At 52.0% G+C, this 140,538-nt stretch overlaps 4 protein-coding genes, 3 long non-coding RNA genes and 1 other non-coding gene across 27 annotated transcripts; 3 read left to right on the forward strand and 5 right to left on the reverse strand.

The window, feature by feature from the left end:
• Positions 1-8,092: 8,092 nt before the first annotated feature.
• On the reverse strand, positions 8,093-16,816 carry MEX3D (mex-3 RNA binding family member D). Its single transcript, XM_053658727.1, has 2 exons — positions 16,111-16,816; positions 8,093-10,378 (listed from the first exon to the last, which is right to left on the reverse strand). Exons 1-2 carry the CDS (start codon positions 16,706-16,708, stop codon positions 8,985-8,987), a joined length of 1,992 nt encoding a protein of 663 aa, XP_053514702.1. The 5' UTR covers positions 16,709-16,816; the 3' UTR covers positions 8,093-8,984.
• Positions 16,817-21,449: 4,633 nt separating this feature from the next.
• MBD3 (methyl-CpG binding domain protein 3) lies at positions 21,450-32,996 on the reverse strand. Of its 2 annotated transcripts, none has more exons than XM_037138122.2 (6): positions 32,887-32,996; positions 27,134-27,293; positions 26,410-26,547; positions 24,434-24,524; positions 23,874-24,051; positions 21,450-22,391 (listed from the first exon to the last, which is right to left on the reverse strand). In XM_037138122.2, the coding sequence occupies exons 1-6, from the start codon at positions 32,898-32,900 to the stop codon at positions 22,196-22,198; spliced, it is 777 nt and encodes a 258-aa protein (XP_036994017.2). In that variant the 5' UTR covers positions 32,901-32,996; the 3' UTR covers positions 21,450-22,195. The 2 variants fall into 2 exon arrangements, with proteins under 2 accessions (XP_036994017.2, XP_036994013.2); XM_037138118.2 differs by having other exon boundaries at positions 32,791-32,996.
• A 104-nt stretch (positions 32,997-33,100) lies between these two features.
• LOC128626380 (uncharacterized) lies at positions 33,101-34,603 on the forward strand. The gene is made up of 2 exons (XR_008390314.1): positions 33,101-33,959; positions 34,212-34,603. It is a non-coding gene; the product is annotated as an uncharacterized LOC128626380 (long non-coding RNA).
• An 895-nt stretch (positions 34,604-35,498) lies between these two features.
• Positions 35,499-35,631, reverse strand: LOC119044206 (small nucleolar RNA SNORA8). Its single transcript, XR_005081562.1, has one exon. It is a non-coding gene; the product is annotated as a small nucleolar RNA SNORA8 (small nucleolar RNA).
• Positions 35,632-39,558: 3,927 nt separating this feature from the next.
• On the reverse strand, positions 39,559-41,977 carry LOC119043944 (cytochrome b-c1 complex subunit 10). The gene is made up of 3 exons (XM_037138131.2): positions 41,817-41,977; positions 40,370-40,511; positions 39,559-39,722 (listed from the first exon to the last, which is right to left on the reverse strand). The coding sequence occupies exons 1-2, from the start codon at positions 41,864-41,866 to the stop codon at positions 40,391-40,393; spliced, it is 171 nt and encodes a 56-aa protein (XP_036994026.1). The 5' UTR covers positions 41,867-41,977; the 3' UTR covers positions 39,559-39,722; positions 40,370-40,390.
• Positions 41,978-42,083: 106 nt separating this feature from the next.
• LOC128626379 (uncharacterized) lies at positions 42,084-45,510 on the forward strand. Its single transcript, XR_008390313.1, has 3 exons — positions 42,084-42,411; positions 42,761-43,018; positions 45,216-45,510. It is a non-coding gene; the product is annotated as an uncharacterized LOC128626379 (long non-coding RNA).
• Positions 45,511-48,061: 2,551 nt separating this feature from the next.
• TCF3 (transcription factor 3) lies at positions 48,062-85,645 on the reverse strand. Of its 19 annotated transcripts, none has more exons than XM_053658617.1 (19): positions 85,498-85,645; positions 82,939-83,082; positions 79,399-79,471; positions 66,974-67,044; positions 66,664-66,745; positions 63,885-63,952; positions 62,306-62,438; positions 61,294-61,343; positions 60,005-60,107; positions 59,752-59,921; positions 59,526-59,655; positions 58,945-59,003; positions 58,740-58,818; positions 57,865-57,938; positions 57,309-57,470; positions 57,103-57,226; positions 53,766-53,901; positions 53,367-53,602; positions 48,062-50,757 (listed from the first exon to the last, which is right to left on the reverse strand). In XM_053658617.1, the coding sequence occupies exons 2-19, from the start codon at positions 83,008-83,010 to the stop codon at positions 50,615-50,617; spliced, it is 1,965 nt and encodes a 654-aa protein (XP_053514592.1). In that variant the 5' UTR covers positions 83,011-83,082; positions 85,498-85,645; the 3' UTR covers positions 48,062-50,614. The 19 variants fall into 19 exon arrangements, with proteins under 19 accessions (XP_053514592.1, XP_053514591.1, XP_053514594.1 ...); XM_053658616.1 differs by lacking the exon at positions 85,498-85,645 and adding an exon at positions 85,242-85,402; XM_053658619.1 differs by lacking the exon at positions 85,498-85,645 and adding an exon at positions 85,105-85,232 and having other exon boundaries at positions 57,309-57,467; positions 66,664-66,742.
• Positions 85,646-106,253: 20,608 nt separating this feature from the next.
• On the forward strand, positions 106,254-110,638 carry LOC119043911 (uncharacterized). The gene is made up of 3 exons (XR_005081515.2): positions 106,254-106,374; positions 107,356-107,420; positions 109,654-110,638. It is a non-coding gene; the product is annotated as an uncharacterized LOC119043911 (long non-coding RNA).
• The last annotated feature ends 29,900 nt before the right edge of the window (positions 110,639-140,538 follow it).

The raw sequence follows: 140,538 nt of genomic DNA on the forward strand, positions 1-140,538 counted from the left end.
TCCCCTCTTACCGGTCTGGCTGAAAGGTTTTTTGTTGTAGGACTTCCGTATAGTTCAATTTTCTGTGTTTTGGCTACGTTTTTTGTTACTGAAACTTTGTTGTCTTTAAACTTGGTTGTGCAAGAAGGTACAATGTTTCCACCTGCATACCCAAGATAATTTAAAATAAGTGTTTAAAAATAATTGTGTGAGGACTTCCAGTCAATATGGCAGCATAGCAGACATGGCTCTCCTCCTCCCACAACCACATCAAAATTACAACTGAAATATAGAACCACCATCACTCAGAACCATCAGAAATTGATCTGAATGGAAGGAAGTCTGACAACCTCAGATTTAAAGCAACCACATTCACCCAGGCTGGTAGGAGGGGCGCAGATGCAGAACAGACTTGTCCCGCATCCACATGTGGTGGATAAAAATTCAGGAGGGATGTCTCAGGAGTGAGGAGTCCCAGCCCCATGCTGGGCCCCCCAGACTAGGGTTTCAGTGCCAGGAAGATCAGTATCCACAACAGCTGGCTGCAAAACCCATCAGGAATTGAGTCAGTGGAGCAAACTTCTGGACCCTCAAGCAGCTCCTCTTAAAGAACCCACACATGGACTCACCTACTCAGACTCATTCCCTCTGGACTCCAGCACCAGGGTAGCAGCTTGAAAGGCACCAATGGCGTACAGGGAGAAATTGAAGTGTCTGGCATCAAGGTGAGCAGAGGCCATTGTCCCTTTTCTGAACTCTCCCCCCACAGAGCCACTGAGCCTACAAGCTGGTGCCATATCTGAGACTCCATCATCCTGGCTAACACTGTTTGCCCAGCTCTGGAGATCCCCAGAGACTGCCCCACCCAAATGCAGGCCTACCCAAGCTGCTTTTCCATATGAATGAATAGCTAGTCTTGGCTCCTGCTTCACAACTTCCTAAATCTTCTCAAACAAGCAACAGCTGGTCTCAGTGAGCTCCAGGCCCAGCACTAGCAGCAGCCAGCCTAGATTCATAATTTGGCTTTGCCTGGGAATCTCCAAGCCCGTCACAAGTAGCAGCCATCTCAGATTGCTTTCCAGCTCAGGCAGAGTGGCCCTGGGTAAAACACAGGACCTGATCTTGTCCTGCACCACCCAGAAAACCCCAGGACCAGTGCACCCAGTGGGAAGCCACAGACCACATCAGAGCATCACCACCTTGCCCCCGCACAGCTGATCCTCCACGGAGGGCAGTGGGTGATGATCAGTGGTCACAGCCAGTCCTTGCAGCTGACTGGTCTGGTCACACCTGTTATGTATGAGAAAAGGAGCCTTAGTTGTTCACCAGGGCAGGGCCACCCAGGTCGCTGTGTTGTGATGCCGTATCTGGGGGTGGGTTCAAAGAGGGGCAATAGTGGTTCCCTCTGCTGCTTCCCGCTGCTAAGGCCTGTGCGGTCTGTCTCATTGCTTGCTCCTTTGCTGGTTTATCTGCGCGCCAATGTGTGACCTCGGTCAGCCTGCCACCTTGCGCCTTCACTGGGTCCGCCCATTGCTACTCCACACCTGGGATCTGCCCACGGCTGCCTGGGCACCTGGGTCCCTCCCATTGACCTGACAACAGCAACCAAGGCTCTACTATAAGAGGAGAGTATATACTCAGCAGCCCACATGAAGAGTGCTTTTTTTCTTCTTTTTTTTAGAGAGGGGAACGGAAGGAGAAAGAGAGGGAGAGAAATATCAATGTGTGGTTGCCTCTTACATGGCCCCCACTGGGGACCGGACCCACAACCCAGGCATATGCCCTGACTGGGAATTGAACCGTGACCCTTTGGTTTGCAGCTCATGCTCAATCCACTGAGCTACACCAGCCAGGTCTGAATGGCGCATATCTTGAGTATCCGGCTTATAGACTCCCTGGAAAGGGGAGGCTATGCCACTGGACCCTATAGGACACTTCCTACATTAGGCCATACTACCACAACATGCTGTCAAAGCAGCTCTACCTAATACATAGAAACACAGGAAGGCTGTCAAAATGAGGAGACAAAGAAACATGGGCCAAATAAAAGAACAGGTCAAAACTCCAGAAAATGAACTAACTGAAATGGAGATAAGCAATCAGATGCAGAATTCAAAACATGGGTTATAAGGATGCTCAAGGAACTTAGTGAGGACCTCAACAGCATGAAAAAGATCCAGTCAGAAATGAAGGATGCACTAACTGAAATAAAGAACAATTTACAGCAAAACAGTAGAGTGGATGAATCAAATCAATGATTTGGAACAAAAGGAACCAAAAAACCCCAACAACAACCAACCAGAACAAGAACAAAAAAACTCAAAAAGGATAATATAAGCCGCCTGTGGGACAACTTCAAATGTTTGAACAGTTGCATCATAGGGGTGCTAGAAGGAGGAGAGAAAGAGCAAAAAATTGGAAATCTATTTGAAAAAATAGTGAAAGAAAACTTCCCTAATTTGGTGAAGGAAATATAAATAGGCAAGTCCAGGAAGCACAGAGAGTCCTAAACAAGATGGATACAAAGAGGCGCATTCCAAGATATAATTAAAATGCCAAAGGTTAAAGATAAAGAGAGAATCTTAAAAGCAGCAAGAGAAAAGCAGTTAGTTACCTATAGGGAGAACCCATAAGATTGTTAGCTGATATCTCAAAAGAAACTGCAGGCTAGAAGGGATTGGCAAGAAATATTAAAAGTCATGAAAAGCAGGCTGACCTACAGCCAACCTTGCTCTACACAGCAAAGCTATCATTTAGCATTGAAGGGCAGATAAAGAGCTTCCCAGAAAAAAACAAAAAACAAACAAACAAAAAAAACCTAAAGGAGTTCATCATCACCAAACCATTACTATATGAAATGTTAAAGGGACTTATTTAAGAAAAAGATAAAAACTCTGAACAATAAAATAGCAATAAATACACATTTACAGCCCTGGTTGATGTTGCTCAGTGGATTGAGCTGGGCCTACAAACCAACGGGTCACCAGTTCAATTCCTGGTCAGGGCAGATACCTGGGTTGCATGCTGGGTCCCCATTAGGGGGCATGCAAGAGGCAGCCACACACCGTTGTTTCTCTCCTCCTCTTTCTTCCCTACCCTCTCTCTAAAAATAAATAAATAAAATCTTTAACAAACACACATCTACATATCTATCAACAATTGAATCTAAAAAACAAACCAAGCAAACAAGAAGAACAGATAGAATCATGAATACAGATATCATTTTCATGGTTGATAGAGGGGGAAGGATTGTGGGGGAATGGGAGAGGAGGTGAGGAGATTAGAATTACAAATAGGTAGTTACAGAATAGCTTTGGGGATGTAGAGTACAGTACAGGAAATGGAGCAGCCAAACAACTTATATGCATGACCCATGGACATGAACAACGGTGGGGTATTGGCTGAGAGAGTGGGGGGTGCTGGGCGGAATGGGGCAAAGGGCAACCATAATAGCAGAGTCAATAAACTATAATTTAAACAATTATAAACAATTGTGTGCACAAATGTTCAGAGTAGCTCTGTTCAAAGAGTCTGAAGTAGAAACAACCCAAAACTCCAACAATGGACAAATGGATGAGCAAAATGTGGTCCAACCATGTGATGGATTATTTACTCAGCCATGAAAAGGAGCGTAGCACTGACATTCTCTGCGTCATGGATGGACCTTGAAAACACGATGCTCAGTGAGAGAAGCCAGACACAAAAGGCCCCATGGCGTGTGATTCCATTTATGTGAAGTGTCCACAGGCTAGAGAGGAGAAATGGGGGAGCAGTAACCACTAATAGGGAAAGAGCTTACAGGACTAGGGCCTCTTTTTGGGGTGCTGGAATGTTCTACAGTGAGATAGAAGTGATGGTTGTATAACATTGAGACATTAATAACAGTTTAACATTATTAATATGGTACATTTTTACCTTGTGTAAATTTTACTACAATTGAAAAAACTCCAGACCAATTACAGCAGAATCAGCGACTCCGGCTTCTGGTGTTTCTAAAGCCCCTCATCCACTGCGAGGAGGGGTCCAGTCTGGGGGTGAACCACTGGGTTACATCACACAGATGAGGACATAGCAATGCCAAGGGGGCATGCGTGTAGATGGAGTGTGAAACAAACCAGCTGTAAATAATAACTACACAACCAGGCCATACACATGCCAGCCGGATTCTTGCTATTAAGCCATTAATATCATAAGTCGATTCATTATGCTGTACACCTTAAACTTACAATGTGCTGTGTGTTGATTATATCTCAATAAAATGGGGCCGAGGAATTAGCACTTCAAATTTTAAGTCTGATTGTGACACTGCAGCTATGTGTTTCCTAAGCATCCTTGTAAAGAAATGCAGCTGTTATGAAGCTGGGGGGCAGGGGGTTGGGAAACAGAGGTGAACAGCTAAGACTTGTAGGAGAGTTAAACCCCACTTGACGCAAGCAAACGGTGCCAAATGCCCTCGCTGTTCTAGGCTCCACTGTTGTAGCGAGCAGGTTGCCATGCGCAGCTGCCGCCACATGGTGGCCACAGAGTACGGGCTATTCTGGTGCTCTATCCTGGACCTTGGTGGGGCCCCCTTAGAGACAGTGCAATTGGTGGTGCGTGGGGGGGCGGGGGGTATAGGGGCAAATGTGGTTGGCGCTTTGAGCTTCATTGAGGCTGCTGCCCCTGATTAAACTGACTTCTGGCTGTGGCAATGACCCAGGTGCTCAATCCATATCAACATTTGTGGAATTATTTCTGGTCCACTTAGCAAACTCCCCTCGTCTGTGCCCCATGTTCTGTTAGTTTTGCCCACCTTTACCTGCCAGGGCAGAATTCAGGAGCCGCAGAGGGAGGCTTTCGGGCTTAGGCTTCTCCCTGTAAATCAGTGGGTTACTCTCCCTCCACTCCTCATAGTCACCAGATTTAGCAAAGACACCGGACGCCCAGCTCAATCTGAATTTTAGATAACACACTGCTGTTAGGTCAAAGGCTGTTCCATGCAATATCTGAGATAAACTTGCACTAAAAAATGACTTGTTTATCTAAAATTTAAATTAACTTGGCATCTTGTGTTTTCTAGGACGAATTGCTTCAGTTCACCACTGGAAGCTGTCTCACTTGGTGGCTTCTGTGCTTTTGGACATGTCACCATCCTTGGGGGAAGGGAGCCTAACTGCGTTCGCGGTGGGCAGGCGATAGAGTCAGCCCTTTCTCCAAGGAGTTGGGGCAACTTTTAACAAAGCTCTGTGAGTTTCATACTGTTACTGTAACAAATGACCACAAACCGTGGTGACTTAAAACAATGCCAATTTATTCTTCGACAGTTTTGGAGATCAGAAATCCTAAACTCCGGGTGTGGGTGTAGCTGGTTGTTCTGGAGGCTCCAGAGCAGAATCGTTTCCTGCTTTTCCCAGCTTCTAGAGGTGCACATCCCTGGCTCGTGGCCCCTTCTCTGTCCTCACAGCCAGCAGCGCAGCCTCTTCCACCTCTGACTCTGACCCTCCTGCCTCCCTTTAATGAGGACCTTGTGATGACACTGAGACCCCACAGAATCCAGGGTCATCCCCATCTCAGAGTCCTCGACTCCCTTTACCATGTGAGGTGACATGTCCACTGGTCCCAGGACCAAGATCGAGGGAGTTTCGGGGGTAGTTATTCCACTGACCGTAACAGGTCACACGTTGCCTTCATCTGGTCAGGGGCCTCCACCCACCCCCAACTCTTTTAGCGATCTTAGGGTATGGCAGCTGTCCTGCCTCCCCGGCTCTAAAAATATTTCAAGATCTGCCGAGCAATTGGCTTCCCTAGATGTGTCTCTTTTTTGTTTGGGGCTCTATAAATTTACATTAAACAGCAATAAAATAAAAATTCAATCTCTCAGTTGCACAAGCCACCTGTCGCCCCATGTGGCTGGCAGCTCCTGTAGTGGACAGTGTAGATCTAGAAACTTCTCTTCATTGCACGAAGTTCTAGAGGGTTGCTCTCCAATACCACATATAGCTATTTATATTTAAATTCATTTTGTTTATTTATTTTTAGAGAGAAGGAAGAAACATCAATGTGTGGTTGTCTCTTGTGCACCCCCTACTGGGGACCTGGCCTACAACTCAGGCATGTCCCCTGACTGGGAATTGAACCCAGTGACCCTTTGGTTCACAGGCCGGAGCTCAGTCCACTGAGCTACACCAGCCAGGGCTTTTTTTCCTTCCTACCCTCCGCCCCAGGGGAGTTTTGATGTGCTCTTCTCTCCCCAAATTACAGCAGCAAACTGACAAGCTGACTCACCCAGGGCTTTCAAAAAGCAAAGCCGATCTAAGATGTGCCTCAGTTCCTCGTGGGCCCCAGGCTGTCCCCTTGCACCCCATCACTGTGCCCAGTCCCTGTGGACCCCTGACTTGGGCTCCAGCCCCAACCTCCTTCCCAAGAACACACTCCCACCCACCCTGGCCCCTCTGCCCTTGGCGCTGCCCTTTGTCTTTGCAGTGGTCTCCGCAGCCTCACCTCTGTGGTGCCGGCCAGCTGTAGCCTGACTCGCCCCAGGTCCCCTGGGGCCATTGCAGCCATGTCCAACTACTGAGCTTTGGGCTGGGCCCCAGTGAAGCATGGCCCACCCACCCGTACTGGTCTCCCATGACTGCCAGAGTAAATTACCAGAGTGGGCAGCTTAAAATAATTGGCATTTTTCTCTCACCGTTCGGGAGGCCAGAAGCCCAAAATCAAGGTGTGGCAGGGCCATGGTCCCCCCTACAGCTCCAGGGAAGGGTCTTTTCTGCCTCTTCCAGCTTCTGGGGGCTCTAGGCTTTCCTTGGCCTGTGGCCTCATCACTCTGGTCTCTGCCTTGTCATCATTGTCACATGGTCTTTTGTGTATCTGAGTTGGAAGTCCCTCTGCATGTCTGTCTCTCCTCCTCTGTCACTTATAAGGATACTCATCAGTGAATTTAGGGCCACCCCAGGCCAGGACGACCTCATCTCACAAGCCTTAATTATGTATCTGCAAGGACCCTTTTTCCAAATAAAGTTTCAAACACAGGTCACGGGGGACATATCTTGTAGGGCCACGATTCAACCCACTCAGCCCCCCCTGAGCCTCACCAGAGTTGGGAGTGTGGACATGGGGGCACCCTACTTTACAAATGAGGAAATTCCAGGAAGGGGCGAGCTGGAACCCATCTGTGTGGCTCTTCCTGACACCTGCTCTCCTGCCCTGAAGCCCAGGACAGGGCCAGCCCTTCGGGTGCTTCCACTCATTAGCCAGAGGACCTGCCCTGACCGCCACTCACTGGGTTCATTGCCCTTCAGGTTCCCTATCCGTCTGTGCTGCTTCTGTCTCTTCCTGCTGCCCCACCTGACCTGTTGTCCCAAGCCCCTTGCTTTCTCTTGGAAGCCCCTCAGCCCATCTGCCTTCCTAGCTTGCCAAGGGGACAGTCCCCAGGCCCCTCCTCAGGCCAGCAGCCTGTGGGGACCCTTGTCCCTGGGCCCCTCCCTGTCACCACATCCCACACTCCACCTTGCCTTCACTTCAGAGCTTCCTTCCCTGCTTCAGAACTTAGGTGGCACCTGACTACTGATGCTCCAACCCCTGCCCACCCCCAGCCCCGTCCTCACTTCCAAGCCAACCCGGCCCTGAGCTCCGTCTGGTGGCCTCATAGGCCAGGTTCCAAGTAGACCTAAGGTGACTGGGGGATGCCTGTGGCTCATCACTCAGACATCCTTTGGGGACTACGAGGTGATAGAACCCGGAAGGCAGATTCCCAGACCTCAGGACCCCCATCTGCACAGCACAGGTGGATCCCATCTTGTGAGAACCAGAAACCCCATTGCTCACCATGGAGCTGGGCAGGCACCTCAAGAAGAGACAGCCCGACACGGCCACCTTCACAGCAGCCTTAACTGACCCCATGGTTGGCAGACACCAGGAACGTGGAGGACCTGGGCCTGGCGGACCCACCTTCCTGAAGGACCTGACGCCCTCATCTGGAACAGGGCACAGCACCCAGCTTACAGAAGAGCCCGGAATGGGGGTATCCTGAGCCAAATTCCTGTATCTGGAAGATGAAAGGTGAGGCGCTGATTCTGAGAGCCCCTCCCACAGACCTCCCGTGCCCACCGGCCCCACACCACACTGAGAGCTCTCATGTCATAAAAAGACTTTATTAAGAAGGCTTTGGAGTCAAAAAATAAAACTCTTGATACAATTTTCTGAACCCTTAAGTCAGCTCAGCAAATATATAATCAGTAATTTAGCTGCGTAAGATTAAAGGTCCGTTACTTTAAAATAAAATATATTTTAGTTCTTAAAATTTATTCCATAAAGTACATATTTCCCTATAAATTTGCTACATATACACAAGAGGTAAAAAGTAAAAGTTAAAAAAAAACAATTAAAAAAATTTAAAAACTGACAACATAAACCACAGCAGAAGGGGATTAATAATCAAAAATTAAAAAAAGTTAAAAATTTCTGGTTGGGATGCTCCTTACGCCAACTCCCACTCTGGCCTTCGTGGGGCTGAGCTACAAAAGGGTGACCGATTAGCCCCAAAAAGGGAGTAAAAGGGAGTAAAAATGTCACCATCTTCCAGGTGGAACTTGCTGCAGAGGCTAAGACCACACGAAAACAACACTGTCAGATCAGAAATCTACTTCATAGAAAAGGACAACCGATTATTGTAAAAATCTTTTTTTTTCTTTAAAAAGATCACCCCGGGGTGGAGGTGTGTCTCAAATAAAAAGTGCAACAGACCTTTTCTCTCTGGTTTATTTTAACCTGTCAACTCAATACTGCTATTTGTTAAGAACTGAGGTGTCACTGGGCTGCTGGGTCGCCGTCTCCATGCCTGGGACTGGAGTTAAAGCTCGTCTGTAAACACTGGCCACACTGCCCCTGACCCCTCTTCCCCTGGCCTGCCCCTCTCTACCCTCCCTGCCCATCATCCCTCTCTTCCCCCACCCCGGCCTAGAGCACATGCCCACTCCAGGCTCCTACAGATGGCCCTGTGGCCGCGGGTGCGGCGAGGTGACTCGTTAGGAAAAGATATGAATGGCCTGGGTGGCGGGTGTGCGGCAGGCAGGGCACTCAGGCTCGCTCTTGCCGCAGATTCGCACAGCACAGTCCATGCAGAAGAGATTGTGGCCGCAGGGCACCAGCGCAGCCATCACCTCGCCCTCTGCGCACACCACGCACTCCCGTACCAGCGCCGGGCCAGGGGCAGCGGGGGCCACAGGTGCTCCAGGCCCCGAGGATGCTGTGGCTGAGGGCTTGCGGCCACTTTCCAAGGTGCTTGAGTCCAGCGGGGAGCACGAGGAGGCTGAGGAGCTGCTGGGCAGTGAGGTGGCCATGGAGAAGCTGCTGCTGCTTGAGAAAGATGACAGGGAGACCTGTGGGGGCCGCCAGGGCAGGGGGCCCACTGGGTCAGGGGGCCCGCGGCGGGCCATTGGGAGCTCCAGGCCCAGGCCGCCAGGGTCAGGCAGCGTGGGGGAGTGTCGCGGGGTGCCAGCCCCGCTGCTGCGCCGGACGCCCGGGGCAGGCGGCACAGGGGCCCCATTGACCGCGGAGCAGCTGCTGAAGGCCGGCATGGGCGCGGTGCGCTCGAACGGGGCCCAGATGGTGGCTGCTGCGGGCACTGTCAAGTCCAGGGCCAGGAAGTCAAAGCCAAAATCGCAGTCCTCAGGGGCAGGTGGCCCTGTGGGGGCCCCTGGGCCATCCCCGCCGAAGGTGAAGCCCCCACTGCCTGAGCCGCCATAGGGGCTGGCAGGGCCCGTGTCTGGCACTGGTGGGCCCCCTCGGCTGCCTGGGTAGAAGGCCTCAGGCCCCCCTGGGGCGCCCAGGGTACTGTCCCCACGGAGGCTGGTGGTGGGCAAAGGGGGCCTCCGCCCAGGGTTGGGGGCCTTGGCCCAGAGGCCTGCAGCTGCCCCAAGCAGGTCCAGGCAGACGTCCGTGCCGTTGGCATGGAAGTCGCTGTCGGGGCCAGCATCGGTGAATGCACCCGTGCGCAGCGTGATGTGAGCCTCGATCTCCTCGCGGGCCCGGTCCACGTTCTCGGGCATGCCTGTCACTGCGAACACCGGCTCCTTGTCACGGCCGGGCGTCACGATGTACGTGTGCGTCCGCTGTTGGATGCGCTTGATGGTAGCACCCTTGGGCCCCACTACCAGCCCCACTACGCGGTAGGGCACACGCACTTGGATGGTGGTCTGTCCTGGCAGGTTGGGTGGGCCTTGCCCAGTGCCAGGCAGCCCACCCGCCTTGCTGCGTGTAGCGCGAATCACAGAAAAGTGCTCTGCAGCAGACAGAATTTCACGCTTGGCCATCTCCACGTCCTCCTGGCGGCCGGTCACGATGAAGACAGGCTCCTCTCCACGCACCGGGGTCTTGATATACGTGTTTGTCTTTGCGCGTAGAGCCTTGATCTTGCACCCTGGAGATGGGGGGGAGGGGAACACGGTGAGGACAGGACCCCTCCCCAGGACAGTCCACCCCTGGCAGCACTGTAGGGGCTGCCCAGCTGGGATCCCCCACCTGTGGGCTATATTCCTGCAGGATTTAATCTCAGACACAACACATCCTACCTACCCTTGGACCCCAAGACCTCAGTTTCCCCTCTCGTCCTAGATGCCCCCAGGGTTGGAAAAGAGCGAGAAGGTAAGGACTCTGTTGTGGCTTGAACAGGATCCCCCAAAACTCACGTCCACCCAGAACATCAGAATGGACTCTTATTTGGAAATAGGGCCTCTGTACAGATGTAATTAGGAGGAGGTCGCCCTGGGGTTGGGTGGGCCTGAGTGCAAGAGGAGGGACACACAGAGGAGACAGCCATGTGACGAGAGAGGCAGGAGTTGCAGTGATGTGGCTACAAGCCAAGGGACACCAAGCACTGTTGGCAGCCACCAGAAGCTGGGAGAGGAAGCATAGGACAGACTGTCCCCTAGAGCCTTCGGAGGGAGCACAGCCCTGCCAGCACCTTGATTTCAGATTTCCAGCCTCCTGCACTGAGAGAGAATTAATTTCCATTGTTTTAAGCAATTCAGTTCATTATGTCAGCCCCTGGGCACAAATGCAGACCCTCTGACACCGACTCTCCATCTGACGGGGAAACAGAGGCTCGGATTGTGTGAGCCACCTGCTCTTTTCTTCTGACCAAGTGACACTCCCAGCCCAAGAGAAGCTGAAGTCTCCGCCCAGTGTCAACTCCTGGCCTGAACTCAGGACGCCTCCAAAGGTCCTGGCCTCCGAGAATTGCTCAGGGATACTTGGGGCAGTGGCGCCGTGGCTTCCTGCTGCCTGGGCCGAGTTCGGGGTCCCACCCTGTGGGGGCAGCAGAGGCGAGGACAGCTGTTCGGGTCTCTGATAGGGGTGTCTGTACAGGTGCCTGATACCCACACCCTCAGGGCCTTTTGGGACTCTGTGCGTCCAGGTGTAGGAATCTGGGGGAAGCCCCAACCTCAGGCTCTGGGAGGCTATAGGGACACAGGGATGTTGTGTCCATAGGAGGTGGCACTGAGAGGAGTAACAGTGTTGCTAACTTCACAACAGCAAAAGATACAAGTTAGCAGGATCAGCGTGTCTGCCCTGGAGGAAATCAAGGAGGCATGCCTAAGCCAGAGGGCCATGCATCTTGGAGGTGACCAGGCATGTCCAGGGGCAGCCTGGACCCAAGGAAGACGACAGTCCCCCTGTGACCCCTCCGTGCCGTCCAGGGCTTTAGGCAAAAACAGAGAGTGTAAATCGGGGTCAGAAATCTCTGAGTGAGGGGCCGCCTTCCTACCATCTCCAGGCCCCACCTCCTGGCTCTTTAGCCACTTTCCCAGCCACAGCTGTGTCGCCTCAATGACACCTCCTAGACTCACTCAACCCCCCAAACCCACCCTGACCTGTGGCCGCCTCCACTCCTGCTGTGATGGTCCCTCCATACTTGGCAGATTCCCCGTCTTGGCCATGCCGTCCCCCTATGTGACCTTTTCCACTCGAAACCTTGTCCTCACCACCCTCACCCCCAGCCCTCTTCCTTCTCTACATCAAATGGCAGCCTAGTGCCCCTTCCTCCAGGAAGCCCAGTGACTGGGCCCGGCCCCAGCACACACTTTCAGAGTGTCTCCCGGTACCACATTTGACTTTCTGAACTCCCTGAGGCCAGGGGACTATGTGTTAAGGGCTGGGAAACTGGGGGTTACCCTGGGTCCTTGAGGAAAGCTCCTGTGCCTCACTTTCCTCATCCATAAGAGGAAGGCTCCCACCCAGTCTCACAGATGTGGGGCTCGACCTTATAGGCTATGGCTCCAGGTAGACACCCTGCCCCTGAAATGTTTGTTTAGAGCACAGACACAGTGGAGGGGAGGGAAACCAGGGGGTTCAGTGAAGCTGGAGTAGGAGATGCAAGCCACAGACGCCCCCCTCCCCACCACTGATCCTTTGCACAGATGAAGAAGTGGGCCTCCCCGAGCACAGGGAGCTGGCCACCCTGTGAGACCCAAAGGCAATGGGCCCCTCAGGCGGGTCAGGGCAGGGGAGGGGCCATGCAGCTACCCCTTGGGTGGCCCTGAGTGGAGCCCTCAGTGGCCAGGAGGAGCCCAACTTACTGACTGCACTTCAGCTGTGACACCTGTTGGCCCCCAAAGCCAAACCCTGTCGAGACTCTGAGAGGAGGGCAGAGTTTGGGATGGTGGGATCACCCAGTCCAGGAAACTGAGTATCGGTCAGTGCCCTGGGCCACACCCCTGCCCCAGTGGCCACAAGACAGTGGGTGGTGACTAGAGGCTGAGCCCCACGCCTGGGGAACCCTGGGGGCCACCACTGATAGGTGGGCACAGGCTGAAATGCAGATTCCTGGATATCTCCCCCAGGATGCCAACTCAAGAGAGCCAAGTGAGCTTGGGAATGTGGTCACAGCCCTCTGGGCCAGGGCTGTACTGCCTCAGGCCCTAGCAACCCCCACGTCACTACAGCCAGACCCTCCCCTCCGAGTGGGAGGCTGAAGGTCTCCAGGAAAGCCTAGTACATGGGGGCAGCCCTTCGACTCTGAGCACTCATATGACCCCATGCTGGGGTCCTGACCAAACCTGCATGCTGGACACTCAGAGAGCCAGGCCCCTTGGGCACCCACAGCCCACACTAACCAACAAAACCTCAAGGCAATGAAGGGAAGGAAGACGCGGGCAGGGGAGTGCTCCAGCAGAGGGAACAGTGGGGGCAGAGCTCTGGAAGTAGGACGGGGCTAGGACAAGTCCCCAGAAACAAGCAGGGCTGAAGCGGGCCGCAGTCCTGGGTGGGCCACATCACAGTAGGATGGTCTAGGGGGAAGCTGGCTTGTCTGCGATGTGGGATGTGGAAGGCTCCCCCACAGGCAAGACAGGTCTACACCTACCAACATAAGAAGCCTCAAACCCAGTCATGGGCACCCCTTTCTTTCTACACCCCACGATGGATAGATAAGAATACCAAGGTGTGGACCCCAACACCCCAGCAGAGTCCCTGGCTGCTAGTAAGAACTCCTGATGTCTGCGGTTTGGGGCCAGGCCCAGGGGCAGAGGAGGACAGACAGTAGGAGACAGTCCCAGGCCACCGTCCTCAGCCTGACGACAGCAGAGACGGGAGAGACCCAGGGGCTGACAGTCCACACCCCGCCTTCAGCATCTTCATTCACTCCCTCCTAACGGTGCTGCAGGCGCTGTGCTGTGTGCAGCACTGATGATCCGAGTGACCAAGCTCCGCATTGGTCACAGACATGGACACCAACGTGTCCTGGGCGCAGGGCATGAATGGCAAGGGGGAAGGGCATGGACCCAAGGTCACTCTCATGGCCAGTGTGCACCAGCCTCCCGATGGCCTGTGCTTACTGGCCGGAGAGAGCGGCACACTGCACATCCTTTCAAGCCCTTACTTTTCATGTCTGTAGAATGGTGCTACCTCTCACTGCCAGTCCCCCACTGCTGCCCACTACCGTGCTCCTGCAGGACACGCAGAGCCACTAAGAACCAGGGTCCAAATCCCAGCCCTGCCACCCCTGGCAGCCTCCTCTGCTTGTGCCTTCTTGAGAAGGGTCAGCCCTGGACCTGGGATTTGACAGAAAAGGATGAATAATTGAAGACAGGCTGTGCCCCTTGCACTGGGGAGAGCCTGAGCAGTAAGAAGGAGCAGGTTTAGTGCCCAGGGACCCACAGAATGGAGAAAGGGGTAGGTAATGAGAGGAGGGAAAGGAGCAGAGCTGGGGTAGTCTTCCAGGGTGTGCTTGAGAACCGGATGGGAGAAGATGGGAGCCACAGATGGTTCTGGAGCTGGGGCAATACACCTGTCCTGGCATACACGCTCCTCCCCTGGTACCCTGCATCCCAAGTGGGCAGCCTTAAGAATCCACACAAAAACCCCAAAGGAGGTACTATTTCCCCATTACAGAGAGGGGCTCCCATTTACTCAGGGTCACAGAGCCACCCCAGCCTGGGGATTCTGCCGTATCCCCGAGGGTATGCTTTGCTGCCCACAACCACCAAGAATACAGGCCGGCACACAATAACTAGGTGCCAAATGCACACCCGGGAGGTCAGACAAAGCCTGGGGCCCCAGGCTCACTCCTCCACACAACTTGGCCTGAGGCTACAGGTTCACATGCTCTCTGCCTGGTTTCCATCACCACACATGAGACGCACGATGGACCTGAATGCTCTACTGCACAACCTATCAGCCTTGTTATTTTGGGCAAATGCTCCCCATGCACTGATATCCATGCTTGCCCACCAGCAGGCTTCTGGACACTCAATACATGGCAACTATCTTGTTACATGTCCCAGTGCAGTTATGAGGGGCAGGGGCAGGGAAGTGGGGACCCTACATAGGAAGGTGGCAACAGGGTGGTGAAGCGGGACTGTCCTGCATGAGTTTAGCCATGCCTGTTCCCGGAGGCACTCAGCAGGGCTTGGAGCGTAACTGTCATCCTCCCTCACTCTCGCTCCTGATGGAGAGTCCCAAGGCCCAGCGCCACACCCGGTCCCACCTTGCGAACCCATGTAGAGAGGACAAACGAATGACCAGAAGGCATGCTGGCCAAGCTACCCCACCCACCTGGAACTAGCAGAGAGCCACGACCAGAGCATCCCTGTTGTCCTCTCCTTGTGGGGGCGGTGAAGGTAACAGGTCACCTTATAATTCAGGCCACCCCACATCCCCACTCTCCTCTGGCTCCTGTTCCTGAGGGCCTAGATGCTGGGACCCACCTTAGACTGAGTGTCCTTTGGCCCCACCTAAAAGCCCCGCCCAGGCCCCACCCCAAGTTCTAGAACCTGGCTGACCACAGGAGGCCAGCAGGGAGGAGGGAGGTGTGGGCAGGAAGGCAGGAGAAAGTTGAGGGGGTGGGCAGGCAGCTCACGGGGTGGGTGGGTATGTGGGCACTGCCCACCACCCTCTGCCCGCCCCACAGCTCCAGGGCCAATGAGCGGCGGCCAGCCTGATGTCACACTGCAAATCTCAGCCTGGCTCTCTAACAAAGAGAACAATGGGGTGGCCACAGGGACACTCCAGTATTGCCACTGAGGGGACCCACATACCCAGGGCCTGTTGCCCGTCCATATGGCAGGCCTCGGCGATAGGGTTGGACCCCAGGAACCGCTTTTACAACTAGTACTTCCACACGCCTCCAAATTCCTGACTCGCGCTGGGAGCAGGGTGGGACCCTCTCTCATCCTGTCTTGTCCCCCACCAACTGCAGGGTCCCCAGTATGGCAAATCCTGATGTACTCTCTTTGTGTGGCCAAACTTCGCTCATGATACTGCCTGAGCAGCCCCCCCCCCCGTGCCCCTCAACCCAAGTTGGCCCGCCCCATGTCTGTTCTGGGTGCGGAGTGCCCACCACCCAGCTGGGCCCCTGGGCCCCAGGATGGCACAGCCCAGGGCCTGGGCAGAGGCGCTGCACACAGGGGACCTTCCGGAATGGAGACGCCCAGACAAAGGCAGCGGCGGGCCCGGAGCACGGGCTGCGCCCAACTTTCTCTCGCGGCTGAAGGCAGGACAAAGGCGCAGACACAGTCCACCACTGAGGCCGGAGCCCACGCGGGGCGTGGCCTGGGTCTGGCGTGCGGCCGCGGGGCTGGACTGGGACGGCCCTGTCCCCAGAGGAGTAGCGCAGGGACCCCTGGGGCTGCGCCCCCGACGGCGGCCACTCACCCTGGCGACCCACGATCTCCGCGACGTGCTCGGAGCTGGGTACGGGCACGCACTCGGTCATATTCACGCTCTTCTTGCGGCTGCCAATCACGCTCATCTGCTCAGCCAGCAGCGTCGGGGGGCCCAGGGCTGCGGGGTGGGGCGCGTAGCCCGCGAATACATCGGGCGGGGATGGCCGGGGCGGCGGCGGCGGCGGCGGGCTCACATTGGGCTCCAGCAGTGGCAGCGGGCCGGGGGCCACGGCCACCACGGGCGCGCCCACCTCGGGCCCGTCGGGGGGCGTAGGCTCCGCTGTGGCCCCACCGTCCACGCCCCGAGCCGCCGCCGCGCCATCCCCGCCGCCCGCGGCAGCCCCCTCTTCATCCTGGTCGCCCGCGCCCCCCAGACCCAGCACCGAGAGCTGGTTCAGAGCCAGGCGCAGCGCGGCGGCCGCGTCGTCGGGCTCGGGCGGCGGCCGGGGCGCGGGAGCGGCCTCCTCGGCGGCCTCGGGCGCCGGCGGCGGCGGGGAACCCGGGCTGGGGTCCCCGCCCGCCGCCGCCCCGAGCCCGCCGCCGCCTGCGCTCCCACCGCCGTCGGGCTGGCCGATGGAGCAGGACATGGCGCTAGCGCTCGGGCCCGCGCCCCTGCCTCTGGGCCGCCGGCCGCCCGCGCCGCCGCCGCCGCCGCCCGCGCCGCCGCCCTCCGCCTCTGAGAGCTCGGCCGCCGGCCGCCGGCATCCAGCGGCGGGGCGGGAGCGGCGGGGGCGCGGCGGCGCGGGGCTGCTCGAGGCCGCGGGAGGCGCGGCGGCGGCGCGACTCTGCTCGCTCTTAGGCGGCAGCTGCGGCGGCGGCGGCGGAGGCGGCGGTGGCTGGGCTCTCGGCGGCGTCGGCGGCGGCGGCGCGGACGCTCCTTCCCTCCCGCCCTCCCGCCACCCTCCCTCCAGCCGCCCGCCCCGCCCCGGCCCCGCCCCCGTGACGCGCGAGCAGCCAACAATGGGGCGCCGATTAGGGCGCACGCGCGGGGCGGGGCGGGGCGCGGTCACATGGGCGCTGGCCCTCGGTGCCGGGAGCGCTGGGGTGAGTCCTGTGCTCTTGCAGGTGCGGGCGTGGCTGCAGGTAGGTGCCTGCGGCGCCCCGGGATCGGAGATCGCCCGCCTTTCCCTTTCCAGGGGCCCCACTGTGCCCTAGGCACTTCGCCCCTGTCCCTGCCCCAGGCCCGGGGTCCCTCCCTCAAGGCTCTTCAGGACCAGGCTGGCCTTCGGACTCCCTTCCCCTGTGTCTGCACGTTCCTGGTTCCCGAGGGCCCCTAGGGAGGTCACGGGCACCCACATCCACCCCCCGCACGGACTTCGCCGGAGCCTGAGATCGCGCCATGTGGGCGGTGCTTCCCGGCTTGGGTTGGTTTTCACCGGCCAGAGCGCTCGGAGGTGAAGATCCTCTTCTCGGGTACCTGGAACCCAGTCCTGTGGGCTTCCACAGCTGTGCAGCATGCCCAGTTCCAAAGCCACTCTGTCCCCGCTGTCCTTCCAGCTGCTTGCTTTTTTGGAATGAACAAGCCCTCCGGTTTTCTCGTGGGATTCCTCATAATAAATGGGCTGGGAGCAGAACCCAATGGGGCCAGTCACCGAGTCTGCAAGGGGACGCCGTCTAGGTCCCCGGTTGGCTGTCCCCTCTCCTGTTGTCCCCACCTCCACGTAGTTCCTCAAAGCTGTCTATGGCTGGACTGGCTATCTCCAGTCACTTTTCCCCACCTACTGTCTTCCCAGGTAGGTTCCCCTTCCTGAATCAAAGCCCTCACTACCCTGCCTTGGTCCCTGTGCCTGACCCTTCCCCACCCTAAAATGTCTTTCCTGACCCTGGGGCCACACCCTGTCCAAGTGCTTCTCTCGGGGGCACCAAATCTGAGTTGGACCTGCAGTAAATGCATATTGAGTGAGAGACAGAAGGAAATTGGAGATCATCTATCCTAGGAGCTCAGACTGTTCCTCAGAGGGTAGGAATGGTGTCCAGGATCCAAGGCGGGGCAGAGATAAGGGAAGTGTTAGATAGGATGGATAGCAAACCAAGGCAGGGAGGAGGAGGAACACACATCTCACCCGCTAACTGCTCCTGAGTCTGTGCCAGGTGTTTGGAACATCTCAAGAAACACCATGCTAGCATAGGAGGAGGGGAGCCCTTGAAGTTCCCACTGTCATTTCACTATCTGGGAAAGAAAGCCTTTGAAACTGTTCATCCCAAGGTCTAGAAGCGGGTACAGGAAGGGGTCCACAGTGCTCAAAGAAGAAACACATAAAACAACTAGTTAATTGACTGTCTCCAGTCATTATTTATTTTATGAGGGGGTCTTTATTACTTTCAGAAAGAACCCATAAATAACTTTGGGTGACTGCCCCAACTTCAATTAACCGCTTCCTGTCATGTATCTGTTTTACAAGATGACCAAATGTATGCCCTGGCCTGTGAACCAAAGGGTCGCCAGTTCGATTCCCACTCAGGGCACATCCCTGGGTTGCAGGGGCAGGTCCCCAGTTGGGATGCATTTTGAGAGGCAACTACACGATGATGTTTCTCTCCTTTTCTCCCTACCTTCCCCTCTTTCTAAAAATAAGTAAATGTTAAAAAAAAAAAAAAAAGATGACCAAATGTGGTCTGGAGCAAGGTAAGAATTCTGAGCTAACAGACACCCCCCCCACCCCAACTATGTTGGGGTAGTCACGTCCCTGGTGGAAGCTGGTACCACCTTTACCCACCAACCAATATACAACTCCTTAACCCCATCCCACAACTGTGTAAGTTCTCAGAACAAGGAACCCGATGCTTTTTGCCTCCCTTGCTTTTTACTGTCCAAGCCTGTGCCTTTCACCTCCACCTTGGCAAGGCCTGTACTCTTCTGAGAATGTATCACTATTAACTTGGCTTGCACACTAATAGACTTGCAGATCTGTAATTCTTTACTGTGTAGGCAGGAAGAACCTAGTAACTTACGAGTGTCTCTGAATAGTGCCCCCCCAACACACACACACACTCAACCCTAATCCCTGGGATCTGTGGACCTGTCACCTCAGTTGGCAAAGGTGGGATTGAGGGTCCTGAGATGGTGTGTGACCTTGGATTCTCCCAAGGGGCTCAGTGTCTTCACAGGGTCCTTGTAAGACAGGAGGGTCAGTCAGAGATGGAAGAGGCTGCACTCTGGCTGTGAGGATGGAGGAAGGGGCCACGAGCCAAGGATGCAGTGCCCCTAGAAGCGGGCAAAGGCAGAAGCGAGTCTGCACTAGAACCTCTGAAAGTTTGGCCCTATGAAGCCCATGTCGTACTCTTGACCCCCAAACTGTCAAAGAATAAATGCATGTGTTTTAAACTACAGTTTATGGTGATTTGTTCCAACAGCCACAGGGGGGAGGCTCGCACGAGTGAGGAGGCATCCACCAGGAGAGTGAGCAGCCAGGGGTGCAGTGTGGCTCAGAAACCTCTGCCTGCCTTGGGCTGAGGGCAGCCAGACACACGGTAGAGACATGGAGGTGGCCCAGGATCCATGGTGCAGATAATCCTAAACTCTTGGCTCAGAAACACCAGCATCCATGTCTTGGGGGGGTCTCATTGTGGAGAGGTAAGAATTCAGGAGGACCCTCAAGCTTGGAGGGGTGGCTCAGTGTCAGGACAGGCTCTTTGGTGTGAGGGCCCTATGGCAGGGCTGAAGCATTCCATTCTCAGGAACCAGAGGCACTGGGACCCGGGCCCATCCTATCTTCTGAAGTCCTGAGGTCAGTGGCTGCTTAGGGCCCTGCTGCCTCTCAGTGGCCAGATGTAGGTCATGTCAACTGCATGAGTGCTGGACTTGTGGAGACTTGAAATTCTCAGGCAGGTCTGACCCTTTTCCAAATGGTGTCCCTGGCCAAGTTGCTAACCTGAGCCAGGTTTTTCACTCGAAGTTGGTGCCAGTCCTGGTGGGTGGGCAGGGCTGACTGCAGATTAGAGTGCATGTGCATGTGGAGGAGCCATTCAGGGGAGATGGAGATGGACAGACTCCCTGTAGTGAGGGTGAGGAGGGTGGTCCAGGCCACCAGCTATGGGATGTGGAGGATCAGGGGGCTGGACAGGGTTTTTGTAGCTCTTGCATCAGCCTGCCCAGGGGCTGTAGAAACCCTTGGGGGCCTGCTAGGGGCAGCAGGGCCAGTTCAGATCCCTGAGGCCTGGCTCAGCCTTGTCCCTCTGTGCCCAGCCCTGAAAAGCACGCCAACACACTCGCTGGGAGCTCCAGGTGCTTTAAAGGAGCCCTGGAACTCCACCCAGCAGGTACAGGAGCCCCATGTCTTCTGGAAGCCTCCATACTGATACTAACAGTGCTGGGACCTGTTACTGTCAAAAGGCCTGCACCTTGGAGTCCTTCTTGGGACCACAGGGAAATCACTCCCCTGGGACTGGCCAGGCCGTCCTGATTCCATTGTCATCCAGCCGAGGACTGATGACAACCGTGGAGTGTAGGCCTGGGGAGCCGGGGCAAGGCCTGCACTGCTCAGACACAACACTACTCTTCAGAGTGAATGCGGGGTCTAACTACGCTCACCAAAGATGGCTTTATTCAGTCGTACATCTTCCACAGCAGTCTCTGTGCAGCCCTTCCACCCAGACCCACTGAGGAGCAAGGCAGGACTTATGGCCCAGGCGCTCAAGTCTGAACAGCGGCCGGGAAGGCTCTCCTTCCTAGGAGGCTCTGACCTTCCTGGCACCAAGTCCTACCCAGGGCAAGGCCTACCCCATTCTCAGGCAACTTTCATGGTTCTCAGGATTTGTGCTTCAACTTGACTTGAAAGGACCAGCATCCCTGGAAGACTGAGCAGGCAGCAACCCCCTACAATACTCTGAGGGGCTCCCATGCCCACATGCCCACCATGTAGCCTGACTGATCAGGGTCCCTGCCGACAGTCATAGGCTGCTGGTTAGGGCAGAGCGAGCACAAGGTGGCACCCCTCTCCTGAGGCACCGGGACTGCAGGAGACAGGTGAAGTAACAGGATTCTAACGACTCCCACCCCCAATGCTCCCCAGAGGCCACTGTTCTGGGTGTGGCAGTTGGAAATACTTGGCTGTGAAACGTACCTCAGGATGAGAACACACAGGAGCCTGGGACCCAGTGGCAGCTCCAGCCAGGCCACAAGAGAACCCACAATGCAGAGTGCTGGGCATTAACTGTCCGTTATACAGCAGGAAGCTGAGGCAGGTATGTCAGCCCCACTGTGCTCCCAGAGTCCTCCGTTGCCAGCAGCTGACCCTTAGGCAGGGCCTGCCAGGCCAAAGACAACGAGGTTTTCAGATGTGAAGTCCAGATGTCTTTACATCCACGTGCAGCACACACAACAGGGTGTTCAGCCTGGTTTGTACCACCGGTTTATTGAAGGAAACATCTGGGCTGTGCCGCTCGTTTTGGGGCACGCTCCAAGCGTTGTGGCTTTTCCCAGCTAGGTGGGTACTCAGGGAACTGTCCTGCAACCCCTTCTGGGAGGCTGACAGGCTGGCCCAGAGGATTGTCCCTCACAATGATATGGAGGCAAGACTATTTCCAGAAGCTTCCTCTGACCCCGCAGGAACTGTGCAGGTTGCCCATGGGCAGCTGTCCTGTCCAAGAAGCTCAGGGTGGCCACACTGAGTCCAGAGGCCCAGCAGCACCCAGGAGCCATGATCCAAAGAGAAAGGCCCCTACAGGTGGGACCCAGGAGTGACCAGCACTTCCAGAAGCCTGGCCCTTGAATGAGGAGCAAACATGGGGGTTCACTGTGCAGGGGGCCATCCTCCTGCTGTGAACCCCAGATGCTCCAGTGGCCTGGAGGAGTGGACACACCTGGGAAGGGAGGGAAGCCACCTTCCCCCCAACCTGGTCCCAACAAGGCAAGGGCTGTAGGTGCCCACACAGGCGGAGCTCAAGCAGGGCCTCTGGAAAGACAAGGAGGGCCAGGCCACACTGGGCACCTCCCAGGGAGACAGGAGGTCTCCTGGCACAGCAGACACCTGGCATGGAACAGGTCCCAAGGACTCTTGGACTGCCTCTCCCCCACCCCCCATGGTCACTACCCAAGTGCATGCTATGGCTGGGGGGGTCCACCCGCACCCACTCTATACATGCTCCATTTCCTGGTCTTGGTCAGGCTCCTCCTCCTCATCTTCCTCATCCTCCACGTCATCTTCAGCCCCCGGCTTGTCCAGTGGCGCCTCACCATCCCGGGCCAGCTCCTCCACATGGGCCAGCATGTCAGCCATCAGTGCCTCCTCCAGTCGCTTTCGGACTTGCTGCACCAGCTCCTCCTGCTTCCTAGGGACACACGGAGCACTGGCAGGATAGGTCCCTGTCTCCAGGATGACCAGGGTGCAAGGCCAGAGGATGGGTCGCACAGACATACACAGGCTGGTCATTTTGGGGCTGAGGGACCTCCAGCTGTGGCCTATGGCTCACATTCCCTTGTCAAGCAAGCAGCTCTGACTCAGCCTTCTGGTTGGTGCACTCCACCTCTGTGGGGGCTGAGCCCTGGGGTTTGCAGGCTCCAAGTGCTCAGAAGGACACCTGACTCCTGCTCCACCACCCCCTCTCCCCACCACCTGGCAAGCACTCCCCTGATCAGTTTGGTCTGCTTGGTGGCTCTCCCCTGCCCAGATGGGCGGCCGGTCACCTGTTGCTTGGCTCTTCTGGTCTAATGCACAAGTGTGAGCTGTTTTACTATCACTTTGGTGGGGTTTGCAAAGAGGAAAAGGAACCACTGAGTGTCCACTCCACCACTGCAGCTTTGTAAGTAAATAACTCGGTGGGGAATGGCTTTCTCTGTCTTTTGGCTCGTTACCATGGTAAAGAACACAGCCTGTAGCCTGATCTGCTTGTCCATCTGCCCCCCACTCCACCCTCTGTGGCTTTTAAGATCCTCCCCTTGACTCCAGTTCTGCATCTTCACTGTAAGGTAAATCCAACCTGTCACCAGGTCTGGTAAATGTTGGCCCAGTCCCTGTCCACATGTGGAGGGAGCCCCCCCCTCTCTCACTCTGTCCTGTCTGCACTACTGGCCCCTCATCTCCTACATTTTAGTAACTATTTATAGTTCTGCTTAACTTAAAAATCCTTCTATTCTTTTCGGACAGTTGTATTTTTTCTTATACTTTCAATTCCCTCTCCTGCCCTTTCCCTTGGGCAGACTCTGGCATGGGGGATTTTGTGTGGGTGTGTGTATTACCTTAGTTCCATGTCCTCACTCTGCATGGGGCACCGGGGCATCTCTCTCACACCCATGAACTTTTAAACCCCCAATTCCCAAGACAGGAGGCCTGCATACCCACCACTGCACCACATACATCACTCAGGCCAAGCGTGCTCTGGTTTCTAGTACCTTTGTGGAGGGTCCCTACAGTTCCTAACTTCTTTTGACCTCAGCTGTGCACGGACATTTTGAAGTTTAAAGGATGAGTGTTTATCCTTTTTGCACTTGTAGATGTTTCCTGCCTAGTGCCTCTTTACCAGGCCTTCCCAGGAGGTTCTAGCAAATGGACACCTCCCCCTGAAGTCCACCTGCACTTGGGCACCACTGAGGCCCAGCACTCAAGCCCTAGGATGTGTCTATCCTCACTTCTCACCTAGTATGGTACTTCCTGTTCTTGTCAGGTACCTAGTTGCCACCACTGTCTACAGCCTCCCCTCTGCGCCACAGCCCGTATGCCACCCTTCAGCAGGACCCTCAAAGACTTCATACCCATGAGGGTTTGAAGACATCAGCCACGAGCCAGAGAGAGGGTGGGGTGGGAGGGAAGCTACCTGATGTCCTCATCAGTCACCATGAAGGCCTTGCAGAGGGGCTGGGCCGTGTTGAGCCATACCCCGGGATTCTTCTCCACAGCAGCTGAGAGCTGCCCAGTGATGGGCATGGTGCTAGTATGCAGGGCGCTGGCGATAGCTGAGAGCAAGGTTTCGTCTGTGCAGCCGGGTCCCACGCCTGCAGGGGCGCAGGAAGGGCAATCACCACCAGGCACTGGCCTTTGTCCCTTGGTCTCGGATGTTGTTCCCAAACCACCCTTATGGGCAGGCCACTGCTCTCACTTCAGAAAAGGGGTGCTATGTGCTCAGGGGCAGGTGGTGCTGTTTGTGATGCAGGAGCAAAATCACACCCCAGTCTTTCCAGGAACCCCCAGGAGAGACACATCCTGCTGGTTCCCCCTCCATCCTAGCTGTGTTCTGCTCTGTGTAGCTATCTCCAGGACCAGGAACCAGGTGGTTGTGGCCCCTTTGATCCAAAGCTGAAGGTTGGAGGAGCCCTTCCTCCCTACCGCAGGCCTGGCCCCCCTCCTAAAGCCCACCCATCCCGGAGACTGGGTTACCTTGCAGGCCCTTGGGGAGGTCCATGGTCTTCACAAGCTCCTCTGCAATGTCAAAGGCATTCAGGCCACTCAGCTTCTTTTCCCAGAAGAGCTATCACAGAACACAGACAGATGTGAGGCTGATGGGAAGGCAAACCACCCCCATGTGCAGGTAAACCACAGCAGTCCGGGCGATGGCTGAAGCCTGTCTACATGCAGTATGCTGGTCTCAGCCTGACTTCTGACCCCCACCTTGGCTGGGGCTGCTGGCATCCAGCTTGGGAGGTGAGGGTGCCATGGGCCAAGGGGGATATTCCTGCCCCAGACCCAGCAGGACCCACATCCAGGCTGGTCCTCCCAGGGCAGAGAAACTCCAACTCCAGTTTTTGGCAGGATGAAGACATAGAATGTCAGATGCACTGTTGACGTTGACAGGTTATGTTTCCCAAAAGATCACCGTCCCACACACCCGCTATACAGAGTAGGGTTATTTGTAAATACCGAGGAAAACACGGTAATTCTTGGCTTTTGAAAAAACAGGTTATAAAGCAGTATGTGTATGATCTTATTTAAAACAACCCAACAAAATTTAAGTGCCTATTCAAGAAAACAGTGTCCCACCAGCTCTCTGCGTGGGGCTTTGCTTCTACACAGCTAGGCTCTGGGGTGGCTGCTCCTGCCTGGGCTGAGGGACCCACTGCTGCAGGCTCTAAAGAGTAAGCTGGGAAACAAGGAAACACTAAATGGTGGATGACGCCTGTGCTGCAGGAGGGCCCAGAGGCACTGGGGACCCTAGAATGGGAGGCCATGGCAGCCTCCATGGAGGATTTGGCAGCATCACCCAGGGCTGAAGTCACAGCAGCAGGGATCAGGGTCAGGGCTGAGACCGTGGAGCTTGCTCGCAGAGGCAAAGCTGAGAACAAAGAATGGATCCCTGTCACCAAGCTGGGCTGACTGGTCAAGGACACAAGGATCAAGCCTCTAGAGATCTATCTCTTCTCCTGCCGCTGAGGAATCTGAGATCACTAACTTTTTCCTGGGGGTAGCCCGAAAGGACGAAGATTTAAAGATTATGTCCGCGCAAAAGCAGACTGGCCAGAGGACCTGGTTCAAGGCATTTGTCACCAGAGGGGACAGCAATGGTCATGTTGGGCTGGGTGTTAAATGCTCAAAGGAAGTAGCCACTACCATCTGTGAGGCCATCATCCTGACCAAGCTCTCTACTGTCCCTGTGTAGCAAGGTGACTGGGGGAACAAGCCCCACACATCCCTTGCGGGTGACTGGCTGCTGTGGCTCTGTGCTGCTGTGGCCCTGTGCTGCTGTGATTCATCTCTGCCCCCAGAGGCACTAGCATCATCTCAGCCCATGTGCTTAAGAATCAGCTGATGATAGCTGGCATTCACTGCTACCACCTTGGCCAGGGGCTGCACTGCCACCCTGGGCTACTTTGCCAAGGCCACCTTTGTTGCCATTTCTAACACCTACAGATATCTCACTCCCGACCTCTTTGTAAAGACTGTGTTCACCAAGTCTCCTGGCCTGGAACTCACTGACCATCTTGTAAAGACCCACACCAGAGCTTCTGTGTAGGGGGACCCAGGCTCCAGCTGTGGCCACCACATTATTTCGTACAAGAAAAATGAAGTGAATGAAGCCCATTTAAAAAATAAATAAACACAGCCCTGGCCGGTGGCTCAGTGGATTGAGTGCCAGACTGCACACCAAAGGGTTGCTGTTTTGATTCCCAGTCAGGGCACATGCCTGGGTTGTGGGCCGGGTCCCCAGTATGGGGCATGCAAGAGGCAACCACACACTGATGTTTCTCTCCCTCTCTTTCTCCTTCCTTTCTATAAATAAGTAAATAAATAAATAAATATCTTTAAAAATCTTTAAAAATCCATGAATCCACCCATACAAATGGACTATGCTTAGAGAGAACTAAGGGTCCAGGGCTGGGCTGACCTGGCCCAGGTGCATGTGTAGGGTGTGTGTTCACCTGTCGGGGCTGCTCCACGGCTTTCTGAGGGTCACTCTTCACCTTGTTGCTGGGGTGGTTGGTGATCTTGGTCACCGGCTGCTTGAAGATGGACGCTGTCTGCCTGACGGGGAGGGCCGTGTTCAGGTCAGGTTTGCCCTGTGGAGACAGGCATGCTGGCACCAGACCCTCAGAAGCGAGCTTGACTCCCAAGTCCACCAGTCACTAGCACACCCCGGGGCACCCTGGGACCTGAGGGTCATGCTACGCCCAGGCCCTGCCTATCTGCTGCCCTCAATGGGGCTCTGGACACACACCAGCCCCATCCTCGCCTCCTGTGCCTTGTTCTCTGTGAAGCACTGGCCTGGGGGCACCCTGGCCAGCTGTTCTACAGCCAGGCAGGGGGCAAAGTTCCTTTGAGCATGCAGCCATCAGAGACTGGGGAACACACAGCATCACTGGGCACCTGTGTGGACATCAGCTGTTGAAGATGATGTGCTGGGAGGGGAAGTGTGATAGGCACCAGAAGCAGCTGGGGACTTCTCAAGGGACAGAATGACAAATGTTTTTTTATCTTCTTTCTGCTTTTCTGTAGCTTCCAAACTTCCCTCAGCAAATCCTTGACTTCAACACCAGGAAAAATAAACTCTATTACAGAATCAGCTCTCTTCCCCACCCCACCCCGTGGGTCTGAAATGGTCCTCAACTCCACTATGACCGGGTGGAGCTGGGTAGGACAGCTCACCTTGACCTGGTTGGAGGAGTCATAGCGCACCCGCTGCCGGCTCTTGTTCATCTTGCTCATCAGCATCTTACCGGTCCGGAAGTCAAAGGCTCCCAGGTCCATGGAGCCACCCAGGTACCGCGCCAGCTGCGGCTTGCTGCGGAACTTCTTTCCACTTGGGCTGAGGACAGAGAGGGGTCAGCGGCTGCAGGACATGCTGTGCTGCCCCATACCCCTAACACCTGGCCCACAGAATACTCCAAAGCTGAGAGCAGGGAATGAACACCTGGACCTACAGAGGGATAGGGCCTAGCCCTGGGACCCCAGCTGTCATTTCCAGAACATTCCAGAAACAGAAGTAGGCAGAGTTTTTGAGAAAAGACCCAATGATAGCAGGTATTTGAAGGACAGGTCCTAACAGCAGTCTCCTTTTGGTGTCTACAGCATTGGAAGCTGGGGTTTCTGAGGGGCAGGGTGGTGAAATCTCATGTTAAGATTCAGGGCTAGGACCCAAACAACTGCTCTGAAGCTCTGCGCCCTGCTCAGCCCCTAGAACACACAGGGACGCAGTACAGTCGGTGCAACCTCGCTGGAGACCAGCAGCACCAGGCCCAGCGCACAGCAACAGTATTGCTATGTAAACTTGTGCAGCCACGCTGGAAATGGTCAGACAGCTCTTCAAAGGACTGAACAGAAATTCCACCCCTGGTTATCTCTCATGAGAAATGAAAACACATATCCATGCAAAAACTTACACCCCAATATTCACAGCAGCAGAATTTGCAATAGGTCTAAGTGGAAACAATCCAGATGTCCATCAACTAATGAAGAGATAAACAAAACATGACCCACCCACACAATGGAATATCACTCGGCCATGAAAAGGAGTGAATATTCCTTCCGACACTTGATACAACGTGGATGGACCCGGAGCACATGATGCTCCTGAGAGAAGCCAGACACAAAAGGCCACAATGTATGTGAGGTCCTTTGTGTGACATGTTCAACAGGAAAATCTACAAGTAGAAGAAGTGGATTTGTGGGTGCCAGGCCTAGGGAGGAGGATGGCCAACTGCTGACGGGCATGGGGAAACCTATGGGACAAGCCCCTAATCTGAACAAGTGCATGTCTGCCCTCTCCAATCTTGCTACAGATGTCTTGGCACATAACAGACAAGACACAACGGAGGACAGGATGGGATTTATCATAGCCAGAAAGACACCCACTTTTATAGTGGTGCACACAGATCTGTCAGCCCTGCTGGCACCTCTGACCAGGAAAGGTCATTGCTGGAGCCTATGCTATTTCCCTTGGCCTGGCCACATCCCCTAGGACAGGGTGCCCAAGCTCAGAGTCCCCTCTCTGCCTCAGGTTCTGAGGCTGCTAAGGACTCTTCTGGAAGACCTACTTTTCTATTATGCTCTGTATTGGCTGATGTGAACACTCAGGGCAGCAGAAAGGCAAAGAGGGAAGGGACCCCCATGAAACACTCACCAGTATTTCTTTGCCTCCAGTCACCCCCCACCCTTGGTTGTTCTATCTTTAAAAAATGAGAAAGGTCCTGGCCAGGCGGCTCAGTTGGTTGGAGCATCATCCTGTGCACCAATAGGCTGCAGGTTCGATTCCCGGTCAGGGCACATACAGAAGGCAACCAATCAATGGTTCCCCGCTGATTGGTTCCCCCAATCAAACCTCCCCATGTTTCTCTCTCCCCCCGCTTCCTCCTTCTAAAATCAACAAAAACATATTCTCAGGTGAGAATTAAAAAAAAGTCCCTGGCTGGTGTGGCTCAGTGGATTGAGTGCCGGCCTGAGAACCAAAAGGTTGCTGGTTTGACTCCCAGTCAGGGCTCATGCCTGGGTTGCGGGTCTGGTCCCTTGTTGGGGACACGTGAGAGGCAATCAAGAGACACTTCTCGCACCAGTGTTTTTTTCCCTTTCTCCCTCCCTTCCCCTCTCTCTAAAAATACATAAAACCTTTAAAAAAAAAGGCCCTGGCTTGTGTGGCTCAGTGGATTGAAAATCAATCCACTGTGAATCAAAGAGTCGCAGGTTTGATTCTCAGTCTAGGGCACATGGCTGGGTTGTAGGCCAGGTCCCCAATAGGGGGCACACGAGAGGCAACCACACATTGATGTTTCTCTCTTTCTTTCTTCCTCCCTTTCCCTCTAAAAATAAATAAATAAAATCTTTAAAAAATGAATGAGCATAGAGTAATAGACACAACTTGGATTAGCAATTACTTAGGTCTAGGAGATGGGGCATGGGGCAGTGACAGCTAAAGGTCTGGAGCTCTTTTTGGGGGTGATGAAAATGTCCTAAAGTTAGCTGTGGTGATAGCTGTGTGTATCTGTAAGTATGCCAAAAAACACTCAATTGCACATTCTAGAGGGGTGACTTATATGGTACGTGTACCCTATCTCAATAAAGCTGTTTTGAAAAAAGTGCCAGGAGCTAAGAGAGGGAATGGAAAGCAACACTAATGGGCACAGGGCTTCATCTGGGAGTGATGAGAATGTTCTGGAACTACAGTGGTGATGGCTGTACCATGCTGTGAAACATACTAAAAACTGCCAAATTATAAGCTTTTAAAGGGTGAACTGTATGCAATGAGAAATTGTATGTCAATTTTCAAAACAGGTTTTGGAGCTCTGTACTGACACAGAAGACACCCCTGATATTTAGTGAATGAGAAAATGAATGAGGACCACAGCCCTTCTCTGGAGGCAGGCCTACTGGGGAGCGTGGCTAGTTGTGGAGCCTGGGGGCCCAAAGGGATGCAAGAGGATGGATACTTGCCTCAGCCCTGGTCCTTCCTATACCTCCACTTCTCATCCGTAGACAGGGCTACTGTTCTACTTTTCCTGAGTCTATTTCTACTTTTTAAATGAGATCTTTTACAAAAATCTCCTCCATGCTACACACCCCAAAGAATTATCTGTTCAGTCAGGGTACTGACTTCCCCCAAGTCCTCAATTTCCTGCCTGCATAGAAAATGTCAAGAAGTGGCCCTGGCTGGTGTAGCTCAGTGGACTGAGCACGGGCCTGCGAACCAGACAATCGAGGTTCGATTCCTGGTCAGGGCACATTCCTGGGTTACAGGCCAGTTCCCTGCAGGCCAATTCCCAGCAGGGGATGCATGAAAGGCAACCACACATTGATGTTTCTCTCCCTCTCTCCTTCCCTTTCCCTCTAAAAGATAAATAAATAAAATCTTAAAAAAAAAAAGAAAAAGAAAATGTCAAGAAGTGAGGCTGTTTACACAAAGAAAACATGCAGTTGCCACCACATGCTCTACCCCTCAGCCCCCAGTCTCAGTACACTCTGGGAGTGAAGCTTGGGCAAATCATCAAGATGGAGGGATGGGTGGGTGAGCCCCAAGGGGAAGGTGTGTAGGATCTCCTCACCTCCCCTGCAATGCAATTCTTCTAAGAACACACTTGCTCCCTTCAGTTTCTGAACAAGGGCACCAAGAATTCGAGGCCTACATGTTCCCAGGGGCAGGGCTAGAACCCAAGGCCAGGATTGTCTGTCTTGGTTCCCCACTGCATTAAGAGAATAAGGAAAATCTGTGCTTCTGCCCAGTCGCCTTATTCAGCATGGGTCTTCACAAAGTGGTGAGGCAGCCAGGAGCCCACATTCCCCAGGAAAACACCAGAGCTCCACATCACATCCCCCTAAACTTCCCACCACTAGGAGAAAGGGAGACACCTGGTGGGTATCTGGTGGGTTACTCAGGCCAGAGATCTGGGAATGGAGCTGGACTCGGGACCCCCTCCTCATCCATCTCAGGCCCTCACCTCTTCAGTATAGCCATGGGAAACCTGAGGTCCCATCTGTCCAGCTCCAGTTTGGAGTTTTTCCTCACCTCCAGACCCCAATGCTCAGGGCTGGAGCCTCAGAGTGGAGCCCCGCTCAGCTGAGGCCCTAACAAGCTCCAGGGTAAGGAAGCCTGGGAGTGCTCCAGCCCCCCACTGCAGTTCCCACTACCTGGGTACTGCTCTTTCTGGCTCCTGTTAGGGCTCAGCTCAGTGTAACCTCCTCAGAGAGGCCCTCCCTGAACTGCCCCAGCCTGCCAATACACCCTTACCACCAACCATCACAGATCCTTACACTGCTAAGCATATGGCACCACCTAAAACCCAGGAGTAACAGGGTGAAGGCTGGTGCCTAAGCTGTAAACTGGGCAGCGGGGGCGGCGGCTGGGGTCCTGCTCCCAGTTGAATGGCCAGGACCCAGCAGTGTCAGACGTTCAGCAGAGGCTGCAGGGGTGTTTATTAAACTAACAAAAGACTACAAGCATAGAGTCCTGCCTCAGCTGTTGAATCTAAAAGAAAGCAAGTACACAAGCATGTTTGGAATTAAATGAGGCACGCAGTTTCTAGCTCGAGGCTTCCCTACTGACCTAGGACAGAACTAAAGGGATTTAGGTTTTCTAAAGAGCCTGTGAGTAATGTCACAGTAGGTGGTAGCAAAGGAGAATGCACGTGTCCCCGAGAAAGGCAGTATGCGGTGCCACTATGTCAGTAAGTTAGAGTCCAGCCAACTCCCATACACATTTCGAAGCCCAGTTTGGCTCCCCACTGGCGCCCTGCACTTTCTGGAAACCAGAAACCAAAACCCGAGCCTGTCCTGGACTAGTCACTATCCCTTTCCTGTTTACTTCCCCGCCTTCTACCAAAACTGGACTAGCAAAGGCCCAGGTTTTGTCCGAGTGCTGGGAGGACAGTGTTGGTTCTGCTGTTTCGTGGCCTCACCCAGCCTGCTTCTGAGCCCATGACCCGGCTGCATACACCCCAGCAACCGCTGGCATTCAACACGAGGCAGGTATCCTGCCAGCTCTTTCACTAGGGACTTGAGGCGAAGGGCAGGGAACCGTCAAAGCTGGCTCAGAAACAAAAGCATCTTCTACCAGTCAGGGGAAAAGAAAAAAAAAGGAAGACTAAAGCAAATAGCAGGTGGCCCACCGTCTGGGGTTGGGCTGCCACTAATTCTTTGTTCCACAGAGGCCACTTCTCCCGATCCAAGGGCAGCCCCTCCTTCCAATTTGGAGGAGGGTTAACTCTGAAAACCTCAGACTACCAATAACGAAAACAGAGAGGCAAGGGTCTTTGTGTGCTGGGTTCACAAAGTCTCACATTCCACGCCTCTACGGGAGAAGACATATCCAACGGAGGGTGGCGCTCTCGGAACACACCCAAAGATGGAAAAAGAGCGGCCCTTCAAAAACACGCTGCCCAGGGGCCCGGCTACCCTAGGAAGGGCCCAAAAGCCGCATTCCTAGGTACGCCCTCCCAGCCCACCAGAGAAAACCTAGCCCAGCCCCCACCCCTGCCTCCCAGCGGCGTCTGGCCAGCGTCGGGCGCCCCTCCGCCCTCCCGCATGTTTGCCACAGCCGCCGAAGGCAGCTGGTCAACCACCCAAAGCCAATCCGTACGCCATGCGTCCACGCTAGGAGCGCACGCGCACTGGGCGGACGGTGGGTGGGGTGAACCGCGGCGCGCGCTCACGCACGCGCACCGGGTCAAGCTCCAGCCGCGCGCCAGTACGTACGCACGCACGCACGCACGCCGTACGCGCGGGGCCCAGGCCGCAGCCCAGGTCTGGGTGCCCAGGCTGCCGCAGAGACCGCTGGGAGGCGCTCGTTGGGGCCCTGCCCGGCCGGCACGTTCATTCACCTATAGTAAAAGACATCCCTGTGGCCGGCCGACAGCCCCGACCTTCTGGGCACTTCTTCCCTCTCCCAGCCCTGCGGGAGCGCCGGACACTCCCACCTCTTCCGCTCCATCGCGCCCGGCTCCTCGGCCCGCCGCTGCCGTCGCTGCCCGGACCCCCGGTCTCCGCCGCCGCCTCAGCTGCCTTCTCCTCCGCCGCCGCCACTTACCGTGGCTGTTCCGGCCCGCAGGCCCCCACCCTCCACCCCCAAGTCGGGCGCGCGCCGGCTTTGCCGCCCTCTCAGCCCCCTCCCCGCGCTCGCCAGCCCCCGCTCGGGGGGCCCGCTCCGCCCACCCGCCCGCGCGCGGGGCGGCGTGCTGCGCAGGCGCCACGCCGGTCCCGCCCCGCGGCGACAGCGCCAATCAGCAAGCGGACAGGCAGCCTAGCTTGGTGCGGCACGAGGCTATCGCGCTCAGCGCCTGCGTCTGTTAGCAGTGTCGCCCCCTGTCTCGTGGGGGGTCTCCCTCCTGCGCCTGTCACCATGTCCACGCTTGGATCCCGAGGTGCCCATCCGGTGCCGGACCCGTGTTCCACTGCCCCCCCAGTCTCACAACATTTAGATTCTAAACCAGCCGGGGCCACTGCCGGCGACCACCCGCTATATATCCCGGATCCCGGATCCCATCTAACGCTTTTCTGACTCAGAATCCGGGGATATGCTTCATTCTTCCCTTGTCCAGCTTAGTCTAACCACCATCTTTCGCCTGGAAGTCCAGGGCCTTCCTAAAGAACCTCTCGCCTTCCTTTTGTCCCTCCCCCTATAACCCCTTTCTCTTCTCATCCAGAGGGTCCAGGTGGCGCTGCCCCCTGGTTTCATTGCTCCCCTAGGGCAGAGCCTGACCGGCCCAGGGCAGGTACTTAATTAAGATTGCTGTATGAGTGGACAGTTGTGGCCAGTACCGTAAGTAGGCTGGACCTCCTGGCCGTCCGACCTAATGTCTGCCTTCTGGATGAGTTAGGAGAATGCCGGTGGTAAGGCCCCAAGTTCCACCCCGGGAGACAGAGAGGTGGTCTGCACACCTGGTTCTCCCCTGCAGGTGTCTTTTCAGCCCCAGACCCCGTGATTCATGCTCTGGTTGAAGGCAGGGCCTGGGCGAAGAAACCCAAGCCCACAGCAGGCAGGTGTCTTCAGGTGAGTGCAATTTTTCAAGATTTCTTGTCCCTCTCCTGGGTTCCCCAAGGGGCAGCTGCACAGACAGCAGCAGCAGGGCATAGTGGCTAAGCAGGCACCCTGAGTGGGCGGGTTGTCACTGGGTTACAGAGCTGGTTTGAAGCCTTATGTTCCTATCTGCAAACCCAGGACTCCAGGATTCTGGCCTTATTTGGTTCTTAACTGACTAGGTATGTTTTCCAGCATGTACAACTTTTTTCTTTTTCTTTTAAGATTTATTTTATCCTCATTCAAGAGAGGGAGAGAGAAGCATTGATTGGTCGTCTTCACGGGCACTTTGAGGATTGAACCTACAATGTAGGCATGTGCGCTGACCAGGAATTGAACTGATGATGACATTTTGGTTACAGGATGACACTCCAACCAACTGAGCCCACCAGCCAGGGCATGACTTCATTCCTTAATTGAAGAAATATAATTACAGAGACAACACACATTAATTGTAATCAGTGAAACCATCCAAACATGTTTAAACAAAAAAGTTATCAAATACCCCCCACCCCACTTTGTGTCAGGGGTCCCCAGGACTATCTCCCCTGCAATCCAGCTTTCAGTTTTTTGAGTGTACACAGAAATGGGATTCCAGAAGTAAAATCACTGTGTTAGGCGGTGATTCTATGTTTAATGCTTCAAGGAAACACCATCCTGTTTTCCACAGCAGCTGCCCCATTTCACCTTCCCACCAGCAGTGCACCAGTGCACGAGGGTCCTCCACACCCCTGCCAGCACTTGTTTTCTGTGTTTTGTTTTCTTTCTGATAGTAACTATCCTGATGGGTGTGTGGCATTGGGTCACAGGATTTTGACCTCAAGAACCACTGTCAAATATATACCATATGTGCCCCCACTTTCTCCTCAGTTGCTTCTCAGGGAATCTGGCCTAAGCTGGGCTCCTGGGATCATACCCCTAGTAGCTGGTCCCGAAGCTGTGTGCTGACGCAGTGGCCTGACTGGGAGGGTGGACATGCCCCAGGAGGGGGGATGGGGCTGCCCACTTCCCTCCTCTTTGCTGTTCCTTTCTTTGCTTCTTTGAAACGAACCCCCTTTCTCAGGCTCCTTGGCTTAGTCCCCAAGTAGACACCCTTTCCTACCCATCTCTGCAAGGGAAAAAAATAGGAATTAAGCTGGAAGGCGCCAAATGAGGACCCTTCAAAAAGACTTTCTGTGGCAGGGTCTCCCCTCGGCACCGCTTACACTGGGGCCCAGTCTATCTCTTTGTGGGATGTGGGATGTCCTGGGCACCATGGGTATTGAGCAGTATCCCTTACCCCCACCTACTCCATGCCAGGAGCACCTCTTACTCGTGACAACTACAGATGTCCTTAGACACTGCAATGGTCCTTGCAATCTAATACAAGGCTAGGGAGGCACTCTCCTGGGGCCTAAAATTAGGTGGGGCACCATATACCTTGGTCATCAAAATGAATGGTATTAAAGCAATGTTTTAAGAATTTAAAATGCACGCAAAAAATCCGTTGTGAACAAAATGTCAAAGTTTTTATGCTCTGGCAAAAGTACCAGGTTTAGCATGCACAAAGCCAAGAAAACCAATGATGCCAGATACTGAACTTATCTCATGGTCCTTTGAACACCCAGCAAGAGTAAACTGCTGAGTGCAGGTGCCATGCAGTGCAACAGAGGGTGGGAGTTTCATGTGAGTACAGGCTTGGATGAACAGTGCTGTGTCAAGCCATTTTGGAAACTAAAATAGGATGACACATGCCCCATTTATACGTGTTTTTATGTTGTTTTTCTTAATGGTTAACTTTTCCCCAGAACATCAAAGTGGTTGAAAAAATATTGAGATACTGAAAATGAATTGTATTAAAACTTACAGTAGTTTGAGATTAAATATTCTGTTTGTACCCAAACCTGTATTAGGATTTCACTTTTATGACTTTAACAGAAGCAAACTCATATATATATATATATATATATATATATATATATATATATATAACTGAGTAACTTATATAAGTTACTGTCTGTTTCCACCTCTAGATCTTTTTATTTTTTAAAGATTTTATTTGCCCCAGCTGATGTGGCTCAGTGGGTTGAGTGCTGGCCTGGGAATCAAGGGGTCGCAGGTTTGATTCCCAGTCTAGGTAGGGCACATGCCTGTATTGCAGTCGGGTCCCCAGTAGGGGGTGCATGAGAGGCAACCACACATTGATGCTTCCCTCCCTCCCTTTCTTCCCCTCTCTCTAAAAATAAATAAAATCTTTAAAAGAAGAAGAAGAAGAAATGAGTTGCCCAAGGTCTGAGTGTATTTCTGGACTCTCAATTCTGTAACATTGGTCTGTCTTTTGTTTTTCTGCCAATACTGTACTGTTCAATTGTTTCGACTTTGTAGTATAGTTTGGAGAGTGTAATATCCTTGGTTATTCGTGGTACCTGATGGATCGTTTCTCTGTGTATTTGAGTCAGTAAGCTCTTGTTTAGGTTTTACATATTTATTTTTATTAGAGAGAGGGGAAGGGAGGAAGAGGGAAACGTGAGTCAGTTGCCTCTTGCAGTCACCCTGACCAAGGACTAAACCCAGGCAGGTACCCTGAGCAGGAATCGAACTGGTTACCCTTTGCTTTACGGGATGATGCCCAGCCAACCGAGCCACACTGGTCAGGGCTAAGGTAGTGAACTCTGGTTTGGGTACTGTTTTGGTCTTAGCAATTCAGCAGGTTAAGTAGAGGTCTTTTCTTTTCCAATATGAGGAGCTGTAGCACATTGTTTTCTCTCACCTCTGCTGCCTCTACAATGTCCTGCCTCTACCAGGATCTGCTGCCTGGGTGGGCAAGGGGGGATGAGACCCAGTCTTCTACTTTGCCTCCTTGCTAGTTGTGGCCCCTAGGCCACAGCTTGGCGCACTGCTCTGCCACTTGTCAATGAGTTTAGCTGCATTAGGCACTGGCTACTCAGGCCAGAATGTGGCTTCTGCCCCTCCTGTCCCCTGGCTGCCACATGAGGGATGCAGCTTGGCTCCTCCACCACTACCTCGTCAGCAGGGCTGTGGCGGGTACTGGTCTGCATTTGAGGACCTGTTTTTCTCGTTCCTTGTCCCACCTCTCCTGCTCATTCTGATGTCCCATTCAACCTCTCAGGCATATCTGTGAGCAAAACAGGGTCCTTTGTAGAGTTAGTTATCTGACTTTAAGGAGAGGAAAAAGGGCTGTTCTCTTTCTGCCATGATGCTGATGTCACTCCTCAGACATTTTTGTTACAAGCATTAACCATTACAAAAGTACATAAAAACACAGGAATCAGGACACACTTCCTTTTGCTTCAGGCTACAGTATGGTTCAGCACAACCCTGTCAAGCCTGCACGTATTACATGCTGTTAACAAAAATTTAACAGTACTCATTTATCTCACTATTCACCATGTGTTGAACAGACATGTTCATATGTCTAAAAGAACATCACAAATATTATGATGGCAAACGACAAAAACTTAACATCCCTCACTGGTTAATAAATGTTAGTACCAGGTAGCCCTGGCTGGTGTAGCTCAGTGGATTGAGCACAGGCCTGCGAACCACACGATCGTGGTTCGATTCCCAGTCAGGGCACATGCCTGGGTTGCAGGCCAGTTCCCAGCAGGGGACACACAAGAGGCAACCATACATTGATATTTCTCTCCCTCTCTCCTTCTCTTCCCCTCTAAAGATAAATAAATAAAATCTTAAAAAAAAAATATACAGCTGTTGCTCTGGCTGGTATGACTCAGTGGACTGAGGGCCAGCCTGCAAATCAAAAGGTCACGGGTTCGACTCCCAGTTGGGGCACAAGCCTGGGTTGCAGGCTGGGTCCCCAGTAGGGGGCGCAAGAGGCAACCACACATTGATGTTTCTCTCCCTCTTTTTCCCTCCCTCTCTCCAAAAATAAATAAGATCTTTTTTAAATAATATTTTTTAGATTTTGTTTATCTTTAGAGGGGAAGGAAGGAGAGGAGAGAAATAGTGTATGGTTGTCTCTCGTGCATTTCCCTGCTGGGAACTGGCCTGCAACACAGGCATGTGCCCTGACTGGGAATCGAACCACGGTGGTTTGGTTCCCAGGCCCACACTCAATCCACTGGGCTACACCCACCAGGGCAGATCTTTAAAAAAATATATACGGCAGTTATGAACTGAATGTGTCCCCCACTGAAATTCACATTGCAATTCTGAGTCCCAGTGTGTGGCTATATCTGGAGATGGAGCCCCTAAGGATGTAATGAGCTTAAATGAGATCAGAAGGGTAGGGCCCTGGCCCCGCCCAGGATTAGTATTGTTCTAAGAGACACCAGAGAGCCCACTTGCTCTTTCTTCCTCCTGCTCAGGCATCAAAGAGAGGCTTTGTGCAAGAAGACACAGTGAGAAGGCAGCTGTCTGCAAGCCAGGAATTGGGTTCTTACACAAACCAACCCTGCCAGAACCTTGATCCAACTTTCAGCCTCCACAACTGAGAAAATTGAAACTACCTTAGACACCTATATTCTGTTGAGCCACCCAGTCTGTGGTTTTGTTATGGTGGCCTGTGCAGACTAATATAATAGCTATCTTCAGAGCCCGGCTGGTGTAGCTCAGTGGATTGCGTGCAGGCCTGTGAGCTAAGGGATCGTGGTTGAGTCGCAGTTGGGGCACATACCTGGGTTGCAGGCCAGTTCCCAGTGGGGGACACATGAGAGGCAACCATGTATTGATATTTTTCTCCCTCTCTCCTTCCCTTCCCCTCTAAAGATAAATGAATAAAATCTTCTTTAAAAAAAAATAGCTATTTTCACAAATATGCTCTATCTGCATTCAGTGTTTCTAGAATTTTCAAGAACTTGGCAAGAGTTGGAGAGAAATGGATAGGGGCACCAGGGAGGGAACAGACTGTGCCATATCCTTATGTACTTATTTTTGTATGCTTCATGTGATGGTTTAACGTTTCTCTAAGTTCTGATAGTTCTCCTTTCAAAATAGAGCCTAATTCTCCTTCCCTGGAATGTGGGCTGGACTGAGATGTGATCCTAACAAATGGAATGTGCACTGAGAACAGAAGAGAGGGATGAGACTTCCGAAGGTAGATCATAAAAGACATGCGGCTTCTGCCCACTCTCTCTGCAATCACTTGCTGGAGGATGGGGACGGCCAGCAGCCACACTGTGAGGATGCTCAGGAGGCACTGTGGGCATGCCACATGGAGAGAAGCCGAGGCCTCACGTGAACAGCCGTATGAGGAAGCCATCCTGGAAAAGGCTCCTCCAGCTCCAGTCTCGCCTGCCATCAGATGAGGCAACTCCAGCCAGCAGCTTGACTGCAAGGACCCCAAACAAGGACCATCCACCTAAGTTACTCCAAAATGCTTGGCCTACAGAAACTGAAAATAATGTTTGTCATTGGGTAATTTCGTAAGGTAGCAATAGATAAACACACTTTATAGATATTATCCATTATGCAGCTTAAATAACCAATTTCTGCCAGCCATTGGGAAATCCCTAGATTTGCAAAATTTTGGAGCTGAAAGGACCCCTGGGTCATCTAAGCTACCAGGTTACCAAGGTTACCAAGCCTCTAGTATCACCACATCCAGGCAGGGCAGGTTTCAGAGCAAGGTTTAATGTAGTCACACATCAAAGTTATTTTCAAAAACACAGAAAGTCCCAAGTAGTGCTGTGAATCTCCTTGCAATCCATGCTGAGGGCTGGTGCTGTTCCAGACGTAGCAGGTGCTGAGATGGAAGCTATTGGCAACCCTGGCCACCTGAAGGGGGAACACGGCAAGGTGAGCAGAAGGCTCCAGGCTCCTGTTCTTATGGGAAGAGGCACTGAGTGGGGAGAAGGAACATAGATGCTGCCGCGAGGTTCCAAAACCAGACCTAGCTGTGCAATCTAGATGGTACATGACCAGGGTCTCATCTGTGATGTGGGATGAAGACATGCCCACTCTGAACTATCATGTGGGCAGTGACTTAATAACAGAGACAACATGGGCAGTACATTGTGGTTACACCAGGAACTAATGAATAAGTCGGAGGGCTCATTCCTGCTCAGAGCAGCCCATTCAGGGAAGCCAGTGGCTGTGGGTCAACCTCCACTGTCCCCATCTGTAAACTGGGCTTTCCTCTGTTCTGCCCAGGGCTGGGCAAGCAGGGTGCACGGTCAGTCTCCAGGACTGAGCACTGAGGAGCAATGCCAACTCTGCCGTCCAACAAGCTGAGGCTGCCAACTGGCAGCTCTGTGCTGATGGGCAGGGAGGTACCTGGAGAGCCTACCCCAGAGTTCTGGCTCCAGACTGATTCCCCAGGGTGAATAGTCCAGGTGAGCCTTCCAGCCCTGCTGCCCCAGGCCTGGAAGTGTGGGAACCCACCTTGTGGAAGCGCATCACCTGCCAGCAGTCACTAAACTTACCAGTGAGGAGGGTCGGTTTAACTAGTGATCCTTCTTAAACTTGCCATTGATGTAGGGTACCCAGTCCAGAATCAGCCGCCAGTCAGTGGCCCACACTAGCCCCACGGTGCCCACGGCGCCCCACATGCCTGCTGTGGGGATCCTGTGAGAGAACAGCAGGAGTCAGACCCTGCTGGGGGCTCATCCTCCTGGTAGCACATGTTGGTCCCTCCCTCCATCCCTAGCTACCGTACTAGTACGCACTCACCATGTACTGGCCCACATGTTGGGCACACCCTGCTGATGATCCTGAAGGTAGGCACAGGTAGAAGACCCTGAAGTGATGTGACTCCTATCTGCTTTCATACTGTGACCTGCCTAAGGTTTCATCTGAGGGATCTACTACTAATACTAAAACAAACAACACAAGCTTGTAACTGCCATAGCCAACAGCTAATGGGTACGTGCAGGCACCATATATACAGTTTACAGTGACTGGTTGACCCCTGCAACTGCCTAGAACTGAAGGAGGCATGAGTGTCAGGGAAAACAGTTCCTGTTTTCCAGATGAGACCTGGGAGGGAGGGTGATTCACTCCCCTGAGGACACACAGTCTTATACCATAAATCTGGTTTGTTTACTTTCTGTTGTCCACTGACTAGAGCATCAGCCACCAAGGTTCCACTTATCACTGTGTCTCCAGGACTCAACAGTGCCAGCTAGGTGTTGGCACAGAGCGTGTGCTCAGTAAGTGCTTGTTAACTGAAAGCCTGGTTGAGGGTGTCGCTGCTCTGACCAAGCCCGGATGAAAATGGACCAACTGAGCTCAGGGAAGTCGGACCCAACAGGCAGAGGGACTGTATGGGCGCCAGTGGAACCAGGGGCAACCTTCACCGTGCAACCCTGGCCACTCTAGCTGTCAGTCACCACTATCAGTGTCCACCTGAAAGTCCCTGCCAGAGTCATTATCCAAAGATAGCTCCCACTCCTCCCTCCCTGGGCTCGAGGACACGACTACCAAATGCGGCCCCCTCTTTCTTAGCGCTTCACGCTATCACCCCAATTCCATCGGACTCCCACATGGGGACGGTAAAAGGTGCAGCCGTGGGCTTCACAAGTCTTGTTCAAGACCATTTAAAAAGTTAAAAGCAAAGCCGGGAACGTGTAGGATCAGTTTTCAGGCCCAAATAGTTGAGCCGGGGTGCTGGGTCGGGACAGGGTGGGTACCTCCCGGGCGGCCCCGTAAGAAATGGGTACAACTGAGGCTCAGAGAGGTTCGGCTAAGGGACCAGGAGCCTGTGTATGTGTGCCCGAGCCAGACCGTTCCGCCTCTCTGCCTTTCTCCATGTGGCCCGGCACGATTTGTGGTCTGGGGGCGGCGGTGCGCGCACTGATAGGGGGAGAGCAACGGCGGCGCGGATCGAGGAGGGTGGGCGTGGGGTGCGGAGGGCAGAGGCCGCCACCTCACCAGTTCTTGGCCAGTTGAAGGTAGCGTGGGCCCAGCAACTTGCTCAGCATCGCGATGCAGTCTGCACTTCAGGGTGACCCCGGTTCCTCCCGGCTGGGACGTACAGCGTTAGGCGACCTGAGAGGCCCCGCCCCGGGCCCACAGATCACGCGAAATTCAGACCCGGCCACTGCGCGCGCAGACCCGGAATACATTAGCAGTCATTTCCGGGGCGGGGTGGATGACGTTTAGACGAGGGTGAGTGTGGGCGGGCTTATAAGTACTTGACCTGGGTCTCTAGTTCAGTCTCGTATCAGCTGTCATAGAGGTCCCAGCTGTGCGGCCACCAGTAACTAAGGACAGCCCGCGACATTTAGCTGGTGGCTTCATGTTTTTACTACGTGCCAGAATTTCATTTACAATTAACGAAACTAAGGTCAAGAGAGGAGGAGACTTGCCCAGAGTCGCCCAAGGGGCAGGGTATGATGTGAACCCATTTCTAGGGTAGTGGAGCTGTCACTGACCCTTTCTTAATGGCCTTGGCCAAAGGGCAGAACTTCTCTGAACTTGTTTCTCCTCGTGTTTGTCTGTTGGAATTTTCTGCACGCTTTCTTTGGTAAGTGCTTCCTTCTCCCGGTGGCGGAGGGTGGCCGGCTCTGGACCCCGAGGACACCCGAGTCCCCTGATAGATGATGCGCTGCTCGGACTGGTCCACCCTCTCCTGGCTGACCACCGATCAGGCTCGCTAGGTCCCTGAGTAGGAGGCAGCAGGCTCCGGAGGTAAGTTCCGGACACCGTGGGTGTGCTGCCCAGCCCTGCCTCCTTGGATCTGCCCCCAGAGCCCTCAACCCTCTGCCTGCAGGAGCTGCAGGTTCCCACCTGTCCCTGACCCCTGGCCTCCGGCCCCGGACTGGGAGCCGGCAGAAATATGTAGTAACTGTGATCTGGTTTCTCATTCATTTCAGTTGCTCGAGAATTTTTGAGTCTAGTAGTTTAGTATAAGATAGGACCTGAAAAAGTCTCTGTTCTTGATGGGAACTTAAAAAGTGGAAAAGTAGAGGCCGTTATGTTGATTGTTGAGAGAGAGGAAGAGAGAACTGCCTGAAAAGACTAGCAGACACTGGCCTGGAGGCCTGGGGCTGCAGAACTTGGATTCAGCAGTTCCTGAAGCCTTGCCACCATTGCTGCTTCTGCATAATGTTCCAGCTAGGACAACAACGAGGGTAAGAGAAGTTTTATGGTGCATTGTATAACTTCAGAGGTGGCTGGATCCAGGAGTCTGGCAATATCACTGGGAATCTCTCAGTTCTTTTTCCTGTGTTACCCGCATTCTCTGGCAAACTCTTTCTGGGCAGCATCGCCCGCAAGCTCTGGGTTCATATTCCAGCATCTCCTGCAGGAAGGTGGAACCTCTTTCCCAGTAATTGAAGACAATGTCCCAAGGCTGGTTCTTGTGAGCCTGCTTGGGAAACAGGGCAGAATCAGCTTCTCTCATATGAGGACACAGGCTGAAATGGAAAGAAGAGGATCCCCCAAAGAGAATAACCAGGATGCTGTGACCACAGGAGATGCTGGGTAGCAAGAACTGCTGGCCTCCCTCCTGCCTGCCGAACCTCTGCTGAGAGGCCTCCTGGATTCCCTGTGTGTTCCTGTCTGCCCTTCTGGTGAAAACTGAACTCCTTTTGTTTTTATGGATAAGAAATTCACATAACATAAAGTTATCCATTAAAACATACACTGCAGTGGCATTTAGTGCACTCACCAGGCTGTGTAACCACAACCTCTATCTAGTGCCACAACATTTTCATCCCTCCTAAAATAAGCCCCATCCCCATCAGCAGCCACTCCCCAGCCCCTCCCGGCCCTTGACAGGCATGAATCCACTTCCTGGCTCTGGGGACTTGCCTGTTCTGGACATTCCACACACATGGGATCACCCTGCGGTCTTGTTTACCTGGCTTCTCACTGAGCACCATGTTCTCAGGGCTCATCCACGTCGTAGCAAATGTCAGTGCTTCACTCCTTTTTCAGCTACAGTTGACATTCAACATTATATTAGTTTCAGGTGTTCAGCATAGTAGTTAGACATTTATATAACTTACAAAGTGATCCCCCATAAGTCTGGTACCCACCTGGCACCACACATAGTTATTACAGGTGCTTCACTCCTTTTCACAGCTAAAATTCTAGGGCCTGGATGGACATTGTGTTTGTCCATGAATCTGTGGATAGACTCTTTTAAAATTTCTACAACTTAGCATAATCAATAAAAAAATTTAAAAAAAAGAAATTAAACGTAAAAAAAATTTCTACAACTTTATTGACATCTATTTGGCATAGACAAATGCATATATTTAAACATACAGGTGGGCATTAGGACACATGCGTGTGTCTGAAACCATCACCACTGCTGATGTGATGAATGCCTCCCCTGCCCCCTCCCACCCCAGCCATCACTTGTCTGCTGTCTGCTACTATCAATTACTTTGCATTTTCTAGACTTTTCTAGAAAGGGAACCATACAGTTTGTTCTCTCTGGTATCTGGCCTCTCCCGCAGAGCAGAAGTATTCTGAGAGTCACCCAGTCGTTGCGGCTGTCATCCTTCTGTTGCTGGGTTGTATTCTTCGCTATGTGTGGACCTGTGCGTTCACTCACGCGGTGAAAGACGTGCTGGTTGTTCCCAGGTTTTTCTGTTACAAACAAAGCTGCAGTGGATGGTCATGTCCATATTGCATGTCTTGGTTTCTCTGGGGTGGGTGCCTGGGACTGGAGGGGCTGTCTCATAGGAAAGCATAGGTTTAACTGTTGAAGAAACTGCCAAACTTTAAAAACAAAACATTGATCGGTTGCTTCTCCTACATGCCAATCGGGGACCAAACCTGCAACCCAGACATGTGCCCTGACCAGGAATTGAACCGACGACCTTTCACTTTGCAAGACAATGCCCAACCAACTGAGCTACACCAATCAGAGTGCCAAACTCTTTTTAAAAAATTGATGTATAATTGACATATAACATTCCACTAGTTTCAGGTGTGCTGCCACTGTTTCCTGAAGTAGCTGTACTCATCCACCAGACACCTGAGACTCCTGTGGCATTTGCACGTTCTACTACTTTAAAAAGGACACTCGCTATATCATTTCCATAGCTGCTATAACAGCTGACCACTCGTCAGCTGGCATGAAACAATGGTAGTATATTTAACCTCTCCAAGTTCTGGAACCAGAAGTTCTAGATCAAGGTGGCACAGGGCTGCGCTCCTGCTGGAAGCCCCAGGGAAAGATCCTTCCTGCCTTTGCCAGCTTCTGGGGGGTTCCAGTGTCCTCGGGCTTGTGGCCACATCACTGCAGTCTCTGCCTCCTTTGTTCCACAGCTTCTCTCTTTCCTGTGTCTGTATTTCTGCTCTTTTCTCTTACAGGCACACTGGCATTGACTTGGGCCCACCCAGAGAATGTACAATGACCTCGTCTCAGATCCTGCCCTTGCCTACGTCTGCAAAGCCTCTGTTCTAATGCAGGCAGCCCTCACGTCACCATACTTGCACAGACGTTGGGTATTTTTTCGACAGGGGGTTTCCCTTTTTATTTTTAAACTGAATTATACTGTTCCCACTTATCAAAGTTTAGTAAAGAACTCCCCAAATTATTGAATTATCTTCAATCTTCTTCATTTTTTTTTTTACTTTTATTGAAATTTATTTCATGTCGAATTTACTCCTGGGCCGTTTTTGTTTCTTCAGTTTTCTCTGGGAAATTTTCATTCCTCAAGAATTATATATTCACAGGGCAGACCATTTCATATATATAGTTTTAAAGATTTTATTTATTTATTTTTAGGGGGGTAAGGGAAGGAGAGAGGGAGAGAAATATCAATGTATGGTTGCTTCTCACGCATCCCCTGCTGGGAAATGGTCTGCAACCCATGCATGTGCCCTGACTGGGAATTGAACCACGATGCTTTGGTTTGCAGGCCCGTGTTCAATCCACTGAGCTATACCAGCCAGGGCCCATTTCATATTTTTTTAAAAAAATTATTTTTAGAGAGAAGGGAAGGGAGGTAGAGGTAGAGAAACATTAATGTGTGGTTCCCTCTCACATACCTTTCACTGGGGGCCTAGCTCACAACCCAGGCTTGTGCCCTGACTGGGAATTGAACCAGTGACCCTTTGATTTGCAGGCCAGCATTCAACCTGCTGAGTCACACCAGCCAAGGCTTGTTTTATATTTTAAATCCCAGGGCTCTCACGCACCCCTCGGCCTTAACTAGGTAATCCACAGCGCTCTTCTCCTCTCGGTGATGCTCACATGATGTGCCTTCTTGGCCTCCGGGCAGGCAGAGCAGGGCAGAGGCTTCTCCGGCATCTCAGAAGGGGTACGTGGCCACCAGACCTGGCATCTTTTAGGCCTCGGTGTTGTAATTTTTACAAATTGAAGACCAGACTTCCACCAGCAAAGCGATTACAGCTTGCTTTATTGTGGTGGTCTGGAACTGAACTGCGTATTTCCAAGGCCTACTTCTAAGTCCTTGTTCATAGGTCCCGGGTGCCACCATCACTGGCTGCAGCACAGTATGACCTCTGATGACACCCACTGTGGTGTCCAGTGGGTCTCCCCATCTTAATCTGGTATGTCCTTTCCCTTCCGGGCCCCAGGGTGACAGGACTGCTCCGGGCGGCCAGGCTTAGCAGGTCCTCATCCAGCTGAGGCCATCGTGGCCATCTTCTGAGAGCCAGGAGGGCTGCCCTGAGGCCTGGGTGGAGGTGTGCAACAGGCCCTGGTTGAGCTGGGCCCTGATATTACCACTATCAAGATGGTGACAAACCCATCATTTCGTTTCCCTGTGCCTTGTCCACTGCTCACAGGATTTGTCTGAGCTGTCAAACAGGCTCTCCTTCCAGAAATTCCCACAGAGCCAACTCCTGCTGGGACAGAGGGGGTGCCTCACTTGGTGAGAATTTAGGCACCATTTTTCTCCCTCACCAGAGGACATTTTTCATTGCTTTTAGGGTGAAAGTAAGCAGGGTGGGGAATGAGAAACATGGTTGTGAGAGAGGAACATTGACTGCCTCCCACACCCAGTTTGGTGGCCCCAACTCAGGCATGTGTCCCGACTGGGAATTGAACCTGCAGTCCTGTGCCCTGGACAATGCTCCAACTGAGTCACACTGGCCAAGGCCGAGCACCTTTAAGATGTTATTTTTTAATTTTAAAAGACTTTATATTTTTAAAGAGAGGGGAAGGGAGGGAGGGCACACTGATATATCCATCAGTTGCTTCTCACATGCCCCCAACTGGAGACCTGGCCCGCAACCCAGGCACGTGCCTTGATTGGGAACGAAAAGGCAACCTTCCAGTCCACAGGCTGGCACTCAATCCACTGAGCCACACCAGCAAAGGTTAAGATAGATGTACCTTTAAACACCTCTGTTGAGGTGTAATTCACACACCGTGCTGTTTACCCATTTAATGCGCACAATTCCATGGGGTTCAGTGTACTGCACCATTAATTTTAAAAATTAACGAGCAGCATCTCTGGAAGCAGCTTCTCTGTAGGAGCCAATCCCAGTCCCAGACCAGCAGTAGCCTCTATTTCAAGTGCAGGTGCCCACGTCGCGGGGGGGTTTGGTGCTACGAGTGGCTCTGCTGGCCTAACTGCCCATCCCAGCCAGATCCCTGTGGTGGCTGAATTATGTGCCTCTCCCAAAAAATATGTTCTGTCCTGACCCCTGGTACCAGTGAACAGGACATTACTTGAAAAGAGGATCTTTGCAAATGTCATTAAGGTGAAGTCACTCAGGAGTTGGGTGGCCCTGATGCAGTGACAAGTGTCTTTGCGAGGAGATTTGCACAGACACATGAAATACAGAAAAGCCATAAGAAAACAGAGGCAGGGACCAGCGTGAGGCAGCCACAAGTCCTGGAGCCTGGAGTCCCTGGAGGGAAGTGGACCTGTGATACCTTAACACCTTGACCTTGGACTTCAATCCTCCAGGATGTGAGAGTTAATCCCACTGAGTTTGAGCAGCCCCCACCCACGTGTGGCACTTTGTTAGCACTGCCCCAGAAAACTCGTACCCCTGAAGCCTGGGCATCCCGAGGAGCCCTGCACCCCCAGTACCATCTTCACAGGACACAAGCCCAGGCCACTCAACAAGCTGTTTCCTCGTATTCAGGGAGCCACCTTTTTTGACGCCCCCCCCCACACTCCCACCCCCGCCCCATTGCTAAGAACACAGCCGCTGAGAGACTGGTGGACAGCGGAGCATTGCCGTATGTCACATTTATTGCTACAGTGCTGTTATGTACAGGACAGGTCTCCATATTGACTCCAAAGGGGCTTATTTAAAATTTCCAAAGAATCCAGCCAGCTGTGTGGGCACTTGCATAAAATTATTTTTCTTAAAAAATTAAAAACAAAAACCAAACCACCAGTTATCTTGAGGCACTCGGAGCACAATCTCCCTTAAGTGTGGTTCCCCCCCCCCCCAAGCTACTTCTTCACCTGCTGGGTTAGTTTTGTTATATAAATTACTCTTTTTAAAAAATTGATTTGAGAGAAAGAGGAGGAGGGAGGAAGGAAGAGAAACATCGATTAGTTGTTCCACTTATTTATGCATTCATTGGTTGATTCTTGCATGTGCCCTGGTCAAGGACTGGACAACCTTGGCGTCGAGAGATAACACTCAAATCAACTGAGCTACCCAGCCAGGGCTACATACTTCAAATTATGTATGTAAGACACAGTTCAAAAACCTGCAGGCCTTTGGCAGGACTAGGGTCCTTGGCTCCTGCCTGTCTGGACCAATGGGCAAAATAAGAGAGGAACTCAGGCAGGTTCCCCAAGAGACTCAAGTCCCAACAGACCAAGGGAATCACCAGGCAAGCTGATGACTTCTTGCTGTCCCAATGAGTCTTGGAGGTAAGACCCTAGAAGACCCAGGTGATTATCGGGGCTCAAGGAGTTGGCCCTGGCCCCAAGCCTGGATGTCTTGCCTGGTGCTGGCTTTGTGGGGTGCTTCTGAGCTTCCCACAGAGCACTTTGCTAGTCATTTGCAGGGCAGCGATGAGGAGTCAGGTAGCCCTGGAACTTGGGGAGTGAATTACCGTCCCCAGCATCCCACTGAGATGTTGGTGGGATAAATGCAGCCAGGCTGGGGCTCCTTAAGGCTTCTATGGGTGGGGCAGGGGAATAAAGGTAAGGAAACCAAGACCCCAGCAGGCCTGAGCCTACACCTGGGTGACATATTATAGGGTGACCAACCACTGCAGTTTCCCTGGGAACTGCAGGGGATCCAAAAATGCAGATGATTAGTGCGTAAACCTGGATAGTCCTGGGCAGCCTAAGATGAGCTGGTTCCCCTGGTGACATGTGAGACAAGTGAAACCAAAGGGGACTTGGGGAGGCCTGAGGGTGACCCACCCTCCTGCTTTTGCAGCTAGGCAATAATTTGGGCAAACGCACAACCTGGGGGCTTTTCTGTGCACAGAAATCTGTCCCTTCTCCCTGCTCTGTCCACACCAGGACAGCCACTTGGTGGGGCTGGCAGCTTTCTGTGCTGGCCTTGAGCTACAGCCCTGTTGCCAAAATGCAAAGATAGGCTTGGGTTGGCAAGTCAAAGGAATGAAAGATGGAGAGTCTGGGGACACCCCACAGCATTGTGCTCCCGCAGTGCCATCCTCATGCCCTGGAAACTGGGTCACAATAAAAGCCCCCATTTTGGAGAGTTCTGTGGGCTCCAGGGAGAGCAGCTTTTGGGGTCCCAGGGAGAGATGTGGGGACCTTCAGGTTGCTGGGAAGTGCCCAGGGGACCAGAGTGACTTCTGGAGGACCCCGGCATGGTCACCTGGGAGGGCTGTACCTTGGTTGAGCCTCTGCCCCACCTGAGAGACTAGAATGTCTGTTGGAGGGAGAGAAGATGGGGTGGGAAAGCCCATCCGCCAATTCACCCTGAAGCAAGGAAACAAACCCCAACATCTCCAAAACCAAATGAGACCCACCCAACCCTGTTCTCCCCATGTCCCACAGCTGGGCTCCTGGTGCAGGGGTGGGGGGCCTCGGGTTTACAGTGGGGTCTTTTTAATACAACGTTTAATCTGTTTGATCGTGAAATGCAATGCTCAGTTCTAGAAACAGCAGCAGAAATAGCAAGAGACATGAAACTTTTATACAAAAACGTTTGTTGCTTACAAAACATATGCAAAAAAAGCTTTAAAAAAAAGGCATCCTCCTTGCTAATTTTCTTCTACATTAAAAAAAAAAATCTCGTAACTAGCATTTTTATTTTCCTTAAAAAAAATATCAGGCATAGGCACAATTTGCTGGTGGCTTTTGAAGAACAAGCCAGTTTTTCACAGCGTCTCTCTCCAGCGAGTGATATGTTTTAACTTTTCCATGTTTTATACTTAAGGCATTTTTTTCTTTTCTGACAAAGTGTATTGTGTACTTTGTTTGCTTTCCAGTTTTTACCAAAAAGGAAAAATAAAGAGAGAAAGAAAGAAAGCTTCTTTTGGCCAGGGCTCGAGTAGCAAGGCCAAGATGCAGTTTCAGGATCCATCAGGCAAGTCCCAGGGCACAGCAGTGGCCGAGGCCTGGGGGGTGGATACAGCAGGGTCCCTGGGAGGCTCCTAGACCCCGTTGTCACCTCCAGGGCTCCCATCACTCGAATGCTCCTTAGGTTGCTGTTGGCTCAACACCAACCACGGGGGTGTGTGAGGAGGCGTGGACTGGCCGGCCCACACTGCGGATGGACCTGATACCTTGTGTGACCATTCCAGGTTAGACTGAGGTCGGTCAGCTTATCTCATGGTGGCGTACCTCTCACATATGACCAGCAGGGTTGTGGGCCTCGCTCAGGCCTGGGTGCGTGGCTGAAAGCACCATCTGGGGGTCTCCGACCACACCTGACACCTTCTCCTCTTCTCGTCGCTTCAAGCAGGCTGCTTTGGGGTTCAGGTTACGTTCTGGTGGTAGAGGGAGAGCACTGTGGGAGACGGTCCCCAGAGAGGGAGAACGTGAGGTGGCAGGGTGTGGGGAGTGTGGCAGAGCGCCAGAGGAAGGCAAGGGTCCCAACATGTGTTGCTGCCTGCATTTCTTAACTTGTCCTCCCATTCCCTGAGGAGGCTGTGCAGGGTTGGGGATTGGAAAGAACAGGTTGGGTGACCTGGGGGATGTCTGAGTCTGAGACACAGACAGAGCCCAGGAGCTAGTGCACATCCATTTCCAGTGAAGCACCATCGGCATGCAGTCAGGAAGGGGATAGAGTGGGGACTCCTGGCCTGGGTGCCTACCTCGCACCTGCTGCTCCAGGCCCAGGATGACCTGCACGGCCTGCTGCAGGATGAGCAGTTTGGTCTGCGCCTTGTCCGACTTGAGGTGCATCTGGCACATGCGCCCCAGCTCCCGGAAGGCCTCGTTAATGTCCCGCACACGCACCCGCTCCCGCGCGTTATTGGCCATACGCCTCTCCCGGTCCCTCAGGTCTTTCTCCTCCAGGGACAGCACCTCCTCCGTACTGCTGGGTCACAGCACCAGGGCCTCTGTTAGTTATGTGCAGGGGGTGGGGAGCCCCCCGAGCAATGGGCAGGTGGTTGGGCGGGGCCAGGGTTGTGGGGAGGACCTCTGATGGCTGTGTGTGAGCGTGGATGCTGTAGCACAGGGGCCGGTCCGTGGCTTGCGTGTGTGGGTGGGCACCATGGCATGAGTGCATGTGCCTAGTGTGCGCATGCTCAGGGCCATGACAATGTGCTCCCGGACCAGAAACCACAGACAGCGTGCCTGTGGTTCATTCTAGGCAAGGCTCTGTCATGTCCCTGGGTCAAGGCCCAACTGTCACTAGGACGTTTCATAGAAATGGAGATGGGCCTTGATTTCCATCTATCCCTTGTCCATCCCACATGCCCCAGGACTGGCCAGGAAGGGAGGGGAGGCCTGGTGCTCCTCACGGGGTGACGACCTTCCCCATTCAGAGCAGTCACCTGCTGGGCGAGGGAGAGCTGGGCTTGCTTGGGTTGGTCAGCCAGGGTGGAGAGGGGCTGAGGAGACTGGCTCAGCAGCCAAAGGCCTGGGGAGATCCCTGGGGCCGAGGAATGGTCCAGAACACTCAGTCTATCCCACAGACAACCAGCTCATACTCTCCAAGACACCCACACTGGACTCTGGCTGCCCAACAGCTGGGCCTGGAGCGTACACTGTGAGTCCTGCCCAGAGGCTCCACCCTGGGGCTGGGAGTTAGCTCCCTGGGCCTGGGGCTTCTGCTTTTAGGACCACGGTGGCAGCTCCAATTTATGGAGCACTGTGTGTGGTGGGTGCTGCGTTGAGCCCATTTTCCCACACAAGAATCTGGAACTGGGGCCCAGACACCTGCCTGCCTGGCCCATACCCAGCCCAGTCCCAGTAGCTGCATGGCCGTGTGGCTTTGGATAAGTGACCTCACTCTGTTTCTTTCTTGGTAGGATAGAGGCTAACTGAAATCAGGACACCTGCCACTCAGTTGTGGAGATAAAATAAAAATGAGTGAAGACCTGGCATACAGCATGTGCCTGAGACACAGGAACCTGGACCCCTGGTGTCCTGTCCTGCTCCTGTGCTGGGGGGGCTGTTGCCCTCACCCTGCCTGCTGGCCCCGGAGCCCAGGACAAGCGCGCAGACCAAACTGACAGCCAGGCCCGGAGGCTGGTGCTCCTCAGTCCCCTTTCTTCCCTCGAGTCTCCACTAGGGGCTTTGCGGAGGAAAGGGCCTGAGGTTGCCACCAGCCATCCAGTGCTCGGGCAGCAAGTGCGAGGTAAGGAGGGGCTGCCGGTGGAAGCAGAGACGGACAGGCTGGGTGGGGGAAGAGCGCAAGAGTCAGAGAGCAGAGAGGCGGACGCGGGGACACGGCATGATGCCCACACCAAGTGCAGATGCGGAAACCTGAGAGCTGAGGGGGACAGTGCAGGGTGGGCCAGAGCCCCAGCTCCAGTACAAGCGACAGTGCTGCAGGAGAAAAAGGGTTAATGGGTGTGCAGGATGGGGAGGAGTTAAGGAAGCAGCTGATCTGGGGGAGAAGGGAGTCACCTGGGGGAGGCTTTCAGATTCTCACCCAACCCTGGGGAAGGGAGGTGAACCCCGTTGCAGATGGGGGTTAATGGAGTCCCCATAAGGTGTCTGCTCAGAGTGACAGTGACAGCCTCTGGGCCCCAAGAGACACAGGCACCTGCTGGCCAGGCTCTGGGCTTCCTGAGATGGAAGGGGTGGGCAGGGGTCCCTAGGGCCCAGGATAGCGTTTGGAGCCCAAGTGCCCGGGTCTGTAGGGCTAAGGGTCTAGAGTCTCATCCTCCCATTCCAGAGGGGACAATGGGGTCAGGCAGAGGGCAGTTGGTACAAGATGGGAGGACCATCACTGTGGGAGGAAGGGGAGCCACTTTGGGGGAGACAATGACTGGGGAGAGGATGGTCACTGTAAGGCACAGTCACTGCAGGGAGATGGTCATTGTGAGAGGAGACCAGTCACTGCAGGGGAGGCGGGCTCCAGGAAGGGGGAGGAGAGAGCGGGGGGCAGAGGCAATGGGAGAGGAGCGGCGCCCCCACTGACCTCGCACCTGCTGCTCCAGGTTCAGGATGACCGACACGGCCTGGTGCAGGATGAGCAGTTTGGTCTGGGGCTTCTCACTGTTGAGGTGCAGCTGGCACATGCGCCCCAGCTCCTTAAAGGCCTCATTGATGTCTCGGACCCGCAGTCGCTCCCGAGCGTTATTGGCCACCCGGCGCTCCTTCTCCCGCTCAGCCTTCTGCTCTGGGGGGAGAAGGTCGTCCTCGTCCTCGTCCGGGCTATGGGGGTGGGGGGGGCCGGGGGGCCAGAGGGAGACAGTGAGGCGGGGAACAGGCGCAGGGCCCGCCGGATGCCTCGCGGTGTGAGCGCCACTGGTGTGAGCACTGTGTGCGTGTGCTTGTGTCCTGACGGGTGGGGCAGGGGCTGAGAAGGGGCTGGCACCTGGTCCGGATCCGGGGGGCCTTTAGCTCCTTCTTCTCCTCCTCGGAGTTGTCGGCTACCGACACATTCTCCTCATCCTCTTTCTCCTCCCGCTTGATCTCGCCGGTGCCTGAGGTGGTGGCCCTGTGACCGAGTCCTGAAACAGGCTGGGGGTTAGGGTATAGCCACCTCCAAGGCCACTGGACAAATCCCCTTTGATCTTCTTGTGAGGTGTACAAGCTCTCCTGGAATAGCCAGGCCTTTATTTGCAGAGAGAGAGAGAGAGACAGAGACAGAGAGACTCTGTGTGTGTGTGTGTGGTGGGGGGGGGGACCTACCTTACACACAGGCACATAATTATAGACAAAGATCTGCAATGGGAAAGGTCTGCAGGTGCAACCTTTAGAAGGAAGTGCAGGGAAATTTCAATGCTGCACAGGGCCAGGGAACTATTTTATAAAATACTAAAGAACTGTTCTCCAAGGAAATTGATAAACGTGACTGTATTGTAACTGAAAATTCCTGATCACTAGGATACCAAAAAAGGTAAGATATGCCACAAGATATAAGGTACTCGTCACGTATAAACCAACAAAGGCTGGGTCTCCACAATATGTAAAGGACTCCTACAAATCAATAAGAAAAGGACGGATGGCTCAATAGGAAAACAGGCAAAGCATGGAGCAGGCATTCCGAGGCATGGAAACAGGCACGGCTCTATGGAAATATGCATCGTTAGGCCAACGTGAAATCCCAGATGAGGACTACTGAGCTACACGTCACACCCAGAAAGTCAGCTGAAGAGAGTGACCTGACAATTCTAAGTACTGCTTGTGACATAGCATGGTGGCGTGACCACTCTGGGCAACAGCTGGGTGTTGTCTGGAATAGGTGGACAGACACATGTGTACCCAGAAATTCCACAATTTGGAGCCACACCTGAAAACTTCTTGTACACATGCTCCAGGCAACATGTTCCAGAAAACACCTGAGGGAAGCAAAGTGGAAAGCGACTTAGTGTCCTAGACAGGCCCTGGGCCTGTTCTCAGCCACCTGTAAGGTGGCAGACCTGACAACCAACATGAGCAAGCAAACAGATGCAGAAGAACACTGGCAGGACATTGATGTTTGAAAAGTCCAGAAACTACATAAACAAAATACGTGGTTTCCAGGGAAACAGTTACACTGAATTCAACTACACTGAAGGCAAAAATGGCAAAGTGCCAACAACGGAGACAGCCCAGGGTTCCTCAGTGAATAAACTGAAAGGAGGGAGGGGAGGGGACCGGAGGCAGAGACCCTGCAGATACAAGCCTAGGGTCCCTCCCTGGCACCGCAGAATGAGGAGTGGCATCCCCAGCCCCACGCACTCAATGCCAGGAGCAACCCTGGTCACGAGAACCACAGATGTTCCCAGATACTGCCCGACGCCCTCTGGGTGAGACTCTGGGTGTGGAGTGACAGAATTAAGAAACACGAAAGCAGTGACTTCCTTCTAAAAGCCAGCTGGCTTTTGGGGGTGGGAGTGGGGTAGGATGGGAAGGGTCCCCAGGCAAGGATGAGAGTCTGGTTTAATTTGGATTGCATGGTGGATTCCCAGGGTGCTTGGTAAATTAAGCAGCCTTGTCATGTACCAACATCACATTATTGTCACCTGATGCGGTATATTTTTCAAGGTTGATGTAAAGGTGGGTAGGTGGAGACCAGGCTCAAGCACTGCCTGGAGGGGAGTCCCTGGTCCCTCTCTGGGCCTGAGTCTCCCTTGCTGTACGTAGCAGGGTTGGCATAACTGATCTGGGGACTGGCTGTGATGAGACCTGATCCCTGGTGTGTGCTTGTGAGCCCTGCCACAAGACCACCCACCAAGCGGACAGCTGTCCTGCTCACCAATGGCCTCCCCTTGCTGGCCTCAACACCTTCAAACATGTCACCTCAGTCTTTAAAGAAACCACTCCTGCTTCCTGGACAGTAACGTCCCAGCATTCCACTGGTGTTGCCGCTGCCCAGGTCATCCTGACCCCTAGTCAGTGTAGAGCCTGGGTCCTCACTTTAGCATCTGACACAGTCCATCCTCCTTCACCTCCCACAGCTGCCTGTCCCAATCTGGCCTGACACTCAGGCCTGGACACTGTTCTGTCCGTGCACTGCCTATGGCCCCACCTAGCCTCTTTTGCCTCTGAATGCCACCAAGTACGATGACACTCAGGCCCCATCCTGAACTCCATGCCCAAATCTCATCATCACTTCGACAGCAGGTGCTACGGGCTCTGCCTTCAGAATATCCCAAACCCACCCACTATGCCTTGGCCAGGCCCCAGCATCTGCCCCCACAATCCCTCCAGGACCAGAGAGTACTGTCTGCCCTGGTCCCTGGTTCCCACTGTCATCCCTATACAGCAGCAGCCATCAAAGGGCACCAGTAAGCAGCCAGGTCAGGTCCTACCTTTGCCTTTCCCTTTCCCTAGCTTGTCCTCCCCAAAGCTACTAGATGGTATCTGGTCCTGGTACTGTCCCTCCTCTGCCCATAATTCTCTTTCCGCAGGGTAAAAGCCCAACAATTCTGTGTGGCCTACAAACCTTACATGACTTTCCCCTACCTGCCCTCACCTTCTCCCCTCACTCATTCTGCTCCAGGCCTGGTCCTGTCCAAGGACCTTTGCATGGGGTCTCCCCTCCTAGTTTTGCTCCTCCCTGGCTCTGCTCCCATGTTACAACCCTTTAATCCCAACTATCTTTAAAACTACCATACCTCCCTCTGCATACCCTCCCCTCCCTACTTTCTCACACCTGTCTCCTCCCCATTCCCCACAGTGGGAGGGTGGCGCTTTCTCTGTTGGATTCCATGTTTTATTCCCTGGAGCCTGGAGAGCCGCTAGGCACATACTTGGCACTACTACACACTTCTGGGCGACTTCAGTTCACTAAACTGTCGGATGACTGAATAAAACACAGGAGCCCTGATGGCTGTAGCATCACCACACCAGAGCCAAGACTGGAGGCTGCTGGCTCTACCTTGCTTCCAGAAAGAGATGACCAGTGACTTTGCCAGCCTCTCTAAGACTCTAGGTGCCTGTGATAGTAACCACACCTGCTTGGCTGCCATCCATGCTCAAAGGGCTTCCCCAGTTCCCACTGTGCCTCAGTTTCCTCAACTGGAACAGAGAGGGATCTGTCCCAAGCCCCATCCTATTAGTGAGTGAACAGTCCACCCTGGCTGTTCCACTGTGTCACAAGCCCTGTCGTTCCTGTTTTCCAGAGGAAGAAGTGGTGCCCAGTGACCGAGCCCCAGAGGAGGAGCCAAAGCACAGGTGGCTTGGAGGTGCTGGCCAGTCTGCCCAGGCACGTTACTGGCACTTACCACTGTAGGAGTCAGGAGGCCGAGAGAGGTCAGGGAGGGTGTTGGGCTGGCTGGGGAGGACCACATGGTTGTGCATGAGGCTGCCATTGCCGGGGAGGCTGTCCTCCGAGTGGCTGCCTCCAACCTAGGGACCAGGAGTGGAAGAGTCAAAGCTGGCAGGGCTCCCACTGCCCACCCTCCTGGCCCCTCTCTTGCTCAGAACTCACCAAGCTGGTGTGCCGCCCGCCCAGTGGCATGACAGGGCCGGCAAAACCCGAAGCCAGTGTTCCGTGGTTAGGCAGTATCCCATGCATGTCGCCTGAGGTACCCACGGCGTGGCTGCGGAGCACGTGGATGGCCTCGTCCAGGTGGTCTTCCATCTTGTTCTGCTGTAGGGGTGGGGGGAGGGGTGAGAGTGGACTGGCTGCTAGGACCCCCGCCTAGTCCTATGTGACCTGGCCTGAAAAATGTGCCTGCACTGGCTATGGAGACAAGGCTGGACCTTATTCCCAACAAATTAATAATGAAGTTTACTCTTGTCAAAGGGGTATCTGTGCCCTAAAGAAAATCCTGCTGGTCACATGAGATCTAATGACTCTCTTATGGGACTCATTTTCAAAGTCACATGAAATGTAGCCACAGCAGAAATGCTGAGCCACCCCCATTGGCTGCCTTTTGTGCCCTGAGAACCAGCGTCTCGTCTCCATGCCTTTCCACACGTACGCCATGTCTGTCTACAAGCACCTCCACCCTTTTCCCTCACCAGCCACATAGGAAGCTCACCAGATTGTGGAGACCCCCGTCATAACTAGGGGATAAGGCACCGGGGGCTCCTGCTCGGGGCCACTGTGATGTCCCTGGAAAGGGTAGGAGACACATGAATGGAGAACTTAAAGGTGTTGGTGCAGCCTGATCCAGAGAGGGAGGAGGGAGGATGGAATCTGGAAGGCAGGGTTGAGGAAGCTGAGTGGTCTGATACCCAAGCTGGCCACACGGGGGCGCCCGCATCCACAGAGCTGTTGTAGGGCTGTGAGTCCAACTAAGTCCAGGCAGATTCACTTCTCCCAAGCTTGTTTCCTCCATGCACAATCAACCACCCCCTTTTCCCACAGGGAAGATTGCTGGCTCAGAGGCACACAGTAGGTGCCCTTAAAGCTAGTTCCTTCTAGTCCTGCTCCACTACGCAGGTCTTCTAAAACTCTGCTTTCACTACTCCTTGCAGGGAACAGAGAAGGGAGGAATAGGAGGACCTGGCCCCTTTGGCACAGCAAGGACAGCGTATACACTGTGCCTAACTATCTGCTGCAAGGACGAACACCAGTATGTGCACGTTCTGGAGTCCGGGTGAGAGCCTCAGGTCCACTGCTCTGATTCAGGCATCTCCACCCTGGCTCGGTTGAATCTCTCGTGTCCCTCACACTCACCAGCACAGACCTGCTGGGTCCCGCCTCCTAGTCTTCACTGTGCTGTGTGGCCTAAGAGTCCTGGCTTTAAGACCTCCTCCCAGAAGCCTTGCTGGATGCCCACAGGAACATAAACTTCAAGGCCCCTGGTCTGTGCAATTCCCCAACCCATGATGTAGCCTGATTCCTTCCCACCCACCTGCCCCAGACTGGAGGCAGCAGACACAGCCCCCCTACCCAGCACCCAGTACAGACCTGTCAGACCCTGTGGGGAGCCCACAGGGGTGGAAGGGCTAGATGAGAAGTTATTGCTTGAGTGATCTGGAGAGTAGATCTGAAATGGGGGTGAGGAGAGACAGGGCCACCAGGCAAGCCGGTCAGGGGCTGGTCTCTCGAAGTCGCTGGCCCAGCCACCCTGCTACACCCACCCATCCCACCTCACCCCCCCCTTGAGCCTTACCGAGGCCAGTGCCTTCCCAAGGGCGTCCCCAGAACTGCCAGCTGTAGTCCCTCGAGAGCCTGTGGGTGTACAGAGGTGAGACCCAACCTCAAGTATTAGGCACCCCCACTACTCTACTTGAGCTTGGCTTGGATGCCACAGCTCACGGGGAGCTTCCTTCTATACTTAGCTCCTGGGCATGGATACACAAGCTCAGGTCTGGGCAAACCCCATTTTTGGTCTGATTTCTGCCTGGTATCTTGCCATCTGCCCCTATGGAGGCTCTGGAGGCAGACTGTGGTCCCTGAAGCAAGAGATCCCCTCTCTGAGTCAGTTTTCCCAGAGGTGAAGTGGGGAAATTCACTCCGCAAAAAGTCATCTTTCTTTCTTTCTTTTTTGTGACACTTAAAATTAATGTATCACTAAAAAAACACAGCAGCAACAATAGCACAAAAGGCAACATGGGGTTAAATGGAAAGTGTTTCGAGGTGATAAGCCATTTTCAAACATCAGAAACTCGGAGGAGGAGCCTAGCTGATCCCAGGAGAGGGAGGATGTTGTTAATAACAAGGGACCATGAGAGTGGGGTGAGGGGGCCATACCCATGAGGCTGTCGGCCCCACTAACAGGGGGCGTGTGGCTGGCAATACTGCCATAGGCAGCTGTGGGGGCCGAGAAAGTGGACACAGCCGGGAGCCCACCATTCACCTCCACGCTGTGCAGTTGGTAGCCCTGTGGTGGGATGGGGTCAGATGTCAGATGGGGTCAAAGGGGATCAGACAGGGTGCTACCCAAATGCACGCCCCCACTCCATCCCGAGGGGCCTACCATGCGCTCGTGCTGGTGCAGGCCACCAAACCCACTGCCACTACCACTGCCCACAGAGCTGCCGCCACCCGGCGGGAGGGGCAGTGGGGACGAGCCCCCACCCAGCATAGGCCCAAAGCCCGCCTGGCCTGCAGGGCTCCAGAGCTCGGCCGAGGAGTGCAGGCTGCCATCTGTAGAGAGGAGGGGACAGTGAGGTAGATGGGCAGAGGGACCTGGGCCCTGTCCTAGCTGTCTCGGGTGAGTTCCCACGTACCTGCCATGTAGAAGGGGGCTGGGTAGGTGCTGCTGGGGGTCTTGGCAGATGGGTAGGGGGTAGCATCCCTGCCGTAGTCATCACCTGAGCTGGGTGGGTACACCTGTGGGCAGGTAGGTGCGCATGGACAAGAAGGGCAGGACTAACCTATCCCCACCCTCAGCTCACCCCTTCCCCAGTCCTACCCTCCACTTGGACAGGAGTCTGGCCCACCAGCCCATTTTTCCAGAGCTGGACTTCTTGCAGAGAATTCCTTTTCCCTGTTTAATCCATTAAACTCCTTTTGATCCATTAAAGCCCAGCCCTTCCTCCTTCCTTGTTCCCCCAATGCTGGAACTTTCCTTGGCCTCAGCCTTGATCATACAAGACCTAGGGGCCTTAGAGACAGGGCCCTGGACTAACATACCACCCAGGGTGTCCCAGAGCAGGGAGATAGCAAAAGTCTTCTAGGATCAGTGCCAACTCTGAGCAGTGAGCACTGCCTGAAACTAAGGCGGGGCTCAGGACAAAGTGCTGGGATCAACTGATAACGTCTGCCCAAGCCCTGGAGTACAGGAAGGCACGCAGAGTGCTGGCATGGTGAGGAGGGCCCAAGGGTCTCCCACGTCTAGGAATTAAGGTGGGGATTTAGGTGCAAAAAATGCGGGAGTCAATGACATCAGGAAAACCGCCTGAGCCCGACTGTACCTCCTGGCTGTGCAATGTCAACCTCTGACACTAACCTTGTGCCCGTGGCCTGAGTTTACCTGTAGGGGCTCTGTCTGACCTCTAGGCCCAAGGGGTCCTGGAAGCCAGCGCAGAGCCAACCCAGGGAAACAGGCAACATGCCTTTTCTTCCCATGGTTAAAGCGTGAATGGCCCAGCACCATCTGCTGGGCTTAGTACCTGCCAAGCTCCAGGAAGAGGGCAGGGACACAGGCAGGCTTGAACCTGGGTGGACAGAGTGGGGGGGCGGGACCTCCAAACTGGCCCATAGGGTGTCCACACCTGCTCCACCTGCAGGACCCCATCCACACCCTTTCTATGCACCACAGGACATGACCTCCTAAAGCAGGAGGACTGAGACTAGACCCTAGGAAGAACTTTCCAAACTCCCTGAGAGGTGGTCTCTGGTCAGAATTCAGGCCTTGGGGCATAAGTCCAGATGACTGGCCAGTGTAGCTGCGGGGGTCTTGGCCCAGGACCTATGTGCCCACACTCAGCAGGCCATACGTTCCCAGCTACAGCTGCACACACAGGCCAGGCTCCCCCCCAACGCTGCGTGGCTTCTGATCCACCCCACCACTCACCGAGGACGGAAGACCTGGTGGCACTTTCCGGACTTTCTTGGGCTGCGCGTCTGTTCAGAGTGAAAGGAATGAGCCACCCCTGTCCAGCCTGGCTCCTGCCCCATCCAGCCAGGGTTGCACAGGAATCCTTTAAGGCCCAGGGGTATGTCTATCCCCAGGGGTGTCAGAAGACAGCCACCCCTACACATCACAGAAGAGACCCTTGAGCTTCCCTTTTAATGGAATTACTTAAACAAGGGCTTGGGCCCGCACGCAGAGGTCTGACAACATGCAAGAACCACATGGGGAGCGAGGGGGCGGTTCTGTGGCAGGGAGCCCGGGAAGCAGGGAGGAAATGGGGACTTCAGCCATAGCCCTGCTCCAAAGCCCTCCACTCCGCCCCTACCCCAACCCCCACAGCTGATTCTCTTTATTCACAGATCCCAGATTTGCAAATCTGCCAAAGTCAGTTCCTCCAAATCACACACACAGTGTGTTAGGGAAACCTGGGCAGCTACCATGCATGTGCCCACCGAGGGGGCCCAGGTGGTGTTCTGCCTTCCAATTCCAGCTCAGACTACAAATCAGGGTCCCTTTCTGTCTATTGAGAACCTTGATTTTAATGCTTTTTGTGGTGATTTTGCTGCTTAAAACACTCCCCATGGGTGTGTGGTGCTATGGTGCTGGCTACCATCCCCTGGGCGCAAAAACTACTGGGATGTGAAAAGTATGTATTAGACCAGCCACATTCAAGCCCAAGTTACAGTACCATGGGCAAGTTTATGTGAAATAAGGTGTCTTCAGAGAGAAAGACACTTGACACAAAGTTAGGTATTGATCTGTTTTGAATAGAGGCTGGCAGGAACCTACCCTTGCACTCCCCCAGAAGATCAGTGTTCATGGTGACTTCATAGGACAGAACCTCTACAAATAACAAGAATCCACTGTTTCCTTCTAGGCTCACTACTCATCCCTTTATCCATCTGATCTCCCAGTCTGTCCAGGGCCTGAGAGGCACAGTGGACTCACTCACCCAGGCCGCTGTCTGCAGCTCTCCGCCGAGCATGGCTGGGGTAGGAAGAGTAATACTGAGATCCGCTCTTGACGCCTGAGGGGGACAGTGGCCCAGGGCTGCTGAGGGCCAGCTCGCTGGGCAGGAAGCCAGCCTAGGGAGGGGAGGGGAGGGGAGGGGAGAGGAGGGGAAGTCATCATCAGGGGCTGGGCTGCTATCCAGCACCCAGCCTGGCCATCCGAGAGGTGACAGTGACCCCTGCCTGAGACACTTCTCACCTGACAAGGGTCATGCAGCGACTGTATGCTGCAGTATTACTCTTAAGAAAAACAGTTGTCATCAAGTCTGACAAAACCCCCCGTTCTGGGATGCAGAACATACAAATGTGTGTGTGTCTGTCTAGGAGTCAGCCAAATCTGCTTGTTTTAGTTTGTACATTTTTTCTTACAGTAGATGGTTTACTTCTTCATAATAAATTTGAAATGGGCTTTATTCCCTTGGGAGCATGAGTGACTGGGGTTCAAGGCTCCACGCAAGTGGATGCTCTATGCCTGATCTTTCCCATCTGTAAAACAGGCGTGCTGGCTCAGGTGGAGTCCTGGGGACCAATGGGGGCCTTATGAGCTCTGTCCTTGGCACAGGGCCTGGTGCCCAGTTGGTGATCTGCTGCCACTCTGGCTCCTTTGATGTGCTCACAGGTGATCACCTGTGTCACCTTGCCACCTGGGACAAGACCAGCTGCAGCCTGAGATTCAGTAGGCACAGCACAGAACAGGAATGAAACCCTTGGCTATGGCAGGGAGGATCCCCAAACGGTGACCAGGACAAGAGGCCACATGTGCCAACTGTGGCCAGTCAGTGTTGTCAGCCTTACAGCTGGGGCGAGTGTAAAGGTTTGCCTGGGGGCCTGTGGGGCGAACTCTCTGAGAAGAGCGAGGGGCAGGGGACCAGGGCTGCTGGGACAGCCTCAATTTCTCTATATGCTGGTGTCTCTCTGAGCACCTCCAGCTGTATACAGTGGTCCCCGGGTTGGGGGGCCATGAGGCTGTGGCTTTCTCTGCCTTCCCCTGTCCCATCCACTCCTGGCCAGCAAAACCTGCCCCTGGACCCCATGCTATTTTAGCTGCTGCTGGAAGAATGACCAAGACTTGGCTCAGCCAGGGAACCCTTCCACATATCAAGGAAGGAAACTGTGACCAATCTGTTTAAAATTTTAAACAGTTGCCCTGGCCAGGTAGCTTAGCTAGAGCACTGTCTCAATATACCAGGGTTTGATCACAGGCCAGGGCACATACAAGAGTCAACCCATGAATGAATGCGTAAGTAAGTGGAACAACAAATCAATGTTTCTTTCTCTCCCCTTAAAATCAATACACACATTTTTTAAAAATTGCAAATTTAAAAGGTAGGTGAGAAAGGGACGGGTGGAACAGTGACTGCAGCCTCCATGGCATCCCCTCCTACCCCTGACCGGTCCCTGCCCACTTGCAATGACCCTCCACTGTGAGAACTGGGGTCCCACATATCCCGTTCTCCGGGTTCTGCAGATAGCTGGGTGCAAATGGGCCCCAGAGGCCCCCACCCTAATACGAAGCCTCACCTGAGTCAAGCCCCCAACACCTGCATCTCTCCCAAAGGCAGTATACGTGCTCCGTTCACCGCCCTTGCCTGGGGGGAAGAAAAGAGGGTCACTCAGAGCCGACCCCAGGGAGGTAGCGTCCCAGGCACCTGGCACGTGCCTGCATACAGCAGAGGCCCCACAAGTATACAACACTGAGAAAACCAGGTAAGATGCTGGTTTCCTCACTGGACTGGCAGACAAGCAGGGGTCCAGCCAGACATCATGACCCACAGGGGCACATGCAAGTCCACCATGGCCCCCCACACATCCCATTCTGAGGTATGATAGTGCCAAATTCAGTGACTCCTGCCCTCCCAATTTCATCTCCTCCATTCAAGGCCGTAAGATGTTGACTCCCCAGGGGTCAGGTTGGAGGCAGAGGTACCTTGAGTCTGCGAGATTCAGAACCCGGGCCCCTGCCAGGGGTTAGTTCACAAACCATCATGTGACTTGGTGAGATGGGGCCCCTCCTGTGTGAGCAGGTGACATCTTGGGCTGTGGAGACACAGCCTGCCTGACAGCCACCAGTGTGGACAGACTCTTGCTACTATATAGATGCCTGGATCCAGCCTTGCCTGAAGCAAGTACCTGGATCAATCAGTAGCTGAGTCATTTAAGTCTTTTCTTAAGAAGAAGAGACTTAATTGGCTCACACTGGATGCCAATCTCAACATGAGGGAGAAATCAGGACACTCGGCTGACTAATTTGTAGTATTCTCTAGCTAGGGGGAACATCTCCTGTTTTCTTTATTTTAAAAGTGCAATTTCAACTTGGCTCCTAAAGCAAAGGCTGCTGGGGGCAGGGAAAGGGGCCATACACACACCCAGCACCCCTCAGGGCAGGCGACACTGGATCCTCTCAGGGATGAGCAAACTGAGACCTGGAAGTTAGAGGCTTGCCCTCAGTCCAGTGAGTAAATGGGGGTAACACCAGCACTTCCTTCCTCTCAGGGTGGTGGTGAGAGCAAAGCTGGCAGGCCCGGCCAGGGTCTCTGGGCTGTGCCAGGGCTCTGGGCTGCCTAGGGAAGCAGCTTCACCTCCCAGACTCAGCTCTCCCTGCTAGACAGGGCTGCCATGGTTTAGGCCCTGCATATGGCAGGTGTCAAATATGGGTTTCCAAAGAAGGGTGAGAGAGGCAAAGATAAGCTAGGGCTCTAGAAGAGGACCATGCTAAGGCCATGAGCCCCATGGGCATACATCAGGCACCTAACCCATGCACTGGATCTGCATACCAGGGTATGAGGTGGGAGGAGGGCAAAGAGCAGAGAATAAAATGACCACAGTCTCATCAGGAGCAGACTAGGCTGGGGCCACATGGGAACAGACTGGCCTCACCTCTTGGGGAGTGGATGTCCCAGTCTACACACCCCTTCTCCCAGGGCCCTTACTGCTTGTCACCCTACCATGGTTGCCACCAAGCCTGTGAACCATACCAACCCCATCCAGGGCTGAGAAACAGGCCCAGGGATACCAAGGTTGCACCCACCTCCCCACTGGGCTTGATTTGGGTTCTATGCAGCGCTTGCTGAGCTCCTTGGCCACAGGGCATGTGGTAGACCTGGGACACAGCTATCTCTGGACCCTGTTGACCAGGCTGAGTGTGGGAACTGCCTGTGCCAGGAAGAGGCAGGAGGAACAGCAGAGGGGAACAGCTGCAGGTGCAGAGGCCAGCAGAGGCCACCATAAGCCACATGGGCCAAGCCTTACTTCCTGGTCTGGGAAATGGGCACAGACTCTTGCCACATGAAGTGGGTGCATGGATGCTGACCCCTGCCACGATTCCTCTCCAGTCACACATGTCTGTCCAGCCCTAATGTGCACCCAGTCCTGGGCCTGGCAAGTGACAAATGACCTGTGGGGTCTGGAAGGTTCTGTCCTCTCAGGGTTCAGCACAAAGGCCTTTGGGCTCAGTTTCCTCACTGACTGGCCAGTCATGCCAAGGGTCCCATCCACACACCCACTCCCCCAGAAGCAACCTTGGCCTACAAACCACTAACGGCAGTGCTGAGATAAGCAGATCCCACCCAGCTTTCACTGAAGGACACCATCTCAGGACTCAGGCAGTGAACTAAAATGAAAACCCCACATATAGCCCAAGCTTTGAGGTGGGAACTGATGCAGGACAACAGCATATGACCCTTTGCCCCAGAGATGCCAACTTTGCAGAACTGGAAAGGGGGTGTCAGGGCTCAGCAGGGCTCCTGTCATGGTACCCTGATGAGAGGATGGCACACAAGACAACAATCAAATCCCTGACAGTCCCAGTGGACAGAGCCTTGGTCAGTCCCTGACCAGCCATAGACCCCTGGACAGGTCCCTTCCTGCTTGGCCTCCTGCTTGGCATCTCACTCATCTACAAGATGGGCAAGGGGCTGGTGGGGAAAGGGGGCTGCCTGTGGGACCTGACACTCTGGGTAAGACCTCACTATCTGCTGCAAGGAAGGTTGTGAGCATCCCTGTATCACAGGTGGGGAAACCAACGCTAGAAAGGGGACAACCTCAACCTGGCCCAGTGGGTGAAACTTGAGCCCAGGCCTGATGAGTTCTGATTCTCATGGTTGGGAGAGCAGGCTACAACTGCCTGAGTCACTAGGATGCCCAAGTCTACTTGGCCAGCCCCTACAGACTTGAGGGCCATACCCACCTGCAACCTCTGTTCCAAGTGAATGTCCAAAAGTGTTGCTGCTGAGTGTGCTGACCACACCCCAGAGTCCCCATGAGGGGGTGGGGGAAGGGGCTGTGCTCTGAGGACACTCACCTCCAAGCCCTGGTCCCAGGAATGTGGACGAAGAGAGGCTGCCATGGGACTCACTGAAGTGGGCGCCTTCGCTGTATGCCTGCTGAGAGATGGGTGGGGATGAGGGGTGCTGGGGCACACTGCTTTACAGGTAGGGAGGCAGGCAAGCTTCTGAGCGCCTGAGTCATGACTTTAACCCACATCTCTAAGCCAAAGTCCCTGCAGACCAAGTTGGCACCTGACTTCCCCCTCTGAGCCTTAGTTTCCCCATATGCTCCCCTCCCCCGGAAAAGGGAAATGCAGGGTCTCAGGCCCAGCAGCAGCTCCTCACCCGGCCAGGGTCGAAGGAGCTGTTCTGGTCACCAGTGGCCCAGGAGCCTGGGCTGGGCCGGTCATCCAGACCTGCAGGACAGGAAGAGAGAGAGGGTCACCCTTATCCCTGCCCACCTAGCTCAGCTCCCCACCACCTCAGGGGGGAGCCCTTACTCGATTCCACATGCTTTCTGGACCTATACCTACTTAGACGCACCCACCTCCAGCTCTGCCCACACAGACAGCACTGTCAATGGCAAGTGCACCAGACACCCTGGCACTTATCATACTTCCAGGCCTGCAGCTCAGTAAAAAATTATACCAGCTATCACTGCTGGCAAACTCCTACCCATTCATCAAAACCTTATCCACCATGCCTACCCTGGGCAGACCCCACACTTATACTGAGCCTCCCTCCCCAAGCCCCAGGCCCCTCCCTCTGGCCCAGTCCTGACCACAAGGGCTGGGGCACCTGTATCAGGCTCAGTCTCTCTTTACCGTGCAAGAAAGGCTCACGAGGACATATGAATAGGTCATGAGTGATCAGCTTAGATCTTGGGAAATTGCAAATCTCCCCTTGCCCATCTCTGCCAGTTCAGGAGGTGGGCCATCCCTTTGTTTAAGTAATAGCGGCAGCTTCTACTGACTACCCACCAGGCACAGGCTGGCAGCCTCTCCTGGGTAGAACCAAATCCACATTAGGGATGAACCAAGGCTCCTGCCACTGGCCTGCCAGACTGGGATGCCAGAGGCCCAAGGTGTAACCTGGGTTAACCAGTGTGGGGAGAGGACCCTGGTCTCAAGGGGCAGGGCAGGGTGGGACCTTATCTCCCTGGACACTCTTCCAGGCACCCACCCAGAACTCGGAATCTTCCCCATGGGGCAGAAGCCCAGGCCTACATCCTTCCTGGGCCAGAGTTCCCACCCCATCCATCAGGGACCACAGAGCACAAGGCCTGGACGTGCAGAAGGGGAGCAGTCCCAGGCCCCTCCCTGTCTGTGCTTCAGTTTCCCTCCATAACCATCTGGGGTTATGAATAGGCCCACTTGGCATAACTGGGGAGGGGACCTGGGGCAGCAGGGGTGGGCACCTATACCAGCATAATCCCACTCCCACCGTACTGCTAACCCAACATGCTGGAGTTCCCATGTACCCCCATCCCAAATCCTATACTGCGTCTCCTGCCCTCCCCTGCTCACCTGTACCAAAATTTCCTTCAAATCGTATCCTTCTATTGCAGTGCCATTGTGTTAATGATTCTCCCCCAGAGAACTGATGTTTAATTGCTGTCTAATTTGCATGGTTATGTATATTAATCACCCATCCTGATGAATATTCATGATCTCAGTTAGATTTTTGTTTTCTAATAAAAAATTTCCAATGTGATTACAGTGGGGGACTTGGTGGGGGGTGGGGGTCTCCAGGAATCCATTCATTCTGTGGACTATCAGATTTGGGAGTATTTGTACCAAAAGGTCCTGAACCCCAAACTGGGGCTCTGGAAGAAGAGCTGCTAGGAAGGCAGGGGTGACCTTGGGTAACGTCTACCACCCCTGGAGCCTCAGTTTCCCTCTATGGGTACTTGCCTTTGTCCCCTCCCCTTCTCCAGCAGCCCTCATTCCCTAAGGCCTGGCAGCGGTGAAGGGCACTCCTGGGGCCCAGGGACTCCCACATCACATGGGCCCCGTGAGTGACTAGCAAAGAGCCTTTCTGGGAAAAGCCCTAACCCCAGCCCCCATATCCCTTTCTATAAATGACAAAAATAGGAACAGCCTCTCCCTCCCTTATTACTTCCACTAATGGTTAGTAACACCTCCACTGGTGAATGTATACATTTAAATAACTCATCCCTTCTTGTTCATATTCCAATTGAAACATACCAATAGAACAAGACATTGCTTTCAGAATGTAGTTTTTTTTCCCTATGATTTCTCTCTTTAAAAATAAAAACAAAACTGCTGGATATGACATGTCGGTGGGGCAGGCAAGGGGGTGGGGGTTGGTGCCTGGGAAAATCTGTGCACTCAGACCCAGCTCAGCTGCCTCGGGGAGAGGGAGATGGAGAGGGAGATGCTGAGGGAGCAGAGCACATGCAGAGCCCAAGGGTGCTGCCCATCCCCCGAGCTCCACTCCCAGTTTGAGTCTGCTGGGGGTGACAACACTGCCCACTAGCCAAGGTTGCTTTAGGATGAGAAAGAATTCTGTGGAGTGGGTGGCACAGTTGGCGTCTGGTGGAGAGGTGACTCCACCATGTGACTGAGGGCTGACCCTTGTCTGATGAACTGGGGGAGTGGCCTCTGAAAGATGCTCAGTGTGGCTGGGACCAAATGGCCCGTGTCCTGTGCAGGATTCCTCTGGGGCAGGATCAGCAAACTAGGGCCCTTAGACTAAGTCTGCCCCCCAACTGCTTTTATAAGTAAAGTCCTATTAGCACACAGACATGCTTTTAGCATACAGCAGCTTAGTTGCAATAGAGGCTGCCCAGCCTCCACACATGCACTGCCTGGCCCTTTGTGGCAATCCACTGGCCCTAGTGAGTGGAAAGATTTCAGGAGCTGGCTCCTTTGTATTAAGAAGCCTAACCATCAGGAATTCGGGACCAACAGAATTTGGTACCAGGAGTAAGCAGGGTTACCGTATGGGATGGGCAAAACCCAGATGGTCACGGTACCTTGCCCAAGGCTTGGGGTCCCTACCTCAAGCCCCTACAAGTACAACCATGTGGTTGTCAGCCTAGCCTGGGGGCTTCATTCTGCAGACCAGTTCCGCAAGCTCCCCCTTACCAGGGAGCTGGGTCCCCTCTCCTTTCCTCACTGCTGCCTCTGACCCTCTGGTTGGCAACAGCTGCACCCCTACAGCAGTGCCTTCCCAGGTTCCCTGACCACACTCCACCCCAGGCAGTCCCAACGGAGCTTTCAGAAGCCAAAACTTGGTCTCCTCTCTCCCTCTAATTCTTGTCAAGTCTACCCACTGCCCTCAGGGCAGAGACCAGGCTCCTCCCTGACCACCTCCAAGACCTCTGCCCCTGCCTAGCTCTGTCCTGGTGGTCTCCACACCTGTTGGTTCCTCATTCCCCTTCAGAGAAGCCACCCTTCAGGTCTTCCAGCCCAGGGCCCTCTATGCAACCTCAGCATCTCTATACAGGGCTGACCCCCTCAAACAGCCTCCATATTTGCTTTCCACGTCCTCAGTGTACCCACAAATAACCTAACCTGTCTCCAACAGGACCTTCTGCCACGATCACAATGCCTGTCCTGTTCAGTGGCCACACACAGCTGCTAAAGAACGTCTAACTCTGTGATTCTAAATAATACAAATTTAGATTGCCCTATGTGGCTAGTGGCTGCTGTATTGGACAATGTGGTCCCAAAAGATAAAGCCTAAAATAATAACAATAATAAAAATAATCACCATGGACCATAATCACATCTGAGAAAAATTAGTAACACCTTTAAGAGCAACTATTTAACCAGCACTCAAATAATTACTTTCTTTTTGGGTTTTATCAGGTGGCCAATACGATCCAAAGCCCATCTGCTCTTCCTCCAACTTTCCCCTAAAATTAAAATCCCCAAGAAACCAAATGGTGGCCATCTGACTGCCCTGCCTGGGTTTGGCCCTGCAGTGCCTGGGGTCTTCCAGGAGTGATGGGGAATAGGAGGAGGGTGGTGGTGAGAGCAACATGGATTTCAATTTGGGGGCAGCCCTTCCTTTTCAGTGGGGCTGTAGGCTCTTACCAATGGCAGGGGGTTGGGGTAGCGATAGCTTACAGAAAAGCTGCAGAGAGAATGCCAGGTTGTGCCCAAATCCAAATTCACTTGTTTATATTTCACCCCTTTTTATCTCCTGCCCTGTTTATAATGTTGTATGAGCCCATGCAATGGGGAGCAGGACACAGAAAGGCAGGGCCCCATGCTCCCCACCCAGACAAGCAGGTCTGAGGCTGGAGAGGTGAGTGGAGGCCACACGCCACCCTTTCTAAGAGAAGGGGACCCCCAACCCAACACTTCCTGAACTCCCAGGGTACCGACTCCCAACCCTGTAGCTTCCCTAGTGGGCGGAGCCAGCTCTCAGATGAAGGGTCCCAATAAAGGGAATAATTCAGAGCACTGGGGTCCCTTAGCTGCAGAAGTTAGCCTATCTGCTCCGTCCTGTGAATTTCAGATCCAAGACCATAATGATAACAGAAAGACCCCCTCCTGCTTCAGTCTCAAGTGGAACCTATGAGGAATGGGGGCAGGGGGGGGGAACGGGAGAATCTGCACCCTCCCACCCCCAAATATGAGCTCACAGGCCAACCTACAACCTCCCTGCAAGAAACAAACATGGAACACAAAACATGGACCAAACTCACAGGTTCAGAATTTATCCCAGGAAACAGAGATGCATCTTTAAGACAGCTACCTCCACACACCCACAAGAAAATTAGCACGTGGTTCTTTGGAAGAAAGATGAGATTTCAGAGAGAAAGAGAGGAAGTGAGAAAAACTAAGAAAAGGAGTTCATGCAACAAATTTACAGGTTTTAAAAACCAGCATCAAAGGAAGCGAAGGCAGAACAGATGAAGCAGAAAAAGTGATCAATGAAGAGGAGGACAAGTTCTGTAAATGCCCCTAAACACAGGGGAGAAGGAAGGAATTCTGAGACAATGGACGTGAAGATCTAAGTGAGACAACATGAGACTCGCGACACTGGAGAACTGGCATCCCTGGAGGGAACAGAAAAAGCCCCAAACTGGAGTGGAAAACATAGTCGACCAAGCATTTCTGAGACATAGACCTTAAGGGCTCATTGGCAACTTCCGAAAATAAATAAAAAAGCACGCAAGATTAAGATAAACATGCCCATTCACTGACTATCATGGGAAGACAATGGCATGCAACCTGCACTGCACAGGTGCAGGTGGGAAAGCTGGTGGTAGCCAAGGAATTCTACTCCCAACTGTCACATGCAAGGCAAACATCACCATGTTCCCTTGATAGAAATCATCCCTGAAGATAGACTCCAGACTGGGAGGGGTCAAACGTGGACATGCGAGTCAGGTGTATGTGATGGGTCCGGGGAGGGCGATCCCATCAGCCCCTGTACAGACACCAATGCAGCAAGAACAGGGCTGGGGACCTGCAGGTGCCACCGTGCTCTGGATATTTCTCCTGGTTAATCCCACTGGATCCTTATAATAGCTGCCAATATCCCCATTTGACAGATGAGAAACTAAGGCACAAAATTTTTGTCATTTGCTCAAGGTCTCATAATAAGCAAGAGAGTCACTTTTCTGAGGACACACACACACACACGGCTTGTTAATGAAGAGAAACACTTCTGAGTATCAGGGCAGAAAAGAGATGCAGAGGTTCATTCCTCCACTTTCCCACAGGAGGGACATGTGACTTTGCTTTTGGGGTTGAAAGAGAAGAAATGGGAGGTTTCAGCACGTTCTTGAAAGCCATGAAAATAATCACCAGTGAGCTGTGAACCAGCACAGACCTTTCAAAACCAATTTCCAGAAAACACATGCCAGACACATGAGCCTGCAAGAGGGGTTATAAAGACAGAAAAAGCAGACACGAAAGTATAGAGGAGGGGCTGACAGTATAAGCCTCCCAATTTCTTGTAAACTAAAGCCACAGCACCTAAATGTTCTGGAACAAGCAAATCCAGAAGACTACAGAGACTTAATTGCACAAAGACAGACCAAAGCATGAAACCAAAAAATGGGATCATAATATTCATCTAAAAGTCTGACTTCAAGAAGCAAGTGCTAACTGATACAGCCTGTTTGCAAGTGACAGGCTGGGCCCACAAAGAAAGCCTCATGTGCAGATAACCTAGTGTGTAAATAAATAAGTAGGAGCCCAGGGAACACTCCAAGACCAACAAAACAAGAGAGAATGAGCTGCTCTCTTAATGTCAAACAGATTAGAACCCCAAACTGTGGTCAGGTGGGGACCAAAGACCTCATGGCTCCACACCCCTCAAGGGCTTATGAAGAATGAAAAAGTGGCTCTGTTTCAGTGAGAGCAGGAGTGCCCTGGACCATCTGGGCAGGTGCAGCCGCTCATGCTGCATTGATTTCAGCACTGATGACCTAAAACAGAAATTCGCCAAGCCAGGGACAGACTTCCAACCAGGAAATTAGAAAGCTCCAAAATAACAACTCAAAGATGTTTCAAAGATGAAACAATATAAATTGTCAGGTGTATCTTTAAAACGTAAGGAAAGACTGCATTACTGAAACCAGTGGGACACGGTTGAAGTGGTCCTCAGAAGGAAATGTGTAACACTGGATTCTTGACTACTAAATGAGAAAGCAGACGTAACAAATGTGATCTTTGACTAAAAAAAAAAAAAAAAAAAACCCCAAATAAAATAAAATTTAAAACAGGAGAAATCAAGATGGAAAAAGGAAAAGAAAAGCAGTAAATTGATAAATATTGATTTGACAATAAAGCAGACAGGAAGATCAGTAACATAAGGAATGAGGGAGCGGAATCAAGGACAAAAGAGTAGAAAAAATATGTGGAATTATGATAGACATGAACACTACCTTCTGACACTAGAAGGACAGGTGACTTTATACGTGATAAAAGAATGCAACATTAGCCATTTTTACTTTTTTTTTATCCCCATGCAGGAAATTTTTCTCACTGCTTTTAGAGAAAGCGGAAGGCAGAGAGAAAAACATTGATGCAAGAGAGAAACACTGATTAACTGCCTCCCAGACACACCTAAACTGGGGATTGTACGCAGCCTTAGCAGGGATCAAACCTGCAGCCGAGGTGTGTGCCCCGACTAGGGATCAAATCCACAATCTTCTGGTTGTGGGATGACGCTCCTAACAACTGAGCCAAGGTACAACATTAGCTATTTTTTAATGTGCCTAAAATGAATGATTTTTTTGGCCTAGGAAAATGGTAAAATGGACAAGAGGAACAAACAAAATCCCGATGAACTGATGGTAAGCATGGGGGGCAGATAGTGCAGGGCTGGTTTCCCATGTGCAGAGGGACACGGTGCTACGTGCTACAGACTATTCCTGAGAAACTGGCTCAGGAGTGCAGCAGTGCCTAAGGCCGCAGGCCCACTGGACTCAGGAACACAAGCAAAGTGCAGGACAAGTCTGGTTAGCAAAGAATGCAGGCCGTGCATGAGATGCGAGGAGCATCTGGGGTGACAGCCTGTAGCAGACCCAGGGAAGAAACCAAGGCCACTCTGAGACACTCATTGTGGACGGTCACATAGGACGTGAGGGGAATGCCCCGAACAGGATAAACACAGATAGAAAGATCAACCTCGAATCGATAGCCAGTGTCATGGTCAGCCCGGCCAACAACAAGCAAACAGCATGTGTTGTATGGTCCTGGAAACACCAGCCAATGCAGAAAGGGACAGGACACCTGTTCCGGGACAGGGGAGCCTCGGTGTCTAAGAATAGGTGACATAAAACTAAACCAAGAGGAAAATGCAGACATTTAAAGGATGGCGGGAGGTGGTAAGGTGGAAAACATGATTAAAAAGATCCCCAAACCACAGTACAGAAATTATTAGAATACCTAGAAATAACCCTCATTGGAAAAGTATGTGACCAAATTTTTCAAAACTATATAAGAGGACTATGTGCTTTATACAGCAATCTTCAAAGTTTATCTTAAAAACTACTAAGGAAAAAATAAGAAAACTTAAATGGAGAAAATAACAGATTCTTACAATGGGAAGACAAATGGTTCTTTACAACCTTATCTATGAATTTAATCTACCAAAATCCCAACAGGTTTTTTTTGGGGGGGGAAGCGGGAGGGGGGGGGCTGGGGAGTGGAAACATGACATAATTATTCTGAAGATCTCGGAAAAGAATCAGCATCTCTGAAAACATGGGGGAAAATAACCTGAAAAGAACAACTGAAGTCAGACTATAAAAACACAATAGAGCTACAGTGATAACACTGGGTAAGCACTGAGGTAGCAATAGAGAGAAAAGTAAAAAGATGACAAAAAAACTCATGGGTAACCGAAATTTAGGAAATTCTTTACGGAATTTCAAACTGCTGAGAAAAGTTTCCTTGGCCCTGACCAGGTAGTTCAGTTGGTTAGAGTTGTCCCGTTATGCCCAGACTGTGGGTTCCATCCCTGGTCAGGGCAAATACAAGGATCAGTATTTGTTCCAAGGTGGAACAACAAATTGATGTTTCTCTCTCTACGTATAAAACCATTTTCTTCTCTCTACATATAAAACCAATCAGTCAATGAAAAGTTTCTTTGAATTTACCGTTATGGAATTTTATAACTTAAAATGCTTAATACGTTTCTTTCTACTTTATCTGCTCTAATAAGAACATCAAAAGCTATGATTATTCCTTAAGTACAGCTCTGGCTACACCAAACAGTTTCAATGGGTTTCTATTACCGCTGGTGTATGTTCGTTCTGTCTTGGCTGTTTTAGTTTCCCTCTTAACACAAGAGTTGGGTAAAAAGGAATTTTGATCTAAGTGGTCAGCCTTATTTCTTTCTACTTTTTGGTGTTTAATTTCTAGATTCACTGCATTGTTCTCAAAAAACATGGTTTATACTGGTCTTTTTTGTTGTTCTTAAAGGTTTCATTGGGCCCAGTATGTGGTTGGTATTTATAAAAGGGGTGTGGACCCTAATTACAGGGTATGGCCTTTAAAGGATAAGTGCTTCTAAATGGAGGTGCCCTCAGAACTGCTGTGAAGCCCGAGCAGGCCCCACCCCAGCCTGTCCACTGGTCCAGGGCACCGGGGTATCTGTTCAGAGCAACATGTGTGCACTTAGCCAGGGACAGTTAGGTCACCAGCCTCGATCATTGTTAAGGTTTCTCTCCCCCATTTGCCTTTCTTCTTCTTTTTTGAGATTTTATTTATTTATTTTTGGAGAGAAGGGAAGGGAGAAAGAGAGAGAGAAACATTGATTGGTTGCCTCTCAAATGTGCCCTGACCAGGGCCTGAACCCACAACCCAAGCACGTGCCCTGACCAAGAATCAAACCAGCAGCAACCTTTCACTTTGTGGGATGACACCCAACCAACTGAGCCACACTGGTCAGGACTCCCCCACTTACTTGTAATGTCTTTGCTCTGCCAAGGACGGCAAAACCATGCCTTCCTCCTCTCCAGCATCTTTCCCATATACTCCTCAACCTGATGTAATGAGAAACAGGCACATCTGTGACTGTCACATCTGCACTGCAGCATGGACTGGCATTCAGTTCTTAGGGATTTTTCAGAAATAGCACCAAGGCTAGAACATATCATAAATGAAAATCTTGATAACATTAAAATTAAGCCAATAAACTACTAAGATAAATGAAAAACCTCCATTATTACCAACAGTTGGTAAGTTGAGGAAAAAACAGCTGCAACACAGATCACAAAAGAGCATCCTTCCTATGTAAAGAGTTCTTGCAAATCAAAAAGATCAATATATGGTGTGGGTATAGAATCCAGGGAGGCAGCATTGAGTGGTTAGTTGGGATAGTCACTAAACTTGAGTTTCAGCTTCTTTATAAGTAAAATGGTAATAGCACTACCTATATCACTGACCTGTGAGGCTAGAGGACTCACAGTCAATGACCCAGTTTGGGTGCCTGGCATACAGTGATCAAAAAATGGTGACATAAGTCACTGTTGGTTAAGTGTTATGATTTCTTTTGTTAAAAAGTTTATCAGGCAGCAAAAAAGGAAACAACCACTGAAGCAGTCAACAACCGGGATGGAGTTCCAGGAAACCATGCTGAGTGGGCAAAGCCAACTTCAAAAGGAGCCAAGCTGTGTGGTTCTGTGTATATTACATTCTCAATGCAACAAAATGTGGAGATGGAGAACCGCAAATTAGTGGTCTACAGGTGCAAGTGACAGTGGGGTAATGGAACAGCTCTGTGTCCCAATTGTAGAGGCAGCTTCATGGACCTACACACGGGACAAACTGCACAGAACTAAACACGCACACATGCACTGGTGAGACCTGAATAAGCTGCGTACTGTATGAAGGCCCTCTTCCCAATTCCACATTATATTACAGACGTGCAGGATGTCGGGGGACTGGGGTTGGGTGGGGAATGGGACCTCTGTGCACATTTCTTTGCAATGTCAATGAATCTATCATGATTTGAAAATAAAAAGTTAGCTCTGACCATTGTGGTTCAACTGACTGGACGCTGTCCCGCAAAGCAAAAGGTTGCCAGTTTGATTCCCAGTCAGGAAACATGCCTGGATTGCGGGCTTGTTCCCCAATTGGGGTATGTTTGAGAGGCAACCGATTGATGCTTCTCTCCCTTTTTCTCTTTTCCTCCCCCTCTCTCTAAAAATAAATAAATAAAATCTTTTTAAAAAATCAATTAAAATTATTTAAAAAAATAACTGCACATATCCTAGGCAAGGCTGCCCTTGGACCCCAACACTCCACAGCCACTATTTCAGTCACTTTTAGAGATACCTCCTATTTCGGTCCAGGCCATTAATTTTCTGATAGAAAGTGCCCTTTTGGAATAAATTTAAGAGAAACAAGTTGACTTCAAGTCAATACCAGGAAAATGCAAGACCAAAACATACAAGGAGACGCGAGGGGGAGATTGTGGCTGGGGGAACCACTAGCATTTGTAAACTCTTTGATAAATGGTAGTGTCCCCCTTACGCTGACATGGCTTGTCTGGAGGGAGGGTGACCTATTTACTGATGAAAGAAGGGTTTGGACAAGACACTCCCAGACCAAAGTGGTCAGGCCCAGAGGGAGCGCAGGCACTGCAGCAACCACGGAATATCAACCTGCAAATGTTTACAAGGGCTCCCACTGAGACTGGGCTAGGCATCAGTGGGAAGCCAGTCTGGGTATGGGGTGTCTTAGGGGGAACCCTTACCCTGGGCCATGGCTTTGGCTACTTAGGGCTGTTGGCCTTGTGAGTGGATGCCGGATTAGGGAAGACAGCACAGGGCAGAGGCCCAAGGGGAGATGAAGGCACATCTGTGCCAACTCCTGTAGGAAGCCCCCGGGCCCTGGTTCTCTGCCTTAGGCAGCGAGTGGCAGCACACTAGCCCCTATGGGCTATTTCAGAAGAGAAGGGATGTGGGGATTTCCACACCTCAGGGAGGATTCTAGCTGGCCCTGCTGACACTTCCTCAGGCAGAGAGGAAGGCCAGTGCAGGGCACCAGGGTCGGCAACACAATGTTCCTCCCTTTGGGGTGGCAGTGTGAATGTAAACCACCCCCTCAAAACCCCCTTCTCCTCCAGCCAGAGCTCACTGAATATCCCAGTGGAATTCAGAAATGACTCTAAGACAGAATCTTCTGTCCTGGATCTCAGATGCATGGAAGGATGTGGCGCCAATCATGGGGTCTCAGAAAGATGCGGAAGTCCACAAAGAGTGCCAAAGGCTCCCCCAAATCCTCCCAACAGCTAGAGCAGATTCCCCAACATGCACATGGCAACTCTCCACTCACAGCCCTCCAGGGTTTCCACCTTCCTCGGGGTGAAAGCCCAAGTCCTCATCGCAGCACACAAGGCCCTGCACAACCTGCCATGTTCACTCTGCTCCAGGCACACAAGCTTCCTCCCTATTTCTCCAACATGCTATATGCCAGGCAAGATCCTGCCCCAGGACCTTTGCATGGGCTATTCTTCCTGCCCTGAACCCTTCTTCATGTCTCCGCAGAGACCATCCCCAACTGGCCTGGCTTTGTGGAAGTTCCTCTCCACTGCTCTGCTTCCTGACCCATTGCAGGTTCCTTCAGGCCATATTGTCCATCCTCCTACAGCCATGTCATCAGCATTCAGTGCCAGGTAGAGTGACTGACTTGTCCAGGTTTGCCTGGCTGTATACCCAGTTTGAATGCTCTCAGTAACCTTCAGTATCCTCCTGTGTACCGTTAAGGGCCCAATACATGCTTGAATGTAAACAGCCAGGAGCTGGGCCTCATCTAAGGCTTACAGAATGGGCAAGATTTATTAAGAGCTGGGACTCTATGTCACGCCCCTGCTGGGCTTCAGTTTCCTCTTTGGGGATGGAATAGAGACCCAGGATCCCACTGGGGCAAAGAAGACCTCAAAGGCTCAAGTCCCTGCCTCACACAGGACCCCCTTGTGAGTGATACAAATGATTCCCATCTCTAGGCCAGGGGCCCAGGCTCCAGGTGCAGGACAGATGTTACACTGACCTCCAGGCTCCCTCTGTGACACTCAATGCAGGTCGTGTGACTGTCACAGCAGCTGGTTCTCAGGCTCGCTATCCCCAGCCTCCACTCCAACTGCTGGACCTGGGCGCCATCCCCCATACACCTCCTCTGGCACCCTGTCCACGAGCCTGCATCCAGCCTCAGCCCCACTCTACCTTCTAGGTCTGGTGCTGCACCCCATTCCTTCTCTGCTCCAGCCCACCTTCTACACACTCTCATCTTTTTGTGCAAACTCACAGCCCCAAGGTGGCAGGGTCCTACCTGAGCCTCCAAACTGGGTGCCAGGCAGGGAAGTGGGCCGGCTTTTCCCATTGGCCACCGGTAGGGGGAACATCTGTGGGGAGGGAGAGAGCAGTGAGTGGGGTTGGGGGCACATCCAGGGATGCAGCTCTGCCTACCGGGGTCCTGTCCCATCAGAGAGACCGGGCAGGAAAAGGTAGCCAGGGGTCCTTTCACTGCACACCACCTTAACCCAGCCCCTCTGACAGCATAACCCACCAGTGGCAACAATATCCAGTGGAAGCTGAAACTGCCTGTTCACACCAGACTTGTATTCTTTTGAGTGGAATAACTTATTTAGCACTTGATACAATTTATCTGCTCTTAGACATGATACGAAGTTTCAGCTTTAAAAAGTGAAACAGGTTGACAGGGGCCAGCCCACCATCATGTGCAAGACCTTTTCTGACAAGCCTGGAATCCCCTCCTGTGTTCGTTCATCTCTGACCCCAAGTGGCAGGGATATGGGGAGGACAGCCAAGCCCCACCCCTGGGACAGAGAGCATGACCCAGGTGGAGTGTCCCTCACATGCTGAACTCTGTGCTCAGCAGCTGTCTGAGCAGCCCTCAGTGCACCTTAGGTGCTGATACCTGCCCTTCAGAAAGGGAAACTGAGGCTCAGCCAGGAAGCTAAAGGGATTCTGGAAAAGCTATATGCCCACCCCCCATCATTTATTGGGTGATTCCCTGGGTGCCACCCTCCCTGCTCAAATAGTCAGTGTAAAGTTCCTGTAGATTAAACAGCTTAGCGGTACTAACAGGAAAATCCAACATCAACAAATCCTTTGCTACGAAAAAAACACACGTCATCACTCTGCCCAACAGATCTGGGTTTTACAAATTCCGTTTGGGGACCAGATGATTAAAAGTGGCCAGAATTGGGGTAAGTGGTTTGTTGGGGAATGGCTAATGGTTCCCCCAAACCTTCCCAAGCCAGCAGGGAAGCGGAGATGCAGCTCTCACCTACAGGTGACTTTCATGTGAGTACCATGAACCCTAGGAGTGGCCTGGGAAGTGGGGTCCTGCCCCCCATACCCCATCCTACAGGAGGGAAAACTAAGACCACAGGCTCAACTGGGCCTGGCAGGAGTTAGAGCAGAGACTCATGGGAGGCATGGCAATGGGTTCTCACCAAGTGCCCCTCTTGGGGTGATGCGTGTGTCTGTGCTCCCTCAACCGGGGCCGGCCTCCCCAGGGCCCTATTCGTCAAAATGGGTTCCTTTCTCATTGGGGAAACTGAGGTCTATGTTGGGGGAGGGGCTGGCCTGAGCAAAGACCAGAACCAATAGGACCCCAGACCTGGAGGTCAACAACTAAGCCCTGGGGGTTTGTCTTTGTTCTGTCCCCTAAACTGCCAGGGGTTCTGCCATGGTACTTGCTGCTGGGGGCAACGGGTTGTGTCCTCTGAGCACCATATGACTGATCAGCAGCCCAGAGAGGACACACACTCCTGGAGCCTCAATATTCTCTTCTGTGGAATGGACTTGGGGTTCTAACTGCATGGAATGTTGTAAAACCCCAACACACATGGATGTCTAGGGCACATAGGGGCCACCGTACACATACCAGGTTCAGAGCGGCACCCAGGTGGGTCACAGGACAAGTGCTGCCTGACTCCTCGTTCCCCTGGCCCCTCAAAAGGCAGAGGAACCATCGCAGGCGCACACAGGGAACATCACTCAAAGTGCCCTCAACACCTTCCTTTTCTATCCCAAGAAGTTTTTCTGTATTTAATTTTGACTGTTGCCTTTCCTACTTTTGAGAACCTAGCAAAAAGAAGACCTGCTTTCCTTTACGTTTCTTCTGTTTCAGTAAAAAAACAAGGTCTTTCAAAGAAACAGATGAACTCAGTTTCTCTGAGGCAGGTGAGAGGGACGCTACAGAGAGAGGATGTGAGCTGAAAGGGGAGGCTGCCTCTGCTGCTCTCCTGTAACGAGGAGATGGGGGTGAACGTTGGGCTCTGAGATTCTCTGAGAGGAGACACTGAGCACCTCAACCCCTCAGCCTGTTTCCTCATCTGTGAAACAAGTTACTGGTTTTTAGCTGGGGATGGGGAGACATTCAGACCCTCTGGACAGAAGGGGAGGCAGCTCTAACTGGTGTAACTCGGTTGGGCATGGTCCCCCACAGCGAAAGGTCACATGTTCAATTCCCAGTCGGTGCATGCTCGAGAGGCAACCAATTATGTTTCTCTCTCACATTGTTTCTGTCCCTCTCTTTCTCTCCCTTCCCCCTTCTCTCTAAAGATAAGTAAAATCTTAAAAAAAAAAAGAAGAACAGAGAGGCAGACGAGTTGTTCAAGAGCTCTCAGATGGCACAGCAGGGGCCAGCTCTGCTCCTGTGCTCCCCCGCCCCCACACAGACCTGTTCTGGCCCAGTAGTCTGTGACCTGTCGGTTTAACAAAAAACAACTGAGCTGCACCCCAGTTACTCAGCCGGGGAGGCAAAAATAAAACGGGGCTTAAAAAGACGGGCCTGGCTCTTCTGAGCTGTTGGCCTGCTGTCTCAAGGGCTGTGCTTTTCCGCAGGACGGCCAATGTTTCAGTTTGGGGACTTGTTTTTGATCAAGTTCAGTGGCCTGGGCCTGGAACTGGTGGAGAGTTAAATTCAGACCGAAAGAGTCCTCCCCAACTTGTTTCTAACCAAAATAGTGTCCGGGCGGGGGGAGGGGAGGGACTTAGGGAAGTGTCCACACTGGGTTCCCTGATTTGTGAGGCAACACTGACCATCCGGACACTCGTGACAGGTGGCCCACTGCACAGATGAGCAAATCAAGGCCTGGGGTCCAAGGTGCACTGGTTTCTGGCCTCACTTGGCCTGTCTGAGCTGTGTGACCTCTGAAAGCTAGCACCCTCCCTGAACCTCCACCTGCCTGGCAGAGAAATGGGCAGTTTGGTGTGGATTAAACTGGCTAATGTATAAGGATCTTTACCTTCCCCCATGGAGCCAACCTCTCCCCAAAAATAACAATGGCAGCCATGGCAGTGGTGGCTAAGCACTGCCCACAGATTCCCACAGTCCTCATGAGGTCTCTTCATGTCACCCGACAGCACTAGCCAGTGTGGCTAAATAAATATAGACGGCATACACCACCCTGTTTTTGAAATCCATGATGTAACAAATAACACTGGCCACCCATTTTACAGATCAGAAGGCCAAGGCCACTGTGTGCACACAGCCAAGCAGGGACCTCAGAGCTGAGCCTCCCCTTGAAGACACTGAGGCTCTGTGTAGCCCCTCCCACTCTCTGGGCCTCAGTTTCCCTACCTGGAGAGTGGTAGATTGAACCCACTCTGCGCCTGGGCAAACGCTTGGGTGACAGGTGCCTTTGGGAATCAATAAGGGCTCAGATTATGCATAATGCCTGTGTGAGGGACACCCCAATGCCCCCAGCCCCACCTGGGGGCCCCTCCATCCAAACAAGTGTTAGGCCTGGCTTCTGGGGGTTTCAGTAGGTGCTTCTTTCCTAGGAATCCTGGGGGCAGAGGGGGATGTCTGAGAGGTTGGCCGAGCCTGGCTTACCATGCTGAAGTCCAGGAGGTCACTGAGCTCCTTGTCTGTGCCCACGGGCGCCATCCTCTGCGGCTGGTTCATTCTCCAGCTGCAATGGTGGGCTCAGGGGCCAAGTGGGATACTTCAGTCCTAGAGATGGCCCTGTGTGGTAGCCTGTGGTGATGGACAGTGGCAGAGTGGACACAGGGAGGGGCAGGGACAGACATATACAGAAGAACAGGAAAAGAATAAAAAAGGTTTTTGTGACTGTGGCCTAAGTAGACAGATGGGGAGTAGGAGAGCTGTTTAAAAAGCCCTTCTAACCACCCTGAGGGGCTGGGTCCCCCTAGACTGATTCTCTTCCTGACCCTGGGGATGGGGGCAGGGCAGCCAGAATACCAGAATTCAGGGCCCCTGGAGAGACCCCTCCCCAGAGCCCTGGGAGTTGAAACAATGGGGGGGGGTGAAATGAGCAAATATAGATTTCCTAATTCCCTCTGAGACCACCAGAGACAAGCTGCAAATTTTAAACTGGAGGGAGAGCTGGAGTAGTCATTTTTCCACTTGCTGGGCCAGAACCTGCCTCCCTCAGGCCACATGTCCCCTTTCCAACCATCCCCAGGCTTACACAGCCTCGGCAGGCCAGAGGAAATTTGCTGACACCCCCCCTCCCACAAGCAGCTGTCACAGCACGTTGAAGTCTTGGTCACCCCCTAACTCAAAGTGAAAGAGATCCTCAAGAAGGCAAGGCTCCCGCCTGCTTCATGACTGAATCAAGGGAGCCCACCACCGGACCTACCCTCAAACCTCCCCCTCACCTCCTCCCCCCTCAAAAAACAACCCAACTCAGAAAAGAAAAAACAACCTTAGGTTGTTTTATTGTCACGTTGTATCCGGGAATTATTTTTAAGCAACTTTGAAAACATCCCCTCTCCCGCCCCTGAGGGAAGCCGGTTCCTAGACCAGCCCCCCCCCCCACCATGGTCCCATGGGCTCCATTCTGTTCTAGAATGGGGGTGGGGGATCCACCTGCCAGACCCCATTCCACCCCACCCCACCCCACCCCTAGGAAAGGGCGCAAAGCAAGTCTTCCTTGCCCTGTAGATGGACAACGAAGTCCCTTTAGCTTCCTCCCTGGGTCCCCGGGTGGTGGTGGGGTAGCCGTGGAGACACCGCGGAGGCTGCGGGGAGAGGGGTTCCGAGGCCGAGGGACACCCAACTTCAGGGGTGGAGAAACCCCCGCTTTGTTTGTCAACTAGAGACAGGGTGTGAAACGGCTGCCCCTGCGCACACCCTCCCCCGCTAACTTTTTTCTTTTTGGGAGGGCATGTGAAACTGACTTTTCTGAGTACGAAACCGCAATTTTTTGTGGGATAGTTGAAACCAATTTTTAAGGCAGACTGGGGTAGGGGGCTGAAACGAGCTTTAATAGGAGAGCAGAGGCTTTTGGGTGTCACAAGGACTTTTGGGGACTCGTAAGGTGTTTCGGACCATTTCGAAGGAAAGGGGGGCATGGGACAGCTTCCTTTGAGGGGGAGGCCCGAGAAACCAACCGCCCACCCCCCGCAGCCGGTGCAGGCGGCGAGGCCCGGGAGCCCTTTGAAGCTGGGGCGCCACCACTCCGCTGTTCGCAAACCCGAGCCGCCGTTGCCGCCTCTCCCCCATTAACACGGAGCAGATGTTCACTCCGCAGTTCCCCCAGCCCCCGGCCCTCAACCTGAGCCTCAATTTGCGCGGTCGCACCTTCCCGACTCAGACAAAAGGACTCTCCCTCCCTTACACGCTCCCCCCCAAACTGCAGCACCCCGTCGTGCTCCTCCCAGGGAACAGAGCACCCAGAAGACCCGCCACAAAGTTGGAAGGCCCCTTGGGCGCCCCCTGCGCCCCCTCCCAGGGCTCCGGAAAGTTTCCCGAAGTGACCGGCCCGGCCGGGGAGGGGGCGCGCGCGGGCCTCGCGTGCACCAGACCCTACACGTCGCCCGCCCCAATGCCCGGCGAGCAAAGTTGGAGAACAATGACTCCCGGCCGCCGCCCCGCGCCCGGCCCGCAATGGGGCAGGGCGGGGGGAAAACGCACCCCGGAGCACCGCCCCCTCCCCAACTTCCCGGCCCCCAAGGCATGGGGAAGCCCGGGGCAACTTTGCACAAAGACGCCGGGCCACCAAAACTGCTCGGCCCCGGGTCCCGGTGCAGTTACCTGCTCAGGGCGGCCGAGCCGCAGCGCACAGGGAGCGGCACACGTACGGACCCCCCCGCGGACAAAGGGGCGCCAGCTGGCCCTGAGGGTCGCGCGTGGGCGGCGCGTGGCCCGGGACCCTCCCCGCGTGCCCGTACGTGTTAAGGGCACTGGCGAAGGCGGCCTGCGTGGAGTACGCGGTGCCGCCGCGTCTGGTCGGCTCTGCCTGGCCCGCTACGTCCGCGGGCGCAGCCGCTGCCTCATCTTCCTGCGGCGGGAGACATGTTCCGTCCCCCCTCCCGTGGGCCGGGACACGCCCACCTCCAAGGTCCGCCCACGGCCCGCCCCGTGCGGCACCGCCTCGAATCCCTCCGCTGTCGCCACCGCCCCGACAGTCCCGTTCCTCCGGCTTGCCTTCCCGCACGCTCGTAGGAAGCCGTTGCGGCGTCCCGGAACCCAGAGTCCGGAAGTGAGGACCCCCTGCGGGTCTTTCTGCAAACGGCGCGGGTTGCGGAAGGGACTATCTTCCAGCGCGGAGGCGCACAATCCTAGGGCCATCACACCTATGACGCAAGGGAGAAAGAACCGTGAGATGGAAAGATAAGGCAGGGCGGTAGTGGCCAATCGGAGAGCTCGAAAGCCTGATTGGCGGTGCCACCGGGCATTCGTGAAGAGGCCACTCCCTCTCTCTTCGGACTGCGAAGAAAGAGGCGGTTCTCTCTGAGCTAGAGTCCCGGAGGAACGGCGGGGGTGGGCTTTGCAGTTTTATTCTCAGGTTTGCGTAGGCGCCTGCGCGGCCTCTCGGGCTTGGTCGTGTCTGCGTTCCTCGGGCTGCCTGCAGTGCTGGGTGTTGCGAGAGGGCAACCAAGGCCCAGGCCTTGGCCCAGAGCCAATGAATGAGACCCGTTTCACGCGCAGGGAAACGGAGGTTAGCTCTGTTTCAGTGTCAGAGAGACTCCCTTGGCACTTGTGCTGTGCCTGACTCACTGGGTCTGTTTTCCAAAATGTAACATGGAATTTGGACCTGAGTTTGGGCAGGACTAAGGCCAGAACAAGCCTGCTGATTCTCTTAGTACGTCCGAAGTCTTCCAGACAGCAAGAAGCTTTTGAAGACCACAGACCCTACAGAATGGGAATAATTATTATTATATATTAAATAACACTTTCATGGCTCCCCGTGTCCCCAGAAAGAAAGCCACACTGCTTCCAGGCCTGAGAAGAGGCCACCTTCCCCTTGGCCCATGGAGCTTGGGACACAAGGGCCTATTCACTGTTCTGAAAACTGCCAGGCTCATTCTCATCTCTGGGCCTTTGTCCTTACTGTGCCCCCTGCCTGCAATGGTCTTCCTCTTCCACGTGAGTCCCTGAATCAATCCATAGTTCAGGGCTGCTTCCAGCCAAGGGGGCTGGCTTGAAAGGAGAGAAAGTGGGGGGTGGGGAAGTGGAGAAGACCCCAGGGAAAGGAAGACCCCAGGGAAAGGAAGAGTATCCTAATAAAGTTACAAACCCCTCCTAATACATGTAAAGTAGGTGCCACCCACCCTGACACAGCCTTCTGGCCCAAAGAGTCCCCCACAAACCCCAGACCTGGGGAGAGGAACGAGGGTCTGGGGTCTGGGTTCGAACCCCTCAACCCTCCCACTTCACTGTGACCTGGGGCAGATTCTTGCCATACCCTGGGCCTCAGTCTTTCTGTCAGGAAAATAGAAAGGTGCAGTGATGGGCACAGTGTATGTGCCGGTAGCTCCTGCCTGCATCCCTAGGTTTCTTCCCACTAATGGATCTGGTACTTCTGAGTGAGGGCCCTTTCCTGGTGGCCCACCCCTGACCCCACAGGCTTGTGGTCTTCTGTGGGTTTCCCAGCCTCAGGGGTTTCTGGAGCACCAGGCTGGGCATACCAGGTTTCTTGAGTTCCCCAGCCTCAGGGTGGTCCAGACCCCCAAGGCTACAAGTGTAAATCATAGAGTTGAGCATGGTTCCTGGGAGATACTTCCAGAAGGGGGTGAATGGTCCATCTGTAGACTGTGCAATTACTGAGCACCTACTGTGTACTGGTCTTGGAGCTGGGCACTGGGGCACAACACCCAAGTGGTACCTGTGACTGGTCCAGCCCTGCCCTCCAAGACAAGCTGGGCCATCAGAGCTTCCCCTTTAGTCCCAAATGTGACAACTTCCGTCCATACATTTTGCTCCAAGATTCTCATACCTGGGTGATTAAACCCATTGTCCAGATGAGGAAACTGAGGCTCAGAGAGCTCCTCCCTAGGGACTAGACCAGTCCACCCTGGGGCTCACACCTACCAAGAGGCCTTCTTGGCACCCACACACCACCATTGTCCTCCCTGGGGAGGCCTGCTGTGGGGCTGAGTCACTGGGTGGAGCAGCCTATGGGGGCTCCCAATAAGCTGCCACCTCTGCCCAGCCTCAAGGCCACAAGGCCCTGGCACAGGGACAGGCAGCCAATGGCTGGCTGATGCCAGAGGGCCCTCAAGGGAGGCCCACCTCCGCCCCAGCCTGACTTTGGCCTTTGTTCTCTGGGTGCTTCAGGCTGGAGCCCGAGAGCTGTCTCCCCAACCTGCTGCCTCCTTCCACCCTAGCCATACCTACTGTGCTTGCCCTAGGCTGAGAACCCTTCAGTGAGAGAGGTCACCCCACTTCTGTTTGGTAAAACTAACATCAAGGACAGATTCTCACCAATTGGGGGGGGATGGGTTGGGGGATGTGGCATGGTGATAATAGCTTCCAGAAGACAGACCCAGTATGTGTTTGGGTTATGGTTGTCCACGGAGAGAATGTAATTGGACTTGGGACTTCAGGGCCACCCTCTTGACATCCATTTTCATTTATCTCCAAAGTGGGTACGTTCTCCTGGGGTGTAAGTAGATCATCTCACTCTCCCACCCCACCCCGCTCCTCGGCATTTCAAAAGATGTGGCTGGAGAGAGAAGTACTCATCACCCAAACCCGACCGTTCTCACACATCTCATCATCTCATCTTAGGGTGTGCCCCTGCAGGGGTGATGGGGAGCTGGTGGTTTCTTGGTCCATTCCACCCCCATGGGAGGGCCTGACCCTGACAAGTTCATGTTCACTATGACACCACCCCCCCAGGCCTGGGTTAGGGCTCATTCATTCATTCATTCTCTCTGGGAAGAAGGTTCCTCCTAGAGAGCTGGTTGGTCCTGAGGTTGGGTGTCCCAAATAGTATGGGGAGGCTTATTGCCCCTTCCAGATGAGGAAGGGAATGCTGTCCATGGTGGGTGTTCAGTGGATAGTGAAGCAGCAGTTCCACCAGCCACTCCCCACACCTGACTTCTCTGGTACTCTCAGGTGTGACTAGAAGGAAGGGAGGGGACCCAGGGATGCTTTGACTCCTGCCCCTTGGCTAGGACTTGTACTGGAGAGCAGGTGGCCATGAAAGCTGGGCAGGGGGCTCTGAGGGTGTCCAAAGCCCCTGCCTCATGCCTCCTGTTGTCAGGTGTCAGCTAAAGATCCAGAAGGGTCTCTGAATGTATCCCACAGGACCCCAACCTACCTGGGGTCCAGAGACATTGGGTGTGACCAGAAGGAAAAGTAAAGTTGATGGACAAAGAGCAAGGAGCACTCTGGGCAGGAGAGCAGGGGCAAAGGTAGGGAGGAGAGACTACATAGGGTGTACTTAAGAAAGCTGTGAGGCAGGAGCCCCCAAAATGGAGGCAGAGGGGCCAAGGTTATAGGGCAGGGTTTCGAATACCACAGGGAGGGGTCAGATCTTATTAGTGGGTCATTAGGGAGCCATGGCAGAGATCTGAGCAGGAAAGGGATGTGATACCAGTAGCTTCGTGTAGAGGAGGGTTCAGAGGGGAACCCTCTGGGGAGGGATGGTCACTGAGAGAGAGAGAAGGCAGGCCCTGGGCAGATGAGTCAGGTGAATCTGGGATAGATTTGAGGGTGAACTGAAGAGTCACCCTTAGTGGGGATGAGGAGACAGCTACCAAACAGTGTGGAGTGTGGAGTTGGGGACCTGCATGAATTAATAATAGTGCCCTTCTCTGAGCAAAGACTTCTTATGGCCAGTGATGACAATAAGGGCTGGCCAGGAGGGACTGGATGCCAGGGAGCAGTGAGTGAATAAATGAATGAATGAACACTGACCTGGACTGAACCCAAATCCAGGCTGGACCCCTCTCCTGGACTGAGCCAGACCATAGAACTACCTCTTTCTACTGGATTCCCCCACCTGTTGCCCTGTGCCCATCCATTCCCAGGGCCCAAGCCACCTGCCAAGAGTAGCCCCTTGCTACTCTTGGCCTGGTGCCCCAGGTGACCCATAGCTCCTGAATCAGGGCCCCCAAGGCCTGTCCCACCACATTCTGGGGCAGCGTGTGCAAACACGGGGTACTCTCCCTCCTTCCTGCATGTGCACTGGCTGGCGCAGTTCCCTGGTGGTGGGGGTGAGAGTGGGAGGGGTAGGCGACAGGGAGCCAGGCTGGATTCCTGCTGCCCACACACGCACCCACAGGGTGGCCTCGCTGACCTCTGCTCATGGTGACATGGAAAGCATTTCTGTGTTCCCTAGGGGTGACCCCTGGCTCCTGAGACTTTTCCAGATCCCCTGAGCTTCTCCCAGGAGGAGGCAGGAGTAGCTCCATTGTTCAGATGGGGAACCCCAGACTTAGGCCTTCACCTGAGCCCGGCTAGGCTCCAACACTGCATTCGCCTGGCCTCCCAAACTCCTTTACCTGCTCCGAGGTTCCTTCCACAAGTGAGAGAAGGGCATTCCAGGCCACCAGCACCTGCCAGGCTAAGAGGCGTGGGTGGGTCTTACTCAAGGGCCTTGAGGAAAAAAAGCCAGGAGGGTGACACGGTCTCACTAGGGGCATGGGAGCTCAGTGAGAAATGCTGAGGTGTCCCTGGGCTGGTGAGGGTGATTGGGAAGAGGGTACAATGTGGGTAAAGGCTGGGAGGTTGCACAGCAAGTCATCCCCTGTGTGTGCTGAGGGCCATAGAAAGCCCTTGGCAGTTAGTGGTACTAACCCCAATCCCAGCCACCCTGTCCGGAGTCCGAACCCAACTTGGCCTCCTTCCCCACCCCAGTTTAGCCCACTTCCCACCTCACAGCCTCACCAGCCCTCCAGGTTCCCCTCATGACTGTTCCTCCAATCACTTGTGAGTTTCCAGGCCTTTATCCTGGTTGTGCCCTCCTCCTAGGCCACCCTTCCTCTTGTTGTGCCTGCTTATCTCCTCCTTATACTTCAGCCCTCAGATTGGGTGCTGCCTCCTCCAGGAAGCCTCCTGGTTTTTATGGACAGGTTTGAGGCCTGACAGGTGGGTGTCTGGGGGAGGAAATGGAGAATGAGTCCTGCTCCTAAACCCTTGGCCTGGCTCACCAACAGGTTCATGTTAAAATCCTGTTTCTACCACATATCGGCTGTGTAATGCTAGGCAGGGGCTGCCCCTCTTGGGCCTCAGTTTCCCTTCCTGAAAATCAGGGGGCTAGGCCCTAAGAGCCCCCATGACGTGCTTTCCCTCTGTGTGCAGATCATCTCCCAGAACCAACCCGGCCGTTTGAGGTGGCGACCATCAGGGCATGTTTTGTAGATGAGGAACTTGACATACGAAGGAATGCAGTCACTTAACCAAAGCCGCACCACTGCATGGCGAATCCAGGCAGGGGTTTGCGCCCACCACCACCTAAGGGGTGGTCCCTGCATGGATGTTTAGGCCAGTTTTACAGAAGGGGCAGGCCAATGGGATCACCTAGGTGGTAGCCTTGTGCCTGGCACCATGATGGAATTTTCCTGCCCAGCATCTCCTGTGATCTTTCCCCCAGCCCATTGAGTAGGGGCTGTGGTTGGCCCCATTTCGCAGAGGAGGACACTGAGGCCCAAAGAGATTGAAACAACTCCACATGTTCCCTCCTAGCTGGAGCTTGATATGGCCCAGCTGTGTGTTCGCAAGAAAACAAATGAGTTGCACAAATAGGTCATCGTGAGGCCAAGGAGGGAGGCAGCTCTACTTGGGTCCCCAGGCCTCTGGGCTCAGGCCTGGCCCCTGCTTGTCCCTGCATGGAGAGCAGTTTTCAAATGGCTGGTGGAGAGCGTATGTGAGGCAGGATCAGAGGGCGGGAGGTGCCTGGACTCGACTGAGCTCCCTGTACTCCTAGTATTGAAGGGTAATATGCAAACGCTGGCCTTGGCCCCTGACCACCACTTCGCCTCCTCCCCCTCTTTGGGGGTGAAAGACACAGATCCCAGAGCTATAAAAGGAAGAAAACCTTCATATTTGACTACAAAAAACCTAAACACTCTTGAATTGTAATAGACCCACAGATGAGGTTACATGAGGTATGATAGTGGAGAAAATATTTGTCATGTCATAACAGAAGAAGCATTTGTAGCCATCTATAAAAAGAGTTCCTACAAACCAATAATAAAAAAAAAGGAAACACCAAAAAAAGGGCAAAGAAATTCACAATTGGTTCACATAGAAGAAATACAAATGGTTAATGGAGAGACAGAGAAACCAAAGCCTGATGTCACTCGTGATGGAATACACGCAACCAGATATGGAACCAAGAAACCACCTTTTGTCCTTACAGTTGGAAAAACAGTAAGAGATGGGTCACATCCCGTGATGGTGAAGGTAGATGTGGGGACCACTGTGGGGTGCTTATTAGAACTAAGAAATTCTACGTCTTTGAATGAACCATCTCATTCCAGTGCCAACACTCATAAATCTAAGAAAAGTGGTAGCACAGGCAGGTATGTTCATTAGAACATGGTTTGTGGCAACAAATATTTGGTGTGTGTGGGGTGGGGAACCATGTCTAGCAGAGGGACGCATAAGAAATGGCTTCGACCAGAACTCTGTTCTTGCCTCACGGCAGTGGGGTCTGCACGTGTGCTCCGGGCAAGGAGGGCATCTGAGGCCAACTCTGTAGATACAACACAAGCTTGAGACCATGGTGCCATTTTGGGGTAGCGTTTTTTGGTAAAGGAAAAAAGCATGTATTGAAAACGTGCAGGAGGAAATGCCCAAGGTTTCAGTGGTTACTCTGGGTGGGGGGACTTTCAGTTCTTACTTTGTATTTATATTTAAGAGGTGGGATTAACGGCGGGTGGGCTTTATTTTCTCTCTGTGTGTGTGGGTTGTTATTTTTTTTTAATTAAAACAAAGTTTAGCTTTTCAACTCTATGCTGAGGCTGTGTGAACCTGCAGAGACACAGAATGGGGGGCTGGGTTTCCACCGGTGGGGGGAATCCCCAACCACTTCGGTGACATGCTGGCTGGGTGTTCCCTGGATGGGGCAGGCTTCTACTTGCCCTGGGGTCTTCTGGAGGAAACCGCTGGTGCCCAAGGAGGCCCCCCCCGCCCCCAGGGTGATCCCGAGAGTGAGCAGAGTACAAGGAGCACTGCAAAGAGAGCTCAGTGTGGTCACACCCCCACTGGGGGCTGGAGTTCTCATCAGTTGCAGGGGATTAGTGCCGACCATCAGGGTCAAAGCTTAGCCTCCTGGTCTCCAAGCTGTGCTGGGAGAAAGAGGGGGGCTCCTTCCTGGAGGGTAGGGGTAGTCCCAAGTGCCACCTGGGAGAAACTGGGTAACAGATCCTCCCCTCTGAAGGTTGCTACTGGTCTCAGTTTTCCCATTTGTGTTGAGGGTCTGCCTCCAATCCCTGTAAGTCCCCTAGCTCTGGTTTCCTGGGCCTGGCCTTCCCATCATCCCGCCGTCTGGGGGTGGGGAGTCTCGCTCCCTCACTGCTTCTCTGTTGTCTCCCACACCCATCTGGCCCCAGGGAAGAGCTTGGCAGAATGCTGGATCTCAGACTAGCCTGTGACCTCTCTGTGCCTTACTTACAAGGCACGAAGAGTGGCCTTCGTGCAGAGTGGGCATGAAGAACAAGAAAACTCATCCACCAATAGATCCTAAGTCCTTCCCTGCCTGTGGCTTGGCTATGTCAGCAATGCAGGCACCCAGGGGTGTTCCAGACCTAGGCAGACACCCCCAGTAGGGATGGGGTCCAGGCAGGTCTGGAGGGAATGGAAGAATCTGGGTGAGAGGAAACTGGGGTGCACAAAACACATACTGTGTGCTCTCCAGCCTGGTCTCCTTCCAACCCCCTCACTCACTCCCTGCAGCCACACTGGCTCCTCCTTACCGCTCCTTGGATATCGTATCTCATTCTGACCTCAGGGCCTTTGCATGGCTGGTTTCTGTCCCAGGAATACCCTCTCTCCTCACTCTCCAGCCTATGAGTCTCGATTGTTATCTTTCCCTTTGTACCTATGAATATCCAGTAACCATCTGATTGGCTTGTTCAGTGGCCCCCTGACCCCCCCGTCTCCAGTTCCACAAGGACAGCCCCTGGAACTGGAACTGGCCTGGCCATCCCTGTGTCCCCAGCACCCTACCGGGGCCTGGTACACAGTGAGCACTCAATGGATGTGTGAATTGGACAGTGATTTCACTTCACAGGTGAGGGTCAGAGAGAGCCCTGCCTTCAGCTGGTGGTGCTGGGAAGCCCCTGCCAGGCAGAGGCATTTTCCCCAGCCCAGGGACTATGGGGTCCCAGGGCAGCTGGAAGGGCCCACAAACAAGCCTGTGGGCTTGTGTGTGGCAGTGGCAGCTGGGGCTCCTCTGGGGCCCCAGCCCCCACCAGAGTGCTGGAGGAAGAGCAGAGTGGGGAGGAGGGGAGGCAGCAGATGGCAGCTGGCCCAGAGCCAACCCTGAGCCTCTGCTGGGAGGGGCAGTGCAGGCTGCGTCTCTCTATCTCTCTCTCTGTCTCTGCGTCTCTCTGCCTGCCACTGTCTCTGTCACTGCCTCTCTCTTCCTCTGTCTCTCTCTATCTCTCTGTAGAGGGCTGTGGGAACCCTCTTGGCCCCAAACTTGCTGGACGCAGGGACCTGGTGAGACCACAGGCTGGCAGTACGTGCCTTGGGGGTGGGGGGGTGAGGGAGCATACTAAAGGAGGAAAGACCCTGAAGGAGCCATCACAGGCACCTAAGCTGCTGGGTCAGAGCTGGGTGGCCAGAGGGTCCCTGGAGGGGGTATGAAGGCTTGGAGTAACCCTGGTTGAGACACTGCCAGTGCAAAGGCCCTGAGGCCCAGGGGCCACCCTCAGCCAAATTCCAGTCCTCACCCTCAGGTCACCAAGCACGGTGGCCTGGCTGAACCTGCCCACTACTCCGCCATTCAGGACCCAAGGCCAGGCCCTGGGGAAGATGGGCAGGAGGGGTCTAAGAGCATCTGAGGAAGCACTGTGGGGGGTCTGGGAGCTGGATACCCCCCAGGACTCTCAACCCCAGATGTACACCCCCTACCATCTCCCGCAAATCAATCCCCAAACCTCATTGACAAAAGAATCTGTCAGATCACTGCAGAAATATGCTCTGGGGGTTGTGGCTTAATCACCCCCTGATTTGCATTTTAGCATATTAATGATGGCAGAGCTGCTAATTTTGCTGCATTATTTTAAAGGCACAGAAACTCTGGCACTGTCAAGGGGGTGAGGATGGAACCTCCTTCACTGGGTCTGTGGGTACAGGGTCCTTGCCCTTCAATGTCAACCCTGCCTCTTGGGCCACAGGGACCCTGCCTCCCTCCCAGGTACCCACCTTGACATCAGCCAGGGGGACGAAGATTCCGGAAGTTTTTGTAGATGGCTCCATTCTGAGCATCCGATATTGGGAAAGTTGAGAATTTAGTGTCAGAATCTGTCTTTAAACCTTTGGATTCCCTCAGAGACCCTGCATGATGCTATCAACCCATCCTCCTGAATTCAGGCCAAAACCGCGAGTCCCTCCACAGCCCCGGCGGCGGCGGGGTCCCCCTCCAAACCTCCTGCCTCTACATTTGGCTTCTGGCTCGTTCAGCGTCAGGATGCCTTTCAGCTCCCACTTGTTCAGATAGATGGCCCACTTCTGGGCCTTTGCACGTGCTGTCTGCCCTCGCCCCCCCCCCCCATCCTGTGTGCTGATCCTTTTCCCAACAAGGTCACCTCACCCCAGAGGCCTACGGTGCCACTCTGTACCATGCACGTGCCCAATCCTGTCACCTCTTCCTCCGCATCGCAAAGCTGGGAAACAGATAGAGCTTGGCGCCGCTGGGCTCTTCGACGCCGCGCAGGCTGTTCCCCAAGCCCTCTGGTCTTCCCAAAGCCCTCCCCTCAGTGTCCGGAGGTAAGCGCCTGGGCGCGTGCTGCCCCCTGGCGGCACCCCGAGGCGAGGCCGCGGGTCTTCCAATAAACCTCCGCCCCAGGGATGCCAACCTGCATTCGGGGACCCCCAGGAAGCCCCCGGGTGGGGGGATAATGAGCCCACAATATTCTCTCAGGCTCGGGCGCGCGCGCGCAGGAGCCAACGGGCGGGATGGAGGGTCCGAAGGGTGAAGAAGGAATTGGGGGCTCCATTCGGCTGTCCTGGGGACACTCCAGTTCCATTTTTTACCCCAGTGTAACAATTTGACTCCCACACTGATCCCCGGGCTGATCTGGTTGGAGCCCCCAGCCTGACCTGGTTAGAGAAGGGACCGTCTGGACAGGGACCCTCCATTGCGCTCGCAGCAACAAACGTGCAGAGGAGCCCGCGCCACTGCCACGGACACTGTCCATCAGGGGGCGCTCGGCGCCCAGAATTGCAGGGTTGCCCGCCAAGCTTGGCTGCGAGTTAGCACACGTAGGAGCCTGTGTTCCACGTGCGTTCCTGAGCGCGCTCGTGTGCTCTGGCTGGCTAGAGCGTGTGCACCGCGCACCTGGGTGCGGGCATGTGCGTACACAACTCTACTCACACCACAACGTGCTAGTGCGTGCACGCAGCTCTGGTGTGTTCATGGGTTCTCACTCTTGCTCGTGTGTTCATTCTTGCTGACATGTACACGGAAGCTCTCATGCATGCTCGTGGGCTCGAGCATGCTTTACATGCCTGCGTGTATTTTACTGGGGTAAAAAATGGAACTGAAGGGTCCCCAGGACAGCCGAATGGAGCCCCCCCCAATTCCTTCTTCACCCTTCAGACCCTTCATCCAGCCCGTTGGCTCCTGCGCGCGCCCAGGTCTGAAAGAATATTGTGCTAGAGCATGTTCGTGTGCTCGGGCGTGTTTACATTTACCTTTCTGTTCTGGCATGTTTCTGGGGTGCATACACATGCTGCAACAATTCGCTTGGATACAGTGTGCTCAGATGTGTCTACACGTGTATTTGTGCCCTGGTGTGTCCACACACATGTGCGTGTTTGAACGTGTGAGGCTTGTAGTTTGTTCACAAATGTACACACGTGTAGGGCACGCCCATGGGTCTACTGTTTTTGTGCTTTGACCTGGTCACCTGCCCTCCTTCAAGAGCAGTCATATGCACATGTTCTCCCATGTGGCTCCTCATACTTACACATGCATCTGTCATGACAAATGTGTGTATACATGCCCTGGCATGTTTATGCATGTTCACACAGGCTCAGTGTCACCTCTAGTTAGTGCTGGACCCCGTTTGACCCTCTTCCCCACCCTGTTTTTATCCTTTGTGGCCATGACTGCCTTCAGGCCCACGTGGACCCATGCTCTGTCAAGGTGCCCCCCATGTCTGGTGCCCAGAAGGCACACAGGTCAGAGGCCCCACTTGGGCCCGACAAGCCCAGTGGTTTCCATGTATGGGGATCCATGGCCAGCTTCAACAATACAGCCACAGCCAGCCAGCTCCAGACAGGGGTTCCAGCATTACAGCCCCTAGCGAAGCAGGGACCCTCACTGTTTCCCACCTGCCTGCTCCTTCCTCTCCACTCCCAGGGCAGGATGAGGAGCAGCCTCCCTCCATACTGTTGCCTCTCTACACCACAAACTCCTATTCATCCTGCAGCACCTTGCGCTATTGGCACCCCTCCTAGGACGCCTTCCCTGGTCTCCTGGGCATGAACAGATGAGAAGCCCTCATGGAGAGCAGGCAGGGTGCCGGCTCCCATGGCTCCTAGCCCTGCATACGACAGCCTGTCATCAGTGGTTCCTCAAAGGTGGACCTTCCGGACCGCGTGAATGCTAGTTCGGTCCCATCCATGGTCAGTGACGTAGCAAACGAGCTCCCCGTGAGGCTCCGATGTGACAGCTGTGCCCCTTGGCTGTAGCTCCCTTCTTCTGTCTCTCTATTTTCCCCCCTGTCTATCTCCCCCTCCTTTTATCCCCCCCCATCCTCCCTCTCTCAGTCCCTGTCACACCCTGGCCCTGGCCACTCACACCCCACCCCAGCCCTCATGGGCCATCTCCTTGGTAACAGTGGCTACAAGGTCAGCCACTCAATCAATCTCCTCTCACCCCTGCAGACCCGACCCTGGACCCAGAAGGTGATAAGGAAGTCGGGTCAGGCCTGGGTGTTGGGGTAAGGGGAGCACTGTGGGGTTAGGACGAGGGTCCCTTAGCCAGAGCGAGGGTGATGAGACTCAGAGAGGGTGACTGGGTCTTTGGGGATAGGGTCAGCAGGGTCAGAGGTCAAGTGGGCCCTGGGCACATAACAGAAGGTATGACTCTCCTGGGCCTCAGTGTCTCCCAAGGCACATCCAGACTTCAAGTTCAATCCAGGCCAGATCTTTGGAGCACTCACTACATATGAGGCACAGCTCCTCAGCCCACCAGGAGGAAGGCTCAGTCCTGGTCACAACTTACAGCCAATGATGAGGCCACCCAGGCAGGCACTGGCTAAGGCAGGCACTGGAAACCAGGGCTGCACTCACAGCACCAGACCCCGAGTTCACATTCTAGCTCCTGAGCTGGCCATCACTGCTTCTAGACCATTCCTCCATCACTGCTTCTGGAAGAGTCCACCGTTCCAGTTCTGAGCAGCTCACCATTCCAGCTTCCCAGGGAACCTTCAGGTTCTTCCCTGTAGGATCAGGTAGGGGAAGGTCCCCAAACACCCCAGGAGGAATCAACTTTCTCCCTAGTTGGCAGCACGATGGGGGAAAACTCAGCAGTGCAACACGGAAGGGGGGACATAGGGCCCCTAGCCCCCACAGGTCAATGAGCCAAGCCCTGCACAGACATTGGACACTGATGGCCAGCTGCATTTGTATAGATCCTAGGACAGGCAGCTGGGTCTGCGGGGAGAGGATGCAGAGGGATGTTGTGTGTGTGTGTGGGGGGGGGGGTTGTACTGAGTGGGGATGCTAGTGGGGTGGCGGGGGCTTGGGGGAGAGCAGAGTACAAAAAAGACCCATTCTGAGTCTCGGTTTCCCCATCTGGGCAATGGGGGCAGATGGAGATGTGGAGGAGTTTGCAGCGGGCCTCCTGGGGATCCTTTTGCAGAGCAGGCAGCTCAGAGAGTTCAGGCTGCTGACCCAGAGCCACGCGGCTCGGGGGTGGGTCCTCCGTGGGCCTTGCCAATGAGGAGATACCGTTTTTTCCCCCTCACTGAGCTCGGGTCCAAGCCTGACTACGGGGCTCCCCCTCCCTGCCGGCCAGGGGTGGGCTGCCGGCCCTTTAAGAGCCTCGTTTTGGCGCCGCCTGGGGGTTATTGATCGCAGTCTTGGAAACACGATTAGATTACCCGGGCTGGGAACAGCCGCCAGGCAGGGGCCGCGGGAGAAGCGCAAAGCTTCTTGTAAACGGCTCCCCAAGGGTGCGGGGTGGGAGGGCGAGGAACAGGGGCTGTGCCTGTGGGCTCTCCGGGGGGGGGGGCGATGGCCCAGTTCTCCCAGGATAAGGAGGGTGCGTTATTGGGGCTCCCATTCTGTGGGTTTGGAAATGGAGGTTCTGAGAGGGTTTCCAAAACCAGGAAGACCCGTTTATCCAGCTGCGTTTGCGGCGGCCTCTGGCGTGCAGGCACGTGAAGGCTGCGTCCATCCAATAGCAGTATTGTTGTCGTTGTTGTTGTAGGAAATAGTAACTGTGGCTCATGATTGACCCCGTTGTCCTGCGAAGCCCTTAGGCGCCTGGTCACTACCGGCTGTGGGGCGGAGGAGTCTGTGATACCATTTTACAGATGGGGGAACTGAAGCCCAAGAACAGTCACAAGCCAGAGGGCTGAGCCCAAACATTCAGCCTGTCCCCCGCCTTCATTCCCAGGGAGCCTCCTTGGTTGGATCACTTGGGGAGGGAAGGGAAGGGACTGGCTTTGGGAGGGCCAACCCTTCCACTGACCCTACCTCCTTCTGCACCCACAAAGACCTCTGGGAGGTGTTTGACTTTGGGGGGCAAAGCTGAAGGGAAATTTAGCTTCCAATGTGGGCTGAGGAGGTGGTGAGTGGAGGCACAGTCGGAGCTCATGCTGGTGGCCACCCAGGCTCACCTCAGATATGCCCTCAGAAGCCCAATTCCAAATGCTCCCACAGCTAGCGTTTGTTGATTGACTAAACAATACTACTTAGCAGTAATGGTCATGGTGGTAAATTAAATTGTAACTGCTCAGACTGGACTTCCACTCTTGATAACCCTCCCAGTCTCATCTTCTGCACAAACCTGTACCATTCCATCATTCCCAGCACTTATGGGATGAGGCTGTATGCCCTAGCTACCCCTTCATCTCCTCAACAGCCCTGGGAAGCAGAAATCATAGCTGGCCTTGTGTACAAGTGGGAAACTGAGGTTCAGGGAGGCTGGGGGACTTGTTCAGAGGCCCGATGAGACACTGAACTCAGATCCATCTGTGTCTGACTCAGGGTTGTCTTTGAGGAAAGGGACTTGATCATGTGTTTCTAAAGCTCTGAATGTAGGAGAACGGAGGCACAGAGCCAGGGAGAGGCCTGAGAGGTCTCCCAGAGCTTCCAGTAGGAGCTGGGAGGCAGTTCCAGGCAAAAGCTGGAGATTAGCCAGGTTTGGGCCACAACCACACAGTATGACCTTGAGCACTTTACCAGGGACCAAGTACAGGGAAGGGACCTGCCATGGGGTCTCAGTAGAGGGGGATCCAGGAAGAGAAGCACACCCCTGGCCTCCCACAGGGGATCCCAGACCAGCCAGACAAAGGGGCCCTACACAGCAGGAGTTTAATAGATGCAGAGTAAGGGCTTAGCCATGATAAGAGGAGGGGCCGCTTGGGGGCTGGCCCAATGGTGAGGGCCAAGCCCAGATCTCCTGGGCCTTGGGCAGTATCAGAGGAAGGGTGGCGAGGAGGGCCCCCCATGTCCTCCTGGTGTCTGCCCTGCACACCTCCAGCGTGGTGTTCCCGGAAGGCCCCACCTTCCTGCCCCTCTCAACTCTCTTCCCTCTCCCTGTATCTTGGTCTCCCTTTGCCACTCTCCGTCCATCTCTATCTCCTTGTCTCTCTCGCCACCTCTGTTTCTCTCTCCATCTCCGTCTCCCCCTCCCACTCTGATCTCTCTTCTTGCCTCTCTTCCCGCTTCTCAGCTCCGCTTGAACCCTCCCTGGTCCCTCTCAGCAGCCATTAGCGGTGGCCTCTGCAGGTGCCCTTGCCCGACAGCTGTGAAGAGCCTCCTGGCACGGGGGGGGGGGGGGGGGGGGGCGCAGGGGTGGGTTACCGCCATCCCCCCTGATGCAGAGGCTGGCTCACTCTCAGGGCCACGAAGCCTGGGGAAACTGCGCGGCACCCCCGCCGCTCCCAGAGCAGGACCCACAGCGGCCAGGCTGTCTGGCCTTGCTGGGCCCCTGCCCTCTCTGGACTGCGTTACCCCACTGTAGATAGGCAGGCTGTGTGGGGGTGGGGCTCCTCAAAGGGCTGAGTCACTGGGCATCTGAGAGGGGACATGAAGGGCACCTTCCTTCCCTGTGGCCCAACCCTAACCTGCACGCAGGCTGTGTGAGTCTGGGGACACAGATTCTGTGTCCCCAACCTGAGGTTCCCTAAGGGCCAGATGCCCATGGTGGGTGGACAGGAGGGGCAGGGGGAGAGGAGAGAATAAATAAACCAACGGCCCATCCCTCAGATCTTGCCTGCCTCCACCAAACCCCCACAGTAGGGGCTGGAGCCCTCAGCCTGCCCTCACGTCCTGCTGGGGAAACTGAGACACAAACAGAGCTGGGGCACCAGAGGTGGGCACAAGTCCCCAGGCCCGGACGTCCCCCTTGTTGCTCCTGGGGGTGGTGGAGACACCTCAGGTGAGGAGCTTGGGCCTGGGCCATCTCCACCTGGTAGGTACGCCCAGGTGCCCCCTAGTTTCTCCCTCAGGTCCTCCCAGAGTTTCCCTCTCAAGCCCCCCCCATGTCCCCCAGTTCCTCCCCAGGTTCCCCTTCAGGTCCCTCCTAGGTTTTTCACCAACCCCCTTGCCCAGGTCACCCCACCCATGTCTTCCCTAGGTTCCCCCCAGGCGACCCCTCTGAGTTCTCCCCTAGGTTTGCCCCAGGTTCTCCCCAAAAGTGCCCCCTACAGGTTTCTCCCCAGAGCTGCTGCAGGCTGAGAGGTGAGCAGCAACGCTGGGCCCAGAGGGAAAAGGTGCTTCCCACGGAGTGAACGGAAGCTGCAAAGGCCCTGAGGCAGGGATCAGGGCATAAGGGAGAGAAGGAGGAGGCTCAGAAGCTGGCTAAGCTTTGCGGGGGCCCTCGGGGCCTCGGAGGGACTCAGGTTCTCTTTTGGAATTCCCTGGGGGGCCAATGGAGATTTTAGAGTAAGGAAGGGATGAGGAAGGAGTCACATTTTACCCTGGCCCTCCGGTTACGGGAAGGGCAGGGATGTGGGGGGGCAGGCAAGGAGATGGGAAGTCTGGGTTGAGGTTGAGCGCAGCGCGTACACACGCCAGGCAGGCCTGAGTTAGGTAGGGCGCACGTGGGAGAGGCAAGGCCAGGTCTGCCCTCCTGCCCAGGCCCTCGGGCCCAGGGGGGCAGCTGGGTGGCCAGGAAGGGGTCCAGGCCCAGGAAGGGGTTTAGGGCAGCAGCCACGGCCCTGCTGGCCCCTCTGAAGCAGTAATTAAGGGCTGCGGCGTCCCTGCGGCGTGATGTATGTGCGCCTTAACTAATCATTTATTAGGGCACTGATGGTTCGTCAATATTAATTCATTTATTTAAACAACTCGGCTCTGTAATGAAGATGTTGCCTGAGAGGGGAGGCCGGCAGGTGGCGGGGCTGGGAATCAGAGAGGGGGTTCAGGCCCGGGTCTTGGGTCTCCAGGGTTTGGGTAAAATGTCCCCACAGGTCAGGGTTAAGCCAGCACCTTGCTGGGCCGATGGGGAAATCGAGGCCAGAGCAGGAGGTGCCCTGCCTGAAGGACTCACAGCCATCAGGGAGGGTGGGAAGAACCCGGACTGACCACTCTGGACGCTCCGCTGCTGCTCACAGGACCCCCTTCCTGCTGTCCTGCTCCTGGAGGCCAAGGTCCAGGTGGGAAGGCCACCAGCTAAAGTGCCAGAGGTTGGCTTTCTCTTTCCAGGGCCGTGCCCCCTGCCTGGTGCCCCTTTCCCACTCTCCCAGCCAGCCTGGTAGATTGGTGCACGCTGACATTTAAGAACAAAAATCAGATCATACCTCTCCTCTGCTCAAGAACTATTCATGGCTCCCCAGTGCCCTGCAGGGAAAATCCAGATTCATCTGTCTCCACTGACGTCTATGATCACCTCAATTTAAGGGGCCCCCATCACACTCCTGCCATCTGTGACCCTGTTATTTCCTCACCTGTGACCCTGGGTGGGGAAAGTGCTCAGCAACACCCCCCCCCCCCCACCGCAGCAGACACACTGGGCTCCGGGTATCAGCCCATGGCGCCTTCGCTTCAGCACAGCTGCAGCCACTCATTCCCACGAGCCCAGGTGCCTCTTCTGAGTTTCCGCTTCTGGAGGCCCGGGACATGAGGGGCCAGTATCCCTCTCTGACCTGGTGGGTAAATGCCCGTCCTTTCCCTGTGGCAGGGACCCCTCTGAGGCTTGTCCTTCGGGATCTCTAAAAATTCCTGACATAGGGCCCAGCACGTGTAAAGGCTTGGAGGTTTGGAAGGGCAACCTTTGAAGTTCCACCCAGCTGTGGAGAGCACAGGAGAGGCTGTGCTCCAGCGGGGGAAGGGGTGGGGGACGCTGGGGAGCCGCAGGGTGCCTCAGGCAGGGAAGGAACATGCCTGCTTTGCCCTCCAGATTTACAGCTCTCCTCTGGGTTAGAAGAGATCCACTGGGTATCTGTGACGTGGCAAGCCCTAACTGAGCACCTACTGCATACCAGCCTTTGTTCTCTCTCCCGGAGGTGACATGGTGTTGAGCCTGGAACCGGCATTCAGTTCAGGGAGCCGTCGAAGCTCACGGGAGCCAGACTAGTGGCCAGGCAGTTTGTGGCTGGGCTGACCTGACACTGGCTGGTCCACAAGGAAAGCATCCACCCATCTGGGGTCTCCTTGCTGCCCGTGGAACCTTCCAGCCACTCTGACAGTGTGGGAGGCAGGCAGCCAGGGCATTAAAGTTAACTTCCTCTTAAACAGACTTAATTAGTGTTCTTCAGTCCCACATAAATTAATCGTGGCCGGCCACGGAGGCTGGGATGCCCGATCGATGGGAGCTGGAGGACTGCAAGGAATTCTCTGGCTCATCCATCATGTTGCTCTGGCTGATAAAGGCTCACGGCTTTATCTTCTCCAACCAGACACTGGTGGCCTCGGGGGGTCTGGGCAGGTGGCAGCCCCACTCTCAGCCCCAGTTTCCACATCTGTGAAATGGGGGGATGTCCAGATGAGGTGAGGTGGCCATGAGCCTGGAGAGGAAGAAGGACCAGCCTGGTACTAAGTATCACCTCATTTAATCCTGGCAAGGGGCCTGCAAGGCCTCCATGTGGTCCCTAGTTCTTTTCCAGATGTGTCAGCTGAAGATGGCAGAGGTTGAGGGAACCAGGGCATAGAGCCCCGAAGCTTAGTCTAACCATGTTTCTGGGTACCTCTGGCTCCAAGGGCTGGGATTTTGTAGACGGTCACCTGTCATTGGATTGTGCACATGCTATACCAAGGGAGGGGCAGGAGGGGCCAAGAACCTCCCAGAAGGCCCTGCACCTTAAACTCTGTGGGGAAGAGGACACCCTAAGTCTTCAGGAGTTAGAGAGCTTGAATAGAGTTGGAGAGTCCCAGGAGGCAGAGGGTGCAGGCAGCCCCAGGAAGGGCTTCTTGGCGGTGAGGAGGTCGGGGATGTTGGGCTGAGACCAGGAGGAGGAAGAGCTGAGGGGCAGGGAGACTGAGGGTAAATTGACGCCACTGTGAAGGTGTGGAGTGTGGGAAGGTACAGAGGGTCTCAGAAAGGCCCCCAAACCCAGAGCTATCCTGCAGTTGTGGGGAAAGGTAATGATGAAACCTCTGGTGAAGGGCAGAATCTGGCAGGGGGTGCGGCGTGAAGGGACGTGGCTTTCAGGGGGTCGGCGAACACTCTGAAATCCCTGGAGGCTTTGTCCACGAGGGGCCTGGCTTTCCTTCAGGGGCATGACTTAGGCCAAGGTTGGGGGCCCCTGTTTGAAGACTAGGGCACAAGGAGCAAATGGCCCTCAACTCGGGGAATCGTTGGATAAAACTGGGACCGGCGAGGCCTCTGTTTCTAGGGCTTGGAGGCTGGTGCAGATGAAGGTGAACGAGATGCTCCTGGCCTCAGGGTCAGAGCTGGGTCTGAGGGCAGGACCCAGGGCTCGAGGAGCAGCCTGCAGGGCCGTCGGAGGGTCTGCTTGGAGGACCAGGAGGGATCCCCAAAGAGGGGGTTGAAGAAGGCGCAGGAGCTGGCTGGGTGAGAGAAGACAGAGAACTGCGTGTGCAAAGGCCCTGAAGCAGGAACCCTGTGAGGTTTGTTCTCTGTAGGCAGAGTGAGGGTGGGAGAGCCTCAAAGACCAGGTGAAAAGTTTGGGTTTTCCTGAGAAGGAAGAGAGCCATGGGGGCTTCCAGTGTGGGGGTGGGGGCGGCAATGCAGTTTTCCTGTGGCAAAGTCCCTTCCGGTGCCGCATGGTGGACAGACAGTCTGAGGCAGGAGGGAAGGAAGGAGGAGGTGGGGGGACCAAGGTCTAGGCAGAAAACAGGGGTGCCCTGGACCGTGGAAATGCAGAGGTGGGGAGAAGGGGCCAGATTAAAGATGATTTTATTTTTTATTTTTATATTTATTTAAGAGAGAGGGGGAGGGAGGGAGACAGAGAGGGAGAGAAACATCGATGTGAGACAGAAACATCAATCAGTTGCCTCTCGCGAGAGTCCCTACAGGGGGGCACTGAGCTCACAACCCGGGCACATACCCTGACTGGGAATCGAACTGGTAGCCTTTTGCTTTTCGGATGACTCCCAACCAACTGAGCCACACCACTCAGGGAAAGATTAGAGATGATTTTAAAACGGGGGGCGGGGGCATTGGGAGAACTGAGGAGACCTCTGTTGGACTGGGGGGAGGCACAGATGGCAGTCTGTCCCTATCTCCACCACTCCCCACCTTGTGATGTTCTTTGCCCGCCAAGCCTCTTTGATCACGGTGGCTTGGGCCTCCTGGAATTCTTATTCATCAACATATTTCGAGCCCAGCCACGGAGGTGGGATCCCAGCTCTACACTCTGCCCACTGTGTCTGGCGGCTTCAGGGAGCTTGGCCAGGCCTGAGAACAAGCTGGTCCTGGCCCAGCACTGAACAGCAGCCCAGGCCGGGCAGCTCACCCAACAGGCCTCAGTGCACCTCTCCGCGTGGTGGGCTTCATGCAGACCACGCCAGAAGAAGGGTTGCTAGCAGGCAGCTGGGTGGGGATTTGCCCTTGGGGACGCGGGGGCTGGGGCAGGGTAGGTGCACACACGTTCCCAGTCCCAGAGACCAGGCAGGGCACAGGGGTCTCCCTGTTAGGGCCTCAGTTGCCCTGCCTGGGTCTGCTTGGCTGCCCAGCAAAAAGCAACAATAATGATGGTGATACCTTTCCATGGTGGCCGAGAGGGGCCTCCCAGGCACCCCTGTTACTCGGACCAACTGACCATTCCCTCTGGGCCCGACAGGCAGAAGGCTGGCGGTTTGAGAAAAATGTTTTCTTTGAAAAAGTGGTGTTTGGGGTGCAGCTGAGTAGGATCCTCTGCCCTGCAACCGCCATCCCGTCCCCACAGACCTGTGGTCACGAAGCTGGGCCCCCGACATTCTTTGGGCTTCAGTTTCCCGTCAGATGGGGGTGATTTGTGACACAAGGCACAGTTCTGAAGCATCGGGCCCTGAAATGGGTGCCGGGGATGAGATTTCTGTGGGTGAAGTGAGTTATGTTCTGTTTCCGCCCCTTAGAACCTCGCCTCCTAAAGAGAAGGCTGCCCCACCCTGAGCCCACAACTCCCCCCCCCACCCCCGCACCGCCACCCAGCCCCTGTGTCCTGCGTGTGTCTCCAGAGCCCAAATGTGGAAGGAAGGAAGGGACGGAGGAGGAAGGGTTGCACCTTCTCTTTAGGGGACCAGGCGCCTCTCTAAACTCACTCACGTGACTGGCCTATGGTGTCTTCATACCTTACACCTACCTCGGTTTCCCCAACTCTGAAATGGATACCATGGACTGGCATGGCCCTGTCTGAGCCAGCACCAGACCCTCACCTCCTCTGAGGGGGCCGCCTGCCCAGCCCGGCCCCCCTCTCTGTGCTGGCTTCCACTCCCTGAGAGCACTCACACTCTCCACGGGGCCTGCGGGTAAGGGTTTGATGTGTGTCGGGCTGGGGCCCAGGGACGGGTCTGGGGGAGGCAGGAGGCAGTTCTGAGAAGAGGTGGAGACAGTTCTCAGAAACCCCGAGACCCTGAGGGATGCCTTTCCCTTCTCAGAAACGCTGCCTCGCTGACTGGGGCAGACACCTGAACGAGAAGTGTGGGCAGCTGCACGCAGCAGGCTGGGGCCGGTAGCAGGTGCCCAGGACTAAGCTGCCCTGAATTCTCCCCTCACCAGCAGGCAGCCCCTGTCCCAGGCCCGTGTCTCTCACCTCCTGCCAGACCCCATGGGTCCCCATTCTTTCCCCCAAAGCCCAGGGATGCGCCCCACCCCCTCCCAGTGTCCCTCATGGTTCTGAGCTAAGGGCTTTTCTAACACCTGCCCCTCATCATCTTCTCTTTCTCTGGGTAACCCCCTCGCCCCACCTTTGGGATGACAGCCCACAAATCCAGGATTCACACTGACTCAGCTCAAAATTGGGGACTGCTTTGGCTGTGCCCCATCTGCCGTTCAGGCAAGGTCCCCTCCCCACACTGGGGCGGGGTTGATACCAGGACCCCAACCCTGTCCTCACCAGTGGTCCTCCAGCGGCCTGGGCCCACAGGTCATGTGGATGCAAGCGGCACCTTCACAGTGGGATGTCTGTGGGTCCCCTCCTCCAGGGAAGGGACTCAGCCTCGGCCCCCCCAGGTGTCTTGGTTGGCAGCCCTGGGGTGGCAGGGCCACCTTCCCAGGCTGGGAAATGTCACATCACACTCCAGGCTACTTCTTTCTTACAGCTGGATCTTCCTCCGGGAAGCAAGCCCTTACTTATCACAGACTCTTCCAGGGTCCACAGAATAAGGTAGGTCTCTGGGCAATAATGGGGGGTTGAGACACATGGGGAGCCCCTGCCTCAGGACTGGCATGGGAGAGCTGAAAAGAAAGGACTTCACCTTGCCCCCCTGTGCCAGGAGCAGACCCCTCTGCGGTCTGAAAATCCAGGTGGTCCCTCCAGAAGGAGCCCAAGCTTGGCAGATTCAGTGCAGGTGGGAGAGGGAATTCAGTTACAGGAAGGTCCACGACCTGGCCACTAGGTGCCCCCGTGTTTAGGGTATCACTGTGTCTCACTGGTGATGTTCTTCGTGAGGGAACCCTGCGTCATCAGTGCTCTGCCACCTTCTCCCAGCCTCCCACAGCACCCCTGCAAGGGGTTGTGTGTCTCTAATTTCCAGGCACGGCAGCACCGCCCCCTCAGAAATCACTAATAGGTCGCCCACTGTAGCTTGAAGCTTCCCAGTCTCCGATTTCTGCAGTAAATATCAGGTTTCACACCCATTAGAATGGCTTTAAAAATGCTCTGTCTAAACAACAGAACATAGCACGTATTAGCAAGGAGGTGGAGAAGCTGGACTCCCGCCTGTCACTGGTGGGACTCCACACGGAGTAGCTGCCATGCAGGGCAACAGCCCGGGGCTTCTTTGAAAGTCAGACGAAGTCGTTGCGCAACCCAGCAGTGTGGGCAGCTGCAGCCTCTGGTGCAACCCTGGGTTTTTTAGAACAGTGAGGTAAAATTGACATAACATAAAGCTAGCTGTGTTAAAGTGAACCATTCAGTGGTCTTTGTACATTCACAACAGTACATGCAACCAGCACCTTTATCTAGTTCCAGAACATTGCACCACCCCCCAAAAATTTTGTCCCCAGCAGCAGTCACCCTCGTCCCCTCCCCGAGCCCCCGACAACCACTTCCTGTGTCTGTGGATGTGCCTGTTCTGGACATTTCACATAAATGGAATCACACACAGTGTGGCCTTCTGTGTCTGGCTTCTCTCACTGAGCACCATGTGTCCAAGGTCCAACCACATTGTAGCAAGTGCCAGAGCTTCACTCCTTTTCATGGCTGAGTAGTATTCCAGCATGTGGAGGGACACACATTTATCTCCTCACCTGGTGATGGACATGTGGGTTGTTCCCACCTTTTGGCTGTTGTGGATCCTCTGGGAACAGGTGTACAAATACCTGTTTAAGCTCTTGTTTTCAATTATTTGGGGTATACACCTGGGAGTAGAATTGTGGGGTCTTAAGGTGATTGGATATTTGGCTTTTTGAGGAAACTCAAGCTGCTTTCCACAGTCACTGCCCCATTACATCTCTGGATTCACCTTCGTGCTCTGGGGAAAAACACTCATCTGAGAAAATGCGGTGTGGAACCAGGAGGGTCCATGAGTGGGGCTCTCGCTGTAGCTCGGTCAGACCATCACTCAGAGCTCCGCCAAGCCCTTCTCAGTTTTACCTCAGTTTCCCTATCTGACAAATGGGTAGATGGGGTCAGACCAGGGTTTCAAAGGGTTAGATTGGAGAAGGCCAATGGTTCAGATAAATGAAACCGGGACCCTCTCCTCCAGGGGGGGTGCAGGTGGGGGGGTATATGCGTTTTCTGTTGGACACCTCCCCACAAATCAGGGCTGAAACCACAAACATTTATTCTCTGACAGCTCCTTTATTCTCAAACTTCCTCACCGTTGCTCTACCTTGGAGCCAGGACACCATTGGTAGGGAACAGTTTAAGCCCCTGGGATTAGATGATCTCCAATCACTCACTTACTGAACAAGCACTTATTGAGCACCTGCTGTGTACCAGGCCTCTGTGGCAGAGCTAGCTTTGTGAACGTTGTGTGTGGCTCCACACACGGGCCCATGCTCCGTGGGCACCTTCTTGAAATTTCTGCCAATTTAATCTCTGAACCTGTGATTTGTGAGCAGAGTCTGATGGGACAATGGAAAACAGTACACGTGTTCCCCTCTATTCCTGGCAGCTCCATTTGTACCCACTGGCTTCCGCAGTGTTAGCAGAACACCTGAGTGACCAGAACTGAAATGAAACCACTTGCTTCGGGGCCGTGCTTCAGCAGGCCTGGCGAGAACGAGATGCACAGGCAGGTGCAGCCTCTGAAACACAAATGGTGCCGTTTTGGTGACTCTGCCCTGTGCATCCCATGCTCTGACACGTACTTATTTGCATTTCATACTGACATTGCAAATAGAAACTGTCACATTCTGCTGCTCATTCAAATTTTCAATTTTTCTTTACATAGAATGACAGGTCAGAGCAAATGGAGAAAACCATGACAAGTGGAGAGAGAGAGACACCGTGAAAGAAGGAAAAAGCTTTACATCTTAGCACCTTGAGTGACAGCTTGTTTCTTGCATCTGGAACAAGCGGCCCTGCACTGTTATCTGCAGTGAGCCCTGCAAAGCGCAGAACCAGCCCTATGTCTGCATCGAATGCTGGAGACGGTGGGAACAGCCAGACAAAAACCTCTACTTTCATGGACCAGGCGTTCTAGTGGGCAGACAGACAAAGAGTGAGTAGTAGACATGCAAGATGACATGAGCTGTGGAGAAAAATTAAGGTAGGGAAACTGGAGAGGTTGGAGGATTTGTGGTTATTTATTTGTCACATGTATCAAATGCCTACTATGTGCTGGAGGAGATTTTAACCTCATTTCAAGTTGTTTGAGTAAAAGGGGGCTAAACAATCTCATGGAAGGACTTTCATTGCCCAGTGTGGGTCATGTGCCTATTCCTAGACCAATCACCACAGACATGGGGAGGAGGTACTACATGCTCAGTTGGCTTGGGTAACACATGGATCCTTCCCAGGTTGGGAGGAGACAGGGCTGGACGCATATTTCTAGGCCCAGATGTTTAGGGCTGGGATGAAGGATGAGGTGAAGTTATGGGCAAAGGCTATGCTTCAGACTTAAATGAGAATTCACAGAGGATTCGCATTGGAGCTGGGGTTTTGAGGGGTGAGTAGGAGTTTGCCTGGTGATAAAGACAAAGAGAAGAAGACATAGCATCAGTGAGAGAGCATGGCTCTCAGAGGGGGCAGTTATGGAGGCCAAATCCTGAAGAGCCTTCCACGCCAGGCCAGGAGAGTGGGATCTTCATCCCAATGCAAAAACAGGAATAGGAAGTGTTTCCAGCAGGGGAGGTGTGTACCAGGTCTGTGAGTGAGGAAGAACATCCTAAGGTGTATTGCGGGTGGTTTACATGAAGAGTTAGCAAACTATGACCTAAAAGCCAAATGTGGCCCTTGGCCTGCTTTTATAAATAAAGTTTTATTGGCACACACTCATTTCTGTATCATCTACAATGCTTTCACCACAAGGGTAGAGCTGGGCAGTCCTGAGATCATCTGGCCCCCAATCCTGAAACTATTTATGCTCTGGCCCTTTGCAGTCTAGTCTAAAGGAATGAGAACAGAGTGGGTAGGAGACCCAAGAGGAGGCAAGGCCATGGGCACGCTGCAGGGGGGTCCTGTTCCAGAGGAAGGTGGTTCCAGGGGTACTCAGGAGGCAAGATGGAGGATGTTGGAAGGCCTGAATGTGGGCTCAGGGGAAGGAGAGGGGCAGCGTTTTTAGCTGGGGGATGGCTGGATAGTGTGACTGTCACTGATGGAGACACAGGAAGACCCTGAGGCCCAGTTAAAACGACTGAGTTTGGGACCTGGGATAGCAGGGTAGAGGATCTGGGATCCTCTGCGGGTCTTGGCAGGGGTGGGGGCAAGGCTTCCAATGGGCCTGGGGGCCCTTGCTGGCTCTCTTCAGAATGGCCTCGCAGTGTGGGAGCTCACATAGCAACTTTTGGGTACAGCCTAGAACAGTGGTCCCCAACCGTTTTGGCACCAGGAACTGATTTTTTGAAAGACAATTTTTCCATGGACTGGGGCGGGAGGCAGAGGAGACAGGAGGCAGAGCTCGGGCCCGGGAGTGGGGCAGGAGACAGGAAGGGGAGCTCAGGCGGTAATACGATGGTAATGGTGTCCACAGGTAGGGAAGAGGGAGGTTGGGGACCCCTGGTCTAGAAGACCTCACAGCCCAAAAAATCTGAGGGTCCTGCATTGCCAAAAGGCAGACATCAGGTATGGAAGGTCTCCTGGGTGCTGCCTGGCTGATCCAGGGGGAGCTGCAGTCAGGAATGGCCTGAGTTGCTGGAGGATGTTCTGCGCCAGGAACCCTACAAGCCCTGTCTGCAGGGTGTTTGAAGTATGTGGGGCTACTGTAAGTGACCTGTGCTGTGGGGGCAAGGTGGACATGGGGCTTAGGGTCAGCTTGGACAATGCTTCAGATGACTACCAGAGGCAAGAGGGCCTCATCCACTGACAGCGAGGATACTTGAGCCTGCACAAAATGCCCCATCCAGCCTTGACTGTGCCCTGTAAATGCCCCAGGGCAGAGCTGCTGGATTTGTCCCGATGGCCTCTGCTGACCGGGCACCCCAACACCCTGCCTGGGCCCCTGCGGCCTCCCTCCATCAACCTGGGCCCCGCCTGGCGCAGACGCCCGTGTCCAAGCGTGCCCGGAAGGATTGGGCCATGGGGAGGGCCCCTCGATCAATAGCTCTGCCAGCTACCGGGGCAGATGGAAGCCAGGCCTGGGCGGCCACTTGCTATCCCCCATCCCACCCTCCAGGAAGGCGGATAAGACTCAGGGACCCTCTTGAGCGAAGCCTGGCACCCGCCTGCCGCCCAGCACCCCTATCTGCCATGGAAGGGCCCAGTTCCTGAATTGCTCCGACAGGCCACGCAACAGGCCTCCGCCGAGGCCTTTAATAGCCGGGGCCTAATGTTTTATTGTTGGTTTTAAAAGTGTAATTAGTTCAAGTGTAAACAGAAAAAACCTGCTTAATTAAGAATTTTTAAACAGGGGCATAAAGCTGGAGCGGAAACATTGGTGAACCCCTAGAGCCGCTTTCATAAAATCGATCGGAAGAGGCTCCGAGTGGAGGGCCTGGGCGGGGCGGGAGGGGGGCCTGGGGGGGACTTTCAGTGGAGGCTCTCCGCCTGCCAGGGCAGGGGCCCCAGAGACCTGCCGGTTTACGACCAGGGTCTTGGGACCAGTGCCTAATGATTTTTACGCATTAATGGAGTTGAGAGTTGGCCAAGACAGGCTGTTTAAGAAGCCTTTATGGGTGGCTTGGAGCTCAGTCATGTGACCCCAGGGCTGGCTTGGTGGTGAGAACCCCAGTGCCTGGCCAGGGAGGCCCGCTGCTGCCCATTCTCTTTGGGCTGGTGGGCTGGGGGCCCTCTTGGTGTGGGCCACACACACACACATACACACAGGGCACCTCTGGACGGAAGCTTGGCGGTCACCGGGACGCCTCCTGGCCAAGCGTGCCTGTTCCCTGCGAGTGTCAGTGTCCTCCCTCCCTCAGTGTCCAGGACTTAAACTTCCCACTGTATTTAGGCAGTGCCCACCTTCCACCAGGGACACTTCCACCAGTGTCCACAGTGGTACCGGAAGTCTTGGTTCACACCAGGGCCTGGGGTGAGGTCAGCAGGACTTGGCCTCTGGGGAGGAGCTGGTGGGACTGTCACCTACAGGAGGTCAAGGAGGCCCCAGATTGGGGCCCAATCACTCACTGTGTCCCAGAGTTTGGCTGTTCTGAGTGTCACAAGCTTGAGAAGCAGGAGAAAAGTTACAGAGAGCCGAGTGGCTGATGGCACTGTGTCCATGCAGGCTGGAACCTGGGGACTAAGGGTCGGGGGTCTGGGCATAAGCCAGGAGGGGTGTGGAACAAGGGCTCTGGCCCAGTCTCAGCTCCCTTGTCTGTGAAGGGGTCTGTCCATTCCTTATCCCTCCCCGAGGCCCATGGCATTTGTCTGAAAACAAAAATAGAAGGTGCATTTTGAAAGCAGATGCTGGTAGTGAGGGTCCTAATTCCAGCCTTGAAGCCTCTCAGGTGGAGAGGGGTGGGTGGTCTTCTTCACCTTATCCCTTGGGACCCCCACAGGTCCACCCAGCTGTACTCTTGTGGACACAGGGGACAGGAGCTGGCCTGGTCCGTGGTCCTTGCACTCTAGGAGCTGCACGGATTCTGCATCCCACATAACAGGGCACGTTGCCCCACTGGACGTGCGTGGATACCTGGGCTTGCCCAGTGTCTGTAGTGCCCCAGGTGTCAAATTCAGTGTGTCTGGCTCCAAGGCCTGGGCTTGGAACTGCTGAGCCAGCTGAAGATAGCCAGAAGGGTCCAGGGTAGAGGCCCCAGAAGAAGGCTCTCCATTTCCAGAACAAAGAGGCTACCTGCAGGGGTCTGGTGGGGAGTGGGGGCACAGTTCCTGGACTCTTGGTAGAAAGGGCCTCAGCGGACAACTCCCTGGTGATCGGTGAGGCTGAGATGGCCCGGGACAGCCCAGCTGGTCAGGGCAGGGGGACCCCATATCTTGACCTTCTACTACCCCTACCTAAGGGACAGAGGTGTGTCTCCAGTAGCCTGCCTGCCCTCCCTGGAGTTGGGGGTCCCTGGGCTAGACCCCCAGGATGGTGGGTGCTCCCTATGAATCATACAATAAAAATTCCATGAAAGCAGCCAGCATTGAGGCCACTGTTTGGAGCCCTGCCTGCTCCCAGCAGCAACAGTGAAGGCAAATCAGCAGTTGGATAGGCAGCTGGGTGGGGTACTTTTCTCCTCTGATGGGAGGCAAGTGCTCAACAGCGTTGTTGGGAGAGGCCAGGCCGGGTGTACTGGGAGCTGGGTCTCGGCCGGGTGTGCAGATATGGCCGCAGGGCACGTCTGTGGCTGGTGGTCAGGGCTCTGCCTCACTCTGCTGCTCTCGTTTGTGGTCACTGTGTCTGCCTCTCTGCATGTCTCTGTGTTTCTCTCTTTGCCTTTTTGTCACTTTGTATCTGTTCATATTTCTCCTCTTATTAGTCTCTTTTTGTCTGGGTCTGTCTCTCTGTCTCTGCCTGTCTGTCTTTCCCTGTGTCTTTGTCCCTTTCTGTCTGTCTCTCTCTCAGAATCCAGACTAGGACCTGAGACCTCCTCCATGAGACACTTCCCCCAGGAGACCACAGGCCCAGCCCGGAAAAGGAGCCCTCAGCCCAGGTCAGAACTGAGTCAGGGTTACCTCCCTGTGACCCCAGATTCCCTCCCTGGCCCAGGTTGTCTATCCCCTGTCTGTAAAATACTTGTTCAAATTTGAACAAGTTCCCATCATAAAAAAGCCACAAGATTTCCTTAGGAAAATCTGATTTTGGCCACTGGTCTGCTGTGGCCACCCTGGTGTGCATTCCTGATGGAATCTCAACCCCCTGGGCCCGCCAGCCACAGTCTTGTCTTCCTGTGCATAGTCTGTTTAGAGCCACACCATCTGCAAAGTGGGCTCTGTACTACAGATGAGCAAACCCAGCAGCTCCCCTCTTTTCTCCACCCCAGGTTCAAATCCCCCTCCAAGGGGGACCCCGAAGGAGTTCTCAAATCCTTGGAGCCCCAAAGCTCTCATTTGCAAAGTGGGGTTGAGTTTCAGGAAATGTCTCCATTTGCCTGAAATGAGCAGGGCTCCCTTAGCAGACAAGATGCTTGTGAGTATGAGAAATAGGATGCCCTGGCTGGTGTAGCTCAGCGGATTGAGCACGGGCCTGTGAAGTAAAGGATCGCTGGTTTGATCCCCAGTCAGGGCACAAGACTGGGTTGCAGGCCAGATCCCCAGTAGGGGACACATGAGAGGAAACCACACATTGATGTTTCTCTCCACTCTTTCTCCTTCCCTTCCTCTCTCTCTAAAAATAAACAAATAAAATATTTTTTAAAAAGAAAAAAACAGGAAAGGAGAGAATGTGTTGTGTGGCTTGAGGGAGAAAGCCAAAGGGACAGCCACCAGTGGCCCTGTGCTGAGTCCCTCTCCCACTTCCCCTGGGTCGAGCACTCCTCTCCACATAGCTTCAGTTTAGGGGGATGCAACAGCCCCTCTGCTGACTCCCTGTCAGCCCTATGGAGCCCATGCCCTATAGACGTGCCAGCTACTGGGCTCGGGGTATAGAGGTCTGAGTAGACACAGGGGCTCAGTCAAAGACTGAGTTGTGTGACTTAGTTAAGGAGTTGCATTTTGAAAAGATTTTATTTACTTATTTTTAGAGAGAAGAAAGGAGAAAAAGAGGGAGAGAAATATTGGTGTGTGAGGAGAGAGAAACATCCATCAGTTGCCTCTCCTATGCCCCCAACTTGGGACTCAGCCTGCAACCCAGGCAAATGTTCTGACTGGGAATCCAACTGGCAACCTTTTAGTTCACAGGCCAGCACTTAATCCACTGAGCCACACAAGCCAGGGCTGGTTGTTTTTATATGCCAATATTGAACTATCAGAAAGAGAAACTAAGAAAACAATCTCATTTACAAATGCATAAAAAAAATTTACGACTTTCTGCCAAGATGGAGGCGTAGGTAGACACACTGTGCCTCCTCGCACAACCAAAAGAAGAACAACAATTAAAAAACAAAAAACAACCAGAACTGATGGAAAATCGAACTGTATGAAAGTCTAACAACCAAGGAGTTAAAGAAAAAACATTCATCAGGAGGGTAGGAGAGGCAGAGTTGGGCAGCCGGGAGGAGAGGACTCACAGCAAGGCTGCAGCTGGCAGCTCAAGTGAGGCAGTGGATTGTGGAATGGGGTGCAGCACGCAAGGTAGCTCGTGGACTGGGCAGTCCCACATTCATGTGCAGATAAACCTGGAGAAACAACTGGGGAACGGGATGAACCGCACAACCCAGGGCTCCAGCGCAGGAAAATAAAACCTCAAACCACTGATTAAAAACACCTGTGGGGGTTGAGGTGCCGGGAGAGACTTCCAACCTCACAGGAGAGTTCACTGGAGAGACCCACAAGGTCCTAAAATGTACACAAACCCACCCACCTGGGAAGGGCTCAGTTTGCTTGGGGGAAGTGGGGGAAGTGACTAGAATCTGGCAGAGAGCGGAGCAAGCACCATTGTTCCCTCTCCGACCCCTGCCCCACATACTGCATCACAACCCAGCGACATAGTTTGTCTCAGCCAGGTGAACACATAAGGCTCTGCCCCTCACTATGTAACAGGTGCGTCCAGACCAAAAAAAAAAGGCCCAAATTAAAGAACAGATTAAAGCTCCAGAAAAAATACAAATAAGTGGTGAAGAGATAGCCAACCTATCAGATGCACAGTTCAAAACATTGGTAATCAGGATGCTCAAAGAATTGGTTGGATTTGGTTGCAAATTAGATGAAAAAATAAAGGCTACCCTAAGTGAAATAAGGAAAAAATGTACAGGGAACCAATAGTAATAGGAAGGAAACTGAGACTCAAATCAATGGTGTGGACCAGAAGGAAGAAAGAAATATCCAACCACAAAAGAATGAAGAAACAAGAATTTTAAAAAAATGAGGAGAGGCTTAGGAACCTCCAAGACATCTTTAAATGTTCCAACATCCAAATTATAGGGGTACCAGAAGGGGAAGAGGAAGAGTAACAAGTGGAAAACTTATTTGAACAAATAATAAAGGAGAACTTCTTAAAGCTGGCAAAGGAAATAGATTTCCAGGAAGTTCAGGAAGCTCAGAGAGTCCCAAAGAAGTTGGACCCAAGGAGGAACATACCAAGGCACACCATAATTATATTAGCCAAGATTAAAATTAAGGAGACAATCCTAGAAGCAGCAAGAGAAAAGGAGACAGTTTTCTACAAAGGAGTTCCCATCAGACTGTCACCTCATTTCTCAAAAGAGACCTTACAGGCAAGAAGGGGGTGGAAAGAAGTATTCCAAGTCATGCAAGGCAAGGACCTACATCCAAGATTGCTTCATCCAGTGAAGCTTTCATTTAGAATGGAAGGGCAGATAAAGTGCTTCTCAGATAAGGTCAAGTTAAAGGAGTTCATCATCACCAAGCCCCTATTATATGAAATGTTAAAGGGATTTATCTAAGAAAAAGAAGATAAAAAATATGAACAGTAAAATGACAGCAAACTCACAATCATTAAAAACCACACCTAAAACAAAAACAAAAACAGACTAAGCAAACAACTAGAGCAGGAACAGAACCACAGAAATGGAGATCACATGGAGGGTAATAGGTGGGGGAGGGGGAGGGAAGGGGGCAAGGTACAGAGAATAAGTAGCATAGAAGGTAGGTAGAAAATAGAAAGGGGGAGGGTAAGAATAGAATAGAAAATGTAGAAGCCAAAGAACTTAAATGTAAGACCGAGGGACATGAACTGAAGGGGCGGAATGTGGGTGGGAAGGGGTGTGCAGGGCAGAGGGGAGTGAAGGCAGAAAATTGGGACAAGTGTAATAGAGTGATCAATAAAACATATTTTAAAAAATTACTTAGGAATAAGTTTAAACAAGGGAGTAAAAACTCTATACTCAAAAATTATAAGGCACTGAAGAAGAAAATTAAAGAAGATACAAATATATGAAAGCATACACTGCATTCATGGATAGGAAAAATTAACCTTATTAAAATGTCCATATATCCCAAAGCAGTCTATAGATTTAATGCAATTTCTATCAAAATACCAATAGCACATTTTACAGACTAGAACAAATAATCCAAAAATTTATATGGAACCACAAAAGGCCCTGAATAGTCATAGCAATCTTGAGAAAAAAGAACAAAGTTGAAGGGATCATACTACTCCCTGATACCAAACTATACTACAAGGCTATAGTAATCAAAACAGCATGGTACTGGCATAAAAATAGACACATAGATCAATGGAACAGAATAGAGAGCCCAGAAGTAAACCCAAAAGTATATAGTCAATTAATATTTGACAAAGGAGGCAAGAGTATACAATGGAGTAAAGAGCATACAAAGGTCTATTCAATAAATGATGTTGGGAAAATTTGACAGATACATGCAAAAAAATAAAACTAGACCACATTCCCACACTATATACAAGAATAAACCAAAATGGATTAAAGACTTAAATATAAGTCTCAAAACTATAAAACTCCTAGAAGCAAACTTAGGCAGTAAAGTCTCTGATATTTCTCTCAGCAATATTTTTTATGATAAATTTCTTCAGGCAAGGAAAACAAAAGAAAAAATAAACAAATGGGACTATTCAAACTAAAAAGCTTTTGCACAGCAAAGGAAACCATCAACAAAACAAAAAGACAACCTATTGAACAGAAGAAGATATTTGCCAATGATATATCTGATAAGGGGTTATTATAAAAAATGTATAAACAACTCACCCTGGCTGGTGTGGTTCAGTGGATTGAGTGCTGGCCTGCAAACCAAAAAAGGTCACCTGTTTGATTCCCAGTCAGGACACATGCCTGGGTTGCAGGCCAGGTGCCCAGTAGGGGGTGCTTGAGAGGCAACCACACGTTGATGTTTCTCTCCCTTTCTCTCTCCTTTCCCCTCTCTCTAAAAATAAATTTAAAAAAATCTTTTAAAAAATTATAAAGAACTCATATAACTCAACACCAAAAAGCAAACAATCCAATTTAAAAATGAGCAGAGGATCTGAATAGACATTCACCTGAAGAGGACATGAAGATGGCAAAAGACATATGAAAAGATGCTCAGTATCACTAACCATCAGAGAAATGCAAATTAAAACCACAATGAGACATCATCTCATACCTCACAATGACCATCATCAATAAATCCACAAATAAGTGCTGTCGAGGATGTGGAGAAAAGAGAACCCTTGTGTATTGTTGGTGGGAATGCAAACTGGTGCAAACACTAGGGAAAAGAATATGGAGGGTCCTCGAAAAATTAAAAATGGAAGTGTCTTATGACCCAGCGATTCCACTTCTAGGTGTATGAATATATACGAAGAGACCAAAAACATGAATTCAAAAGGATATATGTACCCCTCTGTTCATTGCAGCATGATTTACGATAGCCAAGACATGGAAGCAGACCAAGTGTCCATCAGTAGATGAGTGGATAAAAAAGCTATGGCCATAAAAATAGAATGTAATCTTACTGTTTATAACAGCACGGATGACCTAAAGGGTATTATGCTAAGTGAACTAAGTCAGATAAAGAAAGATAAATACCATATGTGGAATCTAAAGGACAACACAAACAACAAAACTGAAACAGACTGCAGATACAGACTGAGGGTTACCAGAGGGGAAGGGTGTTGAGGGACTGGGTGAATAAGGCGAAGAGATTCGTAAGTATACATTGATAGTTACAAAATAGTCCCAGGGATGTAAAATACAGCATAGGGTATGCAGTCAATAATATGTAATTACTATGTATGGTGCCACATGGGTACTGGACATATTAGGGGGATCACTTTGTAAAGTATATGATTGTCTAACCACTGTGTTATACACCTGAAAATAATATGAAATAACAATGAATGTAAAATAGATGGTCGAGATGGTAAGTTTTATGTTATGTAGTTTTAACACAATAAAAAAACTTTTTGACAAATGGAAAAAAGATGCATAAAATTTATATGCAGTGAAGGGCACAGATCTTCATCTAGAGTTTAATGAGCTATAACATATATGACTCATTACATAAAAGGAATTCTGCCCTATCGGCAGGCTGTGGTTCTAAGCCATGAAGTTTAGTTTTTCATGTTATTGATCATCCGTGCTTCCTCTTGTGGGAATTTCCTCATTTTGTTTGTTTGCAACAAAATCTGTGGTCATGGAGAGCCAGATGCCACCTCAGTGTCCCTCAAAAGCAGGCCTGGCTCCTGGTGGAACACTGTGGGGGTCTGAAAGTGCTCAAGTGGACTGAGTGCAGAGATGTGTCACCCAGTAACTATTGGGACGTCAGAGAGCATTGAAAGAAAGGCACATGAGCAGATAGATACAAGGCGTGAACAAAGCCAGCCTGTGTCTGGAAGAGTTCTGCACCAGACCCAAGACCCTGGTAGACTGTGTCATTATGGAGAAGGACTGAAATGTGGGTCTTTTTGCTGTTCTATTCATGCAGCTGAACATATTTTTTCACCACTTCATATAATAAAATAAATGTGCTTATAATTTAAAATTTACTGCCGGTGCCATCATTCCCAGAGAGTGGAGCCCCCTCTCTAGCCCACGGTTGAAAAACCCTTTTCTGGTTGAAATTTCTATCTCGTCTACCCCTGCCCCACTCCAGCCCCTCAGGTTCCATCTATAGGTGTTTGAGGCTCATCGCTCCCCCTGGCAGAGGACTGAGTGTCCCTTCCCAGCCACGACCCACCCCTGCATAGAGGGGACCGAATAACTGTTGACTGGAAGATAGGGACACAGACACGGACAGAGACACAAGTGGATGAACAGGCCAAAGGATGGACGGGTAGCTGGAGGTGGATGGAGGGAAACGCATGAAAGTTTCAGAGCAGGACCTGGCACATAGTAAGCAATCAATTTAGTGTTAGCTTGTGATAGGTAGGGGGAGAGAAGTGGAGGGTAGGAAGTGAAATGAATGAATGGCGAGGTAGCACAAGGATGGATGAATGAATGAATGAGTGAAGCCATGACGGACAAGTGAATACTTAGGCAGACTAGATATGTAAAAAAGTTCCTACATCAATATGTAAACAAATGTTTAGGTGGATGGGTTGGTAGGTAGATGGGTGAATGATGGATAAATGTATGGGCCTATGGCTGGATAATGGGTGATGTATGAATGGATGGATGATCAGACAATGGATGATGGATGGAGAGTACAGGAAAGAATGGATGGGTCTATGGGCAGATGATGGGTGTATGGAAGTATGGATGGACAACTAGATGATGAATAAATGAATGAATGTATAGATAAAATGGTATATTAAGATGGTAGTTGTATAGATGGCCAGATAGATGAATGAATGGATAGATAAAAGAATGGATAGATGATGATGGGTGGATAATGTACAGATGAATTATGGATAGATTGGTTGGATGGATGGGATGAATGAATGGAGGGTAAATGCATGTATGGGTGATGACTGGACAGATAGATGACCATACACATAGATGGATGAACAGATGCATACACAGGTAAGTCGATGGACAATTGTCCCCATGCATCCTACATCCAATGGGGTTGCATGCCATCACTTGCAAAGCTGTATTGGCTCACAGGTACTGCACTTCCAGGACTGGATGCAGCATCTGTTTCTCTCTGGTCTCAGTCTCTCCCTGGAGACTCACTCTGGGGGAGGGGACATGCAGGGGCCCAGTGTCCTCTGTGTTACCTCTCCCACACCACCCTGCACTGCTCCTCACAAGGAAGGACAAGTCCAGGAGCCAGGAATGAGGTGGAAGATGCAAAAAGGTAATTAATCTATGAAGAGAGAAGCAGTGTTAATACCTTGAAGACACTGGGGACACACTGTCAGCTCCTACCAATTAGTGGCCTAAACCTGTGTGGGTGCTCTCCGTGGTGTGGCCGAGTTGATTACTCTAATTAATTTTGCATTGACCCACACGGATGTGTGGGAGAGCACAGATCAGCCTGGGAAATGGATGCTGCCGGCCTGCTTGAAGCCTCTGAGGCCTGGCCTCCCTTCACCCAGCCACTCAGCCCCGCACTCACTGCCCAGTCCACAAAGTCAGATGGCTCCCCACCTAGCTTAGTTGCCCTGGAAAAGGGGAACAGCCCCTCCTCCCCTGAGTCCAGCCAACTGCCCAGGACACACACCTAGACTTGCCTTGCTTGCTTCTTTGCAGAGCAGGGAGGGGGCACACCTGGGAACCCACACTCTCTCTAGCCTTGCTTCCTTGTGACAGCAGCGGGGAGGAACAGAGGCACCTCCCAGGGAAGAGGAGATCCCTTAGCTGGCCTTGACACCATTTGTGGTTACTGGAGGCTGCCCCACGAGACGGAATGTGGGTGGGGGGCATCGTGAGTCAAATGCTTGCAGCTAATGAAGCTTTCCCTGCAGTGGCTTCTGGTGACAGCCAGTCTCACCTTCCACCATGCACGGGTGACTTCCCTAAATCGAAGGAGGTATTAGTTTCCTATTTCTGCTGTAACAGATCATCACAAACTCAGTAGAGTAAAACAATGCAGATTTGCTCTCTGACAGTTCTGGAGGTCAGAATTCCTAAACTCCAGGTGTGGGCAGAGCGGGTCTTTCCAAAGCCTCCAGAGGATAATCATTTCTGGCCTTTTCCAGCTTCTAGAGGTGCCACATCCCTGGCTTGTGGCCCCTTCCTCTGTCTTCATGGCCAGCTGCAGCCTCTTCCATTTCTGACTATGACCCTCCCTCCTCCCTCTTGTGAGGACCCTGGAATGACACTGCCCCCCCCCAGGGAATCCAGGGTCATCCCCATCCCAGGGTCCTTGACTTAATTCCATCTGCAAAATCCCTTTACTGCATGAAGTGTCATGTCCACAGTTCCCAGGATCAGGATGGGGACATTGTGGGGGCCTGTTATGGTGGACCACAGAAGAACATCCCCATACTGAGACAAAGCAATCTCCCAGCTCTGGTCGGGAGCTGGGTACATCCACGTCTGGATGGACTGTTAAACTTGTTTGGGTGAACAGAAAACCCAGGACAGGAGCTGACCAATACACCCAGATAAAAAACATGGGACCAACATCCATCCCCAGGTTCCTCCTGTTTCCCCCTCAGAGGACTGAATGGAATGACCTCCAGGGTTCAGTTTCTGTTCTTATAGTCACTAGATGAACACACACACACACACACACACACACACACACACACACACACTACCCTCCATCCCAGTGAAGATCTGCAATGTTTCCTTTACCCCAGAAGACCCTCTCCTGCCCCCCAGTAGTCTGTACTCCCTGGAGGTAACCTCCATCATCAGGAACTAGTTTCAGCCCTGTCAGTGTAGCTCAGTAGATTGAGTGCTGGCCTTCGAACCAAAGGGTCACTAGTTCTATTTCCAGTTGGGGCACGTGCCTGGGTCGTGAGCCAGGTCCCCAGTGGGGCGCATATGAGAGGCAACCACACATTGATGTTCCTCTCCCTCTCTTTCTCCTTCCCTTCTCCTCTCCCTAAAACATAAATAAAACTTTAAAAAAATAGTTTTGAATGTTTATGAAATTCACATAACTGGAATGTATGTATGTCTGGTTTCCTTTGCTCAACATCATGTCTGGGAGATGCACCATGAAGGTGCATATATTGATAGCTTATGTTTTACTATTGTCCTGTAATATTCTATTGTATAAATACACCTCCATTTCTTTGTTCTCCTGTATTTGGGTTGGATGGACATTTGCATTTGGTTCATGCCCAGTTGGGGGCACCCATGAGCAAATCTGCCATGAACCATCTTGCATAAGTTTGTGTGTGTGTGTGTGTGTGTGTGTGTGTGTGTAGACATGAGCCCTCCTTGCTCTGGTGCATTTTCTCAGAAGCACAATTGCTGGGACCCAGGATAAGTGGACATGCCAGTCTTCCAATGTGGTTGAACCACCTTTCACCCCTGTTGGCAGTGGATGAGAGCTCCCACTCCTCCACGGCAGTAGGACTGGCCAATGGGCAGGAGAGAAGACTCCATTCACACCATTTTTCAGCAAACTGTGGTCATTGTGGATCTGCCTTCACTTAAGGGTAACTAAAAGTAAGAACAAAGAGCAAGAGAACCAAGAAAAGAGCCCAAACCTTCAAGATTAGAAAGTAAAAAAAGAAAATTGAAAACTATTCTAAAAAAATCAAGTCTACTAAAACAAAGAACCTATAGAAGAAAAAAACCCCAGGCAGGTTAGGTTCAGATAGGTCCTCTATAGCCTCACATTTTAGGGGCAATAAAAGCACTTTTACCAAAAACAGTATATATATCATCAGTGATAGATGGTTAACTAAGCAGATGGTGGAAATCCTTTCCCACAACGAGCACATATATGAAGTTACCATGCTGTACATGTTAACTATCTTACAGTTTTATTTGTTAACTACACCTTAATAAAGCTGGCGGGATGGAGGGGGGAACAAAATAAAAGGCAACCAAGCAAAATGTTTGGATGAGAGAGCACAGTGCTCTGAGTTATATTCTGACAAGTTGTCATTCACTTATGAAGGCGACAGCCACATGTGTTCAGGTAGAAGCCAGGGAATGCATCGCCTCCGTGTCCTTCCTAAAAGAATTGGGTGGATGGCAGGCTGCGGACACAGAGAAGAGAGCAAAACAAGTCAACTCCCAAGAGGTAACTAGTAAACATTGCTCTGGGCATGTATGATGATCGACAATGTGAGTATAAGACAGGTAGTAAATATATGTTTTGAGAGATGATGTATAATTTATAAACAAAATAACTTAAGAGCAAAAAACAGAGACAAAGTTCTCAATTATATTAACAAAAATTGAGAGTTTGAGGGATTCGGCTAAAGAGCATTAATGGGTGTGAAGTCCATAGATACTATTCTTTTTAATTTTTAAAATATGTTCAATTACAGTTGACATTCAATATTATATTAGTTTCAAGTATACAAGATAGATACTATTTTTTAAAAATAAAATTGCTTACTTGAAAAATAAAGGCCACTGTTGTTTTAACCTAAAAGTAACTACTGGTAGAACAACAAACTGCTGTATTCTTCCCCAATTACTGAAGAAAAAGTATCCAAGAAGACACTGGCCATAATCAAAGAAACGAAGTAATCAGCAAGAGGCATCGATGGAAGAAAAAATAAGACCACATTATCAGAGTAAAGCTAGAAATCTCTGGAATACAAGTAAATGTAAATGAGACAAACTCACTTAATTTTTTTAAAGACTCAATTTTGAGGGTGGGCAAAATACAAAATCTAACTTCATGTGCACAGGTGACTTGGAAAATTCAAGAGAAGAGACGGTTCCATGCCATGTGGGATTCTGGGACAGAAATGTGACATGGGAGGAAAACCAGGGAAGTCAAATAAAGTGTAGGCTTTGGTTCATTAGTAATATACCCACGTTGGCTTCTTAGTTGTGACAAATGTGTCACTGGTGATGTAAGATGTTGACACTGGAAAATATCTGTATTATCTTTATAACTCTTCTGGAAATAAATATTCCAAAAATTTAAAAGTTTTTTTAAACATAGGAGAAAATCTGGTGATGACTTTTTAGATATGAATGAACGATCCATGAAAGGCATCATTGACAAGGTGGCCTTCGTTAAAATTAAAAACTTCTGCTCTGTGAAAGGTACTGCCAACACAATGAGAAGACGAGCCACAAACTGGGAAGAGGTATTTGCAAAGTACACATCTGGTAAAGGACTGCCATCCACAATATGCAAAGAACTCTTAAAACTCAACAACAAGAAAATAAACACCCAATTTAAAAATGTGCCAAAGACCTTAACAGACACCTGCCCAGAGAAGATATATGGATGGCAAAAAATTATATGAGAAGATGCTCCACATCACGTGTCATCTGGGAAATGCAAATAAAATAGCAATGACAGACCAGCCACATACCTATTTGAGTGGCCAAAATCCAGAACATAGTCAACACCAGTGCCGGTGAGGATGGGGAGTGACAGGAAGGCCCAGTCATTGCTGGTGGAAGTGCGAACGGTGCCCCCACTTTGGAAGGCAGTTCAAGTGTCTCACAAAACTAAACATACTCTCACATTTGACCTAGTAGTTAATTTCCTTAGTGTCTACCCAAAGGAACTGAAAATTCATGCCTACACAAAAACCTGTACACAAATGTTTATGGCATTTTTTTTATATTTTACTTATTTATCTTTAGAGGGGAAAGGAAGGGGAGAGGGAGAGAAACACCAATGTATGGTTGCCTTTTGTGCGTCCCCTGCTGGGAACTGGCCTGCAGGGAATCAGCCTGCAACCCAGGCATGTGCCCTGACTGGGAATTGAACCGCGATCCTTTGATTCGCAGGCCCGAGCTCAATCCACTGAGCTATACCAGCCAGGGCCTATGGCATTTTTATTTATAACTGTCAAAACTTAGAAGTAACAGAAATGTTCTTCAGGAGGCAAATGTATAAATAACTGTGGTACATCCATACAATGGAATATTATTCAACATTAAAAATAAATGGACTACTCAATAAATGAAAAGATATAAAAAAAACCCTTAAATGTATTGCTATGGGAATATGCATAAATAACCCAGTGCAAATTTCAACCCAAAAAGGCTTTGCACTGTATGATTCTAACTGTACAACATTCTGGAAAAGGTGCAAATATGGAGACAATGAAAAGATCCGTGGCTCCCAGTGATGGCGGGGAGAAGAAGAGATGAACAGGCAGAGTGCAGCGAGTATTTAGGGCAAGGAAAGTGCTCTGTCTGAGTCTAAAGTGGCGGATACATGACATGATACCTGTGTCCAAACCCACACGCCATCCAACGCCAAGAACAAGCCCCATTGTAAATTGTGGGCTTGGGGTGACGGTGACGTACCAATGCAGGTTCATCATTTGTGAAAACACACCAGCCCTGTGGGGCATGTTGATAAAGGGGGAGGCTGTGTGTGTGTGCAGGGCAGGGGGTCAAGGGGAAGCCTCTTATTTTCTATGTGCTTTAGCTGTGACCCTAAAACTACTCTAAAAAATACAGTTTATTTAAAAAGCAAAAGAATGGATAAAACTACACCAGGCAAATGAAGTCCCAAAATGCATGAAGGGCCATGATTCTGAGACAAAAACAAACTCCAGGTGGAAAGAATGAAATGTGTGAGGAAACCCATTTATTGTTGTTAAGAACATAATGCAAATGGAAACCTAACTGTCAGGAACCTGAATGTGCCAAAGAACACTCCAGCTGTTACACAGAAGGGACAGCTTCAGAAATATGGGAAAAAGTGGGCAGGTGCCTCATGGGAGGCTTTAACCCGCCCCTCCTAGTACTTGTCAAAGGAATGAACAGAAAAGTAAGACCGACCAGGACTGGCCCTGGTTTTGATAGAGATCCAACTGATGGGCACATCTAGCTGCTGAGGCAGAGGATGGAGTCTCTTCCAGAGACCAATGAGACATTTCAAAAGCCAGCCACTTATTGGGCCACAAAGAAATCCCCAATAGACCTAAGAGTGGAAAGAGTGTTGGCCATGTTGGTCAACCAAAATAAATAAAATAAAATAATTTTAAGGTGTATTGAAAAGAACTAAGTCTTAGGTCAAAAAATTTCCTGGGTATTTTAGAAATAATGATGAAAGAAATTCTTCACCAAGCCATACAGGTGATGCCTGGGCACAGATGCATTGCCTAAATGCTTTCACTGCTACAGAAAGAAAAAAAAAACTGAATGTGAATAAAGTTAGCAATTCAAGAAGAGAACAATCCCAAAACACAACTAATGAAAGCAGATGACCAAGTAGAGATAAAAGCCAAAATTAACGACTTAGAAAAGGGGAGAACAGCAGAATAAATGAATAAATCCCACAGCTGCTTCTCTGAAAAAACACACACACACACACACTAAAATAGATGGACAGGAACGTTTGATCCAGAAAAAGAGAAGAAACACCGATGAAAACAGGAATGGAAGAGGCTAAGACACTATAGATGCCAAAGATATACAGCTGCATGGAGACAAATGTGGCTGGATTCTATGCTAATAACATGATGAAAGGGATGCTTTTCTAGGAAAAACATAAACTTCCAAAACTGACCCCAAAAGCAGAACACAAAGAAAAACATGGGAGAACTTGGCCGTAGACAACATTTCATCTCATGGTACACAGAAGCGAATTATTAAAATTCTGTGACAAACCAAAGTATATATTATATTTTCTGCTGATCTGACAAAAATAGGTATAATTTTGATTGATTTACCAAAAAAGGCAATTACCTACATTTTTTGCTCCAAAGTGACTTAAAAAAAAAAAATCAGGTGTCTATATTTATGTATAAGGATTTCTGGCACCAAAAATTCACCAATCAGACACAACCGTAATAAGTAACTCTATTCTATGACCTACATATTTATTGTTCTGGTGTTTATTCCATTCACATCAGACAGCTATTGTTGTGTTGGCTGTTGTCATTTCTTTACTTGACAACCTAAGGGAAAAGAGGTCGGTGCCCCTGACTACATAGTCAGGCATCGCATGTTTTAAAAATTCTTGCAGCACACCGGCTGAAGATCACCGCCTTGAGGTGATGCCATAGGTTTACACCCAAAATAATGAAACAGGGGTGTTGCAACAAGTACCTGTTCAGGAATGTTTATAGCAGAATATTCACGATGTACAAAAGGGGGGGGACAAACCCAAATGTTTATCGCTGAATCTATGGATAAATAAGTGCAATATATGCATATATCACTCACTGACACTCACTGCAACATGGATGGACTTTGAACACATGGTGCTCAGTGACAGAAGCCACACAGTGTGTGATTTATCTATGCGACATGCCCAGAACACCCACATCCACGGGGACACAAGGTGGGTTGTCAGGGACTGGGGAGGGAGATGAGGGTGACTGCTGGTGAGGACAGGGTTTTCAATGGGGGCAATGCAGTACGGCAATTCACAATAAGAAATATGTACTTGGTCTTCATCCCTGTTCCTGGCACAGAGCACCTTGGCTTCTCCTGAATGGTAAGAGAGAAAATGGCCCTGGCTGGTGTGGCTCAGTGGATTGAGCACTGGCCCGCAAATCAAAGGGTTGCCGGTTTGATTCCCAGTCAGAGCACACGCCCAGGTTATGGGCCAGGTCCCCAGCAGAAGGGTGTGAGAGGCAACCAACATTGATGTTTCTCTCTCTCTCTTTCTCCATTTCTTCCCTTCTCTCTAGAAATAAATAAATAAATAAAAGCTTCAAAGAGAGAGAGATAATGAGGATTTGTGTTATTCATAATAAGCCCTTTCAACCACAGTGGAGTTTATGTTAATGAGGTGATTTGGGGTTGTCCTAGCAAATTAATTGAACTTGAGGAGAGGCTCACGGAGACCTCCGATTTACAGCGCAGGTACAACCTGGACTTTCAACTGGCATCTGAAGGGGAGACAGTTGTGGGCCTGGCCCTGAACCCGTGGGATCTGACTTTATATCCAGGCAGATGGTGTCAGAACTGAGTTAAATTAAGGACTTGCAGTAGGTGCTGGCGAAAAACCCACGCACAGTTGGCAATGAGAAGTGGAGCACCCTGTGAGGGTCACACTATAAAGCAGAAATGGACACTAGAGAGAGGTGGTGGCTGCACGAATGTACTAAGTGCCACTGACTGTACACTTAGCCACGGCTGATGGTGTTGGGTCAGTATCACCTCAATTGTTTAAAAATGTGAGGGGAAAAAAGAGATGATGCTGGACCCAGATGGTTTAACAAGTAAGTTTCTTCAAGAAAGGAGACATGAACTTGATTTGTTTTGACCACTCTAAAGCATGGAAAACTGAGGAAAGTCTCCTTAGTGGGGTGACTAGAGTCCTATCCCCTCCAGTTCACGTCCACTCAGAACTTCAGATCAGGACCGTATTTGCAGACAGGGTCCTTGATGATGTCAGAGATGAGGTCCCACTGGAGTATGGTGAGCCCCAAATCCAATGACAGACGTTCCCATGAGACAGAAGACCGTGTGCAGACCCAGAGAGCCACACAGAGAGATGGCCACATCATGGACAGCGAGGGAGAGATCCGAGTTATGCTGTCCCAACCAAAGGAACACAAAGGACTGCTAGAGCCACCAAAGGCTGGGTGAAGGACATGGACCAGATTCTCCTTCAGAGCTTCCAAAGGGAACCAGACCTGCTAACACCATGATCTCAGACTTCTGGCCCCAGAACCTTGAGAGAATAGACTTTTGTTTTTTAAACTCCCTGGTTTGTGGTACCTTTTAATGGCTGCCCCCAATTATTTTACATACAAGCAGACCCCAATACCAAGTCTGCCACCGACAAAATGACAAATCTGCAGGCAACTCATTAAAGGATGCAGATACACCAAATAAACCCTCATCCAAGTGAATCCAGAGATGCGTAAAGGAAAAAGCCAGTCCATCTTCAATTCTGGTTGAGTCCAGGATAGCAGAAGTTAGTCAGCATTAGAAAATATCCATCTATTTCACCATCTAAATGGATTGGTGGAGATAAATCAAAGTCTCCAGCAGTAAATGCCAAAAACACCTGACAACTTGTAGATGCAATGGGAGAAGAAAGAAATGAGCAGGGCAGCTGGCACTGTTACTTGCCACACAACATCTTCCCAGACATCTTGGAGAAAGAGGCTCTCCATAGTGTCCTTTGCTTTTTCATTGGTGACTGGCATCTGTCCTGATGGGGGGCAGGTGTCCACGTGGAAGCAGAGAGCAGGGTGTGACACCTGCACTGAACACTGGAAGCTGCACCAGGTGGGTTTGCCCAGGTCTCTAAATCCCATGGCACATTGAGAGTGACAGTTGGGTTGGGACACCACTGTCCTTCTAATGGGGTTTGCCCCCTTCTGTCTCTTTTCCATGAAGCCTCCTAGTCAATGCCTTTTGCCAACAGTACTTCATCAATATCATCAACATAGTTTAACCCTATGGAAGTGCTAGCCAACTCAATAAAGTAAGATAACCAAATAGCTCAAGTTAATAAAAGAAGAGGAGGAAACTCTTGAATCAGTTTCCTGCAGGGGCTGTGAAGTCAGTGTAATTTCTTACAGCAACAATAAGGAAACAAATTCACTCATTGTTATTTTCAGATGGTGCCTTTGTATCAGGAAAACCTCAAGATAACATATGAAGAATCATGAAGGTATTCAAGATGGTTACAGTGTAAATGTACAAAACCAACAATAGCTTGCCACAGACTAGCAATACTAGTAAGCACGTACATTAAAAAAATCATTTACAAAAACAATAAGAACAAAGACTTAAAAGGCTTCAGAAGGAAAAAAAGACACAGAACACATACAGGACATAATTAAATATAAAATTACTGAAGGACAAAAAATGGCATGAAATACAATGGAGAGATATTCCAATTGGTGGGTGAAAAGACCCAATAATGTAAAAATGTAAATTTTCTCTAGATGAGTCCATACATTTTTATTTCAATACCAATCAATATTGCAATCAGATTTTTTCCTGCAGGATGGAGAACTGAATAAAATTATCCTCAAGTTCATGTGCCAGGATTTTGAGAGCAGAGTGGTGGTGTGTGTGGAGGAGGCACTTGTTTTTGCAAGGAATTGAAATGTATTGTTACATTTCAATGTATTGTTACACTATTGTTATCCTAAAAGCTAACCAAACTACATATTAGCTTCATGTATAATTGAGGTGTCTTCTTTTCTGTTGACATGGCTGGACACCATACAAATATAATGAAGTGGGTTGTATATTTATTTTCTTACACCAAAGAAAAGCTTACTCCCAGGGTCTGCAATCTCTCAAAACCACACGGAGATTGTTGTAAGATGTTCAGGGCAGAATTCTTTGATTTTTTTATTGGAAAAAATCTATGTATCTGTATCAGTCAGGTCTCTGCCGTGGTAAATTGATTGTGTTAATACAACGGTTCTCAAGTCTTCAGTCCCTCCTTCCCAGTGATAGGGAGGGGTAACATCCTGCCCCTGGGCCCAGTCATGTGACTTGCAATATCCAACGTGAGGTTAGCAGTTGTGACCACAGCAGAGACCTGAATCAACCTTAACTACACAGAACACCATGTCCTCACCATGCCCATTGCTGCATAACAAATGACCACACACTTAGCAGCTTAAAACAACATCCAACTAACCCTGGCTGGTTTGGCTCGTTGGTTGGGCCTCATCCCAAAAAGTGAAAGGTCACTGGTTCGATGCCTATTCAGGGCACATGCCTCGGTTGTGGGTTTGGTCCTTGGTCAGGGCACTTACACAAACTCCTCTCACATTGATGTTTCTCTCCCTTTCTCTTTCCCTGCCTTCCTCTCTCTCTGAAAATAAATAAATAAAATCTTTCAGAACAAACACTCATTTTCTACCTTGCAACTTCTTTAAGCCGGAATTTGGGGAACAGGCAAGTATGTCAGCTGGGCTGCATTCTTTTCTGCAGCTTGGGGACCTCGACCAAGCCCGTGTGGTTGTTGGTAGAATTCAGTTTCTTGCTGTTGTAGGATCCAGGGCACCTTGCCTCTTCAAAGCCAGGAAGTGAGAGAGAGAGAACCTCAGCTGCTGGAGGTCTTTGATTTGAGGAGGGTCAGGGCCCCCTTTTCATCAGGGTTCACCTGGTTAGGTCAGGTCCACCCAGGGTAATCTCTCTTTGATATACTCAAACTTGACAGTAGGGACCTTCATTGCATCTGCAAAATCTCTCAGGCTTTGCCATAATCTGTGTGGTAGAAGCAAGTCACAGGTAATGATGATCACATTCAAGGGGAAGAGACTATACAAGGGGATTTGCTGGGGGCCAAACGAGGGTGTGCCTGCCGGAGCAGGCTACCACTGTTTTCAGGAGGTTATCCAGACCATCCCAGCTGGAGCAGTGGACAGCTGGCCACTCCCAGAACAACTGGCCAGTTTACTACTCAATCACATGAGCAATATACTGCTATAGGTTGCAGTGTCCTGTCATATCTGTATACATATATATCATTATATACTTCAGTATACCTTTATGTATACACTGTTACATATTGCAGTGTACAGTTATATGTATAGTTATATTTTGTAGTGTACTGTTATATATACACAGCAGTAACTATTATGTATACACTGTTGCATATTGTAGTATACTGTTTTATATATATATATATAGTCATATATTACAGTGTGCTGCTATATATTTCAGTATAACATACAGCCTGCTGTATGTCACTGAAGTATTGCAGGTGTTTGTTACACAGCAGCATATGGCACCTGCTGACTGAGACATCCTGCACCGATTAGAGCCTCTGCAGGAAAGAGATGGTGCTGCACACTGAGAAATGAAAGCAAGTTTAATAGGACTTTTGTTGCTTTTTTCTTCTACAAAGGTTTGGGCAACTTGAGAAACTATAAGGGATGGTATAATACCCCAAGGCTAGGTAACTCCTTGAGTTCCTCCTCCCACCCTCCAATCTTCTGCAAGAGCTGTTCATTGACCAAATGAAAACCAGAGAGCAAGAATTCACATGGGTCAGCCTCCCAGGCACAGAGCAGGATGGCAAAGGGCAGAGGGAGTGTCTAGTGGGGGGACAGAATTTATCCAACATGGTGCCTATCAATACAAGAAGAGTTATATTCTGAACAGAGTGTACACACACAGAATATTATGTAGCCACTAAAAAGAACAGGGTTGCCTTACATGTGAACAGACACAGAAAGCATGCCAGTGTCTGTTGCTATGGGAACAAGGTGAAATGTGAAGCAGTATGTGTGCTAGGTTCCTGTTTGTATAAAGCCACACAGGTCCACCTCCTCCTGTGATCTAGAAAATGGGAGTAAAGCCAGGCTGATGGGCTGCAGGGCACAGACCACCTCGGATCAAAGCCTGGTTCACCACAAACTGCTTGTGTGATCTTGAGCTTGATCTCTCTATGCCTCAGTTTCCACATTTGTAAAATAGTGAGCCCCACCACAGGATTGAATGAGATACTATGAGAAAAGCACTTAGAACGGCACATGGCACCCCTCAGGCATTCAGTAAGTATTAGTTTAGTGAATGCTTACTGAATACATTTCTGCATTTTTTGAATTCTTTTATGACAAGCATGCAAAGACAATAAAATGGAGCTAAATAAAGCCCAGGGGGGATCAAGTTTCAGACATAAGTAATGAAAGCACAAATGTATTGGAAGGACAAGCAATAATTTGAGGTTAGTCCAATGTATATAACTTGAGGTAAAGAAGACTTTCTTAGCAAGAAACTGAAGGCTAATAGTTTAAAGGGAAGATGTATAAATTGGACCAAATGAGTATTAAAACATCATAATAAAAAATAGAAATCAAATGAGAAATCTAGTAAAAGGGTGACACACAAATGGCAAAGTTAATATCCTCAATTTATAAAAACATTTTATAAGTTGCTAAAAGAGAACATAGGTACCCCAATGAAAAATGGTCAAAACCTTAAAATAGCCCTGGCTGGTATGGCCCAGTGGATTGAGCACCAGACTGTGAACCAGAGAGTCTCTGGTTTGATTCCCAGTCAGAGCACATGCCTGGGTTGTGGACCTGGTCCCCTGTTGAGGGTGCACAAGAGGCAACCACACACTGATGCTTCTCTCCCTCTCTTTCTGTCTCCCTTCCCCTCTCTCCAAAAATAAAAAAAAATAAAATCTTTAAAAAACACCCCAAAGTAAGCAATTCAGAAAAGCAATGACAAACAGCCAAAATAAGATGTGATGATAAAAATGAGTTACTATATTCCACACATTCGATCAGCAAAACTAAAAAGAGACAATGCCAATTGCAGGAATGGATGTAGGTATCTCCTGCCCCCTGGTGAGAGTATGAAGTGCACAGAAGCTTCTTTTCAAGTGACTAAACTTTAACTCACAAAACCATCAGAGAAGATTTAGTACAGTGACATTCATCCCAGTATTGTTCTCAAAAAGAGAAAATTATAAAGACATCAGTGATGGGTTGCTGGTTAAATAAGCTTGGTTATTTAAAAACTTAACAGAATTACCATATGATTCAGCAATTCTACTCCTAAGCATATACAGCAGAGAACTGAAAACAGGTGCTCACAGCAGCATGTTCACAACGGTCAAAGGTGGGAACAGCCCAATGTCTATTAATGGATGAATGGATAAACAAGAGTAGTCCATCCAGATAGTGGGATATTATTCAGCCACAAGAAGGAGGGAAGCATGGACACTCTCTACAAGGTGGATGAAGCTTGAAGACATGATGCTCAGTGAGAAAAGTCATGCACAAAAGGCCACACGGCCCTGGCTGGGTAGGTCAGTTGGTTAGAGTGCCATCCTGATACCCCAAGTTTGCAGGTTCAATCCCCAGTCAGGGCACATGGAAGAATTAACCAATGAATGCATAAATAAGTGGAACAACAAGTCAATGTTTCTCTCACTCTCTCCCTTCCCCTCACTCTAAAATCAATTAATAAAAAGACTTTTTAAAAAAGCCACACAATGTGTGATTCCATTTATGTGACATGTCCGGAAGACGGAACGTGGGTTGTCAGGGGCTGGGGAGGGGAATCAGGGTGATTGCTAAATGATGAACAGAGTCTCTGTTCTGGAATTTGATGGTGGAGATGGTCGCACAACTCTGAATATGCTTTCACAAACCACTGAATTGTACAATTTAAGATATTTAATTTTATACTTATGTGAATTCACCTCAATCTTTAAAAAAAAACTAAGTTATATCAATATACAATACCGTTATTAAAAATTGTGGAAACGATGGATAGCTACTGGCTTAAAATGTTCACGGCATCACAAACAGCCCCCCTATTAATAAAATGAGTGTATTTGCATCCCCCGAGGTATATATGCATGAAAAAGCCTGACCTGTTGTAGATCGAACAAGGGAGGTCTAACCCCCTTTATGGGATTCTGACACAGGGAGAGGATGTGAAAACCTGGGGAAACCCAATTCAAAGTCTACACCTTGTAACACCGTGTGGGACTGGCCTTCATTTCTCAGCTGTAACATAGGCCGTGAAGGGGAAGCTGCAGGGGGAAGAGGGGGTGTCTGTCTTTACAACCAGTCTGTGTATCTAAAGTGATTGTAGAGTAAGTTTATTTTTTAAGGGACAAAACTGTTATTTGTGTTCTAAGAAATGAAATGAGCAATGATTACATTTTCCCCATTATACTTTCCAGTGTTTTCTAATTATTTCTGACTCTGGCGACATGTTACTTTTTTCACTGCTAACCTCAAAAGTACATAAAAATAAACAGAGCTGCTAGCTGTTCAGTGCAGGTGGCAGAGAAGGCATGAGGCCCTTTTTGCAAATTTCTCTAATGTGTGTGTACAATTATTTTACACAAGTGTGCACATGGGCCTGTGAGAAATCACACGAGCTTTCTCACCAGATGGTGAGACAGGTGTTTTTAGTTTTAGTTGAAGTGGTGGGTGCACTTCATTTTACTACAGTTTTAGCACCACAGATATGTGGCATTTGTGTAATAAAATAATAACGGGATTTATTTTTTCCACCCTGAAACATTCCCTGTGGCTGCCTGTGAATGTGCCCAATAACATTTCCTGCAATAATTGATCCTTAATCAAATATTCAAATGGAGGCTTTGAAGAAAGACCCAGTGATTTGGCGAGTTTGATGACAGATATTTATTTGCCTTGCCCCCCACAGTCACCCCCTTTTCATAGCCCCAACATTGCCCTCCTCACTGGAGTCCTGCAAATATCTTTTGGTTTTAAGAGTTCCCCAGAGAAGCCTTGTTCTAAATGAGGTGTAAAAATCTAAGCAGCACAAAAAAAAGTATAGCGTGAGGTGGGAATCAATATTCTCTTCACAGCTCCATCGATTAACAACCATATTCTTCATTTATTAATTATGAAGGGGGTTTCAGAGCCGCAGTATCCTTCTTTCACTGTGACATGGTGGCTTCCCCCATCCCTCCCCCCTCTGCTACCTCCCAGGTCTGGGGCTGAGGTACCGATCTCAGCATCCAGGACGTGGGGAAAGAGGAGGTGAGACACCTGCTCCTACCACCCAGGAGTACAGAGTTTTGGAATCGACCTTGCAGCAAATTATTCTATTCCTTTGCTTGTTTTTTTTTTTTTTTTTTTACCCCTTCCTGTCTCCTCCACTAGCACATAAGCTCCAAGTGGGACTCTGCCTGCTTTCTTCCTGCTGTGTTTCAAAGGCTGGGCACATGTGCTCAATAAAGATTTGCTGAGTGAAGATGCAGATGGAGACAGAGAAAGGGGGCAGCCTGAGTTGGGGCTGTGGGGAGAAAAGTTGGAATGAGAGCTCTAACCAAGTTGATTCTTGTGGGTTGGTCCACAGAAGCCTTGCCAAGGTCACCAGGGAAGTGACAGCTGGCTTTGGCTCCAGGCAGTCCTGGCATCAGCCTCCCTAACTGTGCAGGCTTCTGCTTGCCTATCTGTAAGAGGGTGCCTTATTCAGACCAGGCGATCCCTCATGTCAGCCCTTGTCTGGGCTGAATATGGTTGTACATTGGAGGGTGACATGTCCTCAGTCTGGGAAATCATGGGGCAGATTCATCTTACCCTCAGAGTGCAGTAGCAGGACAGCCCAAAGTGACCAGAAAGCACTTGTGATAAATGTGAATGAATGGGTGAATTGACAAATAGATGGGTGGGTGGATGGAGGGTGAATGAATCAGTGAATGGGTAGGAGGGGGTTGGATGGGCAAATGAGTGGAAGGATTGATGAATGAATAGGTGTGGAATGGATGGATAGATAGGTTGGTACACGAATGTGTGGATGCATGGAAAAGTAAATGGATGGGCAGAAGGATGAGTGGATGGCTAAAAGGATAGATAAATTAATGCATCAAGAAATGGATGAGTTATTGAATACATGGGTAAGTGGGTAAATGTTTTGGTGAATGGATGCATGGATAGAAAGATGAATAAATGGGTGAGTAAATAGGTAGGTGAATGAATAGGTGTGTAATGTGTGGAAGAATGGATAGATAATTCAGTGATGGATGGACAATGGATGGGTGAATTAATGGGTAGATAAATGGCTGGATGAATGGATAGGTGGATGGATGGATGGACGGATGGATGGATAAGCCATTGGGTATCTTAGTGAATGGCTTGTGGACTGTTTGCATGGATTGCTAAAAGGGTAAATAAATTAGTGTGTGGATAAATAGAGAGTTGTTGAGTGCATAGGTAGATGGGTGAATGGTTTAGTGAATCTATGTATGGACAGGTGAATGGCTAGTTGGGTGAATGGATAGGTAGATAAATGAGTAGGTATGTAATGTGTGGGAGAATGGAAAGATGATTGGATGGATGGATGGATGAACGGCTAAGAGGATGAATGGGTGAATCAATGACTACATAAGTGGCTGAATGAATGGATAGATGAATGGATGGATGAGTCATTGGATATACTGATGGATGCTGATTGTTGACTGTGTGGGTGAATGGCTAGATGGCTAAATGAACAAGTGTCTTGGTGAAAAGACCAATGGACTAGTAGACTAGTGGCATGGTGAGTGAATCAATGGGTACATGTCTGTATGAATACATAGATGGGCATATTGGTGAGTAGGCAGATTTAGGTAGATGAATGAAGGGTCTTAACCTGCACAGCCCCTACCTAAGCTTTCTGGAATTCCTTTTCCAAGTATTATTGTACTTGTGCAGGTGTTGTGGAAGAAAACCTTAGCCAGTGTTCTTTGCAGAGAATGGTACATGGGGTTGGAGAAGAAGGGGAAACCTATAGGAGAGTGTCACAAGGAGCAGAATTAGCCCTGGCTGGTGTGGCTCAGTGAATTCAGCGCCCACTGGTGGACTGAAAATTTATTGGTTTGGCACCTGGTCAGGTCACATGCCTGGGTTGCTGACCAGGTCCCCAGCTGGGGGTGTGTGAGAGGAGACTGATCTGTTTCTCTCCCTCTCTTTCTCCCTCCTTTCCTATCTCTCTAAAATAAATAAATAAATAAAATCTTAAAAATGAAAAAAAAGAAGCAGAAGTAACCTCTGGACCTGAAGCTGGCACAGCCACCAGCCTGGGGGGTGAACAGCAGGACCCTGGGAAAGGAAGGATTCTTTGGCGAGGGTAGGGAGCTGGGAGACTGCCTGCTTACTGAGGGACCCCTAATACCTGAAGCTGAACCTCCATCTTCCAGGTCTCCAATGGCCTTTGCCTGCCCCCATTCTGTTCACTCTGAACCACCCCCCTTCCCATTGCTCTGTCTTTGCCCTGCCCCCCAGTCCTTTCCTCCAAGTCTTGTTGGAAGAGAGGGGGCAGCTCTGTGAGGGGTGCTGGGGTGCAGAGCCAGCAGCAGGAGCTGTCAGTGCCAATCGCGGGGAGGGGCACCTCCATGAGAGGTCGATGGGAGCGGGGGCCCAGGCTGCAGTTTACACTGAATCCACGAAAATCACCGAGGCTTGAAAAGTGCTCAATACACCATTGATCGCTCTCTGCTGATCGGCTCTGCTGCAGCAAGCTGGGAGCAAAGCAGGCGGCTTCCCCCAGCATGGGCCCCAGGCAGGCTTCCTGCCTCACCCCACCCACCCAGGCTCCAGCCCCCGGAGCCTGGAAAGAGCATCCCATCCCATCTGTGCCCATGCAGGCTTCAAAATCCTCCTCAACTGTTTTGGGTGATAATGGAATTAAGACAGAAAACCAGACTCCTCCACTGCTGGGCTATGTGCCTTGAGTGCATTTCTTCACTTCTACGGGTCTCAGTTATTTTTTCTGTAAAGTGGGTATTGTAACAATTCCTGGTGCCTCCCTTTCCTTCTCAGTTGGGACAAAGATTGCAGGCAGAGAAGAATAGCATGGGCAAGGGCTTGCAGGCTGCACACCACATGGGACGTTTAGGGAACAATAAAAACAAGTGGCTGCGACCCGTCTTTGAAAGGAGTATGAGTGGGGAGGAGTGAAATCTGTGCTCAGTGTGTGGAGCAGCTTTGGTGTTTAATTCCAGGGGAAACAGGGAGGATCTGCAGTGACAGGAGTGAGTAAGCATCTTTCCCTGAAACCTATGCCTCCTCTGCCCCACCTCCCAGGGCCCATGGCCACAACTTTCTGCCCTTCTCCCTCAGGAATACCTCCCGGGCTCGCTCCACTCTGGTTCCCAGGGACTTGTCAGATCTGAACTCATCCCTCCCCTGCTCTAAGCCATTCCATAGCTCTTATCACCAGTCCTGGAGGCTTGGCCTGATGGTCCACAAAGCCTGTCCCACTGAGTGTCTAGCCACATACCAACCAGCTTTCCTTGCTCTGCTGGAAACTCTAGCATAGCCCAACTGTTATCTCATGTGCTATCGGCCCACCTGCATTTGTCCTCCTGCCTGAGTTCTGTTCCCACCCAACATGCCTATTAACCCCCTCCTCACCATCCAAGCCCCCGTGCCAGCCCCTTCCCCCTGGCAGCATCTCCCCCACACCCTCAGACCTGGGGCCTCCTTGGGCTGTGTCTGGTTGTTTCCTCCATCTCAGAACTGGGGGCTCTCTGGAGAGCTTGGCACCATCCTCCTTGGTTGGATGGGGTTGGGCATGTGGGGGAGTCAGCTATGAGTTTTGAAGGGCAAATAAGGAGAGATAGAAGGATGAGGCCTTTGTAGCAGAGACTTAGAGGGGTTTGCAGACACAGATGTCCTGCCTCCTTCAGCTCCCCCTTGTCTTTGAGCCCAGCCCCCAACTCAAACCCAGTATGACTCCCCACTCCTCGCTGGTTCCCAAGAGGAAGAGAGAAGAGGGAAAAAAAAAGGAGAGAAAAGGGAATGAGACCAGTG

Source organism: Artibeus jamaicensis, unplaced genomic scaffold (assembly GCF_021234435.1).
Source record: "Artibeus jamaicensis isolate MK-2021 breed Jamaican fruit bat unplaced genomic scaffold, CSHL_Jam_final scaffold_537, whole genome shotgun sequence".
Classification (NCBI taxonomy): Eukaryota; Metazoa; Chordata; class Mammalia; order Chiroptera; family Phyllostomidae; genus Artibeus; species Artibeus jamaicensis.

Coding starts and splice junctions, on each gene's coding strand:
- MEX3D (XM_053658727.1), bottom strand. CDS start 16,708: ATGTCCTGCTCCATCGGCCAGCCCGACGGCGGTGGGAGCGCAGGCGGC. Junction 10,379..16,110: donor GGAGATCGTGGGTCGCCAGG/GTGAGTGGCCGC, acceptor CCCCATCTCCAG/GGTGCAAGATCAAGGCTCTA.
- MBD3 (XM_037138118.2), bottom strand. CDS start 32,900: ATGGAGCGGAAGAGGTGGGAGTGTCCGGCGCTCCCGCAGGGCTGGGAG. Junction 27,294..32,790: donor AGGGATGTCTTTTACTATAG/GTGAATGAACGT, acceptor CTCTGTCCTCAG/CCCAAGTGGAAAGAAGTTCC. Junction 24,525..26,409: donor CCGTGGAGCAGCCCCGACAG/GTGAACACACAC, acceptor GTTCTGTGATAG/CTCTTCTGGGAAAAGAAGCT.
- LOC119043944 (XM_037138131.2), bottom strand. CDS start 41,866: ATGCTGAGCAAGTTGCTGGGCCCACGCTACCTTCAACTGGCCAAGAAC. Junction 40,512..41,816: donor CTTCAACTGGCCAAGAACTG/GTGAGGTGGCGG, acceptor GTTCTCTCACAG/GATCCCCACAGCAGGCATGT.
- TCF3 (XM_053658617.1), bottom strand. CDS start 83,010: ATGAACCAGCCGCAGAGGATGGCGCCCGTGGGCACAGACAAGGAGCTC. Junction 63,953..66,663: donor CCTGGGACCAGGGCTTGGAG/GTGAGTGTCCTC, acceptor TCTTCCCCCCAG/GCAAGGGCGGTGAACGGAGC. Junction 58,819..58,944: donor TTGGGAAGGCACTGGCCTCG/GTAAGGCTCAAG, acceptor CCCCCATTTCAG/ATCTACTCTCCAGATCACTC.